Below are 144,179 nucleotides of genomic sequence, written 5' to 3' on the forward strand. Positions count from 1 at the left end.
TTTGTAAGTGAAATTTAAGCAAAAAATTCAAGTCCCGGTAGAAGTGATGTCAAAATACTTTGGAGCACATAAGTTCAAAATTTGGTAGCGAAATTTAAGTAAATAAAATAATTTAAAAAAAATGTGTTAAGTTAAACGGTTTTATTGAAAAAATACTTACATTAAGTTATAGTAATACTAAAATTTCTATAGATGTATATCTTTGTAAATGATATTTTAATATATGCATAAGGACGACCAACCGAACCTTAATTAGGTTATATTGCGCCTCACGTTTTTAGAAATTTCACGCGCCCAACGCACACTGGTCGGTCTTATATGGAGTTGGTGGTCAAAAATATTTCCAGTAGAGATATTAACGTGAAACTTCGGTCACGGCTTTACAAATATGTGAGAATTATCTATACATATTATAAAAAGTAAACACTTTTTTTCCTGTCCCCTCTTGAAGCGCAAACGCGTGGACGGATTTTAACCAAACTTGCACACACATGGCCCCGCATGGTTCTTATGTACTTTTGGTAAGGTGTTATATAAGGTAAGTATCTATCCTTATTTTTATCCCTTTTTAAAATCGGAAAAGGAGGCGTGGCACCTCCCATACAAATGGGATCTTTCATACTCAATATCTATGCAACTATTAATCTTAGACTACTGACATTTGCTAAGGCGTTATATAGGATTTATTTTGTTTTGTTGATTTTCCGACAGGGTGGATAAATGATGTATATTGGAACGATTTTCCGTCATCCCTTGTCAAATTTGGTTTTGAGACAAACCGGCTTCGGTCTTGTGCCATCATCAGTGTCGATTTTCGTTCTCGAAGCACGACACAAATTGGAAGAGAAGCTCGGCCCAAAATCTCTTCGGAGGTTATCGCGCCTTACATTTTAATTTAACATTTAACTCTGAGTAAAAAAGATAACTTGCCGTTCTGCAAGTGGGCCTCAATATCTGCAAATTTTGAAAAAACCAGAACAAAAAAATTCGACAACTTTTTAAAAATCTTCATGACAACTTCCAAACTTTCTTTTCGTTTTTTAAGAAACAATTAGGGCGTGCAGTTTTATACTGATTTTGATTTTAAATTAATACTCACTTACTTGTATGGAAAAAATTTAGAACACCCTTGGAGAAACTATTGTAAATTTTTTTTTTTTAATTTTCATAAAAATTTTTAAAAACTTCTGACATTTTTTCCAAAACTTTACAAATAGGTTTACAAAGTTTTTATTAGGCATTTCGAAGTTAAATATGGATTAAATTCGTGGCTAATTCGGAATGTTTTCCGTATTATATTTGTGCTCATTTCGAAGTCCTTTTTGGATAGTTTCAAGCAGGCATGCTTAACCAACGAAACGATATCATTTCGTTACGATAATCAACGTTAATAAACGAAACGAAGTAATTTCGTTTCGTTTATTAACGTTAAGATCGTCAAATTAACGAAATGATTTCGTTTCGTTTTCTGCCATATCCAAACGAAATCAAATCGTTTATGTTGATTATTAATTTCAAACTATGCTGGCAAAGCTGATTGATGGCGGAGTCATTAAAGGTGAAAGCATTAGCCAAGCTGATTGCAACTTTTCTCATGAATTTTGACAGTACAAACATTTCTCAGAGTATTTTTGACATTACCACCAACGAATTACACAAACAAATTACATAGAGTTTGTGTGTGTATGTGCGCTCGTTGTTGCCACCTTACGGCTTCACCATGGCTATAGCATTGCCAGCACAATTCAAACATAAAGTATCACGTTTTTGTTAACGTTTTTAACGTTAACGAAAGCTTTTCGTTTCGGTTAAAAACGAGATACAATTTATCTTGATAATTTCTTTATCGATAATATTTCGAAGTGTTTCAACGGAAACGGTGGAAATTTTTTGATAAACGATTAGCTTAACGTTAAGGTGCATCCCTGGTTTCAAGACAATTTGATATTATTTCGTGTTTATTTTGGGGTAATTAAATATGCGTCCAAAAATAACGGGATTGGTATCACTTCGGCGCATATTGGCCTCGACAACAATAATCCGAAGGAGGGAAAGAAAAATTGTATCTCTGCCCAGAGATATTTGCAGCTGAAGTTGACAATTTCCATGTGGTTATTGTAATTTTGTTGTAGACAGAAAAAACATTGTGTACAAAGGGATTTTGCACGGATTTAATTTTGATCCCCCGGCTAGGTAAATTTTTTATAAAGGCGCCGAAGTTCGCCAATGCAGAAACAGATTCTACACAAAAATACTATGGATTCCACCTTCGGTTTCGGAGGGACCTGGGGTAATTTTTTGGATTTTCGTTAATATGTTCTGAACAACCCAAAATTTTACACCTCTCGCGGAAATTTTGGACGCGTTTTAGCAGTAGACCCTTATTGTAAATTATTACCTATTTTTTTAGTTTTTGTAAATTGTTTTTAAGATAATACCAATAATATAAATGAAATATTTCGGTTAACTTACCACTTCACTGAACTTTACATTTTATTATCTATTGCATATACATACATATTTCTATCACAAAACCACTCGCAAAACAAAAACACAAAATCACTCACACTATAAAATAACGTTTAGTTTTTAATTTACATTTCGTAGTAGTGCAGTTTACGGTACCCACCCTAAAGTTGGGCCAAGATTTTCGAGTGGGGTATCAAAAGACGCGTATTAATCTCGAGAACAATAATCAGAAGGCGGAAAATTGTATCTCTGTGCGGAGATATTTGCAGTTGAAGTTGGTGATTTTAATGTGGTTGTTGTTGTGTGCGTACCCACAAAAAAATTGTGCATCACCGCGGCGGTAGCCACGGTTATACCACACACCCGAACTTGGCATGGCGTAGCCCACCCACCCCCGGTTTCGGAGGGTCCGGCGGGTATTTTTCGGTTTTTCGTTAATATCTTTTGAACGGGTAAAAAAAATTAGCTTCCGCTTTCGGACTCTTGATCTAGACGTGAATACGCGTCTTTTGATACCTCACTCGAAAATTTTGGCCCAAATTTCGGTGGGTACCGTAAACTGCACTATTACCTTACATTTTTTTATTTCACCTTTTACACAATGGCGCATACTCATAATAAAATCTAAGTGGATAGATTTAAATAAGAGCCACCTGTTTGCTGCGAGTGGCGAGTAACCCGCTGGAAAGCAAAAAGTGCATGCCCAATGTTTTCTATGAGAGAATTTTGGTTATTTGTTCCTATAACTTAGATATTTATGCGCCGTGGTCACCTTGCGAAATTGTTATTAATTATTTAACTAAATTCAATCATTAAAATAAACAGAAATACGCCACGAAAATGTATAGAACACATTTGTACGCATAAATGTACCTCACAAAAAAACCAGCCACTATATAACTCATAGAAAACATGGGAACCATCCGGCGGAACCATCCGCATTTTAAATAATCAAGTAATTGTCCAAAGTAATAAACTGATGACTCTTCTTAATCTATAATCAAAAGAAAATAGGTTTTAAAGTTAGTCACAGCTTTTTGATATAATTTTCTATGAGCAAACCTTTCTTACTTCGGCCAGTTACACGATGCTTTGTATGCTGTAGTTGCTGGTTTTGTTTTTGTGAAATAAATGCATAAAAATTTCTTTTATACATTTTCGTGACATATTTCTAATTGTATTAAGGATTGTGGGTAATAGTCTAGTTGAGGGGTCGACTGCTAATACGCTACCAAAAATATCGAGAGAGGTGTCAAAAGACGCGTATTAATCTCGAGAACAATAATCCGATGGCGGAAAAGGAAAATTTTATCTCTGTCCGGAGATATTTGCAGTTGAAGTTGGCGATTTCCATGTGGTTGTTGTTGTGTTAGTACCCCCCAAAAAAATTGTGCATCACCGTGGCGGTAGCCACGGTTATACGACACACCCGGACTTGGCATGGCGTAGCCCAGGGTTATTTTTTATAAGCGCGGCCGAAGGCCGCCAACGTAGAAAGGTGTTCTGCGCAAAAATACTATGGATCCGACCCCCGGTTTCGGAGGTACCCGCGGGTCTTTTTTCGGTTTTTCGTTAATATCTTTTGAACGCGTTAAAATTTTTATTTTCCGCCTTCGGATTATTAATACTGATGTCAAGACGCGTCGTTTGACACCTCTCTCGATATTTTTTGACGCGTATTAGCAGTCGACCCCTCAACTAGACTATTACCGGATTGTGTTTAATTAATTAGTTAATTCTCTTACCAAAAATCACAATTCCGCAAGGTGATGCGCGCATAAGCATGTAAATATGTATATACATATGTGTAAAGGGGGCAATTAACACCAACTTCATAGAAAATATATCCGGCAGCCATTTTTTGCTTGCCAGTGAGCTACTCGCCACTCGTAGCAAACTTTTGACTGTTATTTTAACATATTCTCTTTCACTTTGCACCAATATACTTATTTTATTCTTTATAATTAACAATAGGAACTGAATTACGCGACGGTGGGCGGAATGAAAACGGCGAACCGCTGGAATCACTAAAATATATATTTATTACTTAAACAAAATATGCGTGTACGCGCGCGGTTTATGAAAAACTGTGGTAAATAAAGCAGTGGTGGGTAGTGTTGCCACTCACATATATTTTTCGTAACATATAGATTACCAAAATGCCTTTAAAAGTATCGTTTGTTTGTTAATATACTAAGAGACAAATTTCATTAATTACAATTCATTAAAGAAATTAGAAGTTTAAAGCATATGCACTAAATTACATAAAGAAGCTACAACCACGTTTTATAGCCTAATTACAAACTTGTTTGAAAATTTAAATTCATGTACAAACTTGAGTAAATATATTCAGCCCAATTCTATATATTCTCTCGGAATTTTGTGCACGCGGATCCCGTGGAAAAAATTCGGAATTTCGAATTTTCGAAGTCAGCTGATTTGCCAATGGAAATTTTTTTGCGCATTTCTATTTTTGTTTAACAAATTGAAAAGTTTAGTTATTGTTGCGAATTTGTTTAAAATTGAGAAATAAGATATATACAAAGCACATTATTGCATTTCATATGTATTGACGAATTGGTGCCATAGCAAAACCAGCAGAGTAGCATAAGAAGAAGACTGCACAACATTGCTACAACAACAACAACAACTGCGCAATAACACACATCCGCTGGAGTTGCCTTCTTCCATTCAGCAAAACCATATTATGGCGGCTAAGCCGAGCTGAATTCCTTTTTCGTATATCCCAAAGTCGATTCAGGCCTGCATCAAATTTGCTAAGAACTCTTCCGTTGCTTATTTATATACTTTTGGACTGTAATTGAGAGTTTTGTGGTAGAATGTTGATGTATTTAAGACCCAATTTGTACAAATTAGTGTTTTTTGGTATAAGACACAGTAAACTTAAACTATTTTGATGCGTTCCCTTTAATTCAGCATGTCAAAAAGCTCCTAAAAATTGCAGAAAAGTCTCCTTTTCAATCATATTCATAAAATCTACTTTTCTCCATTAACTGGTTTCCCCTTTTTCGAATAGTGTTCAGAATAAGAGAAATTAAAAAAATCACAAGGATTTTTTATTTAGAATACGAGGAATGGGAGAAGGGAAAAACTCGCACAGAATTTTTGTTTAGAATTGGGCTGATTATTTTAGAGTAGCTCCTTTATTGCACCTGCGGCCAAAAATTATTCAGAACTTCTTCAATTTTCGGGTATACCCAAGGTAGACTTGTATATCACTTAAATGGGATAACGGTTGTATGTAAACGTGCAAATAATATGGACTATATCAAAATAATCAGGATCGAAAAAGATTCTCATTGAGCCACGTCTGTGCGTCTGTTAACACGATAATTTGAGCAAATATTAAGATATCTTTACGAAATTTTATATACTGGCTAATCTAAACCTAGAACAGATTGGCATAGAAGTTAGTTTAGTCGAACGATAACGTCGCCTAACTTTCTGAGAAGAAGAAAAATTAAAAACTTTTCAAGCTGTAAATCAAAATTTATTGAAGATATCATGTTGAAATTTGGCACGTATACCCTTCGCTCAAACAAATTTTCTCTAAATCTAATTAGTATATAAAAAATTATACTTACTAAATAATTTTCAAAATGGGCGTGGACCGTCCCTTTTTTGGTAATCTTTCTATAATACGTTTAGTGCCATATATCGGAAAACCCACCAATCCTTTTTGTCTCTTGTTAAAGTGGATAAAATCAAGTGGTAAATTGATGAAATTAGTTCCACCTTATTTCCACGCCAATTTTCCAAACTTAATAAATTTCTATTTTGCTTTATAAAGCCCACATCTAGAAGAAGAAAATTTAAAAGTTTCGCCGGCCGCAAAACGCGTTATCCAGATCACAAGAAACCGTTTAAGAAATTTTTTTATTTCCTCTCGTAAGCTAAACTTGAAAATTTGTTGGAACCTTGAAGATATGCTGAATTAATGTTCAAGAAAGCGTTGCACTTTTCAATTGATGCGTGAAAATGAGTAATAAAAGGGAAAATACATAGTTTCAATTAAAAAACTCAAGTTCGGCTTACGACGGGAAAATTACACAATTTCTTGAGCATTTTCTTATGATTTGGATACCGCGATTAGCTCATAAGCCGTTAGTATCTCTTGACGAAAACTATGGTTCATGGTACGTAAAGAAAACAATGAGCGCTTTCAGTGGAGACAATTTTCGTTAATACGATGCAACCATGTTCCCATCAGTTGAGTTATAGAAAATTAGTTTTATGAACGGCAAGTTGAGCCAACCGCCAAATGAAATAATTATCCTTAAATTTTAAGGAAAAAGACTTCTTAAATTGTTTTCCACACTCCGCTATAACTTTAAGAGCATAGTTGCGGGTAGTGCACTATATCAGAGAGGATAGATAGAATAAGAGACGTCATTTCATGCTTTTTGCGAAATTTATTTGTAATGTCCCATTTGAAGGGTAATTTTAAATTGCTTCTACCCATTTTCATGAGGTATTTTTGATAGTTTTAAAGGATCGCATTAATTAAGCAATTCATCCTCTTTCCAACAATTACAATATATATTAACATAAACTTCTTAAAAATGTGCAGAAGGCAATTTTCTAATACCCGCCAATCAGGTACATTACAAATAAAAATTGAAATGACGTCTCTTATTCTATCTACCCTCTCTGACTATATATTGGAAAAATTTGAGTGCGCACCTTCCAGCTTAGTTGTAGGTATATCTTTTTCCACTACGACTAAAAAAAATTTTTATGCATTTAATTTTTTCTCTGCACTCAGCTGAGTGAACAAAAAAAAAAAACATTGGAATATTTTCACTACTAGTTTTTAAAATTTAGTGAAAAATTGTTCAGTTTCACTACCACTTTAACTGACCAACTGAAGACTAGTGTATTAGCCGTATTTTTTTACACGTAAACGCTTAAACTTTATATGGACTGCTAAGCGTCAAACTTTAAATACACCTCTGAAATTGCTGCGCATAAAATGTGTACTATTAAATTTCAATACGCGTTATACTCAGATGTAACTGAAATAAGTGTTTTTGTTTCACCCTCTACTCTAATTCTATGTATTCTATGTGTGTCCACAATTCATCGCAACTGATTTAGCTATATGTTATACCCTATGGTCATCAGAGGGTTGTGTCTCCGCTTTTCGGTACACCCTGTGGCTGTAGCTAGTTATTTAACCGCTGCAGCTAGATGGGTCTCCTAAGCATTATCTAAGCGAGGATAGGCGTTTTTTTCACGCGCAAACGTAAACGTATACGCGTGTATAAAAAAAAACGGCTATTAATGCACTACCCTCAACTCTAATTAAGTGGAAACATTTTATAATTTTTAGAAATCATATTCGGCCTCTGATACTTCTTGGAAAATGTTACGAACTGATAAAAATGCTTTCCTTATCAATTTCTGAATTATTTTCGGAATAAATTCAGGCCAGTTCTAAATCATTTCCGAATTCGAGGTTATTTCGGAAAAAAGTCGGGTTTATTTTGAGGTAATTGTTGAACTATTCCAAGGTTGATTTTAGGATAATATCAGTATTATAAAGGTAATATTTCAGTAAACTTACCACTTATTTTTACATTTAAGGCAGTTTCATATTTAAATCACGAAACCACTCACACAATAATAACACCAACCACTCACACAATAAAACAACTTTTAGTTTTTAATTAACACTTTTTTTTAATTTCACCTTTTACATAATGGCGCATACTCATTGTAAAATAAAAGAGGATATAATTAAATAGGAGCCACCTGTTTGTTACGAGTGGCGAGTAACTCGCTGGAAAGCATAAAATTCAAGCCCTATGTTTTCTATGAGAGAGTTCTGGCAAAGAGGATAAATATTTAACAAGAACTTCACCATAGAAAATATCCGGCAGCCATTTTTTGCTTGCCAGTGAGCTACTCGCCAGTCGTAGCAAACTTTGAACTGTTATTTTAACATATTCTCTTCCACTTTGCACCAATATACTTAGTTTATTCCGTATAATTAACAATAAAAACTGAATTACGCGACGGTGGGCGGAATTAAAGCGGCGAACCGCGGGAATCACTATAATATATAATTATCACTTAATCAAACGATGCTTGTACGCGCGGTTTAATAAACCAGGTTTATGAAAAACTGTGGTAAATAAAGCGGTGGTGGTCCGTGTTGCCACTCATACCATAAAGCTTTCCAAAATTCTTTTAAAGTACCAATTTATTTTTATAATAATAAGAGACAAATATCATTTATTACAATTCATAAGAGAAATGAGAAGTTTAAAAAATATAAGTTTTCCTCACTAAATATACATATATGCAAGAGGTTAATAAAGGGTTTCAAAATAAATTAAAGGGACACCAAATTACACTTATTTAAGTTTGATTATAAAAACAACCCACACGAACGAATAAGAACTATTTTTCCGCTACTTTTTCAATTAAAATATAGGTGGCTACAATAAATACGAAAATACAATTTCCATATTGCTTTTGAAACACCGTAAAACTAAACATGTTTTTGTAAAAGAAATTGTGTGAAGATTATAAACTTTTGGTTCACTTGCCGGGCGTTGCCAGACGGAAGGCTGACTTAGCCCGAAAAGCGGCTCATGTCTCTGAAATCATGTCTCCAAGAATTTTTTAAATAGAAACAATTTTGAGTCGCCTACACATATGTATGTTTAAACAATTAAATACTACTATGACGACGATTAGTGATTAGAGAGTGGTAATTCATACCTGCATCACAGGAGACCACCCTAGAAGTCGTTCATTTTCATCATTTCACTTCCCTTTTAGAACTATGGTCCCCAATTGCCTGAAGAAATGTGCATTTTTGTGCGACTTCTAATTACTTTTTTTTTGGATTTGGGATTTATGGCAGTGGTCTTTGACCATAGTACCAGGTACAAAATCAAAATAGTCTTTCTAAATTTTCGTTTCATTTAACATGTTCCTTCGTTATTCACAATAGCTCAATTATTCATTTATATTTAAATTCCGTTACTTATCGTAGCAATGTAAATTTTTTTGGTATTTAAATGGCACCACGCCAGGCACAAAATCAGTTATATGTATTTCAAAACTATTTGTCACTTCATGTTGTGAGGACAAACGCTATCTTTAAGACATACCCTAGGATGCTCCCAACTTCCCAAGTTCTCAAATGGGGGAGCGTCAAGCCATCTCTCCATCGCCTTTTTTTATTTCCATGCCAAGCCTAAAAATATTCTCTATTGAACCTGAAAATCGAACCGTCATAATTACTTTGAACGTATATATGTAGCTTGGTGCCTATCAAAAGTTTTTAAAAATACGCTAACTAAAACCCACTTGCACAACGGCAAGTTAACTTTCTTACAGAGAGTTACCCTGACACGAGGGGTTAAATCATAAATTTTTGATATTAACTCTGAACTAAAAAATAAAAATAACTTGCTGTTCTGCAAGTGGGCCTAAGTATTGGAGTTTTGTATCAAAAGAAGTACTAATAAGAAGCGGTGTATAGCTAATATTGACCTTACTAACCGAAAGCCCCAACAAGGACCAAAGCAGTTTCGAATATTTTTACGTCATCGTGCGGCAGTGGTTTGGCAAGAATCCTTGCGGATCTATTTCAGCCACGAAAAGATTATGAGCAACAAATTGCATACGCCTTATCAGATATGGTTAGGAGTCGGTATAAAACATGTGTTCCAGACAACAATTATTGTAATTAAGGTGGGACGTTCCCTTAAAGTTGGTTGAAATATGCTATTTGGAATGATCGGCCAAGGTATGGCGATATCCAAACAACCCAGCCAATAGACTGATGTAAGAACCGGCGGGCTTGTTGTGGGATCTCTCGTGTGCACAGAAAGCCTCACAATAAATAAATAAATAATGCGACGCCTAAAAACGCAGTTTCCTGACGGGTTTTCGCCTCAATGAAGACCCGGTCGACCATTGCATAAGTCCCCCTCAAATACTTGTTAAATATCCGATGCGACGTTATCGATAGCTCGCACCCGACTAATACCATTATCATAGCTGATTGTTGATGGTGAAGGTTTTGGCGAATGTTACCACTGTTCATCAGGGGCCCACTGCCCTCAAATGAAGAGCGCGCCCACCATGAAATACCTCATTGGCTTTGACTCAACTTTGTTCCGGACACTGTGAGAGGCTAAACCCCTATGATCTATGAAAGCTAAACTTTTACGCACCATCTTTTTCATTGTTGAGTTAACGGAGTTCAACTAACAGCACAATCCTGAAAGTGACAGTTTCTTAGAACTTTCGACCATCCAAATAGGCATTGGTTCTCAGCTTCTTCAACCTAATTGTGAGTCTCCCCTACACGAGGCGAATCCTGTTACAAATGTAAATTTTCAAGTACACATATTAGTAGGCGAGGTTCAGGCGAAATCAAGGTAATTACTAAAAAGGTGTTGGTAGTGAACTAGAGGGTTCGACGTGGTAATATCCAATCCTTGCCGATATAGGCGACCTAAGCGGCGACGGACTATATACGTTAAAAAAAAACCGCTGGGAGTGTCTTCACCGCTAACAACAACAAACAAAATTATCTGAATCATTTTCCGGTCAAGAAAACTAACTCTTATAGCCTTCAAAATTATCTCTGTGCATAGTTTTGCAGTAATCCTAGCAACAAAAACAACTTCTACGTAAAGCCTGGAGAAACATGGATGTGGCCTAGACGGTTCGACGTGGTCATATCTAATCCTTGCCGATATAGGCCGCCTAAGCGGCAACGGACTGTCTACGTTAAAAAAACTCCGAAAAACTTCTGGGAACCACTAACAACAACATACTAAATTATCTGAATCATTTTCTGGTCAAGAAAACTAACTCTTATAGCCTAGAGAAACACGGCAAAGGATCCGTAACTTGAGCAACCAATTTCTTCCAAGTATTCAATTTTTCTATCCGGAAATATCGGGGAAATGGCCGAACTGTTTTGAGTCATATGGAGTTCTTTTCGCTGCTGAAATTGGATTTTACTTGGCCTCTGCTAATTATTTATATATAAAACTCTTTAAGTCTAGAACAGAATTATACGCGATAAAAAATATAGGGACGGATGTCAAAGGATGCGTTTTGACCTCACGAAAAACGAAAATTCCCACCGGACTTCTCAAAAGCAGGGGTTGGGATTCATAGAATGGGAACGAAGTAAATATATCTTAAAATTACAATAACCCCACAAAAATTTGTCCGGTACTAGGTTTGATTTACATATTCCATCTTAAGTTTGTCGTTGCAAATTGATTAGTTTGCATACTCTTGCCAGCAGAAGACTGATTTCCGGTTTAGTAGTTCTTCATGATGTCTTAAATGGAGCTATTCACTTTCCATATTTATTACATTGCATAAGACTTAATGTTCCAACACGATGTCTGCGTCATAATGATTTATTGGCAGTTGACATATGCAAAACAAAGTATGCTCAGAATGAACCTATTATCAGAATATTAACTGAGTTTAACTAGCGTGTAGAGAAATAAATTTAGATATATTTGCTAATCGTAATGAATTCAAACAAATAATATGCTTGTACTATTCATAAAATTTTTAATTATTAATTCTTAGTCTGTAAGGTTTGTAAACCATTGACTTAAATAAATAAATGGTAAAAGTCTAGTCGAGGGGTCGACTGCTAATACGCTACCAAAAATATCGAGAGAGGTGTCAAAAGACGCGTATTAATCTCGAGAACAATAATCCGAAGGCGGAAAAGAAAAATTTTTATCTCTGTCCGGAGATATTTGCAGTTGAAGTTGGCGATTTTCATGTGGTTGTTGTTGTGTCCGTACCCACAAAAAAAAGTGTGTATCACCGTGGCGGTAGCCACAGTTATACCACACACCCGGACTTGGCATGGAGTAGGCCAGGGTTATTTTTTATAACAGCGGCCGAAGGCCGCCAACGCAGACAGGTGTTCTGCGCAAAAATACTATGGATCCTACCCCCGGTTTCGGAGGTACCCTCTGGTATTTTTTCGGTTTTTAGTTGATATATTTTGAACGAGTTAACTTTTTTATTTTCCGCCTTCGGATTATTAATACTGATGTCAAGACGCGTCGTTGGACACCTCTCTCGATATTTTTGGTAGCGTATTAGCAGCCGACCCCTCAACTAGACTATTACCAAATAAATAAATAAAAAAATATTTCCGGACACATATACAATTTTTATTTCCCACCTGCGGGTATCTGTTGCCGAAGTTAAGACTTATCGTTTGACATGTCTGCCGGTATTTTTGGGCGCATATAAGTAGCCGACAGCTGTTCTAGACTTTTACCAAAAAAACTTAAGCCCGAAAATTCGGGTTTAATAACGATTGTCATTGAATAATTCGCTTTGTACAACACTGCAAAGTAATTCACCACAGATTTTCTCATAGCGGTAACTTCACCAGCATAGAATGAAAGCACACGTCAAACCCATGATAAAGTGACAATTAAGCAACAGCTGTCAACAAAGCGAAATCAAAAAATTCTGAAAAGTAGAAAAAACGTAGTCGGCGCCGATGGGTGGTAGCGAAATGTCTTGGATAATTTTTAAAGAATAGAAAAGCAGATTACAACTTGCCAAATTCACTCTGTAAAGTACATTAATTGTGCGATTGTGAAAATATATACTACGAATTGCTTGAATAAGTAGATTGGCGGCGTGGCGTTCCATCATAGCGTTTGTGGTGTGTGGACAAGATACGCGTCTTTATATGACATGCAATCAAATTTGTGACTGGAAGCTTTTGTTTTTAATAGGTTTAAACAATAAAAAAGCTTATGTGACCTTGTTAAATTAAAGCAAATCTTGCTGAGCATCATGAACAATGTGAGTACGTAGCAGCTGTTGCGGAACTTGTGAGTGTGAAGCATTTGGAACGCTTTTCTTCTAATCTCATAAATAACAAAGAGCGTGAACGGTCAAAACAAATCAGTATCGCAATTTTAGAGCTTGAATATATTCAATTGCATACAAGTTTTTATAGCGAGAGGTTATTGTGTCCGCGCCGCGTACATTTCGTAGTTTCGCAAAATATTAAAAGTGAAATTTGGCCTATAGATTTTTTCCATCTTGTGCTATTACGTGTACGCTCGTCCACTGGAAACGATAATCCAGACAACATCATGCTATACGCTTAAAAAATACATCACAACAAACATATACGGTCGGTATAAATATGTATAGTTGTTTATTCCCAAACCTTACCCAACACCCCCTGGTAAAAATTATTTGCACCTTTTAATTGAGGGGCCAACGTGTGTTTTGTGGATTGCTATTCATAAAATTTGTGCATTTTTTACCCTTTCCTGCATAACCGGTTATTCAACCCCTTAGCTTTTAAAATTTTCCAATATAAAAAAAAGCTACTCTCTTCAGTAAAATCGTCATCACATATTGCCCACTGTTTCAGTATTTAACCGCTGTTAACATACGCACACATAACCTTAATTGGAACCAGCTGATTTTTTGTTGTCTGGTTGTCTGTCTGTCTGGCTGACCAACACTTCAAAGCTGTAAACCAAACAACTCCTAAAAGATCTCAACAATAATTGCATTTTATGAACTCTCAGTTTGGTTAATAGTAGTAAGTGATTTGGTTCCATCGTGGCGACTTGATTTGCTAAAGCAAAACCGTGTGCTAGGATATTAAAAACAGCAAAATGAATATTGACACATTACGAAACGAGTGGGATGAACTCTCCAAAGAGTACAATGAACTGGAGGTAAGTGGGAGATATTTATGTATGTACGTATATTACAATTACTTCTATTGGTAGACATATTAGAGGTAAACAACTGATTAGCAATCTATGTAGTTGAGTAACACCACTGCTCGATCTGAGAACACCCTTTTACGTCAGAAACGTTTGCGGTATTGTGCGTCTTATGATAGTTCCCAGGGTAAACTCAATATCTTAATGGGTTTAACCTAAAGTTCAAGGGATTAAAAAAGACCGTTCTCTCAACAACAAGTATTGGAAACAGGGATCGCCCGCCATTTATTGGCAAAAAACTTGCCGTCTGGCTTTGAAATCATTCTTAAGCTCTTTTTGTGCAAACGGCTGAATTTGTGTTGTAAAGATTGGTTGCACCGGACAGGATGTTTGGGCTAGACCACAAAACCCGACGTCCTCGTTATTTTTACAAATCTTTTGTGGATCTGTACTGTTCACGCCCAAGCGCGTCCCATAGTCTGCGACTTAGTGCCCTCACTGCCCTCTACCAGTCCCGTTGCTCAGCAAGCCACAAGTACCCATTGCTGCTCGCGCCCCACGGCGCCACCAGCATACGGCCGCTCCTACTCATAACTACAATCTCCGTAGTAGAGTAGGTAGCAATGCCGAGCATCAGCTCCTGCCCCCGTCTTCTTTTCCCCCTATTTCCGGCACTAGCATCCGCGTAGGTCAGGAAAACAGACTCTTAGTCCCTACCACCTTTTGCACAGTAAGCCAGAATAGAATATATATGTTTGCGATATCCGCCCAATGCAGCTCCTGCCTTGGACGGCGCCACCCTATTACACCGGGTACTCCAATGCTTACCCAGGGATGTGCAGTCCCAGGACCACAACAGCTTTTGCGTCCTGGCCTCCCTCAACTCAGGCGTAGTCACCCGTCACTTACCCCTAGAGTGAGGACGTGTCCCCCGTTGCGCTTCAGAATACTACAGTTAAACTGTAATGGGTTAACTGGGGTGATCACGGAGATACTTGATTTTATGAAGCATAACATCCGGCACAGAAGATTTTTTTGGTTTGTTAGCTGGTTTGGGGTCTTAGAATAACTCGCGACAGGTATGCCGGTCGTAAGAGGCGACTTAAACACCAAATTGATTCAAGGGTTTGTGTAGCGCAACCCTTTCAAGGTGTTGCCAGCCCAGGCTCTGGCGACCCCAAGCTCCTCATTGATCTAGGGAGTTTGGGGGTGGAATGGCCTATTAGGTTTCATGTGGTCATACCAAATCGTTCCCGAGATGGTCGGGCTAGTACCTTAATGGTGCTTTTTAACGAAACGTACCGGATCTGTATCCCGCAAAGGACCGTCAACAATGATAACACTCCCAAGGCCTTCGGGAAGTGTCCTTATCGCCACAACAACAACAATACTAGCTTCCGGCTTCGGCTCGCGGGCTTTCGAGAGCAGGTAACTGAAGATGTGGACTTGCTTGGAAGAGATTTCACAATTCATAATATATAGTTATCGTGATAGCGTTAAAGTCACTTCCCGAATGTTTTGGGTGTGCTAAAGATGTTGATATATGTAGATCCTGTTCGTTTCAGTAAAAGGCAGCATTAAGGTACAAGCCCGCCATCTCTGGAACGATTTACTGACCACATTGAAACTTATACAGTTACAACACTCACACTATCTGATACATACTAGCCCAACTCTTGCGCTTGTTGTATATAGACTGTATCAAAACCGATTGAACATGACCACTTTGAACCTTTTAGGCCATCCCACATCTTTGTCAGGAAAGTAAACATGCACTGGGATAAAAACAACAACGGGTGGCAATTCTTTTTCATCCATCGAATCTTTCTGAGAACAGGCGAGTGGAGGGCATAGAATATATAGAATAATGTGGGATATTACGGCAATCTCTTGGGCTAACTCCGATGAAATCTTATATATGTAAATATAAACAACTGTTTTTTTTTTTACTGTAATCTTAAAGATAATATTTCATTTCTTTTACTTATCAAATATTCCTTTTTAATATTTCTATATTTACTTTTTCTTGAAAGGATTGTAACCGACGCTATATTGAGTTGCTGGAACAACTTCATAGTCATCAACAGAAATGCTTCAATGAAATCAAGCATCAACGTTACCGAATGAATCAAATTACCAATTCACTGAAACAGTAAGTTTCCATATAAGAATGAAATACATCTTCCTATAATTGAAAATATTTTTGTTTACCTTACTAATTATACTTATAAGCCGCATAACTGAACAAGCGCGCTTTCAAACTTGTATAAGTAGTGATATACCTATAAATGCTATACAAATTGTCCAGAAGTAGTTTTAGCAATTCAATGTCATATATAAGGCTGACGCACCTCAATATATTGTACGTACACATGCATGTGTACATACTGATTGGTACAAAATGATAAAAGCGGCGAATAAATTAGTCAAGGCAATCTATCTTAGCTCATTATTGTCCAAAATGCTACTAAAATCAACTAGACATAGTCAACTAAGTACCAAGAATGTTTATGTTCCTTATATTTTGCTGGTACAATTATGGCTGTTCAATAAATATAGTTAAATTGATAAATTAACAAAATTTTTAATATGCAAATTAATGCTAAATTCGAAAACATGATCAGAACTTTTTAATATTTTAAGAGTGTCTCCCACTTCCCGAGCTTAAGTGGACCGAATGATGCCTCTTTGCTTAAGTATAAAGCAACTACCTCAATTATCTTAAGTAGCCACCTCCCCTGTCCAACTGTCAGTTCTTCCCATTGCTTTATTGTTAATATCGTGCTCTCCTTCAAGTTACTAAAAACAAAAACAAAGCAAACAAATGAGCAACCTTCTGGGACTGTATTTGGAGCTAATACAGCAGCAGCAGCAACATTAGTGCGTGGCGCACTAAACAAACATAAAAGTACTCGAAATAAATGGTTCCCCCCAGCGGGTTAGGGGGTTAGAATATACCCGCGGTAGGTATGCCTGTCGTAAGAGGCGACTAAAATACCGGATTCAAGGCGTTTGTGTAGCGCAGCCCTTTCAGGTTTCCAGCCCAAAACCGAGCTTCTGCGAACCCAATTGTCAACCTCACCTATCCCTGGCGGATCCTGTTTCATTAACAGCCGAGGCTCTGGCGACCCCGAACTTCTCATGGATGTAGGGGGTGGGAGGGCAGGATGGCTCAGAGGGTCGCATGTGTTGTTGTTGTTGTTGTAGCGATAAGGTTGCTCCCCGAAGGCGAGTGGGGAGTGTTATCGATGTGATGGTCCTTTGCCGGATACAGATCCGGTACGCTCCGGTACCACAGCACCATTAAGGTGCTAGCCCAACCATTTCGGGAACGATTTATGTGGCCACGTTAAACCTTCAGGCCATTCCCTCCCTCCGCACACCCAAGTTCTATGAGGAGCTTGGGGTCGCAGCGGATAGGTGAGGTTGACAATTCGGTTTGGACAATTGGCCTAGAGGGTCGCAAGTGGTCATAACAAATCGCTCCCTAGATGGTTGGGCTTGGTACCGGAACGTACCGGATCTGCATCCGGCAAGGACCATCACCTCGATAACCATTATGAGGAAATACGGCACCTGAAAACTCAGTCGTATGAAGTAAAAAAACACAAGCAGGTCCTCAGTGAACTCCACAAACAGGCGTCGGACGTTTATGCCAGGAATTGCCCGGTGAATCCAGTACTCAAAGAACAGTACCCTAAACTTGCGGAAGAGGAGCGCACACTCCCCAGGGAAACGCGAATCACTCTAGCTCAACTTCGATCTGGATACTGTCTCTTACTTATCCAGAATCAACCGCGACATACCAAATCTATACCCTGCTTGCAATGTGTCCCCCAAATGACACCTACCATCTCTTTAATTGTAATGTATAACCAACACCTCTAACGCCCCTCACATTATGGTCCACCCCTGTTGAAACACCAAGTTTCCTTGCACTGCCGTTAGAGGATATTGATGACAATTTGTGATCGGTCGCACCTATTGGATGGGGCGAAGCACTGCTACAACAAACAACAACAACCTCGATAACACTCAAGGCTTTCGGGGAGTGTCCTTATCGCTACAACAACAACAACAACAACAAAATTGTTTTGATAACTTTTTGTCAAACAACTGCATGCACAAATTTTGATTCCAAATTCACCTTGTCTGGCTGGCTTCCCAACTGTCATGCTATAAAAAGAATGCGTTAAGTAATAATAATCGTCTAGCATGCCAAAGTCACGCAGCTCAGCAGTAAGTGCATTCGAAATACACGTGACCAAGATATGTTTTGTAGAACTCAACGTAATTCTATTGTCTTAAGCTGTACCTAACAGTCAGAATTTTTGGTTTTTACCTATATTTCAAAGTACATTCAAAGATAGCATTCTGTGATAAAAATACATATTAACTATTTGTATTTATGTATAAATTTGTGTTTATAATTAGTTTTAATCTTTGTTAAAATAATTGCAAACAAATCATATTATGGACCAAAACTGGTTTGTCTATTTGGCTATGCCGTACATATTTCGGTCTTGTTCACGTTAATCAAAGTGCATTAGGCTGTATCAGAAAACATTTTTTATGAGTCTTAAAATTTTCAGCTGACTTTTTGGCCTTCCGAGAATTAAATGCAACTAAGAGACGGTTTAGAATAGTTGCTTAGTATGAGGAATGAGAACTTTCGCTCTAGCCGGGCCCCGGCTAAGAGACTGACCAAAGTGAAGTACTTGGGAGTTACAATTTACTCGGAACTCCCATGGGGGTAACATGTTGACAACACCATATCCAAAACAGCCATAGAGATTTTGTTACGGATAAGTAAAAAATAATTTATTTTTCAGCAGGGGCGTAGCCAGAAACTTGCCTTGGAGGGTGTTCAAAAAAATTTTTTTTCAGTTAAATAAATAAAAAAAATGTTGTCTTTAGCTTTAACTTGAATATAATATGACATGAAAAAGGTTACATTAAAAACTCAAGCGCATGCGTCGGCTTTTCTTTGCCATTTCATCTAAAACTTCATCGTGCTTAGTGATGCACAGCCATTCAATCGATTTTCACTCATCGTGTTTCTCAAATAGTTTTTAATCAGCCTAAGACTTGAAAAAGATCTCTCGTTCGTTGCCGTTGTTACATGTGAACATTAGGAAAAGCCACAGAATCGCATTCCTGTAATACTAATCATAGATAAATTGATAAAAAAAAAACCGAAGTACCTCCTTCAGGAATAAGTAGAATTCATGCTTTTTGAGCCTATGCATGAGATCTAACGTATACGTATATAAAATTCAAAAGAAAGAAACTGATCGAACAGAAAAAAATTTAATTGAAAAAAGTCATATCTACACGGAAAAAACACTAATGTGTTTTTTACATTTTAAAATGTGAGAAACACATTATTTTTTCATTTATCAAAAAATTTGAATTTTACATTTTTGAAATGTGTTTTTGATACAAAAAAAAATGTAGATATTACATTATAATAATGTGTTTTCCACATGGAAAATAATGTCAAATTTGCATTATATTTCAAAATAGGAAATGTGTACTTCGAAAAAATGCTGCAAATTTAACATTATTTAAATGTGGAGAATAAAATCAAAGCACGAGAATTAGTATCGTTTAGTTCGGCAAACAAACGGAACCGTAAGCAATGTTTATACGTATGTTTATATGTAGCTTGTCGCCGTGACGTAACGGCAGAAGAATCATGCAAATATTCAGACGCATGGGGTTTTCATATTTGCCTTTTCATTCCGATGAATGTAATCGCTGTTGAGGTAAACGAGCAAACGCCTGAATTGATTATATTCACGCATGCAAGAAGTTGGTTCATTTCAAATCAATGTCGATTATATTCGTTTAAGCAAGTTGGATCATTGAACACGATCATGTTGCCGAATGTAATCGAACGTTGTTGTGTTCGATTTTTGCTGTTCTCTGATTTGTATGTAGATGGTCGTTAGGCAAAATTACAAGGAAACTTCTTTATGAAATTATAGTAAAAGTTAGCATGTAAATTTGTATATTTAATAAATTGCAGAATTATTATGAAACAGAATATGATTAAAATATATAAGTGTTCACTTCGTACATACGTATTAAAAATATAATATCACCAACAAAGTAAATACTTTGCAGAATTATAAAGAAAGTTATTAACATAGACATAAAACATCAAATGCTTGAATTGTAATGACCTAAAAAATCATATGATCCGGTGGCAAGGGGGCGGGTTAAACCCCCAAACCCCCGTCGCTTCGCCCCTTTTTTTGAGAAACAGCCTAATGAAAATCCCTAGAAATGTTCAAATCTATCAACAAGTTGGATTGATTACGAATATTGTGTTTGTTATCAACTTATGCTGTAGAGGTTGGTTGTAGATAAGCCTTGTACATTGGTTTACACACCTCTTATGATAAATATGCTTGTGCTTATGTTTAAATACGTGTTAAGAGTGTATAATTGTAAGACTGGTCCCTGATCTCTCCATTTTTTTCGCCTCGCGAAACCTGGCATTATCACCGACTAAATCATCCGCGACCTTATTTACAACTTCGACAACCCAAATGTCGACCATTTTGAGCATCCACGTCGATGGCACTACGCTACCGACTGTCCTACACCCCAAAATCTTGGGTGTGACGTTTGATCAGGATCTACATTTTGGTGAGCACGCAGCCGCAATTGTTCCGAAAATCCAAAGCCGTAATAAAATCCTCAAATCCCTTGCTGGCAGTACTTGGGGAAAAGACAAAGAAACGCTCATTACCACATACAAAGCAATTGGCCAGCCGTTGGCGTGCTACGCGTCCCCTATATGGTCGGCAAGCCTAAAAACTACCCACTGGAAGAAGCTACAGGCCTGCCAAAATACTGCGCTCAGAACCGCCACGGGCTGTCTTCTTATGTCCCCAGAACACCATCTACATAATGAGGCGAGAATACTCCCCATCAGGGAGAGAAATGAGATGCTAACCAAACAGTTCCTGTTGTCTGGGCATCCCAACAGACATCTGATTGATGAGCCAGCACCGCCTAGGGACTTAAGGAGTCATCTCCGTAAGCATTTTGAGGAAATACGGCACCTGAGAACTCAGCCGTATGAAGCAAAAAAACACAAGCAGGTCCTTGGTGAACTCCACAAATAGGCGTCTGACCGTTATGCCGGGAATTGCCCGGTGAATCCAGTACTCGGGGAACAGTACCCAAAACTTGCGGAAGAGGAACGCATACTCCCCAGGGAAACGCAAGTCACTCTGGCTCAACTTCGTTCTGGATACTGTAACAGGTTAAACTCTTACATATCCAGAATCAACCCCGACATACAAAATGTATGTCCCGCTTGCAATGTGCCCCCACATGACACCAACCATCTCTTTAATTGTAATGTGGAACCAACGCTTCTAACACCCCTTTCATTATGGTCCACCCCTGTCGACGGCGGCCTCGCGTTTATCATACACCACTCTGTGCAATATTATATATTTGATCCTGGCATCGACCGCAGGGACAATGTCTTAGAACGTCAAGGCCTATCTGTCCGGTCAGGCGATGCAAACCTAGAAATCATCAACATCTACATCCCTCCTGCCACCTGTTGCCCCAGTGGATACCGCCCTAATATCAGGGCCTTACTCACTGGCAACAATCGCATTATCTTAGGCGATTTCAATGCCCATCATGATCTATGGCATTCAAACTTGCGGGTGGACAGTAGGGGTGAGATGTTGGCGGATCAAATAGAAGAAACGACGTTCTGCACAATAAACGGAGGCGCCCCCACACGTATGGTAGGAAGCTGTCACAGCTCGCCAGATATCTCAACCGTGAGCGCAGAACTCGTAAACTGCGTCAACTGGCAGCCGATGGTAACATTGGCATCCGACCACCTGCCCATACTTATTTCGCTCGAGCGTACCGCCGACTTCATCGTCACTGAAAAACGCACTTTCATAAACTTCAAAAAAGGAAAGTGGGAAGAATATAAATCCTTTACAGACAACCGCTTTGCTACCCTCCCTATCCCGACTGATGCACGCCAAGGGGAGCGTGCCTTCCGTAAGGTCATTGAATCCGCCTCGGCACGTTTCACTCCCGCCGGGAGAATTCCGAAATCCGGCCCACTTCCCGGCGGAGGCCGCAAACTTAGCGAGAGAACGTGACCTTATAAGACAGCTTGATCCAGGCGACCCCCAAATAAGGGATATAAACCAATGCATCAGATTGCTTGTGGATGAACACAAGCGGGCGAAATGGGAGGAGCACCTAAGAGGTTGTAACCTCTCTACCGGTGTGGGTAAACTTTGGTCCACCGTAAAGTCCCTATCGAATCCGACTAAGCACATAGACAAAGTTTCCATCGCCTTTGGCGACAAAGTGCTGTCGGATGCGAAAAAATGGGCGAGCGCTTTCTGCCGACAATATATAATGCATCCTACGGTCGACAAAGATAGACGGAGAGCCAATAGACACGCACATAAACACAAATTCAGCGCTTCACCAATCACCATCACCGCTAAAGAAGTTGAGGACGCCATTGGTCGTGCTAAACCATCCAAAGCAGTGGGCCCAGACGGCATAGCCATGCCGATGCTTAAAAGCCTAGGGAAAGAGGGTTTCAAATATTTAGCGCATGTCTTCAACCTGTCTCTTTCCACCTTTGTCATACCCGAGAAATGGAAAATGGCCAAGGTGGTCCCGCTACTAAACCCTGGGAAACCAGCTAACATAGGTGAGTCGTATCGTCCGATATCTCTCCTATCGCCAGTGGCAAAGACGCTTGAAGCCATTTTGCTCCCTTATTTCCAAGCAAATTTGCAGCTAGCCCCTCATCAGCATGGCTTCAGAAAACTCCATAGCACTACCACCGCGCTAAATGCCATTAGCACCCAGATAAATTGCGGTTTAAATCAATACCCCCACCATAGAACAGTACTCGTAGCGCTAGACCTATCAAAAGCTTTTGATACGGTCAACCATGGCTCGTTACTGCCAGCAGGCATCGGTGCAATTTAGAAACGAAACATCAAAACCAAGGAGAATTAAACAAGGGGTGCCACAGGGTGGTGTCCTATCCCCACTTTTGTTGAATTTCTACATATCTAAGCTAGATTCACCACCGGAAGGAGTCACAATCGTTTCCTACGCCGATGACTGCACAATAATGGCCACAGGCCCAGGCCCATTCGTAGTATTACATATATAAATAAATTAGCGGTACCCGACAGATGATGTTGTGGGTCGCCCTGGCCCACGTTTTGGTCGATATCTCGAAAACGCCTTCGCATACACAAATAAGGGCCACTTCCTTTTAAAACCCTCATTAATACATTTAATTTGATACCCAAACACATTCTAGAGTCACCCCTGGTTTAGTATTACCATTTTTATGTATCCACGAAAAAGAAAATTTTGTCTCCAAATCTCTCAGCTGAGTATGTAATGTTCTTTTACACCCGAACTTAGCCTTCCTTACTTGTTCATTTATGCTTTTGTGGCAGTGTACGACACAACATATTAGCAATTTGGAAACAAATAAAACTAATTAAGTGCACCCTTTGTACACATCATAAAAATATAAAGCTCCTTTAATAAGAAATTTCTAAGAAAATGTTATTTTTATAAGTGTTGTTGTTCTTATTAATTAGGTGTTTAGAATATTGGCACACACTTTCACCCGAAAACTTTTTAAGCTTAAATGGGCCGAGGTAAAAGTTATTGCTTATTTTTTTTTTCACACGACCCAATTAGGCATAAATAGCGGCCACAAAATTCAACTTGCTTCACTTTATACTTAAAAACGGTGGAAGTAGTCTCGATCTAAAACGAATTCACATAATAATTTCGCCCTAGTGTTCGTCGTGGTCAGCTGCATTTCCTTGACTTATACGAATGCGGAATTTCGCATCATAAATGGCGTTGATTGGGATATAACGTATAGCCCATATTTGGTATCCGTAAATTATTCCGGTGCCGCTAATTGCGTTGGCTCATTAATCACTACGCAGAGGGTGGTTACGGCTGCGCATTGTGTGATAGATTCACACGTGCAACTTTTCACTATTATAGCTGGTGTTACCTATTTACGTGATTCAATGGTAGCTGGGCAAATTCAGAGAGTGGAGCGTGTATTTCGGCTATGTGATTTTAGTATGGCAACAGGAAATATGGATATAGCTGTGATGAAAACGATTGGTTACTTTATCCCGAGTCATACAGTAAATGTAATAAAATTGTGTCCTTGATCATTAAAACCGGGCACAGCAGTGCAAATTAGTGGATGGGGTTGGACAACCGCTAGGAATGGTGTGCATTCGCCTAGACTCAAAACTACTAGCATGAATATTAAATAAATGGATGAATGTAGACCCCGTTATTCGAAGATTAATGAAGAAGTAACAGATGCAATGTTTTGTGCTGCAAGACCTGGTTCTGATGCGGCCATAGGAGATTCTGGGGCACCGGGAGTTGTGAATGGACGACTTTGTGGGGTGGTATCACGCAATGTGGGTATTAGAAACCAGCCTTACCCGACTGTATTTACAAAAATAAGTAATGTAGATGTTCTAGCCTTTTTAAATGAAGCGATGACAGCGTATACCAACCTAGTCAAAACAGCGATCGACACAAAAAATCTCAATGTTCAGAAACGCGAAAAACAAGTATACAGTTCGGTAGCTCTTGAATTGAGAAGCCCAGTGGTACTCATAACTTTCAGATTTTTGAGTTAGCTCCCTTTTGATCGAAGTGTGCGTTATATTAATTGCAGTGTGTTATTTTAAATCAACTGTTGAGTGGAAAATCACCCTAACTCGACTAAACGCCTCATTTCAAAACTTTTTTTACAAACGCCACAGCTCACGTTAAAATATATAAATATAATGCTAAGATAGAGAGTTTTAGAAACGGCAGCTAGGATATGGTGATATTTCAATCAGCAGTCGAAATGGTGATATTTCTTTTTGTTTTATCTACAAATAAATGTTTATATTGTAACGAATTTTGGGAAATTACCTTTATTTCCAACCTGCTACTAACGTTCGAATCACTAAACTGTTGAATAAATAACTCCACTATTTAATAATGCAAAATGGCTTTTATTAAAGTACTTCACAATAACACTTCTACTGCTCAACAGATAGCGCGCTTAAATAAAACTCATTCCGATTCTCAGCTTTACCTCCTATTATACTCTGTGATTTCCTCGTTCGCATACTTCTAGGCGTTTCTATTTCTAGAATTTGCTACTTGTTTAACAGATACAAAATTACCAGCTATAACTACAGATGCACGTGTATATGTGAGTGATACTTCCACCGATGATTGCCTACTTTTGGGAGTATCTCAGATATATGCATGTGTTTGTAATAATAATGATTAATTTGTTTACGTACATACAAGTGTGGCAGCTTGCTTTATTATTGTTGTCGCTTTATTTACTTAGTTTCAGATTAGTGATGTGAGTATTACTTAAAGTCACTAATATTCGTCACAATATTTATAATTGCGATTTAATAAAATTTGTGGTTGTGTGCAATTAAGGTGTGATATCAAACTATAATCATAGGTTTATAGCGGTCGTAGTATATCGGCGAACTGGGTTGCCAAAAATGTTGTAACGTTAAAAAACTTATTTGGCAACAAGTAAAGGTGTCTAAGTGCGGGTGTAACCGAAGATTATATACTCAGCGTGAGCTTCAATTGCACATTTCATTTCAAATAAATTACTTTTCTACATAACACGTGGCACCACCCGTTTAAAAAAAATGTCTCCCCATTTCCTCTTACAATAAAACTTGATAAGTGAAATATCATTAGTTCAAAACTATTTTTAGCCAAGTTATAGCTTATTATTCTATTCTACGACCCTTTTAGAAATCTTTTATATAAAAGTGGGCGTGGTCTTTAACCGATCTCGTCCATTTTTTCTAGAAATATTTCCTGCTATAGGGAAAATTTGTGTACCCAATTTTATTACGATACGTTAATTTTTCTTCGAGTTATGGCTCCCGAAACATAGAAAATTGCTTAGTCATAAAAGGGGCGCCACGCCCATTTTCTAAAATTTAAAGTTTTTGCTATTTATTATAAATCCACTTGGGAAATGAAATACCATTGATAAAAGCTCTTTTTTGCAAAGATATAGCATATTGTAACGAATTTACTTGCAAATCCTCTTATTTGCCCTTTTGCTAAGTTCGTATCACTAAACTGTTGAATAAATAACTCCAATATTGAATAATGGAAAAATGGCCTTTATTAAAGTACTTCACAATAACACTTATACTTTGCAACTAGCTGGCTTAACAACCAAACTGATAGCTTAAATGAAACTGACTTTCAAAATAATACTGCTATGGCTCGCTAGATAGCGTCTTAATCGAAACTGCTTGATAGCTCAAACCAAACTGAATTCCAGCGCCTCTACATTTGCTCCCTTTTATAATCTCTGATTTCAACGTTCGTATCTTCTAGGCGCTTCCAGAATCTACTAGTTGCCATCAGCTCTCAAACTTCTCAGCTGTAACTACAATTGCACGATTTTATAGCTTCTCTCATTGCATACTTTCAGGAGTATCTCAGATATATGCATGTGTTTGTGCACTGATTCTCCGCTGCTCGTATACGTAAATGGTACATATGTGTAGCGCAATTATTGTTTCGTTTATGTAGATACATAATGATTGAATTATTGATGTGAATTCACGTCACAGCTTAGCATCGGCCTAGAGATAGCAGCACCCCTTAGTTTTGCTAATATTCGTAACAATATTTTATTCGTCCACGACCCTTTTAAAAATCTTTTATATAAAAGTTGGCGTGACCCTAAACCGATTTCGTTAATTTTTCTTTAAAGAATTCCTTATAGTAAAGGCAACCTCTCTGCCGAATTTTATTACGATAGGTTAAACAATTTTTGATTTATGATTAATAAACAACAAAATAAGTCAATAATATTTGTAAAATTGATTTTATTACAAGTGGCGGTGCCACGCCCATTTAATTTTTTTATTTTTTGATTCAAGGTTCGATTCTAGCTCAAGGCCAGAACAATAATTTTTTTCTAATGATATTATTTTTAAATTTTTCTAAATTTGAAAAATTGTATTTTGTTTTTGGAATAAAAAAATAAAAAATAAATGTAAGGCGCGATAACCTCCGAAGAGATAAAAGGCCGAGCTTCTCTTCCAATTTGCGTCGTGCTCTTTTTAGTTTTCCCTACAAATTGGCGGGACGAGACCTACATGTTTTATGCCGACTCCGAACGGCATCTGCAAGGCAGCTGAGTTTTCACTGAGAGCTTTTCATGACAGAAATACACCCGGAGCGCTTGCCAAACACTGCCGAGGGGCAACCCCGCTTAGAAAAATTTTCTTCTCATTGAAAAACCTTATTCCTAAAATTTTGTTGTTGCTTTGCCCGGGGTGTGAACCCTGGGCATACGGTGTGGTAGGCGGAGCACGCTACCATCACACCACGGTAGCCGCCAATATGTTATGTATATAAAAAGTGGGCGTCGTTATCATCCGATATCGCTCATTTTCAATACCAATCTATTCTGGGTTCAGATAAGCTCGTGTACGAAATTTGGTGAAGATATCTCAATATTTACTCAAGTTATCGTGTTACCGGACACGTACGGACGGACATGGCTTAATCAAATTTTTTTTCGACACTGATGATTTTGATATATGGAAGTCTATATCTATCTCGATTCCTTTATACCTGTACAACCAACCGTTATCCAATCAAAGTTAATATACTCTGTGTGCAAAGCACGCTGAGTTAAATTAAGAAAACGATGAAGTTAACTGTAATTTAATATAGCTGCAGGCCATGATACAAACTCTAACCCTTGATGTCGGTGTGCCCTTTTAAACGATAACTTGAGCAAAAAATTATCTTCCCGAAATAGTTTACACTGGCATCAGAAATCAAATCAAAAGTTTTTCAAATCAAGGATACAAATCAAAATATATTAGTAGTGTGGGAGTACTTGCGTCAAATAAAAAAAGAACGTTTAACCCGTTGATTTCAAACTCGTCGTATTAAGATGGTAGACACGCTATAGCAACCACAACAATATTATATTTTAAATAATTTATACCTCATTTATTGGCAAGTGTGAGACACTCAGTGCTGGCTTACATATGTATTTATTTATTTATTATTTAAAGTCGACGACAAACTATGGTCGACTGCATAGTATAAAAGATATATAAATATACAACTCAAAAGTTAAAATTTAAGATATATCGAGATTTCAACAATGTTATATTACAAACAAAGATATATTAATGAACATTACACTTTAATTTCAGAATATAATAATAATAAGAAATATGAGCAGAAATAAGGTCTTATACCGAAATCTTATACTGGCGGAATGCATCAGATTCCGCTCAGCATGATTTCGGAATGCAGTGGATTCCAATCTTCCTGTTGGAATGCAACAAGATTCCAATCAGCATGTCATGGGAATCCGGCAGTGCTAAGAGTGGTGTAATGAGGATACGCCATCACAAGGCATAAAAAAGTAACATGACCTGTGTTGTTGGAATGCACTGGATTCCAATCAGCTCGATGCCTGACCCATAAGATTATACTGCCCGAATGCATACGATTCCGGTCAGTGACTCATGAAAAAGCTTTTACGTTGTTGGAATGCACCAGATTCCAATCAACACAGTACTGTCTTGTTCCTTCTTAATGATACATGTTGATAAATTTTCCTCCATCCTTAAACGAGATAGTTCCTGTTTTTTATGGAAGAAATAAAATGCCGGCAAATTAAATTAAATTAGTTTGTATCTCTTAAATTAGATAGGCAAGTATTGCATTACGTATAGTGGCAAAAGTACATTCAAGACTGATACAGCTATACAAGTCATTGTAGTGCGCGCACCAGATAAGAAGAGGATTATTTTTAGCAAAGTTTCGTCTACAAAGGGGTAAATAAAAAGGAACGTAGTGTCTGGATACTCTAGGGCGAAAAATGTGGAACGCTTCACGATTTTGCGTGTCATCCTTGCGTAGTGTATGTACACTAACCTTGGTCGATTTGTATGGGCGAAAGTTAACCGATATCGATTTTCCGATAGGATTTGGGCTCAGGAAAAAAAGTTCCACTACGCATACCCAAAAAAATAATTTTTGAGCCTGCGAAAAAAAATTGCCGAAAGGACAAATTTTTCGACCAAAACACAAAAAAAATATTTTTTTTTTTAAAACTGTTGTAAAAACGTTGGCGATAACAGTTTTTTGAAAAAAAATTTTGTTTGGGTTTTGGGGAGTGTTTTAGTCGAAAAATTGACCATTTCGCCATTTTTTTTCGCAGGCTCGAAATTTATTTTTTTAGGTATGCGTAGTGGAACTTTCTTTCCTGAGCCCAAATTCTATCGAAAAATCGATTGCGCGATATCTGTTAATAAATCGACCCAGCCCAATATAGAGGTGGAAAACTATCGCTGTACCGATAACTTGTAGCTTTCGAAGATACTATTGTTACGAATATTAGCAAAACTAAGGGGTGCTGCTATCTCTAAGCCGATGCTAAGCAGTGAAGTGAATTCACATCAATAATTCAATCATTATGTATCTACATAAACGAAACAATAATTGCGCTACACATATGTACCATATACGTACACGAGCAGCGGAGAATCAGTGCACAAACACATGCATATATCTGAGATACTCCTGAAAGTATTCAATGAGAGAAGCTATAAAATCGTGCAATTGTAGTTACAGCTGAGAAGTTTGAGAGCTGATGGCAACTAGTAGATTCTGGAAGCGCCTAGAAGATGCGAACGTTGAAATCAGAGATTATAAAAGGGAGCAAATGTAGAGGCGCTGGAATTCAGTTTGATTTGAGCTATCAAGCAGTTTCGATAAAGACGCTATCAGTTTGGTTATTAAGCCAGCTAGTTGAAAAGTATAAGTGTTATTGTGAAGTACTTTAATAAAGGCCATTTTTCCATTATTCAATATTGGAGTTATTTATTCAACAGTTTAGTTATACGAACTTAGCAAAAGGGCAAATAAGAGGATTTGCAAGTAAATTCGTTATACTATCATTGTTTTATAGCTATAGAAACTTTCGTTTGTAGCAATTAAGTACTGTAGTATAGAGGCATTATAGGTATATATGATATAAAACGCATTGGTAACTTTTGATATGCTGGCATGTGGGTAACACTATTATATCGTTTTTTTTTTTGCTGAAAAAAATGTTTGCCTAAATAAACGGTAAAACCCCCTCACTAGGGTAGGCACCTTGTCGTTGGTGTGAGGGCTTAGCCGAACTCCATAGCGCCCGACTATGAGGCGGAGCTGTTTAGGACTGACATCTACGCCGGCGGGATGTCGGTGACCAAGAACTGCCAACCCCCTAATCCAGGGTGTTATGCGGACCGTGCCTATTAGACGATTTGCAGCCAGGGTATAAATTCGGCTGTATTTGAACGGAGCCTTCCCGATACCGAGCCACCTCGGGAAGTATTTATGGCCTTACCACAGTAAGGGGCGCTGCTTTGGCGGACGGTTCTTTCCCCCTATATAATACTGGACCGCTGAGCCTGCCTTGTCGGGCAGGCGGTCGTACGACCAAGATGAACGACTCATTACCTGATTGTACGATGTAAAGAGGAGGACTGAGTCGCAAATCAAGGACGACAAATACGAATTAAGCGATTCGTCGAACTCGGGGAGCGAGAGTAGTGCTGATTCAATGAACTCTGTGTTGGAGAAGCACACAAATGAAAACGGTGTAAAAGAGCGGAGAAGGGTACGGAGTAGAGGAAGTAATAGAGCTCTCTCGCAGTACCGTGCAGCACTAAGAATTGTACAACGCCTGGGAGCAGTGGTCGGCCCAACAGAAGTGTAGATCGAGCGCTTGGAATGGGCCCATGAGGCGGTATAAGTAGGTCGAAGGCAGTTCAAAAGGTTTGCTGCGTGAAACCCTCGGTTCTGCAACCGGTACAAGGAGGAAGAAGCGTCGAATGGCAGAATGAAGAGTCAACGTTCGGCGGAAGGCGACAAGCCTGCTTTCAAGAGGCAGAAAGGACCCAGTCCTAGAGCCGCGAGGCAGGGCAATCGCATAGACAGACAAGTAGGCCCAAAGCTGTAAGACAGATGGGCCTCAATAGCGAGGTAGCAACTACCTCGAAAGCTGCAAGTCAGAGGGAAGTTCCAACTACGGAAGTAAGAGATAAGCCAAAGGGAGATAACGCTAAGACTCCGGCTTTCTCGGAGGTGCTAAAGGAAGTTAACGCTAAGACTCCGGCTTTCTCGGAGGTGCCAAAGGGAGATAACACTAAGACTCCGGCTTTTCCCGAGAAGATGAGTGATGTGGCAAAGCAGTCACTGACTGTGGCGCTGGTTGATCGTAGCAGTCCTTTCGGACAAATGACTACTGAAAGGTGGAGATCTGTGGAAAGGGAGCTTATTAGCTTAATGCCTAAGATGATGCGGAAGCCCCTTCCAACCTTTGATTCGGGGGGATGGTATAATGGTGTGAAGATGATAGCGTGCGATAACATCGCGAGCTTGTTGTGGCTGGAGGAAGTGATTCCAAACCTCCAAAGGCAATGCACGAACGCGCGGTTTGAGGTGGTGGATAAAGCGCAAATCCCCACGGTACCAAAAGTTAAGGTGTGGATAACATGCGTGACCGTAGACGTCACAATTAGACTGGGCGAGATTAAGCGAAGGCGAGAGGTGCACATGATCGACGAAGCGGGAAAGGCGTGGGTTCAAGCGCTGGGCTGTAAAGTGTCGAATATTATGTGTATGTCTTACAACAGACTAACAAAGTTGCTTCTATCATTAAAAAGAGAGGACTGTAGACTCATGACGGGTATTCTGACTGGATACTGCCTTCTGGCGTCACATGCCTTTAAATTAGGCTTGGTCAGTGATAGCAGATGGAAGTGCGGGTTGGAGGAGGAAACGATCGAGTACGTTCTGTGCTCGTGCCCTGCACTTGCCAGGCTAAGACTCCGGCTATTAGGAGTGATACTGCTGTCAGATCTAGAAGCAGCAAGTGGCTTAAGTCCTAGGAAGCTTCTAGTATTTGCCAAGAGGGCGGAGTTATTTTATAACATAGGTCCTGGTTTTTGATAGGGTTTTTCAGTTTGGTCGCTAAAACAAACTTCTGGAACACTACGGACTCAATCAGTCTATGTGAGGTCCTCATGGACCGGCCAGTTCAACCTAACCTAAATGGTAGAACCTTCATAGAGTTAATCCTATCCTTGAAGTTACGAAAATAAATTGTCACGATCAGTTGGTATGGCAGGGTTACACAGCCACACCGTTATTTTATGCCGGGTAAAAGTGTAACGCTTTTGCGTTGCGCGCAAGTAACAATTTTCATAAAAGCACGAATAGAACAAAATATATTTACAACCCTTACGCAGCGCGTAAAAAGCGTAAAATTTTTTTTTGTCAGAAAAGAAAACGCTATTATTGTCTTTTGTCCAAAAATATCGGGAGAGGTATGAAACGACGCGCCCTGACTCCGAGAAGAAAAATCCAAAGACGGAAAAGAAAAAGAGTAAGCTGTCAGGAGATATTTGAAGTTGAATTTGAAAATGTTCAAGTTGTTGTTGTACACAGAAAAGGAATTGGTGTAGAAAGAGGTTTTGGACGGATTTCATTTTTAACCCAAAGAGCTGTTGGACCAGCCAGTACAATTTAATAGAAGCGCGAGCGAAGGCCTCCAATACAGAAAAGTATTCTGCGTAAAAACACTATGGATCCTTCCTCTGGTTTCGGAGCGGTCCGGGTAATTTCTCGGTTTTTCGTTCATAACTTTTGATAGACGCAAAATAACTGATTGCCGTTTCCGTATTCGCAGTTCTGGATCTAAAACGCGTCTTTTGATAGCCCTCTCGATAATTTTCGATGCGTATTAAGTGTCATGCTTTCGTATAGAATTATCCGCGATAGTATCGATTTATCGATAGGGCACTTCGATTCTATCGGCGTATATCGATATTTCGGACTTTCGATAGTTGTTCACCTCTAGCTACAAATGATAAAAGTAAAGCGTAAATTTAGTTACATCAATATGTTGATTGTATACATATAAGAGCTTGTATAATCAAGTAAAATTACCATTACCATTACAAACACTCAGTAATTGAAAGTACCAATTACCAAGTATAAGTACATTTTATGATTGCTTGATATTCAATACCCGCATTTTCAAACTTTTTCAATTATTTAAAATTTTTCAAATTTTTTAAGAAAAAAAACTCATTCATCGTTAAATAGCAAGAAGAATATATGTACCATATTACAAACTTAGATCTTGTTTTGTTAAACAGCACCCATGTTATTTTTCAGAATAAATAAGTACTTGGCAAGACGTACCTCCGAGGAGATATACGCTGAGCTTCGGTGCGTGACCCTTTTTGGTGTGTGCGCCAAATTATAAGAAAAAAAAATTGTTTCAGAAAGGCTGAACACTGGCGCAGAACAATTTGTGACGTAATTATGATCTCAATATCTTGAAATAAAGAGTAAAAGTGGTATTACATAATACGAGCCGGACCCGTGCGCATCTTGCGCAACCAATACAAAAGTCTCTTATCAACAAAAATCAGCTGTTCTATCAATTAATTAATTAAAACTTACAGCTTGCGCTGCCATCTAGCGTATGATAGCAACTGCCAGTAATGCAGTGCAAATATTCACCACAGTGCCATAGTACAAATAAATTTGTTTGTTTGCTCACAAACGTTTATTTTTAACAAATTATTTTAATAAAATATAGCTAAACAAAGGCACTACTACCAAAATTGCCCAAAGCTCGCTAATAGCCCGAATCTCCCTCTTTACAACCAAAACTTTATTTATAGATTTGGATTTCAAATAAGAGCGAAAAGGGAACCCGTACATAAAAACAGCAATTAGAAATAATATATATGATGGATTAGATAAAAAAAATCACAATAATTTTTTATAGCCTGTACAAGACCTAAAAACTAAAGAAAAACACCGTTTTGCGGGCACAAAACCTTAATTATCCTAAAATCCTGATGTGATGGGCAAATTTTGAGCGCGGTAGGGAAAATTACTTTGGAAATGATATATGAATTTTGGCGGTGTAGGCGCGGTTGAAAATTTTTCCGCTTTGCGTCCGGTCTGGCTCTGAACGCATTACCCATAAGGTAATGCTTCAACCCTCGCGTGGCCTCCCTGCGTAGCATAGATAACCACGAGACCGTTGAAGGGCGACTACACAATCGGCTCCGGATAGCGGCCTTGAGGGGGAACTTTTTAGAATGGACAAGACTAACACGAATCCGCCAAATGTGAGGTGCGGGAGAAGAGCGGTTTTGATGGAAATCCGTCAAATCAATCTTCAGCACCCTAAGGCGGCTTCCGCAAATTTGTTGCTCTGCCTTGAAAAAGGCGAAGTGGATATAGTCCTTGTCCAGGAGCCGTGGCTGAGTAGTAACGGCAGAAAGATATCTGGATTAAGGACTGGAAAATTCAACACCTTGGTGCATGGGGAGACAGGTAGGCCTAGATCCTATGTGCTTGTTATAAAAGAGATTAGAGCTTTTATTCTCTCTAATTTCAGCAATGCTGACGTAACCACGGTCTGCCTCGAGCGAGGCAGTAATGAAATGTGGGTGGTCTCAGCGTATATGCCCCATGGGGACGTAGCGGGACCACCACCTGCAATACTGGGCGAAATAACCGCTGAAGCAAGGCGGAGAGGTGTTGGCGTGATCATCGGTGCCGATGCTAATGCCCATCATAGCATCTGGGGAAGCTCGGATACCAACACTAGAGGTGAGTCCATATTTACTTTTATTGTAAATGAGGGGCTTTGTATATGTAATAGGGGAATGACCCGACTTTTATTACTGCGGTAAGGGAGGAGGTCCTGGACCTCACCCTGGTTAGTAGAGAACTGGAAGGTCGGATATCTGGCTGGAAGGTTCTCAACGAGCACTCCTTCTCTGATCACCGATATATTCAGTTCTGGGTGAACGAAGAACGTCCCTGTAAAATATCTTTTAGGAACCCTAAAAGTACTAACTGGGACTTGTATTGTAGGAAGCTGGGAGAGCTGTTTCCTGCGGCGCCTACCGTTAGTTCGGATCTGTCCGAATATGAGATAGACGTTCTGGTAGAAAACTTCACCTCGGCAAACAATAGCGCCTTTAAACTGTCCTGTCCATTAAAATCTTACAGGGGGAGAGGTAAGCCGCCCTGGTGGTCGGATTCTCTTGACGACCTAAGACCGACCTTCGGACTGGGATCTCTATAGGGTGAGTCTGCGGACTTATAAATATGAAATAAGGATACCCAAGCGAGATTCATGGCGAAGCTTCTGCGAAAACGTAGAAGGCTGCAATGAATTCGCGAAGTTTAGAAAAATACTCTCTAGGAATCCCGCTCCTCTGGGGTTATCTTATCTGAGAGATGATGGTGGGGACTGGTCGATGAGTAGCGAGGAGTCCCTAAGGCTTTTACTGGACAATCATTTTCCCGATATCCCAATTGCGCAGGGATCTTCGCTTGCATGGTCGGCGGTCGTTGGCCATGCAGATGTGTCTGCCATTCCAATACGGGAAAGTCAAATAACCTGGGCTATAGGGTCGTTCAAGCCCTATAAATCTCCGGGCCCGTATGGAATCATTCCTGCGCAACTTCAAAAGTCTTTGGGGATTTCCTGCCGCTGGTTGGCCATCATCTACACTAACTAAAAAAATAAAATAAATGTAAGGCGCGATAACCTCCGAAAAGATCTAAGGCCGAGCTTCTCTTCCAATTTGCGTCGTGCTCCTCTTGATTTTTCCCTACAAATTGGCCGGACGGGACCTACATGTTTTATGCCGACTCCGAACGGCATCTGCAAGGCAGATGAGTTTTCACTGAGAGCTTTTCATGGCAGAAATACAATCGGAGCGCTTGCCAGACACTGCCGAGGGGCGACCCCGCTTAGAAAAATTTTCTTCTAATTGAAAAATCTTATTTCTAAAATTTTGATGTTGCTTTGCCCGGGAGTTGAACCCAGGGCATACGGTGTGATAGGCGGAGCACGCTACCATCACACCACGGTGGCCGCCGTGCACTACACTAACTGCCTCAGGCTTAATTATATCCCGAAGTCTTGGCACACGGTTAGGGTTATTTTCATTCCGAAGGCCGGCAGAAGCTCTCATGTGTCTCCTAGGGATTTCAGGCCAATCAGTCTCTCGTCGTTTCTTCTTAAGACGCTTGAGCGGTTGATTGACCTGTACCTACGGGAAAGGATACCTCGGGAGTTACTGTCGGCTTCACTGCATGCGTACTGCAAGGGCAGATCGACGGAAACGGCTCTCCACTCGATTGTAAAGCAAATAGAGGGGTCCCTAGAACACAAAGAGTGTGTTCTGGGTGTCTTTCTAGACATCGAGGGGGCTTTTAACAATGTCTTACCGGAGGCAATCGACAGAGCTCTGGTAGGTTTAGGAGTCAAGGCGGCTCTGGTTGAACTTATTAGCAAACTTCCATGCGGCAGATTCGTCGTAGCGGAGTGGAGAGGGGCCATAATTAAGAGGAAGGTGTGCAGAGGCACGCCACAGGGGGGTGTAATATCTCCTCTGCTCTGGGTTGTGGTAGTCAACGAGCTTCTTGTGGAGCTGGAAGCCACTGTTTGTCGGGTGGTTGCATATGCAGATGACCTCGCTATAGTCAGAGGCAAATTTCTGGGCACCCTGCGCGATGTTCTGCAGGGCTACCTGGATACTGTGGCTGGGTGGGCTGAATCATGTGGATTGGCGGTCAACCCAGGAAAAACAGAATTCGTTCTTTTTACAAGGAGATATAAGATGCCCGATTTCAGAACTTTCTCGATTGGAGGGGTATCGTTGGTACTTTCTGATAGGGTTAAATATTTGGGGATTGTTTTGGACAAGAAACTGTCCTGGAGACCCAATGTGGAAAATCGGGCCAGGAAGGCCCCCGTTGCCTTGTACTGCTGCAGAGGGGCTATCGGAAAGAGATGGCGACTCTCGCCAGGAGTAGTACGCTGGCTTTATGAGATGGTGGTCAAACCGATTCTACTGTATGGGGTGCTGGTCTGGTGGAAAGCACTGGACACGGCGAGCACCTCCAAAATGTTAATGTCCGTGCAACGGATCAGTGACGCTCTCAAAACAACAGTTACTTTGGCACTGAACGTCATGCTGAACATATATCCAGTAGATATTGCGCGAAAGGCGGCCGCGGCAGGGTCGTTGGTAAGGCTCCGTGATATGGGCTATGGGCTTTTTGACTGCGGACACTCTAACCTTCTTACCAGTTTCGACTTTATCCCGGACAGAACGGACTATTGTATGCCGATAACTGCTCCCTATACAACCTTCACCCCAGTCATTCCACCGAGAGAGGAGTGGGGAAGAGGAATTATCTGGGACATGGGACCGGTTAACTTGTTCGCGGATGGGTCGAAGCTGGACGGAAAGGTTGGTGGGGGGGGGGGGGGGGTCTTTTTTCAAGAGCTAAATGTTAGCCGCATGTTTGAGTTGGCTGATCACTGCAGTGTATTCAAAGCGTAAGTTGCTGCGATTTAGGATGCGGTGGATGGAATGCTATCCAGTGCTATTACGGTCAGGGAACTTCATCTACTCTGATAGCCAAGCGGCTATCAAGGCCTTCAGCTCAACTACACTGCTATCGAGGGTGGTCGGGGAGTGCCTGACCTCGCTTGCGATTGCATCAAATTACTTTACAATTAAGATTATCTGGGTCCCGGGCCATAGTGATATCCCGGGTAACTGTCAAGCGGATCTCTTAGCCCGCATCAGTACAACTAAACCGGATGAAGATGGCTGTAGGGATTTCGGGATTCCGCTGGCCACCTGTGTATTGCTTCTCCATAGCTGGGTCTCGGGTCAGCTCAGCAAACGTTGGGCGGACACCACGTCTTGCAGGGTAGCAAGATCTTTCTGGCCGAAAGTGGATGGCAGGAGGACTGCTGAAATAATTGGGTTCAATAAGGCTCACCTATCGATGGTCATTGGGGTTTTGACGGGGCACTGTCCCATGAGTATACATGCGGTACGTCTCAATATACTGGAAACTCCATCCTGCTGTAGATGTATGGACGATGATGGGGGGAATCACCAAATCACTTTAGGCTTGATTGCCCAGCTTTTGCCAGAACTAGGCGAAAGTACTTCGGTCGCGACTCACTTGGATCTCCCGAGGATTTATCCAAAGTTGAGATCGGTATCATGCGGAGCTTTATCGTTGCTACTCAACGATTCTCTACGTAGCTAGATCTAAAACACCGTTTTTTTTATGTATGTGGTATTACAACGGACCTTCGTGTTGTCCAAGTGAGCTATCCTTATCAGGGCAGCTACCACCAAACCTAACCTAATTAACTGGGACACTAAAATAGAAATAGCATACCGCTTAGAGTGGAGTTATAGATCCCATGCATTGTGAATTCATACATGTGAAAAATCTTTCTATTCCTCCAGGTAGGTATGGCACCTGTCAAATAACAGCTGACAGGCAGAACGGCTGTCGCGAATGGCCAGAGAATGGAAGAAAGGTTTGTTCTTGCTCGCCGTTATTAAATTGAAGTGCCATGAATCGCCCATTTGTGTTTCAAAACAGCTTTTCTTTTAATTGCGCATACAGAAAATCAGACTACATATTGAATTTAATTTGTAAAATCTAGTTAATAGATTAAATGTGAGCAGCCAGTTAATGAATTTGTACCGCCATGACGGCCGTAACATTTATGAACTTCTCCGTCTTCTTAGCTTCAACGACGTACTCTACCACTATATAGCGGCACCGCTTTCGAGGAAACCCAAATTGAAGTTGGCCAAGAGTGACTCGTGTCTCCCTTGGTAGTGTGTTTTCGTCTGAAAGGGTTGGATAGTGTATATTGATAGCGGGATTCACCGGGCGCAATCTAGCTATTGCTTCTTGTTGTAATGACAAAAACACTCCCCTAGATTTTTGAGGAGTGTTAACGATGTTGATGGTCTTTTGCCGGATATAGATGCTGTACGTCCTGGTAACCATTAAGGTGCAATCCCAACCATCTTGAGAACGATTTAATATGACTTTCTAGGTCACCCCGTTCCCCACCACCTACTGCCATGAGGAGCTTGGTGTCGCCTCGGCTGCTAAAGAAACAGGACGCCATGGGCCATCTCACCTCATTGACAATTGCGCTGGAGAAGCTATAAATTATGCTACACAGCCCCTTGAAACAGTTGGGTATTTTAGTCCCCTCTTACGACAGGCTTACTTGCTGCAGGTATATTCTAAGCCCCTAATCCGCTGGGAGGCGCAATCTAGAAAATCTGTGTGGGATTAGGGTTACGACCTCCGTATGACTATCTCGATCGAAGTGCTGAGTGTAGGCAGGTGTCCTATCTCATCATGGTGCTTACGGAGATGTTTTCTTTTCCCTCTTAGATTTCTTATCAAGCTTGAAATCGAAGAAAAATATTTTTTTTTGCCATAATACTGGTATTTGTGATATTGTAGTGGTCCAGTTCATGTGTGATCTTGAAAACACTCCTACCATCCTCAGAATGAGAGGCCTCGAATTTCATTCAATCAAATTTAGTTAATAGAGACATTTGGTGGCTCCTTATTGTTTCGCACTGTACATGTAAATATATATAAATAATGGCATACTTGCATGTTATAATTTTTTATTTGATTTAAGACATTAAACGGGTACCTGCGGTCTTACAGCGATTGCACTAAGCTTTTGATTGTTTTCAATGAATTTTAATTTGAACTTGTTCAGTAGCGTCAACCGGCCGGTGTATTATTCATACAATTTAAGCGGTCTCGATAGCGTTTACCTATCGTTTTCTAAGCTAAGCTAATTCAGCTCACTTAAACAATTGCTGCCTTAGTTCCCATAGAGGCAGCTTAGTGCTTAGTAGCTAAGCAAACGCGCCTTAAGTCAACATGCAGTTATTTTTAAAATGCACAACTTGGTTTTATTGTTTACCTTAATGACCTACCTTGTGCCATTAAATAATCGCAAATTGCAATAAAATATTGCGAAAATGTACGTGCGAAGACATTATACCTTTATACGAATGTGTAATTATTTTCTAAATACCCTGTAGGAAAGTCTTACCATCGAGTATAGTTTTTATGCGTTCAAAGCAATTATCTCGGTGTTGTTCGAGTGTAATTAATTTTTTTTTGGTCCTCGGCCATATGGGAATAGATGAAAATGCGAAACCGAATGAGCTAGATAAGAAAGGCGCAATCTTCGATGTCTGTACCATAGACTTCCCGATTATATTGGGTGAAATAAAAAGGAGGCAAAAGGTTTACATAATCGATTAAGCATTAAAGGTGAGGAATCAAGCTCGGAGCTGTCATGTGATGGTATAACGACATTAGACTAAAAAAGTTACTTTCATCACTAAACTGAGATGACTGTGGGCTCATGGGCATTCTTACTGGAAACTGCCTGCATTCTGGATACTCTGATTTCTAACTGCGAAGTCGACTGAAATACTTTCTTGGGCAAAGCGTCTTCGTATATTGGCATAATATGAACGAGCCAGCGAAGCCTTTGGGTTTTTATTCGCTGCCTTATCATCAAATCTACGCAAGGCTTACACAGCTTATCAGTTTACCTCCTTCGATCGCCGTCGGCATCACGGGCAGGACCATAATTCTTAGGGAGAACTTTTCTTTCAAACACTTCAAGAGCCATCTCATCTTATTTCGACACCGTTCATGAGGATAGGTATGATGAGCGACTTGTAAAGCGTGATTTTTGTTCGTCGAGAGAGAACTTTACTTTTCAATTGCTTACTCACTTCAAAGTAGCAATTGTTGAAAAGAGTTATTCTCCGTTTGATTTCTAAGCTGACATTGTTTTTTCTGTTAATGCCGGTACCCAAATAAGACGAAATCCTTCAAAATCTCCAATTTATATCCATCAACAATTACGTGGCTCACAAGGCACGAACGCGCCGATTCTTACTTGGCTGACAGCAAGTACTTCGTCTTTTCTTCATTTACCACAAATCCCACTTTTTTTTGCTTCTTTATCTAAACCAGAGAGGGCAGAACTTATAGCGTGTTTGTTCAGGCCAATAATATCATTATTGTCAGCATACTCCAGTATTTGTACGCTCTTCTTATAGAAAGTATCATCACGGTTTAGTTCTGCTGCTAGAAATATATTCTCAGCATTATGTTAAAGAAATCGATCGAAAATGAGAAGCTTCGTTTGGTTTCGAATGCCTCCAAAAAGTTCTTCCCAATCCTAACGGAGCTTGTGGTGTTGCTCAACGTCATCTGACAGAGACTTATTTACTTTGCAGGAAACTTAAATTCATACATAGCAGCATGCAAGCAGCGTCACGCTGTTAAAAGCTGCTTTGAAGTCGACGAAAAGATAGTGAGTGTCGAATCTCTTGTCGTGAGTCTTCTCCTTGATCTGGCGCATCGTGAAAATCGTGTCGATAGTAGACTTATCAGTTCTGAAGCCGCAATCAGTTTGTTGACTCGGTCGTTCGCACGGTTCGCCAGATAGAACCTTATACACGATATTAAGCAGGCTGATTCCGCGGCTATTGGCGCGGTTTGCGGTGCATTTGGTGAAATTTGAAGCTTGTGGCTGTTGAAGTGTGGAAGAAATAGCGAAATCCCCTTATCTGCTACCAATATTCCAAATATCGTACGAATTTTCTAGTTATTTCGCTGAGTACGCCATCGTCCATTCCCCTTCTTTACTACTTTTTTCATTGCCCCACCGCTCTCTGCTTAGTGTAAGGTTTCATGTTTGTAGCTGAATGAGAAGTTACTTAAAAATCTATTGCAGCATCTAAATATGTTGAATCCAGCCGCATTGAGGAGAATATCCCCCTGCTTCGGTTGCCAGCTCAAAATCATTTTTTTCTTTCAAAAACCTTCTATCTCAGAGTTCGGTTGAAGAACGCTGTATCTCCGACGTTTTTTCATAAATGAATATAAGTATGCGCCGATGAGGCGTTTTTGAAACAAATTCTAAGGAACGGCGTTTTTCAATAAAACTCTGAGTTATGTCATTATTTAAACAAATTCTATCAGTCGATATATTAAAACTTTTTTCAAATGCTTTTCGAATATACATACATATTGTGACGAATATTAGCATCACTAAGCTGCTATTAAATAAATGCACAACAACAATAAAGCAGCCACTCTTATGTAGAAGGCGACGAAGAGATATTTCACACACACAAATATATAGTCATCACCGAAGTAGTTACTCACACATACACACGCATATGACAACGGGAGAGGCGTGGACTATAGATATACATGGATGTAGATGGTAACTAACGAAACATGAGGTACAACTGTTCGCGAAATTACTAGACCTTAGGAGAAATGTGTGAACGAGGAAACCGAGAGTATAAAAGCAGTGCAAGCTGAGTAATACCCAATCAGTTTTGATTTAAACACGCATTAGTTGTGAAGTATAATTGTGAAGTAATACTCCCAAAGTTATCTAAATAAAACCTAGTTTGCATTACTAAATATTGGAGTGATTCGGAATTCCCCAGAATTCGTTACAATATGTGCAAGCTCTCTTGCATAATTTTTCTACAGGGTAGATTTTACCGCTTAGATTTAAGTATGTTCTCTTATCACTGCTAAAAGCTGTTTTGCTAGTATCTCTTAATGTTTCTAGATTGGAAGCATTTTCAGTATCGCTAAGCTGGAATTGAATTATCTAATTGCAAATAAATTTGTTTGTTTCAAAGGTGACAAAGATTTGAAAAATATTCGATGGAAAAATATGCTATAACTTCGGTAGTTGTGATGTTTTTGCAAAACAATTCCTATCAATAATTCTGTTGGCCGTTACTGTGCATTATCTAGGATGGTGCTGAAGGTCAATGCCATATTTATGTTATTGCAATTCTTAGTCGACGCTTGACTGACTAAAAATTCTTGTGGAATAAAATCAGTACATCTGATATAGTTTATAAGCCTTACTGTTCTTCTGTGCATCTATCGCGTTTATACGGTTTACAATGGGGGAGTCGCTTTGTCTTGCAAACGGTGCACGGATTGCATGGATGCGTGCATTGTGAGGTCGCAACAACAAAATACACGCAAAAAATTATATGCAACCTGTGCAATTTATAGCATACTCAAACGTATGTATATTTTTGTGCAACGAATTGCAGGAAATGAAAACTTACCCTGCTTTAACAGTATTCCCCTTAATCCTATCATTTCGCTCACGAAAAGATTGAGCAGTTGCTTTTAAATATTTTCGTCGCATATTATTATTATATGTGCCAATTTTTTGATTTCTGGCTATAACTTTGCAATGGGATGTTCTCGTAGCAGGATACAAACTATCTGCGCAATCCATGCACCCTGAAAGAGAAAGCCAGTTCCCTTAATGATTTTGTATTTAACCCCGATATGTCAAATAAGTTGTTCACACTTTATTTACTCACCTACGGTTATGTGAAAACATACAAAAAACATTTCTAAGTGAAAAATGCAATAATTGCACTCGTCTAATATACATTAGGCTTCAAAGCATCAACGAAAAAAATACGAAATAAAATTAAAGAATAAAAAACTTTTTTAAAAATTAGCTTTTATTATTGGTTAATAAAATTAACTAAAAAGTAAAACATAAATTGTCTGTAAAGAAATGTAACACTTTATAAGTTCATTGTAACCTTTAACAATAATTAGGCTTCTTCGACTGCGACAAAAAAACTCCATATTCTACATAATTGTACATTCTGCTAACCTTCGAATCACTAAACTGTTGAATAAATAACTCCAATATTCAATAATGCAAAATGGTCTTTATTAGACTACTTTCACAATAACACTTTTACTTCTGAACAGATAGCGTGCTTAAATCAGACTTATTCCATGATTGCTCAGCTTGCGCTCTTTTATACTCTTCGATTTCCTCGTTCGGATACTTCTAGGCGTTTCTAGAATTTAACTTAGTTACCAGCTATATGCGCGTGCATATGTGAGTGATACTTAGACAAATGATTGCCTACTTTTGTGAGCATCTCAGATAAGATATATGCATGTGTTTGTGCGTTTCTCTCCGCTGCGTGTACGTACATATGTGACATAATGATTAATTTGTTTACGCACATACAAGTGTGGCAGTTTGCTTTATTGTTGTTGTGGCTTTATTTACTTAGTATCAGATTAGTGATGTGAGTATCACATAGTGTTACTAATATTCGTCACACTGCCCTCCACCTAAGTCTGATCGTCCCGATCAGACAAATCTCTCGACCTAACAGCTGCCAGCCTCTCCAAATGAACCACCCTCCTATTTCGTGGTTTCCCAATTGTATATATGCGGTAGATGCCATCACTGATCCTCTTTACAACTCTGCACGGGCCTTCCCAACTGCACCAAAATTTGGATGGAACACCTTTCCGCCGGTGAAGGTTGTATAACAGTACCAAATCTCCCTCCAAGAAACCTTCCGAATTTTTGTTCTCGTCGTACCTGTGTTTCATCTTAGTACTCATTACCCTGGGCTGTTCCCTCACACTCTGTTGTTTGGCCAATGAACTACTTCGTAGAGCCTGCTCTTGACGGATTGGCTTCACATAATCAGTATCGTTCCGACATTTCCCAACAGTAGTGCGTCCTGGCTTGAAACCACCCTTGCATTCTTTCTGGGAAATTCTTTCGTTCTTTTTAGTGCGTCCATTAGGGGTTTTCAATGCCAGTGTTTCTCTCGCAGGTACCTTCGGTTTTGATTTGTTTGGCCCATTCGTTCCATCAACCTTTGCCCGATCTACTTTCCTTGACTTTTGGGGTCTCTTTTGAATCTCCTCCACCAGCACTCGCTTACTGCTGAACCCTTTCTCCAAACTGAAGTTAAGTGGCACATCCTTGTTCTTATAGCGCATAATTTTTTTCCGCATATCGATCCTGATGTCAACTAAGAAGTCCACTCCCAATATGACTTCATCAACGATCTCCGCCACAACGAATTTGTGTAGAACCATGACATTCCCAACTAAGACTTCACAGATCTCTTCTCCCTGGACTTGATTATAATCGCCAGTGACCGTACGCAACCTTGCTCCAGGTAATGGCTTTACTCTCCTATTGACCAAATCAGATCGGATTAAGGAGTGAGATGCGCCCGTATCTACCGTCAGTATACGCTCATTGCCATCCACCTTTCCTTTGACACCAAGACTGCTCGATTTTCTTCCAATTTTCGAGATAGATATCACAGGACATTCAACAGCTGGAAAAAGCTCTCGATCTTTACATCTGGCACGCTCTTGCTCATCTGCTCAAGCTCTGCGTTTACGGCCACCGACATTGTTGGAATTATTAGGACCGGTGCTGCAATGACGTACAATGTGACCTGGGTTGCCGCTCTTGAAACATTTCATAACTCCGGCATTTTTCTGTTGTGATCCCTTCAGTGCTTCCAAAATTCGTATATCTGTTTTCTATGCTCGCTTCCATAACGTCTCTCGACAGCGGCCATCAATGCTTCATAACTGTTCAGCTCATACTCTGGAATAGTCTGTAAGATTTCCGCTGCAGGCCCTTTCAATGCCACGAACAGTACAGCAACTTTATCTTCCGCATTCTAGTTGTTCACTGTTGCGGTCGTCTCAAACTGAAGCTTAAACACCTGGAAAGGAACAAAACCGTCAAAGTATGGAGTTTTTACCTTCGGATTAGACGTTGAAGTGACTGGGCGGTTCAATTGTAATTCCTCGATCCTATCTTTCAAAGCATCCATCTCTGCCTCTATTTTATCCTGTCGACCACTGAAACCTTTATGAAACTGAGTTAGTTTTTCTTCCATATGCGCTTCCAGTTTAGATGATATACGGGCTCTCTGCTCTTCTAGTTGTGTGGAGATCTGAGATGATATCTGTGCTGAAATTTGTGCCGATAGATGTTATGCGTGACTCTTGCTATTCCAGTTGGGATGCCATATATGTCTTCTGTTCTGCCAGTTGAGATGCTATATCTGTCTTTTGTTCTTCCAATTGAGATGACATTTCGGTTGATATTTGTTTCAAAACTGCTAGTATCGCGTTAGTGTCAACACTTGCCAATGGATTCGGAGTCTCTATCTTCTCTTCCATTTTAGTCGCTGGCTCTTCCACATCAGGATAAAAGACATACTCGTCCACATCAATTCCTTCCAACTCCATTACCTCTCGTAGCCGTGCTTGGAGTTCGATCTTATTGGCGGTTGTATTCAATCCACTGCTCTCCAACTCCTTCTTCAGTTGCTGTATCCTCAATTCACTCAACTTTGCCATGTCCAAGTTGTATTCGCAATCTTCGGAATTTATTCAACAATTCCTCTTCTGACAGCCATATGGACAGCAAAATCAAGCTCCTGGCAAGAACACTGCCAGTCGATTGAGTCCACGAAGGACTCAGCCAGGCTGGGAAAGATTCTTGCCAAGAGTCATACAAATAAGACATTTTTATCAAGCGCGCCGATGGAACATGGGCAGGATCGGCGGCTGAGACTCTAAACATCCTTGTAGATGCTCACTTCCCGGATGGATCGGGGTAGGGAGTACGCGATACAGAGACGGCACATCAGCAAGTACCTGTTGGCCTCATAGATAACCTTTTAGCGGAGAAGAAAATTGCCTGGGCAATAGATAGCTTCTCTCCATATAAATCACCCGGCGTGGATGGTATTCTTATTATTATGCTGCAGAAGACTCAGAAATCTTTGGTTAAGGAACTAAAGGAGATCTTCGGGGCATGCATTCGTCTCAACTACATTCCGGTCTCGTGGACGAAAACAAGGGTGGTTTTCATCCCTAAGGTCGGCAGAAGGGGGCATGAAGTAGCCAAAGACTTTCGACTACATGAGGTTGTTCGAACGGTGGAAAAGACCCGTCATCACAAGCAGTTCACTCTGGCTGCTTTCATCTCTGCTTTGGATGATCACCATAAATAAAATCCTGGGAAAACTTATCGCAGGGGGGGGGGGGTTAAGATCGTGCCCACGACGGGCGATCTTGGTCTCTGGTCTTTTCCCCTCCGTAATGAGCGAAATCATGGAGGCACAGGGATGTGGCCTTAGGTTAAATCCCTACAAGACGGACCTGCTTCTCTTCACGAGGAAGTACAAGCCACCTGCCTTCAGACTACCATTCTTAAACGGCCAGCAACTAACCCTGTCATCGAGTACCAAGTATCTGGGACTAACAATTGACTGCAAGTTGAATTGGAAAGTATGCATCGAAGAGCGGGTACGGAAGGCCTGCAAATCAATGTTTGGTAAGAAATGGGGACTCAAGCCAAGCATGGTACTTTGGATGTACGAGGCGGTGGTGCGACCGGTGCTTACCTATGGTTCGATAGTCTGGTGGGAAGCTTTAAATAAGAGCTACAATCTCACCAGCCTGCAAAAAGTCCAGCGCACTGCGTGTGTTGGTGCCATAGGGGCCGGACGCACTTGCACCACAGCTGCTTTAGATCCCATTTTGCACCTGCTTACGATCGACTTGCATATACTTTGTACATCGTCACAAAACGCAATGAGACTCAGGAAGTCTGGGTGTTGGAAGGATACTCAGCAAGGGCATAGTAGTATCCTAAAGAAACTTCCGGATGGTACATGTAGTACCGAGACAGATTACTACCCTCGCAAACTGAGGTTTGAGTACGGTTGTAATACCGCCATTCCAAGCAGGAACGAGTGGAAGAGAAACCCGGGCATAAGGGTCGACGACATCCAAATCTACACTGACGGCTCCAAAATGGAATCGGGAGTGGGGGCCGGAGTCTACTCTGAGTCCCTTGATTTGTCTGCATCATTCAGACTCCCATCGCACTGCAGCGTGTTTCAAGCAGAAATCCTCGCGATTTGGCAAGCCTGCAAATCACTGGAGGGCTTGAATGTAGCTGGTAAAGTTTGCATCCTGTCGGATAGCCAAGCAGCGATAAAAGCGCTTTCCTCGCCACACATTAACTCAAAATTAGTGTGGGCTTGTAAGCGACTCATATCCCAGTTACACACTAATCTAAAACTATGCGTTATCTGGGTCCCGGGTCATAGGGGGATAGAGGGTAACGAGAAGGCCGACGAGTTGGCACGCGGGGGCTCATCGGAGATGAACGAGGAAATAACCAGTGTCGAAGTAGGCATACCTTTAGCAGTAGCCAAGGGGAATATCCAAAGCTTCTACTTGAAGAAGGCACAAACAAAGTGGAATAACATCACCACCTGTGCAATAAATCCAGCGCCAACACACGCAAACTGATAGCAGTATGCATCGGTCATTGGGCAGTAGGTACGCATGCGGAAAAGATGGGCATTCCGTATAATGATTACTGCAGAAGCTGCAAAGATTCAAATGCCAGAGAGACAGTAGAACACTTTATGTGTAAATTCCCGGCTCTAGCTAGATCCCGACTAAGATTCCTTGGAACTCCGTTTCTAGAAGACCCCAGAGGTTTATCTGTGATAGCAATCTCGAATATTCTTAATTTTATCAACAACTCTGGCTGGTTGTAATGTAATACATTGACCGTAACATTTCGTAGGTTTTTAGACGAGTTACATGGCATCAAAATTGCTTTAAATGGGAAATTCCGCTTATTTGCAACCTTTTTCTAACGTTCGAATCACTAAACTGTTGAATAAGTAACTCCAATATTCAATAATGCAAAATGGTCTTTATTAGACCACTTTCACAATAACACTTCTACTTCTCAACAGATAGCGTGCTTAAATCAAACTGATTCCATGATTGCTCAGCTTGCGCTCTTTTATACTCTTCTATTTCCTCGTTCGTATACTTCTAGGCGTTTCTAGAATTTAACTTAGTTTCCAGCTATAAAATTACCAGCTATAACTACAGATGCACGTTATAGCTTCTCATATGCGCGTGCATATGCGAGTGATACTTGCACAAATGATTGCCTACTTTTGTGAGCATCTCAGACAAGATATATGCATGTGTTTGTGCGTTTCTCTCCGCTGCGTGTATGAACATATGTGTAGACATAATGATTAATTTGTTTACGCACACACAAGTGTGGCAGCTTGCTTTATTTTTGTTGTGGCTTTATTTACTTAGTATCAGATTAGTGATGTGAGTATCACTTAGTGTTACTAATATCCGTCACAATATATTTCTAACATTAAAACGTTACACCTAAATTAGTAAATCTTACAGTTATATCAGTTTAACGATAATTAGGCTTCTTCGTCTGCGACAAAAAAATTCCATATTGTTCATAATTATATATTTTTAACATTAAAACTTTACACCTAAATTATTAAATCTTACAGTTTATATCACAGTCCTAATTGTTCTAATAAAAAGCGCGTTAAATTTTGATGGTATAATTAAGAACATTTAGGACCTATTTTTCTTGCTATCACAATGTAACACGCTTTTATTAGAACAATTAGGACTGTGATATAAACTGTAAGATTTAATAATTTAGGTGTAAAGTTTTAATGTTAAAAATATATAATTATGTACAATATGGAATTTTTTACCGCAGACGAAGAAGCCTAATTATCGTTAAAAGTTACAATGAACTTATAAAGTGTTATATTTCTTTACAGTCAATTTATTTTTTACTTTTTAGTTAATTTTATTAACCAATAATAAAATCTTATTTTTAAAAAAGTTTTTTTCTTTAATTTTATTTTTTACTTTTTAGTTCGTTTTATTAACAACTAATAAAAGCTTGTTCTTAGAAAAGCTTTTTTCTTAAATTTAATTTAAATATAAATTTATTTAAATTTTTAGTAGGGTAAAATATTGTTTAAATTAGTTATGTAATCTTTACTTAGTTATTTGTAACGTTTCTCATCCTATCCATTTCTTTTAATGCATCAACATTACAAGGTTTCGTCGAAGTCAACTTTGAACAGTCAAGTTCTTCGATTCGAGTGTTAACTAACTTAAAATCATATTTTATTGTGACTTTGCCTTTGTCGCGTTCAGTTTACAGCTACTCATTGCAGATCTCTGCTCTGTTTTAAAATAAAATTCCAACTTTCGCTTAGCTAGAATTCCATCCGAAAATCTGTAAAACAAAATCAAGTGCGCAGAAAAGTATGCAACATTTAGCGATAACAGCCTAACTTCTACGCTCATTGCATACACAAACAAAGCGAAGTTACCTGCGGTCTTTGCACTTAGGCTTTTATGCCAAGGTCTGCGCAAATATTTACCGATAACTCTTTTATCGATTAATTTATCGAATTCTCGCAAAGTAATTTTGCATTGTCATCGGAGTTATACATGCGTATGCGTGCAAAATTTCAGCTCAATCGGACACCGGGAAGTGTATCAAATTTAACTTGCAAGATTTTATTACAGACAACAGCCAAGTGAAACTAAAAGCTTATAATAACGATGGTGGGTACGGTAAGGTCAGGTTGAAATGGCCAGTCGATAAAGACCTCACACAGGCTGAATGTGTCCATTGTGTTACCAGAACTTGTTTGACGACCAAACGGAAAAGCCTCATCAGGTGCCAAGACTAATGTTATAGAATAAGTCCGACCTCTTGGCAAATACTAGACGTTTTCTAGAACCTTGCTTAATTGCTGCCTCGAGATCCGGCAACTCCGCCACCCCTAATAGTTGGAGTCTTGATCTGGTGAGCGTAGGACACGAACACAGAACGTGCTCAACCGTTTATTCCTTTAGCTCGCACTTCCTACATCTGCAGTTACTGACGAGGCCTAACATATAAGCGATATGAGCCTTTAGTCTTCTCTCTTCAGCGATATGAGCCACTTTGTGAGTCTAATATCGTCAAGTTTGAACATGATCTTAAAAATTTCGCAGCCCCGCGCTTCTGTCCACGCCTTTCCTGCTTGATGGATCATATGCAACTGCTGTCTCCTTTTGATTTCTCCTAAAAGTATTGGGACATCTGACTTCTATTCCTTTATGATCGGAAATCTATTATAGATGAATGCACCGGCTTGGGCGAACTTTTTCCAATGCTTCTTTGCATGCCAGAACACTTATTGATGAAGCCCTGTGTGAGATAATTGCCTTAATAGCCGCCTGACTACCAATATATATATTGGCGCGACTGCAGCTTATGCACGCTTCCTCCAGAATTTTTGCTGCTTTTTCCACGGCTACAATTTTCGCCTGAAAGACACTGCAGTCATCTGACAGCCTGTAGGATCTACTTATTTCTCGATCGACATAGTAAACAGCAGTAATTTGGAACCATCCGTATACACGTGTATAGTATTTTCTGCCCTTTCTGAAATCTGGCACCAACTCTCCGGCTCAACTGTAGCCCCAAGGTCTCTTTCGAAGCTCAGGCAAGGACCATATATTCCGTTTGCCCGAAATTAGATGGCGCTATACTGCTATGGCCAAACGGCCTTAAGCCTTGTTGCAGTTGCTAACGCGATATTTTTGCAATGCTGTTGACGGGGTAGGTTTTAGGGCTCCCGTAATACTAATTATTGATTATCTGCATACGCCACCAATAAGAGATTTTGGGTGATAGGCCGTGCATCTTGCATGCATACAGTATCGCTGAGGCTTTCTTCGCTCTCTCTTCCACGTGGAGATTCCACGAGAACTATGTAGGATGACTTCTAGATATTTTGTGCTACATTTTAGGGTTACCCCTAAAAGCTTAGGCTTTGTCCAAATAGGGACCTTATATTTCCTAGTAAATAATACTAGATCGGGTTTTTCCGTGTTGACGGTAAACCCAACTCCAGATGCCCAGGAATGTACATACCAAAGTGCCTGATCCATCCGAGAGTTGATTGTTGTTAGGCATCTGCCGCTTATGACGTCATTTGCATATGTCGTAAGTTTTACTGGCCATCCTTCAAACCACGTAAGCAATTGGTTTACAACCAGCGTCAACAGTATGGGTGATATAACCTTACCCTGCGGCGTTCCTCAGATTATTCCGTTTTGGTACGACTATTTATATACCTTAAAGTGGAATTTGATCGATCAAATAACATATTGTAACGTTAAACTGCAGATGTGAAATTTGTGACATCAAAAGTATTTTAAATCAACAATGGCATGTGCTAGTTATAAACTATATATTTGTTTTGAAATCACTACGCGTTTTATTGTTTTTAATTTATAAAGAGTAAACATTAAAATGCTTTGTCATCGACTAACCGTTCAATGTTCAATTTACATATAAAAGGAGGAGAGGAGTAATCACAATTAAATTTTTTGTCATCACAAAAGATAATGAATTACAAATACATACGTCATTTATGCAAATTTACTTAGTTATGTTTAATAATATTTGCAAAAACTAGGTAATAACTACCCAATAAACATTTGAGCTTGAGTGACATTAGAGCTCAAGTTGATAACTAGCATACTTATCAAACCTCAAGCGTTGTTTCTCAAGATTGGCTTAATATGGAAAAAGATAGTTCTTAACTTGTACTCAAGTCTGATTCGCTTATTGGGCTCAATTGTAAGATTACAATACTGCATTATTTTAATGAAAGTAAAGTGAAACACGCATAAATTAATTTAAATTTATAACTTTTAATTAATGTTACCAAACACTTAGTTGTTTCTACACAATAAACAGCTGTTGGCTTTGATCGTGCCATTTTGGAACACATTTTTAAATGCAGCTTCATCTCAATTAGATATCCATATTGGAATATTGACTGCAGAAATGTTCTGGATATAGGTCTGACTATCAATTTCTCAAAATTTGTTTAAGGGTAGAGAAAAGTTTGAGAACGAGAGATCAGTTCGAGAACAATAAATTCCCAAAATAGTTATCCAGGCTTCGACAAACATACTGTTCTTAAGTAGATATCCATCATCATACTCTCAATATTCTTCAACCTTCTTGTTCCCACCCTCATTCTTCATTATCCAACCTTTGAGATAATTTGTGAAAGTTATAGTTCTTATGTTGATCTCCATCATCATTCTCAAGTCATTCTCCAATCCTGGAGAATTTTATTGTTCTCAAATCTTTATCCATCACTTTTCTCTAGTTGTTATCCCATATTGGATATCGGCTTTAGGTGAAGTTGAAAATAAAAATTGTCTCCAAGATGGCACTACCAAAGCCAACAGCTGTTTATTGCGCAGAAATAAACAAGTGGTTGGTAGCATCAATGAGGCATTGTAAATTAAAAATAATTAATAATTCATTAATTAATTAATTTTTTATGTTATTTTCATGAAAGTACTGCAGCATTGAAATCTTCAATTTTAGTCCATATAAAAAATTTACTCTTTGTTGAGAACGCTAAAAAAAAAATAAATCCCTCGTTAGAAAATTCGAAAAAGTTATTAGCTGAAATGAACTGTACAATCGAAACTCACGCTGAGTATATAAGGTTCGGTTGCTCCCGAACTTAGTAGACACCCTTACTTGTTTTAAAAATAAGTTTAAAAAAAATTGAACTTTAACACGTACATCGTTATTGGCAGCTAAGCTTCAATGAATGTGTAGCGAGTTTTGTTATTATTAAATTTAATTACTTTTCATGACAACAAAAATAATCAACAAAACAGTAATTCAATATTTAAACTGATTTAATGAACCAGCACGCAATGAGTGTGTGAAATTTGTTTGCTATGACGTGCCTGAAACAGAACTACAGATCATAGGAGATTAAAGAATGTAAACATTCTTAGCGATAACTGACTTTCGTTTGAAACAATCAAACCATCTCTTTTTCCATTTAATTTGGGAAACTTAATTTTCGCTGGTAGAACACTTTTTGGGTTCGAAAATTTCGTATTTATTTTCGGCAGAAGACTTGACTATATATCACTATTGGAACGGATTTCCATCATTCCTTGTCAAAATTTTGTTTGTAGACAAACCGGTTTCGGTGTTATTGTACTGAAGATGGCACAACACCGAAACCGCAGGGTAGAAAAACAGAAAACAGTTGAAGAATATCTGTTAAAACTCAGGGATCTATAGGATCCAATTAGCAGCAGACTTGTAAAATGTGTTAATAGTCGTGTGTTTTTAACAGTATATACATCTACATTTGCAACTAAAAAACGCTCATGGAGGGTTGCACAAAGTAGTAGTGTATGAAGAGATAGGACCTTTTAGGTCATAGTGTATAACGCATACCAAAATTGCAAGTGTAAAATAGTGCAGACACACACTTTTTAGTACTAAATTTATACGCAAGAATTTCATAAGAGTAGATAAAGTTATGCACTTAGCAGTCCATATAAAGATTAAGAGCATAAGTATATACATGTAAAAACACACCTAATATACCAATTTGAAAAATTTGAATGTGAAATGGGGTTTGGCTATGCCGTTGAGAACTCCTCCATGCTCTCGCCAAAATGTGATTACGTTGTAACACAGCAGAGGGAAATGGAGCTGTAGTGGGGAGTGGGGTCGCTATAGCATAATCAGATTAAGTGATCAGTGAAGTTTACAGCATATGCCCACCAAGTAATCCTGCAGAAACCCAGCGTATCTCTCAGAGCAATCGATATTCGCAAACATTTTTTCAAAGGCTGTAGCCCTCGTTGTGCGATAGATTTTGAAAGCTCTAACTAAAAGCTACTTCAAATGAAATCTAGACCTTAAAAGGCGTGGTCATGTAAATAAGTAGAGATGTGGCTGTAGAGAAATAACATTGGAATCGTTATTAAAAATTTAAATTGAAGCTTTCTCTTAATTTTAAAAACCGATCGACTTCGCCGTTCGATATACGGTCATTGGCTTCCTCAATAAAGATGTCAATCTAGCCACCTGCCTATCCTGATCAAAAAAGCTAAAGGCCAAACGATCATCGCTTGATTTACTACTACCATTTTAATGGATGCTCATGTGATTTGGAAAACACTATGCCTTGCATATTCTGTTCGAAATCGGTTTAAAACCATGTTGACATGGCATTTTTGTCCATTGCGAATGCTGTCGGTGAGTTCCTGAAAGTTCGTCTAACAAGATACTCCTAGTTTGTTTTCATCAAAACACTTGATTTTCCATATGGGCTTAAGTGGAAGCGAAAGATCTGCCTTTCTTCGATCTCTACAGTCTAGAAAAACCGCGTGCTTGGAATTCTGAACTTTCTTGTCTTTTTATACTCAGCTTAGCAGAGCTCACAGATTATATTAATTTTATTCGCATAACGATACCCCGTAACGGCATAAACTAATCGAGATAGATAATCCCCCTTATTGCGAGTGGAGTACAATCGACTATTTGTCGATTCCATCTTTTTCATTCAATTTTGTTATTATGCAAGTTAATCGCCAAATCTTTGAACTATTGAAACAATTATCTTGTACGAAACCGATTTTGATATTTTTTTAATATTTCGATTCATATAAGATACTTTTTATCCATTATAAAGATAATCGATTAACGCTCAACGATCGACTGTCGACTGCGATCGACACTCGCAATAGGGGGGATAGACATCTATATATCAAAATTATCTGGGCGAAAAAAAATTCATTTAGCCATGTCCGTCCGTCCGTCCGTCCGTCTATCCGTAAACACGATAACTTGAGTAAATTTTGATGTATCTTAGTGAAATTTGGTATGTAAGCTCCTGGGCACTCATCTCAGATCGCTATTTAAAATGAACGAAATCGGACTATAACCACACCCACTTTTTCGATATCGAAAATTTCGAAAAACCGAAAAAGTGCGATAATTCATTACAAAAGACGTATAAAGCGATGAAACTTGGTAGATGGGTTGACCTTGTGAGCAGAATGGAAAATTAGTAAAATTTTGGACAATGGGCGTGGCACCGCCCACTTTTAAAAGAAGTTAATTTAAAAGTTTTGCAAGCTGTACTTTGCCAGTCGTTGAAGATATAATGATGAAATTTGGCAGGAGCGTTACTCCTATTACTATATGTGTTCTAAATAAAAATTAGCTAAATCGGATGGCGAACACGCCACTTTAAAAAACCATTTAAAAGTCAATTTTTAACAAAAAAAAAAAGAATATCTTTACAGTATGTAACTAAATTATGTCAACATTCAACTCCAACATTTGTCTCAGCTGAGTATGTAATGTTTGGTTACTTCCGAACTTAGCCTTCCTTACTTGTTTTAATTTTTTTTTTAACTATTTGAATTCCTAATTTGGTCTGCTGTAAATTTCACATCATAGTTTTTTTTTGTGCAACACACATTGAGGTACATACATACATATGTACATATGAATAAATTTGTTTTGCCATTCATTGGGCAAAGTTGTATTTAATTGCTTCCAATTACAAACAACCGGCATCACGGCTGTAGTCGTTCAATCTAGTCCAATTTTATTCAAAACTGTTTCTAATGTAGCTGCTTATCAAATTCGATATCTCACAAAAAAATTGTACGTACTTTGACCGAGCGTTGTCGATGCGCCCGGCTATTGATTCGATTTCTGCACGTAAATTAAAATTGTATCGTAAACTTGGTTGGGCCATTAGAAACAAAAACAAAAATATTATAACTTTTATTGCAGTTGGTCGATAAGATTGTGTACATACATATGTACATTTGCAACAACAAAGAAGCAAACTAAAATACTTAAATTTCTATAAGTTAAATGTAGCCATTTTTTTATTATCGAGTTTTAAACCCATACTTGTTTATTATTACTAGTACTAGAGATATATGTGGGATGGGGTTATCATCTCCAGGCTGCAATCAGAACTGCCACGGAATGTCTCCTTATGACCCCTGAACACCGCCTACATAGTGAGGCCAACATACTCAACGTTAAAGAGTACAACGAAATACTAACAGGTAGTTTTTGCTAAACTGGCACAAACCAGTAGAGCAGTTTGATCCAGACAATCGGTAAACGCATTTGCCGGGACGCGCCCGGTGAACCATGTTATCAATATACAATAACCTACTCAAGAAGCACACTACCAAGGGAGACACGGGTCACGCCAGCTTCGTTCTGGATACTGTAAAAGGTTAAACTCTTGCTTGTCCAGAATCAACCCCAACATACGTAATGTATGTCCTACATGCGATATGTCCCCACACGACACCAAACATCTTTTCAAATGTAATGTGGAACCTACGGCTCTAACATCAATCTCCCTATGGTCCGCCCCTATTGAAATTGCCAGTTTCTTTGGACTCCCGTTGATGACAATTTGTTAGTGCTCGTACTCATTGAATGGGGCGAAGCACTGTTATCACAGCAACAACATGGGAGATCGGTATGGGTTAAAACAGCTGGTCCATTTTTAAAATGACAGAGTAATATCGAAAGGATCCTTAAACATGGAGAGTATAACTTACCCAACTTTTAAAAACTCACAAAATTGAGCCTTGTCGGTAGAAAGATCAAAACGTTATTCCGTGAGAGTAATTTCTTCGTTAGATGGATACTGATGGTGCCCGCGAATAGCCTATTCAGCCAGTCGAGGAAATGTTTAGGAACTGAATCACAATACCACAATTTTGTTTGGAACCGTAAGACCAATCTAATAAATTTGGGGAATGGAAGGTAGGAGCAGAAAACGGATGTAGAGATATACAGTATGTAATTTACGATTACCGCTCCCATTTCTTATAAATTTGTCAGAATTTAATATTTTCTGCTTCAATGACCTTTAAAATTGTTGCAAACGCCATTTAAAGACTGCATTGTTTTATTGTTGTTACGTATGTACTTAATGTTGCACTTTCGTAGTTTTTCGTTTATATCATTGCACATTTCAATTTTTTTTTATAAAAATACGTATATATTTATTTGAATTTGCTCTTTCCATTAAAAGCCCATAATTTTAATTGCTTCCGTTCTATTTTTTTCTTAATTATAGATGCAAAACACCTCAAACCCCTGACGAGAAAGAAAAAATAGAAGAATTGGAAAAAGACACATTGAAACGAAAAGCACAGATTCATGAAATAGAACAGTCACTGCCGGCTCAATCCGGACTATATCTTAAGGTAAGAATTTAGTTTTTGTTTGTTTAAATCAATTACCTTTAGAGGGGATACCAAACCAGGCTTGGGCATAGTGCACTTAAAACTCAGTTTTCACTAAAACTTTTCCCTATCACTGTAATTCACTAAAAAGAGAAAAAGAAATAAGTAAGGAAGGTTAAGTTCGGGTGTAACCGAACATTACATACTCAGTTGAGAGCTATGGTGACAACATAAGGGAAAATAACCATGTAGGAAAATGAACCGAGGGAAACCCTGGAATGTGTTTGTATGACATGTGTATCAAATGAAAGGCATTAAAGAGTATTTTATGAGGGAGTGGGCCATAGTTATATAGGTGGACGCCATTTAGGGATATAGCCATAAAGGTGGATCAGGGTTGACTCTAGAATGCGTTTGTACGATATGGGTATCAAATGAAAGGTGTTAATGAGTATTTTAAAAGGGAGTAATCCTTAGTTCCATAGGTGGACGCCGTTTCGAGATATCTCAACAAAGGTGGACCAGGGGTGACCCTAGAATTTGTTTGTACAATATGAGCATCAAACGAATGGTGTTAATGAGTATTTTAAAAGGGAGTGGGCCTTAGTTCTATATGTGGATGCCGTTTCGAAATATCGCCATAAAGGTGGACCAGGGGTGACTCTAGAATGTGTTTGTACGATATGGGTATCAAATTAAAGGTATTAATGAGGGTTTTAAAAGGGAGTGGTGGTTGTTGTATAGGTGGTCGCATTTTCGAGATATCGCCATAAAGGTGGACCAGGGGTGACCCTAGAATTTGTTTGTATAATATGGGTATCAAAAGAAAGGTGTTAATGATTATTTTAAAAGGGAGTAATCCTTAGTTCCATAGGTGGACGCCGTTTCGAGATATCGCCATAAAGGTGGACCAGGGGTGACTCTAGAATGTGTTTGTACGATATGGGTATCAAATTAAAGGTATTAATGAGGGTTTTAAAAGGGAGTGGTGGTTGTTGTATAGGTGGTCGCATTTTCGAGATATCGCCATAAAGGTGGACCAGGGGTGACCCTAGAATTTGTTTGTATAATATGGGTATCAAAAGAAAGGTGTTAATGATTATTTTAAAAGGGAGTAATCCTTAGTTCCATAGGTGGACGCCGTTTCGAGATATCGCCATAAAGGTGGACCAGGGGTGACCCTAAAATTTGTTTGTACAATATGGGTATCAAAAGAAAGGTGTTAATGAGTATTTTAAAAGGGAGTAATCCTTAGTTCCATAGGTGGACGCCGTTTCGAAATATCGCCATAAAGGTGGACCAGGGGTGACCCTAGAATTTGTTTGTACAATACGGGCATCAAACGAAAGGTGTTAATGAGTATTTTAAGAGGGAGTGGACCTTAGTTCTATAGGTGGACGCCGTTTCGAAATATCGCCATAAAGGTGGACCAGGGGTGACTCTAGAACGTGTTTGTACGATATTAATACCATTAAATTAATGAGGGTTTTAAAAGAGAGTGGTGGTTGTTGTATAGGTGGTCGCATTTTCGAGATATCGCCATAAAGGTGGACCAGGGGTGACACTAGAATTTGTTTGTATAATATGGGTATCAAAAGAAAGGTGTTAATGAGTATTTTAAAAGGGAGTAATCCTTAGTTCCATAGGTGGACGCCGTTTCGAGATATCGCCATAACGGTGGAGCAGGGGTGACCCTAGAATTCTTTTGTACAATATGGGTATCAAATGAAAGGTGTTAATGAGTATTTTTAAAAGGGAGTGTGCCTTCGTTATATAGGTGTTCGCCTTTTCGAGATATCGCCATAAAGGTGGTCCAGGGGTGACTTTAGAATATGTTTGTAAGATATGGGTATCAAACGAAAGGTGTTAATGAGTACTTTAAAAGGGCGTGAGGCTTAGTTCTATAGGTGGACGCCTTTTCGAGATATCGCCATAAAGGTGGACCAGGGGTGACTCTAGAATGAGTTTGTACGATATGGGTATCAAATTAAAGGTATTAATGAGAGTTTTAAAAGGGAGTGGTGGTAGTTGTATATGTGAAGGCGTTTTCCAGATATCGACCAAAATGTGGACCAGGGTGACCCAGAACATCATCTGTTGGATACCGCTAATTTATTTATATATGTAGTAACTGCCAAGATTTTAAGGGTTTTTTATTTCGCCCTGCAGAACTTTTTAATTTTTTCTACTTAATATGGTAGGTGTCACGACCATTTTATAAAGTTTTTTCTAAAGTTATATTTCGCGTCAATAAAACAATCCGATTACCTTACCATGTTTCATCCCTTTTTTCGTATTTGGTATAGAATTATGGCATTTTTTTCATTTTTCGTAATTTTCGATATCGAAAAAGTGGGCGTGGTCATAGTCGGATTTCGTTCATTTTTCATACCAAGATAAAGTGAGTTCAAGTAAGCACGTGAACCAAATTCATTAAAGATATGTCGATTTTTGCTCAAGTTATCGTGTTAACGGCCATGCGGAAGGACAGACGGACGACTGTGTATAAAAACTGGGCGTGGCATCAACCGATTTCGCCCATTTTCACAGAAAACAGTTAACGTCATAGAATCTATGCCCCTACCAAATTTCAAAAGGATTGGTTAATTTTTGTTCGACTTATGGCGTTAAAAGTATCCTAGACAAATTAAATGAAAAAGGTCGGAGCCACGCCCATTTTGAAAATTTCTTTTATTTTTGTATTATGTTGCACTATATCATTACTGGAGTTGAATGTTGACATAATTTACTTATATACTGTAAAGATATTAAATTTTTTGTTAAAATTTTACTTTAAAAAAAAATTTTTTTTAAAAGTGGGCGTGGTCCTTCTCCGATTTTGCTAATTTTTATTAAGCGTACATATAGTAATAGCAGTAACGTTCCTGCCAAATTTCATCATGATATCTTCAACGACTGCCAAATTACAGCTTGCAAAAGTTTTAAATTACCTTCTTTTAAAAGTGGGCGGTGCCACGCCCATTGTCCAAAATTTTACTAATTTTCTATTCTGCGTCATAAGATCAACTCATCTACCAAGTTTCGTCGCTTTATCTGTCTTTTGTAATGAATTATCGCACTTTTTCGGTTTTTCGAAATTTTCGATATCGAAAAAGTGGGCGTGGTTATAGTCCGATATCGTTCATTTTAAATAGCGATCTGAGATGAGTGCTCAGGAACCTACATTCCAAATTTCATCAAGATACCTCAAAATTTACTCAAGTTATCGTGTTAACGGACGGACATGGCTCAATCAAATTGTTTTTCGATCCTGATTATTTTGATATATGGAAGTCTATATCTATCTCGATTCCTTTATATATGTACAACCAACCGTTATCCAATCAAACTTAATATACTCTGTGAGCTCTGCTCAACTGAGTATAAAAAGTGGTATGGTAATATAAACTAATATCTCCGGTACGAGTCAAAATATATTAAACGCATTTTGAAAATGGGCGTGTTCCGCCCCTGGTTTTGATAGTGCCAAATATTTTTTGTGAAAGTGCATTATTTTAGTGAAATTTTTTTAACGCATTTATTAATACTAGAGTTCGCCTAGTAGTTCAAATTCAACCACTACAGTGGTCACTAAGTATACCACATACAACAATAACACACCGCAATTTTTCCTCTCCCTGCTTTCCTTTCTTTTCCTTTCCTTTACTTTCATTTTATTTGTTTTAATTTCCTTTCCCTTCCTTTCCTTCCTTCCTTTCCTTTTTTCCTTTTATTTTCTTTTCCCTTTATTTTCTATTCTATTCTATTCTACTCTATTCTATTCTATTCTATTCTATTCTATTCTATTCTATTCTATTCTATTCTATTCTATTCTATTCTATTCTATTCTATTATATTCTATTCTATTCTATTCTATTCTATTCTATTCTATTCTGTTCTATTCTATTCTATTATATTCTATTCTATTCTGATCTATTCTATTCTGATCTATTCTATTCTATCCTATCCTATTCTATTCTATTCTATTCCATTCCATTCTGTTCTATTCTATTCCATTCCATTCTATTCTATTCTATTCTATTCTACTCCATTCTATTCTTTTCTACTCCTTTCTATTCTATTCTATTCTATTCTATTCTATTCTATTCTATTGTGTCCTATTCTATTCTATCCCATTCTATTCTATTCTATTCTATTCTATTCTATTCTATTCTATTCTATTCTATTCTATTCTATTCTATTCTATTCTATTCTATTCTATTCTATTCTATTCTATCCTATTCTGTTCTATTCTATTCTATTCTATTCTTCTCTATTCTATTCTATTCTATTCTATTCTATTCTATTCTATTCTATTCTATTCTATTCTATTCTATTCTATTCTATTCTATCCTATTCTATTCTATTCTATTCTATTCTATTATATTCTATTCTATTCTATTCTATTCTATTCTATTCTATTCTTTTCTTTTCTTTCTTTTCCGTTCCTTTAATTTCTTCTCGTTTCCCTTCCTTTCTTCCTTTTCTTTTCTTTCCTTTTATTTTCTTTTCCCTTTATTTTCTTTTCTATTCCATTCTATTCTACTCCATTCTACTCCATTCTATTCTATTCTATTCTATTCTGTTCTATTCTATTCCATTCTATTCTATTCTATTCTTTTCTTTCTTTTGCGTTCCTTTATTTTCTTCTCTTTTCCCTTCATTTCCTTTCCTTTCTTTTCCCTTGCTTTCCTTTCTGTTCCTTTCATTGCCTTTCCTTCCTTTTTGTTCCCTTTTCTTTTCTTTCCTTTTATTTTCCTATTTTCTTACCTTTCCTTTTCTTTTCTTTCCTTTTTTTTATTTTTTTATTTCCGTTTACTTTCCTGTCCTTTCCCTTCATTTCCTTTGCTTTCCTTTTTTTCCCTTGCCTTCAAATCTCCTTTTTTATTTTCTCTCATTTCGTTTTTTATAATTATATTATTATATTAATATTTTTATTTTATTTTTTTGTTGTTATATCGGCCTACTGATTTTAAGATCGCGGGTTCGAATCGAGCTCAAGGCCTAACAATAATTTTTTATCATTATTATTGTTATGATAAATTTTTTCTTAATTGAAAAAATTTTTAAATTAGAATAGAAGAAAGAAAAAATTTTAGACAACTGCCAAAGCTCATTGTATAGATCCATTTCGGGAACTGCTAAATTCCTTCATCGGCAACTTTTAGGCGCCGCTGCTATAACCATTCAGCCACCACAGCGGTTTTTTGTTTGTCTTCATTAATCCTACTTTTATTCTGGTTTGTGCCAATTGATATTCACACAACTGCGACATCTGTTGCAGAATAGCTGTGAAAATTGGACTTTTTTTTTGTTGGCAATGCTGCCATAGTGTCATTTTATTGACACTTTTTTTCCCCGTGCTCTGGGATGTATTAACAATTTTTGTTGTTATATCGGCCTACTGATTTTAAGATCGCGGGTTCGAATCGAGCTCAAGGCCTAACAATACTTTTTTATCATTATTATTGTTATGATAAATTTTTTCTTAATTGAAAAAATTTTTAAATTAGAATAGAAGAAAGAAAAAATTTTAGACAACTGCCAAAGCTCGTTGTATAGATCCATTTCGGGAACTGCTAAATTCCTTCATCGGCAACGTTTAGGCGCCGCTGCTATAACCATTCAGCCACCACAGCGGTTTTTTGTTTGTCTTCATTAATCCTACTTCTATTCTGTTCCCGAAATGGATCTATACAACGAGCTTTGGCAGTTACCTAAAAAATTTTTTCTTTCTTCTATTCTAATTTATAAATTTTTTCAATTAAGAAAAAATTTATCATAACAATAATAATGATAAAAAATTATTGTTAGGCCTTGAGCTCGATTCGAACCCGCGATCTTAAAATCAGTAGGCCGATATAACAACAAAAATTGTTAATACATCCCAGAGCACGGAGAAAAAAAGTGTCAATAAAATATGACACTATGGCAGCATTGCCAACAAAAAAAAAGTCCAATTTTCACAGCTATTCTGCAACAGATGTCGCAGTTGTGTGAATATCAATTGGCACAAACCAGAATAGAAGTAGGATTAATGAAGACAAACAAAAAACCGCTGTGGTGGCTGAATGGTTATAGCAGCGGCGCCTAAACGTTGCCGATGAAGGAATTCCCGAAATGGATCTATACAACGAGCTTTGGCAGTTGTCTAAAATTTTTTCTTTCTTCTATTCTAATTTAAAAATTTTTTCAATAAAGAAAAAATTTATCATAACAATAATAATGATAAAAAGTTATTGTTAGGCCTTGAGCTCGATTCGAACCCGCGATTTTTATTTTATTGTTATTACTTTTTTATTTTACTTTCTTTATTATTTATTCTTTTTTCTTTTATTTCATTTTATTTTATTTTACTTTAATTTGTTTATTTCGTTTTGTCTAAATTTACTTCATTTTATGTCAGTTTTATACCCATCTGTACTTGTACACAGGGTGTTATAACTATGATTGGATAACGGGTGGTTGTACAGGTATAAAAGAAGCGAGATAGATATAGACTTCCATATATCAATATCATCAGAATCGTAAAAAAATGTATTGATTAAGCCATGTCCGCCCGTCCGTTAATACGATAACTTGAGCAAATTTTGAGACATCTTACCAAATTCGGTATACGGGTTTATCTGAACCCCGAATAGATTAGTATTCAAAATGAACAAAATCGGACGATAACCATGCCCACTTTTTCGATATCGAAAATTTAGAAAAATGGAAAAATTGAGATAGTTCGAAAATCGAATACCGATAAGCTAATGGAATTTGGTAGGTGGATTGGTTTTATGACGCAAAACATAAATTCCAAAAAATTTTGGAATATGGGCGTGGCACCATCCACGTTTAGAAGATAGTTTAGAAGTTTAACAAGCCGCAAATGATATTACATTGAAATTTGGCAGAGACCCTATCCTTGCCAAATTATATAGACTGAGTGAAAATAGTCAAATCGGTTAAAGACCACACCCACTTTTATTAAAGGCTTAACCTTAACAAATTTTGTAATAACTCTATCGTATTTAACTAAATTTGATTGATAATCTACCTCCGTAGTGGTATGGTCGAGCTAAGATCAAAACTTAAACGCATTTTGAAAATGGGCGTGTTCTGCCCCTTTTCTTGTTACTCTTTCCAAAATAATTTTAATGCCATAAGTCGAAAAAAAATCTCCCAATCCGAACGAAATTTAGCATTTATTTTTTCTTCATAGCTACAAGTGTTGAACTGCATTTTTACCCGCTCAAGTTCGTTAGTAGTAGCCTCTGCATCCTTTTAGCTTCTTTTGAGAGAGAAAATAAGTTCAGAATAACAACAAATGTGCATTATTGCGCAGCCTTATAACACTATATGTGACCCGGTCTATGAAAAGGTGGCTTATGACTCAAAAAAAAATTACTACTACTAAGAAACTGAAGAAATGCATTGTTTATCTTTAACAACTGTTTCTCGCAATTTCTTTTTTGGGTCATAAGCCACCTTTTCATAGACCGGGTCACATATATTAAGCACACAAAGCAAACAAAAACAGCGTTTCAACTACACAGCTGGGTATGTAATGTTCGGTTTCACCCGAACTTAGACTTTCTTACTTGTGTTGTTTTTTTTGTAATTTATTAAATTTTGGTTTATTTTGTTTATATCATTTTGTCTAATTTTATTTTGTTTTTTTTTATTTTAGTTTGTTTAGTTTGACTTAATTTTATTTTTATTTATATTTAATATTTTCATATAAAACAACCCAACAGAGCAACAACCAACATATACTTAAATGCATAAACCTGAATAGTTTATCACGTGCTTTGTTGTTAATCAATCAATCATGAAAATTACACATTTCACACGTATAGAGTCTGTGCACTAATTTTGCTGTATTTATATTTTTTAAAAGGCCTGCAGTTCTCAGTAATTGTTTATACCTTAGAGTTATAGTTAGGATGCAAAAGGGGCGCGAAATTTTCAACTTGCCTATTTATATAGTATATATATATGTATTGTTAAAATGCCCAACCCTGTAAGAAATGTATATCTAGCATACCGGCTGACGTTGCTCTCCCCGAAAATTGTTTTGCCCACATTTAATCAGTGACCCTCTCTTCCCGCCATAACTATCTATCCCATTCTCATTTACACTATCTCAAATTCTTCGTCCTTTTTTCTGTCCTTCTCTCACTGCCTTTATCTTCATATTCATATCCTTATACTTTTTTCCTTTCCACTCCCACACCCACGCCAATACCCACGCCGACAGCCAACACAAATCCAATTCCCACTCCAATCTCACTACCTTTTCTATACCTACATCTGCTTCCACAGCTACTCCCATTCCGTCACTTACTCCCACTCCTCACTATCCGACTCTCACTTCAACCGCAATCCCACTTTCATTACCACTCCTTGCTCACCGCAATCTCCTTGTATTTTCCATATGTATGTGTTATTAATAAATACAGCAATTCTCAAGTGCTTGAAGCAATTATAATTCAAATAATATAATTTCTTTTATTTTTCAATGTTTGCTTGTTTACTTGCTTCTTTAACACGAAATTTAAGTCATATATATACAATGTATTACAGTTTCCATTAATTTTGTGAATTTTCCATTCTTATTATTTCTTTTTTAAATTTTTTTTTTTTTTGCAGATCATTCTTGGCGACGTTAACGTATCCATTTTGAACAGAAATGACAAAGTTCGCTATAAAGATGACTATGAAAAGTTTAAATTAATACTCAATGTAATTGGACTGATAATGGCGTTTCTCAATTTGATATTCAACTACCGGTAAGTAGTGGACGACGCACAAGGAAGTTCAAATGAATCATAACTATGTCGACTGTAGGTTAGCTCGTTGAATGACAGGAAATGCGTTTTACTTGGTTTGCTTTTGACTTTCATCATCCCACTTTGAAATTCATTTGAATGCTCTCTTCGAAGAAAGTCATGGTTCCGCTATTTTTTTACTTTTTATACTCAGCTGAGCAGAGCTCATAGAGTATATTAATTATTTTTGTATAACGGTGCCCCGTAACGGCATAAACTAATCGTGATAGATATAGACTTTTTATATATGAAAATGATCTGGGCGAAAAAAGAAATTCATTTAGCCATGTCCGTTTTGCACAATCGATCTGCACAAAGGTTGCAGTGCTTCCAGACCTGTTGATAATAACAGCCATTTCCGTCCGTCCGTCTGTCCGTGAACACGATAACTTGTGTAAAATTTATATCTTAATGAAATTTGGTACTTAAGTTCCTGGGCAGTCATCTCAGATCGCTATTTAAAATTAACGAAATCGGACTATAACCACGCCCACTTTTTCGATATCGAAAATTTCGATAAACCGAAAAAGTGCGATAATTTATTACCAAAGACGGATAAAGCGATGAAACTTGGTAGGTGGGTTGATCTTATGACGCAGAATAGAAAATTAGTAAAATTTTGGACAATTGGAGTGGCACCGCCGCCCACTTTTAAAAGAAGGTAATTTGAAAGTTTTGCAAGCTGTAATTTGGCAGCTGAGTATGTAATGTTCGGTTACACCCGAACTTAGCCTTCCTTACTTGTTTTCATTAATTTTTTAAAAGACTTTTATGTGAAAAGTAAAATTACACAAAAAATCCACACTTTGCACATATTAAAATGTCTTTAATTGTTCACTAATTGCATCGAATTTCTTCCAAAAATATTTGTTTAGCACCGATTTTGTTTTGTTTTGTTCAAAAAAGCAAATTTCCTGGCTCTAAAATATAAGAAGTCCTGTTGTTTTACTTTGTGTTTTGCATTTGTATCAAAGCAGTCAATCTTTCACGAGGGTCCAGCGATTTAAACTTGAAAACAAATTGTAAAGCCCACAATAAAAGTTCGGATTTAACTTTTATTTCCGGACTTTTATTTTTAAAAGTCTGAGTTTAACTAGTTCTATCGGGCTCAGGTAATATAAATCCGAAAATAATTTTTAACTTGATCCAAATATATTAAAAGTCCAAAATTAATAGTTTTGCAAGGAATTATATCATAAAAGGAATAACAGCTTCCGCCCCCGTTTTCATATAGATGCGTTCAACGCAATCTTATACATGACTTTAACATCGCCACAATCAGGTAAGAGGTTGCGTTTGTAAATATAAAAGAACTTCAGACTTAGCAATTTCGCTTATTTCGCTTATTTCGCTTTGCCCATTCACATACAAAATTTCGCAAAGCACTGTTATAAGCAATCTCACTATACAAGAAAAATGCTTGCTAACATATTTTGTCTGTTAATCATTTGTTAACATGCAGTTTATAATTGTGAAAAACGGTGGAAAATTATCAACGAACAAAAAAAATAATTTCACTTGTAAAGTGTGAAAGCACCCTTAGCCAAAGCAAATGACGCATTCTTCTTCTTATGCTTTTCTTGCAACAAAAGTTGAAAGTTGGCTATGTTTTCATGTGAGATGGCGCCTGTGTCGCACGATCTGCCGTTCTCCATAAAAATACGTGTAATATACTTATCATCCATAAGATTGCGTTAAACGCATCTATATGAAAAACTGCGTATGTGACGGAGCTTTTCAATTCAATTCTCATGCTCTCTCCACTTCAAAAATAATGTGCCGACAAAAGGCGTAACGGGTTTGATGAAGTTGCCCACTCGATCTTACTGTTGTAAACTTGACTGTTAAGGTTTTCCAACTGCTGTTCTCTTGCGTTGCTCAATGTCCTACCAAAATGGTATAGCACAAAATGTAATCTTTAGGGGCTGCTTATCTCGTTTAATTGGTGTTACATTTGGTTTGTCGCAAGGAAGCCATCTTGATCCTATTTTGTGTTTGTATGTATGTTGCTGTAACTCGTCAATGTTTGCGGATGACGTGAAGTTCCATATGCTTATCCACTCTTAGAATATAGATTATGAGATTAACTGGTGCAACTGAATAAATGCAAATCCATATGCTTTATTTGGAAACATATGCCGATGCACAGATACATCATTGATTTAGATGTTGCAATATCCTCTAAACTTGATTTTAAAGCTCATATTGAAAGTTGCGCGAACAGAGATTAAATTATTTTGGTATTTGTTAAACATTGATCTTAGGAATTTTACGACCCCTACATTACTCAAACGCATTTTGTCCCGCTAGTTAAACCAATCTTGGAACGTGTCTTAATTTTATGGAATCGGTTTTATCATAACCATTAGTTGCTTATTTTTGCAAGCGAGCATAAAGGTGTGGAATGAGCGTTTGACACTGAACGAAGTGTTAAAATTACCGGGAGTTGATGCCATCGAGATCGATGCAGGGATGCAATAAATAGCGAAAAAGGTGCGGAATTTCATATATGGGTTGCTGTGATGATACATTTTTTTGGACAAATTTAGTATGAAACAAGTAAGGAAGGTTAAGTTCGGGTGTAACCGAACATTAGATAATCAGCTGAGAGCTTTGGAGACAAATGTTGAAGTTGAATGTTGACATAATTTACTTATATAACTACTGTACAGATATTCATTTTTTTGTTAAAATTTGACTTAAATTTTTTTTTTTAAGTGGGTGTGGTCCTCATCCGATTTTGCTAATTTTTATTTAGAGCATATGTAATGCCGCTTTTACCTGCATCACAAGTATTCCCTACATGGACCCCACTGTAACCAATGCACTGTCCCCATTACATACGCCACCACTGTAACTGCTGGCTGCAAGCGAATGACAGGCATAGACAAATGCAAGTAATCACGGGAAAGCATTTCATTCGCACGCCGATCGCCTAGCTACGACTGCGTTTAATTCTCATCTTCTTCATATCCACTTATACTTAAGTAGAAATAATTTACATTTCATGGGCATCGAAAGCTCAACATTCAGCAAGGTAAAATCCGTACCCCATGTGTGTGAGCGGACGCCATTACCTTGCTTTGTACTTTCGATCCTGTGTGTAGTAGGTCACCTTGGTCGCTTTCTTTTTGTGTGTCGGGAGAATAGTGAGTGAGGAAATTTAATTTCCACCTCACAGTTTCCCCCCGGCACTGGTGCGTCGCCTACCCATTTACGGGAAGAAACCACCGAATAAATTGGGTTTTTGTAAATAAATTCCGGTTCACCGGAATCCACCAACTTGTCAGCTAGGGACGTGTATCGGTTTCACCAACCTTCGGTTGCTTGGAAATCGATCCAGCGATCCACCATCCGGTTCACCGGAATCCACCAATTTGCCAACCAGTGACGTGCATCGGTTTCACCAACCTTCGGTTGCTCGATCCAACGATCCACCTCCGTATTCGCCGACCCGACGGAATCCACCAAATTGTCACCCAACAACCTCCGGTTGTTTGGAAACCCATCCAACGGTCCACCTCCGTATTCACCGATCCGCCGGAATCCACCAATTTGTCAACCAACGACGTGTGTTGGTTTCACCAACCTTTGGTTGTTTGGAAACCGATCCAACGGTCCACCTCCGTATTCACCGATCCGCCGGACTCCACCAATTTGTCAACCAGCGACGTGTATCGGTTTCACCAATCTTCGGTTGTTTGGACACCGATCCAACGGTCCACCATGAGTATTCACCTATCTGCTAGAATCCGCCTGCCTGCCTGCCAACTGGTGACGATCATCAATTTCACCAACCTCCGGTTGTTTGGGAAATCAGTCCACCGATTCACCAACCTTCGGTTGCAGTCCACCTCCCGTACCTCGGCCAAGTCTACCTCTCTGCTACGGTGTGTGTTTGACCAAATACCAACAAAAAATTGACGTGTTCATTTCAAAAGGAAATAGGTGTCCTTTTTCGACTCTGGATTGGCTGAGTGCTACCCCAGCTTTCGACGAATCCCACCTTACACACACATATAGTAATAGGAGTAACGTTCCGTCCAAATTTCTCATGATATATTCAACGACTGCTAAAGTACACCCTGCAAAACTTTTAAATTAGCTTCTTTTAAAGTTGGGCGGTGCCACGCCCATGGTCCAAAATTTTACTAATTTTCTATTCTGCGTCATAAGGTCAACCCACCTACCCAAGTGTCATCGCTTTATCCGTCTTTGGTAATGATTTCGTTCATTTTAAATAGCGATCTGAGATGAGTGCCCAGGAACTTACATACCAAATTTCATTAAGATGCCTCGAAATTTACTCAAGTTATCGTGTTTACGGACAGACATGGCTAAATGAATTTCTTTTTTCACCCAGATCATTTTGATATTTAGAAGTATATATCTATCTCGATTAGTTTATGCCGTTACGGGGATCGTTATGCGAACAAAATTAATATACTCCTTGAGCTCTGATCAGTTGAGTATAATATGTGGTGCATTATATGGGCCTTTGTGCATAGCACCGAAAATGTGGGAATGACTGAAGTCCAGTGAACTTTTGATGCCTATTGATCACTCGCAAACGCATCTATTCCGACAAATTTATTCAACAATTAACACATCGCTTATAACATAAACTAAATTTTGCTTAATCCGGCATATCTTATTTCGATTATAAGAAAAGAAATGAGGAATTATAAACTTATTCTCTCCAACCTACAAACCAACTCACATTATTATGATCGGAATCTAGTCTATTCCAATATCAACAGCAATACAATTCTAAGTTTACGTATATGAACTAAGTTGTATATTCGTATATGTATCGGCAGTGTTTGCCAATCACTCCAAGTCTGTTTCTGCCAAGTCCCATTCCGCCAATTTGTAGGAAGAATTAAAACGAGCTCGACCCAAATTGGAAGAGAGAAGCTCGGCTTAAAAACTCTTCGTAGGTTATCGCGCCTTACATTTCTTTATTTTTAAGTTTTATGTTTAATTTTGTAAACTCTTAGCTAAGCTAAAAGATTTTACAATACACTTTTTTATTTCCTCTATTTCAAGGGCTCTCGAACTCGCCTACATTTTTCTACTAGTCTGGTATTACTGCACCCTCACTATCCGTGAATCAATACTCAAAGTAAATGGGTCGCGTATTAAAGGCTGGTGGCGGGCACATCATTTCATCTCAACTGCAGCCGAGGGGTTATTGTTAATTTGGCCTCAAGGCGAACATTGGCATCTTTTCCGCACACAATTTATGTACTTCAATGTTTATATAAGTAAGTAGGTGTAATATGCCATTACATATGAATTAAGCATATGCATTAAGCTGGGTTGATTTGCATGGACGAAAGTTAACCCATATCGCGCCATACAAATTTTCATTTGATTTTAAAATTTTCATGTATACCCTGTCCGACTCAAAATTATTCGCTAAAAACTTTGGCGATAACAGTTTTTTGAAAAAAAAAAAAATTTTTTTTTGGGTTTTGAGGAGTGTTTTGGTGAAAAAATTTATTTTTTCGCCATTTTTTTTAAGGGTTTCTTCAGAAACGTGCTAAAGTGTTGCCGATGAAAACGAATTTGTCTCATAGTTCCTATCCCACTTAAGATTATGCGATAAAAACGTTGGCATTAACAGTTAAAAAAAAATTTTTTTTTTTGGTTTTTGGGATTTGTTTTGGTAGAAATCGATTTTTTTCATTTTCAAGGCTCCAAATCATTTTTTATGTATATGTTTCCGTTAGACCCACCAATAAGTATACCAAAATGATCAGGGGACGAGCTAAGTTGATTTAGGCATGTCCGTCCATCCGTCTGTCCGTCTGTCCGTTTGTTTGAACGCAAACTAGTCCCTCAATTTTTGAGATATCTTGATGAAATTTGGTAAGCAGGCATATTTCGATAGGGGATTTGACATTTGTCGGAATCGACCGGATTGGACCACTATAGCATATACCTCCCATACAATCGATTGTTCAATAAGAGGGTTTTCGCCATTTCTGCCCCATTTTTGCCTCATTTTAACAGCTAGCAACATCAAACTTTACCACAAGCTTACGTATTGGGCATAGATTGTTGTCTGAAAAAATCATCAATATCGGACATATTTATAATATGTATCCCATACTACAGCCATCTATGCCCAATACGTAAGCTTGTGGTAAAATTTGATGTTGCTAGCTGTTAAAATGAGGCAGAAATTGCGAAAACCCTCTTATTGAACAATCGATTGTATGGGAGGTATATGCTATAGTGGTCCGATCCGGTCGATTCCGACAAATGTAAAATCCCCCATCAAAATATGCCTGCTTGCCAAATTTCAACAAGATATCTCAAAAATTTTGGAACTAGTTTGCGTTCAAACAAACGGACAGACGGACGGACGGACGGACATGGCTAAATCAACTTAGCTCGTGCCCTATTAATACCAACGTTTTTATCGCATAATTTTAAGTGGGATAGGAACTATGAGACAAATTCGTTTTCATCGGCAACACTTGCACGTTTCTGAAGAAACCCTTAAAAAAAATAGCAAAAAAATAAATTTTTTCACCAAAACACTCCTCAAAACCCAAAAAATTTTTTTTTTTTTCAGAAAACTGTTATCGCCAAAGTTTTTAGCGGACAATTTTGAGTCGGACGGGGTATACAAGAAAATTTTAAAATCAAATGAAAATTTTTTAAGTAGGTCGTGAAAAAACCTTAAAAATCAAAGAAAAAAGTCAAAAAACTCAAATTTTGCAGGCTCGAAAATTATTTTTTTGGATATGTTTAGTGTAACTTTTTTCCCTGAGCCCAAAACCTGTCGAAAAATCGATAGCGCGATATGGGTTAACTTTCGTGCCTGCAAATCAACCCAGCTTAATATACATACATTAAGATGTATATGGGGTATTCCATCCCATTTCGACCAATTTTGAACCCGACCCCTTTAGAATAGGCTGAAAGTTTTTCTTCTTTTTCTAGCTTACGAAAGACGTTTTTCAGAATTTTTTTAAATTTTTTCATCCAACTCAAATAAAGTTATGAAGTTAAAAAAAAACGGTGTTTTTTTCAAAATGCTATAACTTTTTCAAAAATTTACCGTTTGGGATCTTTTTTTTTTTTTAAATTTGTTTTTAAATGTACTTTTCGGAAAAAATACAAAACAATTTTTAAAGTTTTTTTTTTTTTCAATTAAATAAAAAAAAAATAATAATCGGCCCACTCCGGGATTAGTGGGGATGATTGCAGAATTGATTGAAGTTTTTTATGAGAAAAAAAAATGGCGAAATTCAAAAAATCTCGAAAAACTGAAAAATTACAAAAAAAAACTTTAAAAATTTTTTTGTATTTTTTCCGGAAAGTACATTTAAAAGCAAATTTAAAAAAAAAAAGATCCCAAACGGTAAATTTTTGAAAAAGTTATAGCATTTTGAAAAAAACACCGTTTTTTTTTTAACTTCATAACTTTATTTGAGTTGGATGAAAAAATTTAAAAAAATTCTGAAAAACGTCTTTCGTATGCTAGAAAAAGAAGAAAAACTTTCAGCGACCCTGAAGGTGTCGGGTTCAAAATTGGTCGAAATGGGATGGAATACCCCATATACATATTATATTTTTAGTGTATTGCATTTTATGTCATTGCTGTTGTTGATGCCCTTAATGAATTTTATTCTTGAAATGTATAAATGTTGAATGTACGTACATACATACTGTGTGAAGTACTTTACTTGCGTTTTTATAATGCATACTCTCCAATTATTTCGATAAACAACAACAACAACTACCAATTTTGGTTTTCCACTACTTTTATTTATAAAGTAAATCATACTTCATTTTTGCACATAGGTCTGGTGCGGTATTTGCAATTTGGTTATCAAAAGGGTTTACTGTATCGGCTGAAGGCTCTTGGCGAACGACATAACATGGACATCACTATTGAGGGTTTCCATTCTTGGATGTGGCGTGGTCTCAGTTTTCTTCTGCCATTCCTATTTGGCGGTTATGCATTCCAAGCATATAACGCCTGGACGCTATATAAATTGACTACAAATCCACCGGGCGCGCCATGGCATGTAAGTAAGAATAACGAACTGAAATGTGAAAGCGGGTGTATGTAATGAATGTTTGAGTGTGGCTGCTTATCAAGGACATTTTGCTGATGAATTAATTTGGAGGGGTATACATACACATGTATGTATTGATGTGTGTATGACTGTAAATGCTCCTTATATGTTTGACTTATTGAGTGGAGGTGAGCTCGAATGCCAGCAGGCGGCTTGCAAGCATATCTGCATTTGGTTCTTGTATGCATGTTGACGTGATTGTGAAGCACCCTTGGGCGTTCAACATCCTCAAATATCTGTCTATGAATAAATTTGTGTATGTATGTATGCTTAGCTTTTTGTGTGTGTGTTTTTGCTGAGCTTAATGTATTGATTGATTGTGCCTGATTTGCTGGCTAATTGATTAATTCATTCGGCTAATTTGCATGCAATCGCCTTGGCTATAAACCAGCCTGTTTTACAGTATCCTTCTTGTTGACTTGACTTGCCGATTATCTTGTTTTTTCTAATTTGGTATATCTCATCTCATTTTTCTTTTTATTTTTTGCATTTTAATATTGCTGACTTATCCGCAATTCTTGCTTACATATTCGTTTTGAAGGTATCGGTTATGTGTGGCCTATTCCTTGTACTCTTCAGCGGCAATATAATCACCACATTGCTGGTTGTGCCCGAGAAAATACGTGAACGTGCTAAGGAACGTTATCGCCTACAATCTATGGGCACCTCAATGAAATTGCGCAAAATGATGAGGGTGAGTATGAATTGGTTGAATGCAAAGGCATTCGCCTAAACACTTTTTTGTCGATATCAGTTAAACGCTTTAATATCGAATGCATTTTTGTACATTAGCTCTTCATTTATTTGAATTTTAATTGGCTTAAGCATAAATACATTAACATACATCCATATGTACCTATATGATCTCATTTTGTTGTTATCCAAAAGGCTAGTGGGTTGGATTATGAGATTATGAGCTGGAAAATCTGAGCACTAACAACAATATTAAGGCTTTTTAGTAATTGCTTACCCTTTTAACCTCAGGGACCTATTTTAATAGTTATTTCCTTTTTTTTAGTCGAAAAATTCGGATCAAAAAATTGTTCGGGTGAAAGTTCATGGGAACCCGTGGATACCCATTGCATTTGCATGAAATATTTCGGACTTTTTTCAAAAAAATTTAAAAATAAAAGTTTAGGCCGGGCTTTTATTTTATAAGTCCGAAAATAAAATTTGTATCCGAACTGTTATTTTTTAAGTACAAATAAAAGACCAACCCTATAACTATGGAACGGATTGTCCTAATGAAACCAATTGTTTACCAATAGATTGTTCTAAATGTCTAAATTTGAAGTTTTTGTTATTAATACCAGAAATTTGTCATAGCAAAACTAAAACCAACTCTCATAGTACTATACTTATAATTTCCCATAATTAACTTGCACCTCTTTTTTGGCTATAAAGTTTAATCCACCATTATTAAATTTGATACAGCGTTTCTGTTGAAACAAGGATTCTGTATGGAAAAAAAATCGTCTAATTTGGAATGACAGTTTGGGTCTCTGTTTAACTTTGCATGTATGTATTGAACAATAAGAACGCATAGTCATAATCTGCTTTCAGACTAATTTTACGATATAAGTAGTACATCTAAATCGACTTTTCCTTATATTTAGGCACATATTTTCAATAAATTACTCTTATTGGGTAAATTATTATGCATATGGAAATTTTTAAAATTTACGAAATTCGTGATACATTTTTGTGCTTTTAAACTATTTCGAAAAACTCGAACTTCGAAAATTATTCGAAGCTGTTGCTAAATTGTCGCACACGAAGCTTGTGTTAATTTCAATTCTAATAATTTAAAAAATTAAAAAAATAAACATCACATCATCTTTTGAAAAATCTTAACTTCGAAAACGATCTTTAAGCCTAATGTGACGAAAATTATTGTGACTTACAATTAATAATAGCAATTCGCCGTTATTTGACGATTTAAAAAAAATTCGAACATCTGAAAGTTTTCGAAGTTATAGCAAATTTTTCAATGATGAAGATTTTGCTATATAACTTCTTTTCATTTACAATGAATTATACATACCTTATTTATAATGACTTATTTGAAATTTCGAATAGCAAAATATGTTTTTAGAATATAAATAAAAAATAAGTCGAACTGTTGTAAATTCTTGAAAAAGAATTGAACTTCGAAAAATTTTAGATGTCATCAAAATTTCACTTTGTTGATTTAGTTTTTTAAACCTAAGTAAATAATTGGCAAATAGAATTTTTTCTTTTTAAATGCATTTGCATTCAATCGAATAAAAAGATCGAAAATGCGGCCACTATGCAATGAAAAACTATGGCTGCAGCTGTTTTCTCGTTTTTTTTTTTTTTTTTTGTTTTGTTTTATATTAACGCGGTAGGAGATATTCTCATCATATTATGTTGAAAACACGAATTAAGAAAAAATTTGCTTTTACTATGAAAAAAATAGGTTTTGCTTCCCAATCATTTTCACTCTTTAATCAAATTTATGCAACTTTCTAGCAAAAAAAACATAAATAAAATAAATCGCCTTGGGCGCTACAGAGATAACGACTTTCGAAACTCGAAGAATCTTAGATACCATCAAAACAAAATAATTAATGTACTTGGCTCATAAAAATCCAAATTTCGCAGAATTTTAAAATTGCTTAATTTTTAAAAGTTTTCGAACATCAAAAAAAAAAAAAAAACTAGAAATTCGCCACATCTCACCTTTGCTATGTGTCTTTGTGAACCGAACATGCATAACTGAACGCAGATCAATGGCAAATTCGAGCTACGAAAAGCATGCTTAGACCTGCCTTAAACTTGGAAAATTTAAAACTAAACAAAATTCGGAAAAGTGCAGACCATGGCATTTGTATATGGACTGCTGAGTGGAATATCACCCCAACTCGCCTGATAGTTCGAAAACTTATTATCTCAGATTATTTTTCAAAAACACCCTCGAAAAGCATTAAATGTATGATCAGTTAAGGCGTTTTGGAATACAATTCTAAAGTAGGGCGTTTTTCAAACAAATTTCGAAATAAAGCAATTTTAAAACGGCTGCCGATATATTGTGATATTCCACTCAGCAGTCGATATACCTTTATAAGGAAATGATTTTCAAGAAAAATCTGATTGAATACGTAACCAAATGCAAAACTCTAATATTTCGGTAATGCAATGAGCACAATGAGTATGAAACAAAATAACTAAGTTGCTTTGCCAAGAAGAAGTACAAAGAAATAGTATTGTGTAACATCCTTTCTTATGTTTCATTGAAACCCAAAAATAACTCAAATCGTTTCTATATCCTGCACATATTTCATCCTTAGGCGGCCGTCGTGGTGTGATGGTAGCGTGCTCCGCCTACCACACTGAAGATCCTGGGTTCACGCACCGGGAAAAGCACCATCAAAAACTTTAGAAACAAGTTTTTTCAATTAGAAGAACATTTTTCTGAGCGGGGTCGCCCCTCGGCAGTGTTTGGCAACCACTCTGAGTGTATTATTGCCATGAAAAGCTCTCAGTGAAATCTCATCTGCCTTGCAGATGCCCGTTCGGAGTCGGCATAAAACAAGTAGGTCCCATCCCGCCAATTTGTAAGAAAAAACAAATAGGAACACGACGCAAATTGGAAGAGAAGTTCGGGCTTAGATCTCTTCGGAGGTTATCGCGCCTTACATTTATTTCTTTATTTAACCTTCCACAAGCATTTTGTTTCGCTCACTTCATATAAGACATTTTGCTTACTAAGTATATGCATGAACCCTAGTACTTACATAAATAAATTTACTAACACAGTAAATTAAATATTCAACTTGTAAGTATCAAGGCAATTAAATTCATTGCCACATTGTGTTCTTAAGTAACTTCTAATTTAACTTCTTAAAGGAATTCCTGGAAAAAATTTGGCCAACATTTTCACGTTTTCTACCCACTTCTGCTCAAGATTACATTTCAGTTCATAATCCAAGATCCCGCTAAATTATGTTATGCTTGTTTTTATTTGTTAAGCATTATAGTATTTAACTTGTATAAACTGAATAAATTAATTATAGTAATTTAATTTTTAAGCTAAAATATTGAATAATTACCCTGGTTTACAGCCAAAATGCACCAGAGACGCCATTATGAATATCCTATGTAAAATCACCCCCTGATTTCGAAAATCAAGGTTCTTTTTAATTCTGTGGTAACGTTTTTGAGATATTTACGAATAACGATTGGAAAAAATCCGTAATGATTGTTCGTTATCTTTGAATATGCAGGGCTAAGCAAAAAGTGCGGTATGCACAGTTTAGAGAAAATTTTATTACCTTTTTAAAAGCTTCAAACCGTTTTGGAATTGCTCAATTCGTTCTTGAGATATATATGATTAAGTGGACCCAATTTTTTTTTTTTTTGGAAAAAACCGGGGGTGATTTTACATAGGAATTTCATAATGTCGTCTCTGGTGCAGAAAAAAATTGGAATTTGTGATCCAGTGTTATAAATAGATTATAAATAGTCGCTAATAGAACGTTTGTATAAAACTTAAACAAGTAATTAATTGAGAATATATTTTTGAATTTGAAAATAAAATTGGTTGTTAAATTGAATCGAAAATTTATTTTTCTGTATGTATTTTGTTTTTATACCTTTCATGAACATGAAATGGTATATTAACTTTGGTCCGATGTTTGTAACGTTGAGAAATATAGAAGATAGACTCACCATTAAGTATACCGAATTGATCAGGGCGACGAACTGAGTTGATATAGCCATGTCCGCCTGTCCGTCCGTCCGTCCGTCTGTCTGTTTGAACGCAAGCTAGTCCCTCAAATTTTGAGATATCTCAATGAAATTTGGCACAAGGATGTATTTTTGTATTATATTAGACATTTGTCGGATCCGGTAGGATCGGACCACTATAACATATATCTCCCATACAACCGATCGTTCAGATAAGACGATTTTGGTCATTCCTGCCGCAATTTAGAAAGTATAAACGTGAAACTCGGTGATATAAATTCTAATATATCATAGAAGATATCCTGAAAAAATCACTTTGAGCGGAGCTATATATAGTTATATCCCATACAACCGATCGTTCAGATAGAAAGATGTTTGGCCATTTCTCCCTTAATTTAGAAAGTGTAAACGTAAAACTCGGTGATATATATTTTAATATATCATAGAAGATTTTCTGAAAAGTCACTTTGATCGGAGCTATATATATCCCATACAACCGATCGTTCAGATAGAAAGATTTTTGGCAATTTCTCCCTTAATTTCCAATATAAAAACTTGGTGATATTTATTCTAATATATCATAGAAGATTTCATTAAAAAAAATCACTTTGATCGGAGTTATATGTATATAGTATATACCTATCCCATACAACCGATCGTTCAGCTAGAAAGATTTTTGGCCATTTCTTCCTTAGTTTCCAATATAAAAACGTGAAACTTGGTGATATATATTCTAATATATCATAGAAGATTTCCTGTAAAAATCATTTCGATCGGAGCTATATATAATATATATCCCATACAACCGATCATTCAGTTAAGGGGGTTTTTTGCCATTTTTTATATTTATCTTAAAATCGTTTAGGTATGTACATCTGTTCACTATATATTTCTTATCTTATACAGCGCGATATTTGGAAATTACGAATGGGATAAGATTATTGTTCAGCCCCATTCATGAAAGGTATGAAGTCTTCGGCACAGCCGAAGACAGTCCCGTCCTTACTTGTTTTGTTTTTAATTCGTGTTATTCGAAATTTGCGTAAATATGTTTTAAAAATTGCTTCTACTCAGTCAGAAAAATGCGGATTTTATGTTTAATGGACACCTACCTATCTACCTAGTACTATATTTATTGCAACAATTTTTTTATAATTGGCAAATTTTTACTACTGCAAGAATAAACAAACACATTAATTTTTATGGTACTTGAAAAAAAATTCAATGCCAACTTCACACAGAGGCTTAATAAAGTAATTAGTCAAGTATTCTACAATAAAGTCCTTATTGAACTCAATCTTCCATACAAAATACAAATAATCTCATTGTAGCTTTATTGAATGCCTAATGGAGTGAAAAAATCTAGTCTGTTTTGACTCGTGTTTCGGATTTTATTGCCAATGTATTAAACGACCAAGGCAATTTTGGTACCAGGTGTTGTTATCCAAGCAGCTGATTGCTTGTTCTTGACTATTTTCTATACAACGCCTTGGTACAACAATATGGCAGTTAATCGAAATCAATGCAAATTTTCTTGTGACTCAACATTCTTCTGCACGGCGAATTGGGTTGAATTCACTTTGTATAGATTCACCTTGCAAATGACAATAAAGAAAATAGTCAAGGCGAATCTATACAAGGCAAGGCGACTTCAGTACCAGATGTTGTTATCTCAACAGCTGATTGCTTGTTCTTAATTATTTTCCATACAACGCCTTGTACAATAATATGTCAGTTAATCGAAATTAATGAAAATCTTCTTTTGATTTGACATTCTTCTGCAGGGCGAATTGGTTGAATTCGCTTTGTCACCACCTTGTATAGATTCGCCTTGATACAAGGTGATGGTAAAGCGAATTCAACCCGATACGCCGTGTAGAAGAATGTCAAGACAATAGAAAAATTGAATTGATTTCGATTAACTGGCATATTGTTGTAACTAGGCTTTGTATGGCAAATAATCAAGAAGAAGCAATCAGCACCCGATTTTCCGTCATCCTTTGTTTTGTTGATTTTCCGAGAGGATGGATAAATGATGTACAGTGAATTTCCTTATAACCGGACACTCACCGTCGCAGTGTTTTTGTCCGGCTATGGGAGATGTCCGCTTATAAGGGATGAGGTCACAAAATATATACCACACATATAAATTATATTGTACATACTTTATTTAAGAAATTTTTGGAAGTAACGAATATTTGCATACTTTAGTATTACATATAAATACATATACATATATCGCTTAAGTACATTGTACATTGCACTCCTTATCTCCAGCCATGTTAGCACAGAACAAAATTGTGAGTCTTTCCTTTGATAGTTTACCGCCACGCATTTTTCGGATTTAAGAGCGAGGGTTTTGTCAGGTAAGGCACGAAAGAAAAAGCCACTTTCATCTGCGTTGTAAATGTCTTGAGGCTTGTAACCGGCCAACAGAGATGGCAGTTTTGTCCTAAACTGTTCGACACCATCCTGGTTTACATCTGCAGCTTCACCAGATACGCATTTGAAAGCAACATTATTCCTTATTCGCCAGTTGTTTAACCATCCATCTGAAGCATTAAAATTACGTACACCCATTTTGCCTGCAATTTCCTTTGGTTTGGGACCAGAAATCGGAATGTTTTGACTTCTAGCCTTAGCGAGCCAATTAAAACACATCTTATCTATTTCAGAGCCACCTTCTTTAAGAAAACTTCGCTTTTGATGAAGATTAATCCAGATTCCCATTTATAACGAATTTGTTCTTTATTTTTATTGATTTCAGCAGCTTGTGTTTTGCCAATATTGAACCTTTCAAAGCAAAAGAAACGCGTACCTACTACCACTAAATTTTTGGGCACACTATACTTAACCTTTTTGTAACTCCACGTACTGATAATTTATCTTTTTCGAAAACATTAATAATTTCCATTTTTTCTTTAATAGAAAGTACCTTCTTTTTCGGCGCCATATTGTTACGAACTTTGAACGCAACCATTCGCATGCAACTGACTTAAAAAGCTGAATGGAAAACTACCCTTAATTTGAAACACGCGGCTTGAATGTGTGCATACATGTTAAAAGGGGAATCCCCTTTTTCATTTTTATAATGAACAACAAAGCTTGCTTGTGATATTTTTGAATTTTGTCCGGTTGTGAGAAATTTTTTTATGAAAATGGTTTGAAATACTTTGTCCGCGTCCGGTTATTAGAGTGTCCGTTTATTAGGATGATATTTGTATAAAAAAATGAATGAAAAACTTGTGTGCCCAAAATCTGTCCGGTTATATGGGCTGTCCGTAATGAGGAATTTCACTGTATATTGGAACGATTTTTCGTCATCCCTTGCCAAATTTAGTTTCGAGACAAGCCGGCTTCGACAATCGACACTGATGATGGCACAACGCCGAAACCGGTTTGTCTCGAAACCAAATTTGACAAGGGATGACGGAAAATCATTCAAATATACACAAAAAAATTTCTAATTCTAAACTAAGTTTAGTTTACTAGATATTAGCAAATAATTGAAAAAAATTGAAAGGAATTGAAATTATTTTACATAATTGATCAAGAATTGAAAAAAGACGTATTCATTACCAAGTACCATTAAAAATTAATTGTTATTGATAATTAAATTTTTTATAACCAAATACTTATAATTGACCAATCACCATTACCAAGTATATTCATTACTACACAGCTCTGTAAGAAATCCATTCACAGGACCTTTTATGCAACTTTTTCATTTAGAAATTCTTGAAATATACATAAATACATATGTACATAAGATCACTTAAAACAAATTACCAAAAATTTTTGTTGATTATCGCGCATAATCTAAAAATTGGCAAGTTATGCACTTAAAAATTTTCAGAAAAAGTTTTTAACGCGCGCAAAAAAAATTAAACACATTACATACTTTTAGGAAATTTTTTCATTTTGTAAGTAGTAAGCTAGTATAAATGCAACTTTTGCGTTATTAAAATTATTACTTTCGGTTTTTACTAATCACCTAATTTTCCCCTTTTTCGCTTTTTTTTCATATTCCTGCTGCTCAATCCACAGAATAGCATCAGTGAATCTGACATTTCCAGCCAACAACAATTGCTAGCCAATTTTAAACCCGAAACTTCTACCTCTATACATGCCACTGGCGATGCAATGGAAACAACAACAATAACAACTACAACAGAAAAAACAACAACCACAACAGATTTAACAACAACAAAAACGACGCCAATTACCGGTAATGCAATACCACCAGCAGATGGAGTTTTAATACAGAATCAACAAGAAGAAGAAAATGAAAAGCAGCAAACAGAAACAAAACCAGAGGATAAAAAGACAAACTAAGCAAAACTAGTCGTAAAGCATTTGGCGCTATGGACATTGCGTTATGTGGAATGTGAATGGTGGCAAATAGAAGATAGTAAAATAGCTGTACTTCGTGGGTAAGGAGCGTGCTGTGTAATGTGGAGGCAATTCGCTGTAAGAAGCATTCAATACTCTCCGATTGATATTCGTATCACGTAAATTTTTTAGTACACAAAAAAAAATTATAATTAGAAAGGACAAGTAAAACTAAGGAAAGCCAGCTTTTTTGTTGAGAAAATTTATAAAAACCATTTTTTGTTTGTAGTTGTTTTCAATACAAATACGTCAAAATTTCTCATACAAAAATTTGGTAAAAGACTATTCAAAACAAAAGATTTGGAAACAAAAAAATTACTAATTATATACCGAACTGGTATATAATAAAAAGCGGCGGTAGTAGGGTTAAAATGTGAAAAATACAAAAATGGATGGTATTACAGTTGTAGCCTGTATTTAATTATTTAAAAAATATGTATTTAAAATTATAAATGAATTTTTTTCTATAATTAATTTTGAATTTAACTTTTTTTTAATTTATTGGTCTCTTTAATTAATATAAATTAATATACTTTTTTTATGTCACAATTACTAAAATTAATTGTATGTAAGCAATTTGGGTAGTTTTTAATTTTAGTATGAATCAAATTTAAAGAATAAAATATTACGTGTATTTGAAAAAATAAAAAAATTTATGAAGAAACTAATTTCGAATTACACTGATTGACAACTTTTTTGGCACATCTTCTCTTCGCGCAGTACGAACGCCTCTGCTTTTTAGCTAAATGTTCATATATGTAGGTGGACGCCTTTTCGAGATATCGCCATAAAGGTGGACCAGGGGTGACCCTATAATGTGCTTGTACGATATGGCTATCAAATGAAAGGTGCTAGTGAGTATTTTAAAAGGGAGTGGGCCTTAGTTCTATAGGTGGACGCCTTTTCGAGATATCGCCCTAAAGGTGGACCAAGGGTGACTCTAGAATTTGTTTGTACGATATGGGTATCAAATGAAAGGTGCTAGTGAGTATTTTAAAAGGGAGTGGACCTTAGTTCTATAGGTGGACGCCTGTTCGAAATATCGCCATAAAGGTGGACCAGGGGTGACTCTAGAATTTGTTTGTACGATATGGGTATCAAATGAAAGGTGTTAATGATTATTTAAAAGAGAGTGGGCCTTAGTTCTATAGGTGGACGCCTCTAATGTATTGTACGATATGGGTATCAAATTAAAGGTATTAATGAGGGTTTTAAAAGGGAGTGGCCCTTAGTTGTTTATGTGAAGGCGTTTTCAAGATATCGACCAAAATGTGGACCAGGGTGACTCAGAATTTCATCTGTCGGGTACCGCTAATTTAGTTATGTATTCCTGCGAAGATTCCAAGGGCTTTTGATTTCGCCCTGCAGAACTTTTTCATTTTCTGCTACTTAATATGGTAGGTGTCACAACCATTTTACAAAGTTTTCTCTAAATTTATAATTTGCGTCAATAAACCAATCCAATTACCATGTTTCATCCCTTTTTTCGTATTTGGTATAGAATTATGGCATTTTTTTTATTTTTCGTAATTTTCGATATCGAAAAAGTTGGCGTGGTGATAGTCGGATTTCGGGCGTTTTTTATACCAATACAAAGTACGTGAACTCTGTTTAGTAAAGATATTTCGATTCTTACGCAAGTTATCGTGTTAACGGCCGAGCGGAAGGACAGACGGTCGACTGTGTATAAAAACTGGGCGTGGCTTCAACCGCACAGAAAACAATTATCTTCATAGAAGCTATGCCCCTACCAAATTTCACAAGGATTGGTACATTTTTGTTCAACTCATGGCATTAAAAGTATTCTAGACAAATTAAATGAAACTTTCTTTTATTTTTGTATTTTGTTGCACCATATCATTACTGGAGTTGAATGTTGACATAATTTACTTCTATACTGTAAATATATTGAATTTTTTGTTAAAATTTGACTTAAAAAATTTTTTTTTAAAAGTGGGCGTGTTATGCATCCGATTTTGCTAATTTTTATATATATTTATATTATTTTATATATATATTATATTTTCATAATAATAGGAGTAACGTTACTGCCAAATTTAATCATAATATCTTCAACGACTGCCAAATTACAGCTTGCAAAACTTTCAAATTACCTTCTTTTAAAAGTGGGCGGTGCCATGCCCATTGTCCAAAACTTTACTAGTTTTCTATTCTGCGTCATAAGGTCAACTCACCTACCAATTTCCATAGCTTTATCCGTCTTTGGTAATGAATTATCGCACTTTCTGTTTTTCGAAATTTTCGATATCGAAAAAGTGGGCGTGGTTATAGTCCGATATCGTTCATTTTAAATAGCGATCTGAGATGAATGCCCAGGAACTTACGTACCAAATTTCATCAAGATACCTCAAAATTTACTCAAGTTATCGTGTTAACGGACAGACGGAGGGCGGACAGACATGACATGAGATCACATTGCTCTTCTATCACCAGTCAGTTACTATCACGGATAGAAATCGCTGCAACTTCAAAAATCGGAGGTCTGCACATTAACGAAACATACCACTATTTTTGTAACTGAAACTATGTGAATGTGTTGTAAGGCCAATAGTCACCTATGCTTCCCTAGTTAGGTTTGTAGACTCAAAAGCACACACCATAAGTAACTGGGAAACAAAACAATTCAGACGTCACTGTATTTGCTGTCCAGGGCAAAGACAGGCCAAATTGTTTATATTTCCGGCAACGAAAGTATTAGCCAATCTCATTAATCTAAGCAGGGAGAACCTAAGAGATCTCACTGGTTACTTTACGGGACACTGCGTTCTACGATATCAACTAAGTAAATTAAATCTATCCGATACCCAAATTTGTCGTTTCTGTGGGGTGGAGTATGAAACGCCGGTTCACATTCTCTGCGAAGGCGTCGCTCTGGCAAGGCAGAGACTCTCCCATCTAGGTGGTGTGACTCTTAATCCCTATGTGATATGGAGTAAAAAGCTTGAAGAGGTAATTAGATACATCAAGAGCCTTTACATACAAAATTAGGCTGAAAGGTCATGCACAATAGATCTGCACAAAGGTCACAGTGCTTCCAGGCCTAATAATAATAAGAATAATGTGAATCAATTTGAAAGACTTTTCGAAAAAGTTGAATATTCCAGATAATTTTACAAATGTTTTGATATTTTTATTTAGAGTTAAATTTTTTTTTTTAGTATATAGTTTTGTAGTGCAATCAATTTTATAAAACTCGCTTTGCCTTTCGGCAATTTTTTTCGAGGGATGCTTTATGGTTTCCTAAAAATTCATATATCCATACTCTACATCTCAATGGGAATTTTGAGGGACCTGTAACTATAACTAAAATTGATTGAGCTACACAACTGCATATTTGAAAATTCAGAGAACTCCAAATAAAAAGTTGAAAATTTCCCGAAATTTTCCAAATTTTTGAAAAACTCTTTTGAGGTTTGTTAGCATAGTTGCAGTTACAAAATTCCTACGAGAGTTTTCTTAAATGTCGAAAATAAAAATATTAAAATTTGAAAAAAATTGCCGCTGCTATTTTTATGGTCGCTGCTGTAGTTGCTAGTAAAAAATAATTTATATAATTCCTGGTTCGAATTCGAGCTCAACACAATTGCTAAGTATGTATTTAATAATTGTTTTATTTTCATTTATTAAAAAAAGCTTTATACAATTGTGTAAAAAAACTATAATAAACTATTTTGGTAACGTTTTCGAAAAAAATTGAAATTTTAAAAGATCTTCGTGAAAATGTCCAAATTTTTGAGGCTGTCAAAACTCGGATTGATTTTTGACATTTTTAAGGGTATTTCAGATGATATTTAAAAAATAACAATTTCTAGAATTTGTGTGAAAAAATGTAAACCCTTCGAAAAATTCTTTAAAAATCAATGCGAATTTTAAGCTACTTTAAATTGATACTTTGTTGGACTAAAATAAATTGAACTCCAAAACTGTATGCTCGAAAATATATCTAAAATAATACAAATCGATTTCGTAAATTTTTTCGAAAATGTTTTCGAAATTGGTTTACATTATACTCGTTACACAACTAATTCCATTTGTTTTTCGAATTTAACGAGAATAATACAACTTATAATAATTTTCTTACTCGCAGGTATACATAACATAACAAAGTATTTATAATACATTTTTAAGTTATTCTTGTTTTTTATATGCCTTAATTTTGTTTTTTTACATAGAGCCTTAAGTTTTTGCTTGATTCTGCAAAGTATGGAGATTGTGAGTTACACCCTTTTCATGTTAGAGTACTAACGATATGTAGATAATTTTTTTCCGATTTATATTCAACGAGTATAGAATAATGTAGTACCAGACAAAAATCTGTTTGCACTACACCTTCCACACACCACTACACAAACATTGCTGTATGAGAAAACAAACGGTATAAATGACCTATGTACGTACAAATACATGCCTATAAAAAGATTATTGTCATTTTATTATTTATTTATTTTACGTGGTATTTGTTTTTTATACTCAGCTGAGCAGAGCTCACAAAGTATATTAACTTTGTTCGCATAACGGCAATCCGTAACGGCATAAACTAATCGAGATAGATATAGACTTCTATATATCAAAATGATCTGGGCGAAAAAAGAAATTCATTTAGCCCTGTCCGTCCGTCCGTCCGTAAACACGATAACTTGAGTAAATTTTGAGGTATCTTGATGAAATTTGGTATGTGGGTTCCTGGGCGCTCATCTCAGATCGCTATTTAAAATGAACGAAATCGGACTGCAACCACGCCCACTTTTTCGATATCGAAAATTTCGAAAAACAGGAAAAGTGCGATAATTTATTACCAAAGACGAATAAAGCGATGAAACTTGGTAGGTGGGTTGACCTTATGACGCAGAATAGAAAATTAGTAAAATTTTGGACAATGGGCGTGGCACCGCCCACTTTTAAAGTAAGGTAATTTAAAAGTTTTGCAAGCTGTAATTTAGCAGTTGTTGAAGATATCATGATGAAATTTTCAGAAGCGTTACTCCTATTACCGTTTGTGTGCTAAATAAAAATTGGCAAAATCGGTTGACGAACACGCCCACTTTAAAAAAAAAAAAATTTTAAGTCAAAAAATTTGATATCTTTACAGTATATAAGTAAATTATGCCAACATTCAACTCCAGTAATGATATGGTGCAACAAAATACAAAAATAAAAGAAATTTTCAAAATGGGCGTGGCTGCTCCCTTTTTCATTTAATTCGTCTAGAATACTTTTAATGGCATAAGTCGAACAAAAATTTACAAATCCTTGTGAAATTTGGTAGGGGCATAGATTCTATGAAAATGGACGAAATCGGTTGAAGCCACGCCCAGTTTTTATACACAGTCAACCGCCTGTCCTTCTGCTTAGCCGTTAACATGATAACTTGAGCAAAAATCGATATATCTTTTCTAAACTTAGTTCACGTACTTATCTGAACTCACTTTATCTTGTTATAAAAAATGGCCGAAATCGGACTATGACCACGCCCACTTTTTCGATATCGAAAATTACGAAAAATTAAAAAATGCCATAATTCTATATCAAATATGAAAAAAGGGATGAAACATGTTAATTGGATTGGTTTATTAACGCAAAATATAACTTTAGAAAAAACTTTGTAAAATGGGTGTGACACCTGCCATATTAAGGAGAAGAAAATGAAAAAGTTATGCAGGGCGAAATCAAAAGCCCTTAGAATCTTGGCAGGAATAATGTTCGTAGTATTACATACATAAATAATTTAGCGGTACCCAACAGATTATGTTCTGGGTCACCCTGGTCCAGATTTTGGTCGATATCTCGAACACGCCTTCACATATAAAACTAAGGGCCACTCCCTTTTAAAACCCTTATTAATACCTTTAATTTGATATCCATAACGTACAAACACATTCTAGAGTCACCCCTGGTCCACTTTTATGGCGATATCTCGAAAAGGCGTCCACCTATAGAACTAAGGCCCACTCCCTTTTAAAATACTCATTAACACCTTTCATTTGATACCCATATCGTACAAAGAGATTCTATAGCCACCCCTGGTCCACCTTTATGGCGATATGCCGAAATGGAGTCCACCTATAGAACTATAGCTCACTCCCATGTCATACAAACACATTCCAGGGTTACCCCAGGTTCATTTACCTAAATGGTGATTTTCCCTTATTTTGTCTCCAAAGCTCTCAGCTGAGTATGTAATGTTCGGTTACACCCGAACTTAGCCTTCCTTACTTGTTTATACTTGTAATCCGTAACGGCATAAACTAATCGAAATAGATATATACTTCTATATATCAAAATGATTTGGGCGAAAAAAGAAATTTATTTAGCCATGTCCGTCCGTCCGTCTGTCCGTAAACACAATAACTTGAGTAAATTTTGAGGTATCTTAATGAAATTTGGTACGTAGGTTCCTGGGTACTCATCTCAGATCGCTATTTAAAATGAACGAAATCGGACTATAACCACTCCCACTTTTTCGATATCGAAAATTTCGAAAAACAGTAAAAGTGCGGTAATTCATTACCAAAGACGGATAAAGCGATGAAACTTGGTAGGTGGGTTGACCTTATGACGCAGAATAAAAAATTAGTAAAATTTTGGACAATGGGCGTGGCACCGCCCACTTTAAAAAGAAGGTAATTTAAAAGTTTTGCAAGCTGTAATTTGGCAGTCGTTGAAGATATCATGATGAAATTTGCAGGAACGTTACTCCTATTCCTATATGTGTGCTAAATAAAAATTAGCAAAATCGGATGACGAACACGCCCACTTTAAAAAAAAAAATTCTTAAGTCAAATTTTAACAAAAAATTGAATATCCTTACAGTATATAAGTAAATTATGTCAACATTCAATTCCAGCAATGATATGGTGCAACAAACTACAAAAATAAAAGAAAATTTCAAAATGGGCGTGGCTCCGCCCTTTTTCATTTAATTTGTCTACAATACTTTTAATGCCATAAGTCGAACAAAAATTTATCAATCCTTGCGAAATATGGTAGGGGCATAGATTCTATGACGATAACTATTTTCTGTGAAAATGGCCGAAATGGTTGAAGCCACGCCAAGTTTTTATACACAGTCGACCGTCTGTCCTTCCGCTCGGCCGTTAACACGATATTTTGAGCAAAAATCGATATATCTTTACTAAACTTAGTTCACGTATTTATCTGAACTCACTTTATATTGGTATAAAAAATGGCCGAAATCCGACTATGACCACGCCCACTTTTTCGATATAGCAAATTATGAAAAATGAAAAAAATGCTATAATTCTATACCAAATGTGAAAAAAGTAATGAAACATGGTAATTGGATTGGTTTATTGACGCAAAATATAACTTTAGAAAAAACTTTGTAAAATGGGTGTGACACTTACCATATTAAGTAGAAGAAAGTGAAAAAGTGCTGCAGGGCGAAATCATAAGCCTTTGGAATAATGGCAGGAATACTGTTCGTGGTATTACATTTAAAAATAAATTAGCGGTACCCGGCAGATAATGTTCTGGGTCACCCTGGTCCATATCTTGGTCGCTATCTCGAAAACGCCTTCAAATATAGAACTAAGTCCAACTACCTTTTAAAATACTCATCACCACCTTTCTTGTGATACCCATTTCGTAGAAACACATTCTAGAGTCATCCCTGGTCCACTTTTATGGCGATATCCCGAAATGGCGTCCACCTATTGAACTATGGCACACTTCCTTGTAAAATACTCTTTGAAACCTTCCATTTGATACCCATGTCATACAAACACATTCCAGGGTTACCCTAGGTTCATTCTCCTGCATGGTGATTTTCCCTTATTTTGTCTCCAATGTTCGGTTACACCCGAACTTAGCCTTCCTTACTTGTTTTTTTTTAATCTTTCCGCTAATAACATTTTATAAAACAGATTTTTTTCGTAATACCTTTTATTAGTTGTATTCAGTGTAACGGCATTTGTCAAGGCCAAAAGAGAATTTATAATATGCGGAAAATTCAATAAAAGGCAAACAGCAAAAAAATCAAACAAACGTATATTTTTAGCATTTGCTTATATTATTTGTATAAATAAGTCGGTGGTAAAAAAAAATAAAATAAAAAACAAACGAGAAATGCTAAAGGTATGAAGGAAATGTACGAAATAAAAAAGCACAATAAAGAAAAACCAAACTCGAGTATCATTCAGCATTAAAGACAGCACGAGAAGGGAAATGCATTGAGCCAAAATGAAAAACCAACTCACCCCGCATTTTCATATGGCGTATTCCGCGTCCAATCGTCAAATTGTGACTTTTTTTATAAAAAAAGATCAAGCTTCATAAGCAATAGCTTTTTTGATGTTAAGCGGAACTCATCTCATAACGAGTTTCCACGGTTGCCACACACCAAAGTGTCCACGGTCACTATGTTATCGACGTGGACGAAACAGATGACGCAAATATGCAAGGATGCAAAATGTTGCAATCAAAACTGTCACGGGATGTCTCCTTATGACGCCTGAACTTTACCGACATAGAAAGGCCAAAGAGCTTAACATTAAAGAGCACAACGAAATGCTGAACGGACAGTTTTTGCTACATTGTCACAAACCTGGACACCGTAGCAAACAATTGTTTGATCTAACCCCGCCCCTAATAGGGTTAATGAAACATCTCAATAAGCACTATGATGAGATCCGGCACCTGCCAACACAGGGCGATGCACTGTAAACACAACAACAACAGCTTTGAAGTCGTTTTCACCAAGCCAGTATTATTTTAGTACATCTACCACATTTTTGGCAAATTTCCCTTTCTACGTCACCTACTCCCACCTATACCACAATTTTGTTTGCCTAAATGTTCATTTCGGAAATTTTATTTTTATTTATTTTATTTTATTTATTTATTTCTTACGGCTTATACTAAGCCTAGTTTATACCTATATATAGTTTTTAATATATAATCTAATTAAGGTAATTTATATGCATCTGTTGACTGCCCAAATGGAGTGAGAGATGGGTAGCAGTCGAATGACACCAATGAAAGGATTTTAACAGTTGCATCTGACGCTGCACATAGGTAGATTTTAGACATTTAGGCGGCCATAATTGAATTTCTGAAAGTTGCCACAGTTACAAAAAAGCACTCCCGCAGCTTAAGAATAGACAGGGGAACAATCACCCTTATCGCGAGTTTTATTTTCACCCGAAAATATTCAGTTTTTGTTCACCCTATCGCAGAGGGTGGCGAAAAAATTTTTCGTGTTCGAAAAAGATTTCACCTTATCGGCAACTCTTTGTTCGGGCGAAATGAACACCCAAATTTGTTCACTTATATTTTACAGACGAACGAGAGGAAAGCAAAATTTAAGTAATTTTTTGTTTTGAAATTTGATACTCTTTTAATTTTTTTTATTATTAGAAATAAATCAATAAATAACGCACAATCGGAAGCTGAGTGGAAGAAGTGAAATTCCTGTATTGCTGTAAATTCTATTTTTTATGATAACGTATCAGTTGGCCAAGTTATCCATTGTGGACAAAGCAACGGTTCCAAAATGTTGAGCACCTCTCTGAAACAAGATTGGCTAAGACCCACTTCATGGTCCTTTCCGACGCCTTTTCCCTATGTGAAAAAAAGAAGACATGTATACAATTTTACAATTAGTGGAACTCCAAATTTTTGCTTCAATGGTGGCAAGGAGTACCAAGAATAACTAGCAAATATTAGAATGCCGACTTGTTTAGCCTGTAATATTGGCGAAAACTAAATGAAAAAAATTAACTTGTTATTCAAAAGTGCTGAAAATAGTAATTTTTAGCTTACAGTGAATCATTTAGCTCCAAAGGGTTAGAACTTTCCATTAATTGCCTCCGAACCGCTTTCACAATTATGTATATTCTCCTCACGCTCAATCAATACCAACCTAAGTGCAATACTAAACATTATTTTCTGCATTTTTATTTCTATTTTTGTTGTATTTTAAGGAAATATATGCTTGGTTACAAAATTTACACAATTGTAAGTAAATTATTTGTTCACTGCCAATTCGCAATGGAGCATCAGCTGTTTCGAAGTAAACTTTTGTTCGCCCGAAATTGCCGATAAGCGGAAAAAGTTCACCCGAACAAAAGAAGTGAAGGCGAACACTTTTCCGCGTGAACTTCGCGATAAGGGTGAATAATTCTACCCCTTCCCATCCATCGCATACTTTTCGTTAGCTGTAAAGTAATCGGAATTTAGCTATTTTTGAAACGCGTGTTATGGTTTTTCTTTAACCTATGTGAAATCGCATGTTTTAACGTGAATATTTTAAGTTTTAAGGCAATTGAATTGAGTAATTGTGATGGATTCTGATATTTCAGGTAAATACTAACATTATTAATGGTGTTTGTGATTTTTAGAAGTTATAAATTGATAAGGAACCTATTTTATTTAGGATGTTAACAAACAAATTTTTGATTTTTGGTTTTCAAAACCAGTTTTGTTATATTTCCAAGTCCGTCCAAATGAAAATTAGTTTTAAACATGGTACTTGGCACAATTAGCTTGCCAACTGCATTAAATTTAGCTGCAGATAGGGTGTTAGATAAAGGGTTTGATATACCCTTGTTGCTGTACAACGTGAAAAATAGCCTCACTGCGCAGGTATTTTTAGGTGTTACACAGTGTAATATCTATTCTAATATAACCGATTAGTTACGCAAATTATTGTAATTTTTCATAAAACCAATTAAAAATTTACCCTAGATAAAGACATAACTAAGTTATTACACTTCTTGCTGTACAACAAGAAAAATAGCCTCACTGCGCAGAAATTTTTTAATGTTACACAGTGTAATATCTATTTTTTAATATAACCGGTTAATTACACAAATTATTATAATTTTTCATTTAATAAACAGTTTTAAGAAGATATAGCCAATCAAATATTTTTGGCCGCCTAAAACTTGAAGATCTACCTATGTGCGCTGTTAACGTATTTAAAGTGCGAAGGCAACATCTGAACGACGATGCACTCATTTGGTTGAGTGATGCGTTACAAGTATGAGCTTCGGCTACCTTTTGTGTACGTGGGAAGGCTTCCTAGTGCCAACGTAGAGTAATCGGGATGTATGCGATCAGTGTTGTCACTCTACCACTATAGTGGTAGATCTTTATTGATGGGAAATTCGTGCCAAAAACTTTGTAATAATCTGATTTTTCGACTGCTGAGTGGAATATCGCCGTATCTCTGCTGCCGTTTCAAAAACGCATCATCCCAGAAAATTTTGGAATAACGCCCTATTTCAGAACTCTTTTCGAAAACGCTTAAATTTATTAAATTTGTGACATAAGCTGGGGCGTTTATGAAAAGCATTTTGGGAGTTCTTCAATCGAGTTCTCAGATAGGTCGTTTTCAAAAGAAAAACTGAAATATGGTGTTTTTGAAAAACATTCTCAGATATGGCGTTGTCGAACTGGTAGGCGAGATAAGAGCGATATTCCACTCAGCCGTCGATTTCAGTATCCGATGGATGCCTTCGATGTCACGTATGTAAGTTGTAAGATTTAAAAAATAAATTGTTTTAAAGCACAAGTCTATTTCATTAGATTTGAGCTATTGGTATTCGTTGGATACCATTGAAGTAATTTGTTATTTTAAGGTTTCTTAATAGTATTATTTTATGTTTGAACTATGTGTTATGAAAAATGGAATATTTGGAGACTGTAAATTAACTTTTGTCGTATCTATACATGGTTTGTTAAAGTTCTTGGTCGGTAGTTCGCATTTGCTTATCAATTTCAGCTGTTAAGGTTTTTATAGTAAAAAAATTTTCAAACTTTTAAGACTAGTTCTTTGATGCTTATTCAAATAATTTATTAAAAAAAAACAACGCCTAAAAACTACCGACTACTAACTTCAGAATTAAAAACTAGGTGAGAGTCCCACTATTATTTAATTATATTTTTTTATTTGCTAAGGTCTAAAGAATATACAGTACACACATACTCTTCATACAGATGTTTATATGTATGTTGTTAATGCACTTGAAGTTGTTTTGTTCGTTTTAATGGTTGAATAATAATAATTTGAAAAAAAATGGTTTTAATGTTTTTCAAAATTCTACCACTATTTTTAGGAGATCTACCACCTTTTTTTTTTGTAAATCTATTGATGATTCCAAAGTTTGCACATCTTGCACTAGAATGGCAGTGTTCTACAGTAATTGTACAATTTGTATTTAAAATTTCTAATGTTACTAGATTTAAAATCAATTGGTAATTAATTGTAGAATTTTAGTCCTTTATAGTACAAATTACATTTGTCCGTTTCTGTTCTATTAGCAGGTAAAGTAAAATCATTTCTTCTCATTGTATTTACGGAATGAACATTTCTTACATATTTTATGTTAATTTTCAAAAATTTAGGCAAGTTGCCTTCTATTATGTTTCTAATAAACTTCAGCGTATGATAAAACTGTAGCTCTTTAATGCTTGGCCAATTGGGTTTAAAAGACTAGGACAGTTCAGAGTTTTATGCATTTGATATTGTAAACTTTGCTATAGTAAATGCATGCCACGCATCGTGAAACTTATTTTTTGTTTTAATTTTTCTTTTCACACAATCCTTTGGTTTGACAGTTGTTGAATTACGATTCAGAAAAAAAAACTTTTTTCGATGCTGCGTATTTGCATAGAAGTATATTTTGTTGGTGTATTGTGCAAATATACTACACCAATTTGTTGTAGTATGTATTTACATAGAGAAAGTTTGAGCATACTCGTAGAATTCACCCATGAGATGGTAACTGCTTAAAGTACAAGATAGAACTCATTGACTACGTACTCTATTGCGCTTACATGACATGTAGGTAAACGCCGAATAGTTTTCCGAAGCTATCGAGTGTAACACAGTTCTAGATATCTAACACGGTTTTGTTTTTTAAATCTACCACCAAATTGTTTTTGGAAGAGGCAACACAGCTTTTTTCTGCCAATCGTGTTGCAGCCCCTTAAAGTATGCTTTACATTTGAGCAAAGGACATTCGAAAATATTATAGAGCTTCCCAAAATCAAAATAATAAATTTATTTAAAAAATCTAATGTCAAATAATCAAGTTATAAAAAAAGAATTTATTTAGAAAAAACAAGACGATTAAAAACCTGAGTACGCGGTTTCAAAAATTTTCTTACACATCCAAGGCGAATCTATACAAGGTGATGGCAAAGCGAATTAAACCAATTCGCCGTGCAGAAGAAAAGTTTCATTGATTTCGATTAACTGACATATTGTTGTACAAGGCATTGTATCGAAAAAATAAATAGGCAGCAATCAGCTGTTGTGATTACAAAGAAAACGGCACCAAAGCACCATCGATGGAAAAATTCACAATTTTTTCGCAATAAAGAACCGATTATGGAAACCTTGGATATCTTTTCGGAATTCATCCTTTTTCGAAAACGTTTTTCTATACCGATTACTCCTCCGATATTAATTACTTTTTCTGTACTGCTTTTTCGGTTTCAGTTCCTTTCTTCGCACGAGTTACTTTTCCTGTACGGGAATTAATTGAGTCAATAGGTAGGCCGTTTTTTTTCAATTCTGATATAGGTAATATTAAAATCACCTAGCCGCAATATTATAAAAATAAGATTTAACTAGAAGAAAATCGATATCTTTTACCAATGCTGCTTAAACATGGAGTGGCTCGTATAAACGAAAACACACACTTATACGCCTGCTAGTAAAAAAATAGCAGAACTAAATATTTGCAAATTTTATTAGTTATTCTTTTTTTAAATTGTGGCTAATTCCCGTGATCTTCGTATTTAGTTTGTATACTTACGTGGCTATTTTTTTTTACACAGTGCAAAAGCAAGAGCTATATAGTTATTAAACAGACACATAGTCGATAACAATGTAACGCGAATAAAAGTTGCCAATAAAATTTCACATTAGAACGAAGAAACTCAATTGATTGGAAACGTCACTCAATTGACATATTAAACAAGAAACGAAGGATAAGTTCGGGTCTAACCGAACATTACATACTCAGCTGCCAATTTACAGTTTGCAAAAATTTTAAATCACCTTCTTTTAAACGTGTGCGGTGCCACGCCAGTGTACAAAATTTTTAAAATTTTCTATTCTGCGCCATAAGGTCAACCCAACTGCCAAGTTTCATCGCTTTATCCGTCTTTGGTAATGAATTATCGCACTTTTTCGGCTTTTCGAAATTTTCGATATCGAAAAAGTGGGTGTGGTTATAGTTATCGTGTTTACGGGCAGATGGACGGACGGACATGGCTAAGTGAATTTTTTCTTTCGCCAATATCACTTTGATAATAGAAGTCTATATCTATATCGATTATTTTATACCGTTACTATACTCTGTGAGCTCTGCTCAGTTGAGTATAAAAATATACTGAAAAATTATTAAGTTAGCAGCTCTTCACAATTTTATTGGAGTAAGCAGATTTATGAAGATATAACAGCGAATAGAAAATTGACAGTTGAGATCTTAAGAAAAAACTTTTATGAAGTTTTTAATTGAAACTACCAATCTCGAAAACATTTTCGAAAAAAAATTCCAAAATTTGAAAATTTTTTTAGAAATTTCAAATTTTTGTATTAGTTCTCATTTGTTTTTGAGTTCGCGGTTTTGTAGCCCCATCAATTCTAGTCTAACAAAGTTCAAGTTATTAGTTTCTTAAAACTCGTATTGATTTTTGAAAATTTTTTTCCGACGCGTGTTTGAGAAATATAATATAATATGTGATCCGGTCTATGAAAAGGTGGCATATCATTCGAAAAAGAAATTTCGAGTAACAGCTAAAGATAAACAATGCATTTCTTCAGTTTCTTAGTAGTAGTAATTTTTATTTAGTCATAAGCCACCTTTTCATAGACCGGGTCACATATAATAAAGTAACGCATACTTTGTACGAATCTAAACAACATTGGGTAAAAAAATTTAAATACCAATGCGAATTTAAGAGATTTCAAACTTACTCTTTGTTATATAATTCTACAAAAATGCACGCCTATAATTTCGAAATAAAAATTTTACAATTTTATACGAATTTTTAAGAACAATTTCAAATTTCGAAATTAGTTAAGATAGTTAAGATAATAATTCGGTACAATAAAAATTGAAGAAAATAACTGTACAAATTTGCAAATTAATTTTGCTGCTATTTTTGTATTCGCGAGTGTGTACATATACTCAAATAAACATATTTTTTGTATTGGTATTTGTACAACGCAATTGTATTGCGGCTTCGGTTTTAATTAAATCAGTGCAACCACTATGCGCCAACACAAAAAATAAGAACAACAATATAGAATAAAATTATTTTTCTATAGTGAACTAAAAAAAATGTGCTACAAAAGAATACAAATTTCTTTTATTTCAAATTTCGTGGAAATCTGTAAACAATAAAATATTTTAATACAAATAAACGCAAACTAACGTTTATACATCTATTACTACAACTACAACCAAAATCCCTGATGCCAAAAAAAAAAAAAAAACAATAACAAAAAGAAAGCTAGTTGTGTAAACCAGTTAAGTAAACTTTGTAAAACCTTTCAAAAGTAAACGAGGCATTACAATAGTGAACAAACTAACAATAAATATTAAAACTAAAGAACAAAAAAATGAATGAATGTTGAAAAAAATTCAAACATTTTGATAGCTTTTATGAAAATGAAATGGTATATTAACTTCATCACGAATATCAAAGTTGTAAGTCCTTAAAGGAAAATAGATAGGCCCACCATTAAGTATACCGAAATAATCAGGATGAAGAGCTGAGTTGATATAGCCATGTCCGTCTGTCCGTCTGTCTGTTTGTATGCAAACTAGTCCCTCAATTTTTGTGATATCTTGATAAAATTTGGTAAGCGGTTATATTTAGTTGTCCGATTAGACATTTGTCGGAACCTGATCGGACCATATATATCCCCCATATAATCGATTTTTCAGAAAAGAGGATGTTTGTCCTATCTTACTCAACTTATCAGATTGCAGCTTCAAACTTCACCCTATGCTTTCGTATATTGCATATATTATCGTCTGGAAAAATGGATGAGATCGGTCGTATATATAGCATATATCCCCCACAATCGATTGTTCAGATAAGAAGCTTTTCGTAATTTCTGCTCCATTTTTTACGGCTAGAAGCTTCAAAACTTCATCAAATGCTTACGCTTACGTCATATGTTATTGAAATAAGTGATTCGTGGTCATAGTTTTTACATGCAGACCACAAAAAACGTGAAACTTTGCATCCTCACACAAAGTACCTACCTATATTTTTCATAATCAGCTGAGCAGAGCTCACAGAGTATATTAATTTTGTTGGCATAACGGTACCCCGTAACAGCATAAACTAATCGAGATAGATATAGACTTCTATATATCAAAATGATCTGGGCGAAAAAAGACATTAATTTAGCCATGTCCGTCCGTCCGTCTGTCCGTTAACACATAACTTGAGTAACTTTGGAGGTATCTTAATGAAATTTGGTATGTAAGTTCCTGGGCACTCATCTCAGATCGCTATTTAAAATGAACGAAATCGGACTATAACGACGCCCACTTTTTCGATATCGAAAATTTCGAAAAACCGAAAAAGTGCGATAATTCATTACCAAAGACGGATAAAGCGATGAAACTTTGTAGGTGGGTTGACCTTTTGACGCAGAATAGAAAATTAGTAAAATCTTGGACAATGGGCGTGGAACCGCCCACTTTTAAAAGAAGGTAATTTAAAAGCTTTGCAAGCTGTAATTTGGCAGTCCTTGAAGATGTCATGATGAAATTTGGCAGGAAGGTTAATCCTATTACTATATGTGTTCTTAATAAAAATTAGCAGAATCGGATGACGAACACGCCCACTTTTAAAAAAAATTTTTTTAAAAGTCAAATTTTAACAAAAAATTTAATATCTTTACAGTGTATAAGTAAATTATGTCAACATTCAACTCCAGTAATGATATGGTGCAACTAAATACAAAAATAAAAGAATATTTCAAAATGAGCGTGGCTCCGCCCTTTTTTATTTAATTTGTCTAGAATACATTCAATGCCATAATTCCAACAAAAATTTGCCAATCCTTGTGAAATTAGGTTAGCTTCTATGACGATAACTGTTTTCAGTGAAAATGGGCGAAATCGGTTGAAGCCACGCCCAGTTTTTATACACAGTCGACCGTCTGTCCTTCCGCTCGGCCGTTAACAAAATAACTATGCGAAAAATCGACATATCTTTACTAAACTTAGTTCACGTACTTATCTGAACTCACTTTATCTTGGTGGTAAAAATGGGCGAAATCCGACTATGACCACACCCAATTTTTCGATATCGAAAATTGAAAAAATTGCCATCATTCTATACCAAATACGAAAAAAGGGATGAAACATGGTGATTGGATTGGTTTTTTGACGCAAAATATAACTTTAGCAAAAACTTTGTAAAATGGGTGTGACACCTACCATATTAAGTAGAAGAAAATGAAAAAGTTCTGCAGGGCGAAATCAAAAGCCCTGGGAATCATGGCAGGAATACTGTTCGTGGTATTACATATATAAAAAAATTAGCGATACCCGACAGATGATGTTCTGGGTCACCCTGGTCCACATTTTGGTCGATATCTCGAAGACGCCTTCACATATACAACTGAGGGCCACTCTCTTTTAAAAACCCCATTAATATCTTTAAGTTGATACCCATATCGTACAAAAATATTTTAGAGTCACCCCTGGTCCACCTTTATGGCGATATCTGGAAAATCCGGCCACCTATAGAACTAAGGCCAACTCCCTTTTAAAATACTCATCACCACCTTTCTTGTGATACCCATTTCGTACAAAGACATTCTATAGTCACCCCTGATCCACCTTTATGGCGATGTGTCGAAAAGGCGTCTGCCTATAGAACTATGGCACACTCCTTAAAATACTCTTTAATACTTATCTTGTTTGGTTGATTTTCCGACAGAGTGGATAAATGATGTATATTGGAACGATTTTCCGTCATCCCTTGTCAAATTTGGTTTTGAGATAAACCGGTTTCGGCGTTGTGCCATCATCAGTGTCGATTTTCGTTCTGATCTGTTGTTGTCATTTGTCCTGTATTTATAGTTCGTAGGTATATGAGCAGGTATTGTCAAATTGATGCTTGTGTATATTTAGTTATGTGTATGTGCTGACCTCACCTAAACTGACTGCGCCCATAGTGTCACCAGAAGTTTATTTAACGACCAACAGGAAAACCCTATCAGAAACCAGTTCCCACGTTATACAATAACTTCGTTTTCTTGGCAAATAATAGAGGCTTTCTAGCACCTATGCGACTTGCTGCTTATAGATCTGATAGCTGTGTCACTCCTCATAGCTGAAGCCTTAGCCTGGCGAGCGCAGCACGTTTTATACTCCATGGTTTCCTGCTGCTGTTGTAGCAGTACAAGAAATTAAATTGGTTTACACTGAAGTTGCAGCTTTTGGTCGGGAAAAATCCGGAGTCGCTCCGGTACTTAGAACCGGCTGTCTTGGGAAGCGTATGGTTTCCCTCTCCAACCCGCGCTTCCTACGTCTACTATCACTGACAAGGCCTTATTTAAAATCATGCGACGCCATTAGTCACTGTCCAAACAGAATACCAATCAGGAGCCTACAATCCGCTCTTTTCAAAGATGAGAGTAACTTTGGTAATCTAAGGATGTACGACCTGCATATGATTTTCGAGACTTTGCAGCCTCAGGTGCTATTCTCGCCTCCTTTTAATGCCCTCTGTTTAGCTAGCTCCGCTTTTTCATTTCCATCTCAAAACCCCAGGGGCCCAATATTTGTAGATTATTATATCTCCCTATCCCGATTATTTCGAGGGATTGCTTACATTACAACACACTCTTAGATATTGTGATATTAGATGTTATTGCCTCAATTGATGCTTGGCTAAAATGCAAGGCGTTATAATCTCCGAAGAGATTTTACACCGAGCTTCTTTTCCAATTTGCGTCGTGCTCCTTTTAATTTTTCCTACAAATGTAGGATATGTTCTACGCCCACTCCGAACGACATCTTCAGATGAGTTTTCATTGAGAAGCTTTTCATGGCAGAAATACACTCGGAGTGTTTGCCGACTCCAATTGAAAAAACTTGTTTATAAATTTTGTTGATATGTCCGGTGCTTGAACCATTATCTTCGTAAACGATTTTAAAATTGGTTTAAAAAGTTTCTATTAAAAAATTCATAAGAGATTTTTCTGAAAATATCGAAAAAAAAGAATTTAATTGACGAAATTTGATAAAAACTGGCCCTGCTATTTTTCTGTTTGCTACTGCACTTATACTGATGAAAAACATCTGAGGCACGTGAAAGGATGCACCCAAGAGTATACTCCACTTCATTAATCTGAGGAAGCGGTAAACGAAGGACAGTCACACGCATGGATTCATATATCTTCTCCCCTCAGTAGGAGCACTTACGAAGTCGTGCAATGCTTGTATAACAACATTAACACACAACAGGATGAATTCCTCAAAGTCCATGGCACCACCTACTCGCTGGTCATTATAAGTGACACTTAGATTATTGGACTCAATCAGCTTTGCCCCGTGTTTAAAGAATCGAAACAAACCGAAGCATGAAACTCTCTTATCCAAGTTGCCCGAAATACCGACAAGAACCAACATTGCATTTTTCGTGTCTTCCTATTGCAAAAAGTGAATTTATCGCCAGCTCCCATGACTGTTTCACTCCCTACCTCAGCGTGTTGACCTACCACTTGCTGTCGATGGTAGTATGCTACCGATCATCTCTTACGAAATCTTGTGTAATAGCTTTGATAAGATCCCCGCGTTTCTCCGATCACACAAACTGGTTCGCCTTCAAGTGTAGAGATGGCAAGAAAATTTTCAGTAGCCGGCAGCACTTGGCAGGAACAAAATTACGTATTTGGCAACATACAAGGCAGTCCACCAATTCCGGCCAATTTCGGAGGTCTCTTAAGCTAGCCCAACCTTTCCAGCCCAATCAAAAAACGAGACCGTACTAAATTGCACAATATTTAATGCTAACTTAATAGAGGTTAATTCAATTTATTACACTTATATTTTAAAAAATATCGAGGGTTGGGTTAAACTTAAGCTGGCCCAACCCATATGAACCATCACAAAACGAAAACGTATTTAATTACACCATATTTAATGCTAATTTAATACTGTTTAACTAGTTTTATTACACTTGTTCTTTTTTTTTAAATATCGAGGGTTGAGCTAGCTTAAGTTTAATGCTAATTAACCCATATTAAATTAGCATTAAATATGGTATAATTAAATACGTTTTCGTTTTGTGATGGGTCATATGGATTGGGCTAGCTTAAACTAAACAAAAGCGGGATCCCATGAGAATGGCTAACTCTTGCCGTAGGAAACGGCATTTTGTGTGTTGTGTTTTCTTAAGGTCAATGTTAAAGTTGTGAAAGCATTATTTAGAAGCGCTCGGCTTAGCTACTTAAGAGTTTGTATATTTTAAGTAATGGACAGTCCATAGATCAGCGCCATATATATCGAGAACTATTAGTTATATCATCATGTTGTTATTTTCGTAGCGATAGAAACACTGCCTGAAGGTTTTGGGGAGTGCTATCGATGTTGATGGTCCCTCACCGGATATAGATATGGTACGTTCTGGTAACAAGCACCATTAAGGTAAAACCTCGACCACCCCGAGAAGAATTTAATATGACCATATGAAAGCATTATTTAGAAGCTCTCGGCTCAGCTACTTAAGAGTTTGTATATTTTAAGTGATGGACATTCCATAGATCAGCGCCATATATATCGAGAACTATTATTTATGTCATCATGTTGTTATTTTCGTAGCGATAGAAACACTGCCTTAAGGTTTTGGGGAGTGCTATCGATGTTGATGGTCCCTCACCGGATATAGATATGGTACGTTCTGGTAACAAGCACAATTAAGGTAAAAGCTCGACCACCCCGAGAAGGATTTAATATGACCATATTGAACCTTTTAGGTCATACCGCCCTCCACCTCCTACTTCCATAGCGAGCTTGGGGTCGCTAAAGCCTCGGCTGCTAAAGAAAGAGGGTTCGCCAAGGGTAGGTGAGGTTGACAATAGGGTTGAAACAGCTATAAATTGCACTGGCAACTCCTTGAAGGTTATTTCATCATTGTTGGGTTAAATGTAGGCTCAGCCGATGAACAACACTAGTCCGGCTAGCGAAGAAACGATGTGTCTTACTATAAGCACTACTTATTGAGGACAACTTCTAAGCCCTTGAACGCTTGTATCTTTAAGTTTGCTTATCTCCTATGTATAACTGATTTTATTTCAAATATGTTTTTTAAAAAAGCAAACATCTAGTAAAAAACATACAAATTCCCACTACAATGTGACATTAAGTATATGATAAAGGAGCATATTTTGTAACTTTTCCAAAATATTTAAATAAATTCAACACATTAGTATTATTATCTTAGTACCGAAATCAATGACTTACAAACAATGGACAAACCTAACAATATTAACTTCAAAAACTTCTACAAATTCGGTAACACTGCATGACAATAAATAACTCTCAGTCCTTTCAAATGGTAAGTATCTACAATTTGAAAAGTTTTGCATGCTTCCCAAGGCATTCAAATACTAACATGGAAGGAAATGTGTGCGACTTCCCACTGCGTGAGCAAAATTTATGTAGAAGTTTTTATGATTTATTAGATACGCACTTTTTATTTGGTAACTTGACTGTCATGAAATTTTGGTTACTGCGTAATGTTCTATTTTTTGGTAAGCAGCAGAGCTCGTGGATAACTCGCATTTGAAAATGTGTAATAACTGTTTATTAATTTAAGGAGAAATACATTTCGGTTAGCAAATAACCGATTTTATTAGTTATAGAGCAGCGTATAGAAAAATAAAAAATGCAAGGCGCGATATACCTCCGAAGAGAAATTAAGCCGAGCTTCTCTTTCAATTTGTGTCGCGCTTCTTTTATATTTTACTATAAATTGGCGGTACGGGAACTATTTCTTTCATGCCGACTCCGAACGGCATCTGTGTTAGAGATATCAATTTAATACTGTAAAATGCTTTGTTATATTTTCACTGTAACAACAATTTATAATAGCAATCAATCTAACCGAGCTATTTCTGTCATCTACATAAAATATTATTTCATTCTGAAAGAAGTTTTGTTACAATAAAGTCTTTTATAAAATCCTAGTTTCTTCTTACTGCGCATATACGTTTGCAATAATCTGCAAGATAGATGAGTTTTAACTGAGTAGCATTGCAAGGCAGAAATACACTCAAATACGGCGGCCGCCTATGCAAACCAACCGAAAAAAGGGTTTCAAATATTCGAGATAATTTTGTAAAAAACTAGCGGCCCGGTACGTACTTCGCTACGTATAAAGTGAATATTAAATCAAACTCATTTATTACAAAAAAAAAAGATATTTTCTTATTTGCTAGCTATTTTAAAACTTAATCCAAAACATTTGGATAAACAATAATTTTTGTTTTTCCATTTTGAGCATGAACAAACAAACGGCTGGGGGTACCGACTCTGGAACAGGCAACATAAAGTTGGCCATGTGAAAAACATGATTCCTCCAAATTCACACCACAAACGTTAAGTGTTTGCCCTTGGGCTTTGTTGATGGACATCGCAAATGATAAACGCACAGGATATTGTAGTCGTTTGAATTCAAATGGCATATCAGTTGGAATTATAGGGATACGCGGTATTAAACAAACTTCTCCTTTTGATTTACCAGTTAAGATCGTAGCTTCAATCAAATTTGGCAATAAATTTTTCACTGCCAATCTGGTGCCATTACACAGTTTTGGTGGATTAATATTTCGCAATAATATAATCAAAGAACCCACTTTCAGACTCAAACAATTCGGTGGCATACCAGCCGGTTCTAATGAATTTAAAAATTCAATTGTATAATTCATTGCCTCATCTTGATTCATAGCACTGTCAACTGATTTATATGTCGCTACTACACCTGGGAGTTTTGCTTAAATTTGAAAATTAATGGCATTGATATGAATGTTCTTCGGTGTTAAAATGGCGCGTTCTCTCAACCAATCATGATTTCTGTAATTCTGAAGAATATTTGGAAAAACACATTCAATCAATTTATCTATCGATTTCGTAATTGTACAAAACATGTTCGGTACAGTGATCAGTCCGTTGGTTCTGTCGATTTGTATTTTGCCATCACAAATTTTTAACAATTGTTTTGAAAACTCTTGGGCAGCTGGATCATTTTGTAGGCGAATACGCATATTAATGTTCAGTGTCGATTTTTGTACATATCTCCAAAGAACTGATGACTTCAAACAGGCATTTATTTCATCAGCAGGAGTTGATCGAGGAATGGCAGGCAATGTTTGTCGAAAATCCCCTGACAGTAGTATGTTTGACACAAATGACCGTTGATTGTTCTCAATTCTTGAAGTGATTTTGGGCCATTCAATTTAACTAATAACAATCTCAAATAAAAACACTCAACATTGTTTGGATGTACTGTATACATATATTCTCCCAATTGCATCTGTTTGGAAAATGCCAGGATGCCAATGAACTGCTGTTCCTTGTTTACGTCTTTGAAATTTTTTCGAAGACACATTCCATGTGTAATACTGAGGCACTTCAAAATATAACAAAGTTATCGCAAATGTATCAGTTTCGCATAATTTGAAAAACGCTGTTAACGCAGTTGCTGGTGAATGAATAGTTTTAGTTACGAAATTTATAGAAGTTTTTCCATAAAATATCGAAAAAGTAAGTACTTAGTTGACTAAATAAAAAAAAATTGCTACTGCTATTCTTCTGGTCAGCACTTTATCAAGGATATTGAAAAAATAAATCTTTTTCAAGGAGAGAAAAAATAGATAAATCTTCTTTGAAAAAATAATCCTATCTATGGTGCTATTTCGAAAACGCTCTATAACAGAATTTGTTTGAATAAAGCGCTATTTCAATTTTTTTGGTAACCACCTTTTTACAGAATTTAGTTAAAGAACGCCATATCAACAGATTTTCAAAGCAATATAAGGCATTTTTCAATAAAATTTTGAGATAGGGCGTTTTTAAAAAAGATCTGAAATAGCGCTTTCTTCAAACTAATTCTAATATCGACTGCTGAGTGGAATATCACCCTATCTTGGCTGCATATCAGAATATTTATTAAAATCGCCCTATCTCAAATTTCAATTGAAGGCTCTATTTGAGAATTTTTCTCATAAACGCAAATTGTATTGAATTTATGCACAGATAGGACGTTTTCGAAACGAATTCTGAGATAGACCATTTTTGAAGCGAGATAGAAGGATATTTCACTCAGCAGTCGATAAAGTACATACTTATGTATTTCAAAAGTTTCCTAAGATGGGGCGTATTCGAAGCGGCAGCTAAGATGTTGCAGCAGTGTTACTTTTTATGGGAGGCTATCACGTTATTCAACAGCCCTCGCAACGTCTCACGTTCTTTAAATGAAATGCTGACAATCTATCGATCATCACTAGCACATCAAATCAAGATAAAAACTTTCATTGCGCTATTGCAGAACATTATCAGCGTGATGACATAAGTATGTATATTATGTATGTCGGGTTTGATTCTGGATAAGTAAGAGTTAACCTGTTACAGTAACCAGATCGAAGTTGAGCTAGAGTGACGCGCGTCTCCCTAACGAGAGTGCGTTCCTCTTCTGCGAGTTCTGGGTATTTTTTCTTGAGAACTGGGTTCACCGAGCAATTCCTAGCATTGAGTTAAGCACCTGGGAGGTGTGGCGTTTCCAATCAGATGTCTGTACGGTTGCCGAGGTTTGGAGAGAAACTGGAGAGATCAGGGAGGTAGCTGTTTATTTTATTACATAGCTCAACGATGGGTGGGCGTGGACTTTTAGCCATTATCGTGCAGTCATCGGCGTGGGATACAATGGTGACCCTTTCTGGTGGTGTAGAGCGTTTCGATAGGTAGAAGTTAAACAAAAGCCTGGATATGACACCACCCCTATGGTACGCCTTGTTTAATTCTTCTGGGCTGAGATGTTACGTTCTTGAAATGCACCGATATTTGCTGAGCAGACAGATAATTTGCGGTCCACCTTTAGAGACTTGGAGGAAGGGAGGACCCTTCCAAGTCTTGCAGTAAACTGCCGTGGTTGACTGCTGTTATTATATGGCGGCTTAAATACGCCCAGTATACCGAGATCTTGTGGTAAGCCTGCAGCGAGTCGCACTAGTTCCGCACTAGTCCGGAATTATCGCATTGGGAGACGATACTATTTCTAACTATGTCCCCTCGCAGTGCTTTAAATTGAACATACATATGTATGAATTTTAGAAGTAATGTTATTTTCGATCCCTTATTGAAACAAAAACAAGCAGCAAAACTTGAATTCATACAAATGCGGTTAAATGAGTTATTTGCCATTGAAGCATTGAGGAAACAGAAAAATACATATGTACATACATAGCTGCTTAATACAATTGCAGATTTCAGCATTCTTGTTTTTGTTTCGAGAGAATACAATTGAAATAAAATGACAATGTGCGAAATTTTCCAACGATTTTGTCGTTATATTGTCCTATTAGTATACACCATATCGCAGAATTATAAAACCACTCATATTGATTTGTTCTATTCGAAAAATTTGTTCATAGAAATCCTAGTGGCAAATATAAAAATTGGATATACTTACATACGTACTTCGTAAATTAAAAAAAAAAGTTGTAAATTTTAAATACCTAAATATTATCATTGACATAAAAATCAATGTGTGTATTCCATAAGATACCAAACCAGATCTCGGCTGTTCTTTGAATGCAGACTTTTCCGAAGGAAATCGTTCTTAAATAATTGCAAACAATTTTGTAAAAATTATTAAAGAAATAATAATTGAATTTAAAGTAGAACCACGTTTACATATATACATGCTTAAGCACTAATCTATCTATTTTATAAATAGGCAAGTTGAAAATGTTGGTACCCTTTTACGGTCGAACTATAGCTCTAAGTTATAACCAAAAAACATTTCAAAAAAGTTAAATAGAGCGCTTAAAAATAAATTTAAATTCACACTAATACAGACGCCAACACATGAAAGTGTGAATATATGGCGCTGTGTGTGCGACCTAAAACAATTCTTTTGTTGTTTACATTAAGATAGTTTTCTCAGCAAGATGTGTGTTTCGCTCCTTTCTAAATACAAATACTCGAGCAACTTTAAGTGTCTGAGCACATGCAAAAACATGAAGAGATGTATACACTCTGCACTTTTGTTGGAAATATAGGTCACATACTTATAGCAAATATGTATCGGCATTTACTTCAATAGTGTCATAACTCAAAAAACACAATTTTCCAGGAGAGCATTTCAAAGATTTTAACTGCCATATGTTGCGCATATAAACGCATATTTTCACTTTTATTGCACGTGGTAAATTTCTAACTGATCACAAAGATTTTTTTATACAACATAGATCATTATATTGGGTACGTTTAGTTTGAGTTATGACACTATTGAAGTAAATGAGCGGTATGATCAAATGTGTAGTTTCATTACTAATAAACAACAAAACACGAGCTTAAGCATTCGAGTGTCTGTATTTGCGTTTTTGCTGGTTGTTACCCTATTGGAAATATATTTTCAAATAAATAATAGTTTAAAAAACTAAAAAAAAACACGCTTTTATAGCAAACCGAACTAAAAAATACAAAATAATTTTCAATTAAAAAAGAGTTTATATAACAGTAGTAGAAGGTCAAACAATCGTTTCTAGTTAATCACCTCAAAATAAAATTATAATAAAATTTTGGTTATTAACAGAATAATTTAATTCAGATTAAAAAGCGTGGGGTGCATTTGACTACATTTCATGTCTTTCCTCTCAGATAGTTGCCAATAGAATGATTGTAACATTCAATATCAAACACCCTACGCTTTTTACTGAGAATTAAATTATTCTGTTAATAACTTAAATTATATTATAATTTTATTTTGAGGTGATTAACTAGAAACGATTGTTTGACCTTCTGCTACTGTTATATAAACTCTTTTTAATTGAAAATTATTTTCTATTTTTTTTTTTTATTTTATTAAACTATTATTTATTTTTAATTTTTTAGTTCAAGTAATTTTAAAAGTTTTAGTCTAGAGTGATGAAACCTCGAAACGCCAGCGATCCATTGATGAATCCAACCCCACGGCACCGAAAAGGGCCAAGACGGAGGGAGGCTGGACGCGGTCTTTCGCCGAAATTGCCAAGGGTCGGCAGATCATTGGCATTATAGACGAGAGCAGCGAAGATGGCAGGATACCGAAACAACAGTGGAAGTGGATCGAGGCCGCGCTCGCTACGGTGGCCGTTAAGGTTAAAAAGACAACCCTGGTCCACCGCCATCTTACACCGATGCAGGGTGGTTCCAGGGCAATGTCAAGCTAATTGCCTGTGACGACGCCAGGTCGGTCAACATCTATAGGGCTGCCGTCACGCTGATAGGGGTGCGCTTCAAGGTAGTGGAGGCGCGTGATATCCCCTCACGACCAAGGGCTAGAGCCTGGGTTCCAGTGACGCCAACGGACCCAGCTGACATCCTGGAGCTGCTCCAGGAGTACAACCCGCCACAGGTTTGGAAGTCAACCCGGATAAAACCGAGCTTGTTCTCTTCACGAGGAGGTACAAAGTATCAAATCTTACATCGCCAAGAATTGGGGGTACGTTCTTAGCGTTTAGCGATCAAGTCAAGTATTTGGGAGTCATTCTTGATAGGAAGCTATTATGGAGTGACCCTATAGTGGGGCAATCCAAGAAGGCTGCAGCAGAGCTATTCACCTGCAAGAGGGCAATTGGCACCTCCTGGGGATTCTCCCCTAAGGTGACCTACTGTATTTACACAGCAATTGTGCGCCCGATATTTCTTTATGTTGCCTTGGTCTGGTGGCCTGCACTAGCTATAAAAGTACCTATCTTAAAATGCTTCAAAACGTGCAACGGAGTTCGGAGCTCTGCATTACCGGGGCTCTCGGCTCCACTCCAGATTCCGTTACATGCATACATGGATACATAGATACATAGATAGATACAGGCCAAGCTAATAAAAGCGTGTTAAAAAGGGCTCCAGTATGCTCTTTCGTAGATGTGCCATGCATCCACTTCTATCATTAATAAAGAAATGCGTTTTTCGCATTATGTGCAAGGTTTCAAATTTATGGCCATTTGGGGTGGTCACAAGTTCAATTGACCTTATGTCCGTTAACCTTATGTGACCCCACCATCACATTATTGCATTGTCATCGAGCCTTGATACGTGTGCAAAATTTCAATCAAAACTTATGGCCATTCAAAGTGGTAATAAGGCCAATTGACCTTATGGGCGTTGACCTTATGTCACCACACCATCACCTTAATGCATGTTCATCGAGACTTGATACGTTTGCAAAGTTTTAATCAAACTTATGACCATTCAAAGTGGTAATAAGGCCAATTGACCTTATGGCCGTTGACCTTATGTCACCACACCATCACATTAATGCATTGTCATCGAGCCTTGATACGTGTGCAAAGTTTCAATCAAACTTATGGCCATTCAAAGTGGTAATAAGGCCAATTGACCTTATGACGGTTGACCTTATGTCACCTCACCATCACTTTAATGCATTGGCATCGGTCCTTGATACGTATGCAAAGTTTCAAATTAATCAGACTTCTAGAAACCGGTGAAAATTAAGCTCAAAGATTCCGTTACATAGATAGAGGCCAAGCTAATAAAAGCGTGTTAAAAACGGCTCCAGTATGCTCTTTCGTAGATGTGACATGCATCCACTTCTATCATTAATAAAGGAAAGCGTTTTTCACATTATGTGCAAGGTTTCAAATCTATGGTCATTTGGGGTGGTCATAAGGTCAATTGACCTTATGTCCCTTAACTTTATGTCAGCCCACCATCACATTATTGCATTGTCATCGAGCCTTGATACGCGTGCGAAGTTTCAATCAAACTTATGGCCATTCAAAGTGGTAATAAGGCCAATTGACCTTATGGCCGTTGACCTTATATCACCACACCATCACATTAATGCATTGCCATCGAGCTTTGATATGTGTGCAAAGTTTCAATCAAACTTATGGCCATTCAAAGTGTTAATAAGGCCAATTGACCTTATGCCGTTGACCTTATGTCACCACACCATCACATCAATGCATTGTCATCGAGCCTTGATATGTGTGCAAAGTTACAATCAAACTTATGGCCATTCAAAGTGGTAATAAGGCCAATTGACCTTATGCCGTTTACCTTATGTCACCAGACCATCACATTAATGCATTGTCATCGAGCCTTGATATGTGTGCAAAGTTTCAATCAAACTTATGGCCATTCAAAGTGGTAATAAGGCCAATTGACTTTATGGCCGTTGGCCTTATGTCACCACACCATCACATTAATGCATTGTTATCGAGCCTTGATATGTGTGCAAAGTTTCAATCAAACTTATGGCCATTCAAAGTGGTAATAAGGCCAATTGAACTTATGGCCGTTGACCTTATGTCACCACACCAACACATTAATGCATTGTCCTCGAGCATTGATACGTGTGCAAAGTTTTAATCAAACTTATGGCCATTCAAAGTGGTAATAAGGCCAATTGGCCTTATGGCCGTTGACCTTATGCCACCACACCATCACATTAATGCATTGTCATCGAGCCTTGATACGTGTGCAAATTTTCAATCAATCGTATGACTATTCAAAGTGGTAATAATGCCAATTGACCTTATGGCCGTTGACCTTATGACACGACACAAATAAAACAAAATAAGATAAAATAAAATAGAACAAACTGAAGGGGGAAAAAATAAAAAAATAAAAAATAAATGAACTGAAATAATATAAAATGAAATAAATTAATTAAAAAAAAAATGAAATTAAATAAAAAAACAATTAAGACTTAAATAAACTAAAATAACCTAAATTTAAAATGATATACAGTACAATAAATTAAATTGAAGGAAAACAAGTAAGGAAGGCTAAGTTCGGGTGTAACCGAACATTACATACTCAGTTGAGAGCTATGGAGACAAAATAAGGAAAATCACCATGTAGGAAAATGAACCTAGGGTAACCTTGGAATGTGGTTGTATGACATGTGTATCAAATGGAAGGTATTAAAGAGTATTTTAAGAGAGAGTAGGCCATAGTTCTATGGATGGACGCCATTTAGGAATATCGCCATAAAGGTGGACCAGGGCTGACTCTAGAATTTGTTTGTACGATATGGGTATCAAATGAAAGGTGTTACTGAGCATTTTAAGAGGGAGTGGGCCTTAGGTCTATCGGTGGACGCCCTTTCGAGATATCGCCATTAAGGTGGACCAGGGGTGACTCTAGAATGTGTTTGTACGATATGGGTATCAAATGAAAGGTGGTAATGAGTATTTTAAAAGGGAATGGGCTTTAGTTCTATAGGTGAACGCCTTTTCGAGAAATCGCCATAAAGGTGGACCAGGGGTGACTCTAGAATATGTTTGTACGATATGGGTATCAAAGGAAAGCTGTTAATGAGTATTTTGAAAAGGAGTGATCCTTAGTCCATAGGTGGCCGCCGTTTCGAGATATCGCCATAAAGGTGGACCAGGGGTGTCTCTAGAATGTGTTTGTACGATATGGGAATCAAATGAAAGGTGTTACTGAGCATTTTAAGAGGGAGTGGGCATTAGGTCTATAGGTGGACGCCTTTTCGAGATATTGCCATTAGGGTGGGCCAGGGGTGACTCTAGAATGTTTGTACGATATGGGTATAAAACGAAAAGTGTTACTGAGCATTTTAAGAGGGAGTGGGCAATAGGTCTATAGGTGGACGCCTTTTCGAAATGTCGCCATTAGGGTGGGCCAGGGGTGACTCTAGAATGTGTTTGTATGATATGGGTATCAAATGAAAGATGGTAATGAGTATCTTAAAAGGGAGTAATCCTTAGTTCTATAGGTGGACGCCTTTTCGATATATCGCCATAAAGGTGGACCAAGGGTGACTCTAGAATGTTTGTACGATATGGGTATCAAACGAAAGGTGTTACTGAGCATTTTAAGAGGGAGTGGGCATTAGGTCTATAAGTGGACGCCTTTTCGAGATATCGTCATTAGGGTGGGCCAGGGGTGACTCTAGAATGTGTTTGTACGATATGGGTATCAAACGAAAGGTGTTACTGAGCATTTTAAGAGGGAGTGGGCATTAGGTCTATAGGTGGACGTCTTTTCGAGATATCGCCATTAGTGTGGGCCAGGGGTGACTCTATAATGTTTGTGCGATATGGGTATCAAACGAAAGGTGTTACTGAGCATTTTAAGAGGGAGTGGGCATTAGGTCTATAGGTGGACGCCTTTTCGAGATATCGCCATTAGGGTGGGCCAGGGGTGACTCTAGAATGTGTTTGTACGATATGGGTATCAAATGAAAGGTGGTAATGAGTATTTTAAAAGGGAGTAATCCTTAGTTCTATATGTGGACGCCTTTTCGAGATATCGCCATAAAGGTGGACCAAGGGTGACTCTAGAATGTTTGTACGATATGGTTATCAAACGAAAGGTGTTACTGAGCATTTTAAGAGGGAGTGGGCATTAGGTCTATAGGTGGACGCCTTTTCGAGATATCGCCATAAAGGTGGACCAAGGGTGAGTCTAGAATGTTTGTACGATATGGGTATAAAACGAAAGGTGTGACTGAGCATTTTAAGAGGGAGTGGGCATTAGGTCTATAGGTGGACGCCTTTTCGAGATATCGCCATTAGGGTGGGCCAGGGGGACTCTAGAATGTTTGTACGATATGGGTATCAAACGAAATGTGTTACTGAGCATTTTAAGAGGGAGTGGCCATTAGGTCTATAGGTGGCCTTTTCGAGACATCGCCAATAGGGTGGGCCAGGGGTGACTCTAGAATGTTTGTACGATATGGGTATCAAACGAAAGGTGTTACTGAGCATTTTAAGAGGGAGTGGACATTAGGTCTATAGGTGGACGCCTTTTCGAGATATCGCCATTAGGGTGGGCCAGAGGTGACTCTAGAATGTTTGTACGATATGGGTATCAAACGAAAGGTGTTACTGAGCATTTTAAGAGGGAGTGGGCATTAGGTCTAAAGGTGGACGCCTTTTCGAGATATCGCCATTAGGGTGGGCCAGGGGTGACTCTAGAATGTGTTTGTACGATATGGATATCAAATTAAAGGTATTAATAAGGGTTTTAAAAGCGAGTGGCCCTTAGATGTATATGTGAAGGTGTTCTCGCGATATCGACCAAAATGTGGACCAGGTGATCCAGAAAATCATCTGTCGGGTACTGCTAATTTATTTATATATGCAATACCACTAACAGTATTCCTGCCAAGATTCCAAGGGCTGTTGATTTTGCCTTGTAGAACTTTTTCATTTTCTTCTACTTAATATGGTAGGTGTCACACCCATTTTACAAAATTTTTTCCAAAGTTATATTTTGCGTCAATAAACCAATCCAGTTACCATGTTTCATCCCTTTTTTCGTATTTGGTATAGAATTATGGCATTTTTTTCATTTTTCGTAATTTTCGATATCGATAAAGTGGGCGTGGTTATGGTCGGATTTCGGCTATTTTTTATACCGAGATAAAGTGAGTTCAGATAAGTAGGTGGGCTAAGTTTAGTAAAGATATATCGGTTTTTGCTCAAGTTATTGTGTTAACAGCCGAGCGGAAGGACAGACGGTGGACTGTGTATAAAAACTGGGCGTGGCTTCCACCGATTTCGGCCATTTTCACAGAGAACAGTTACCGTCATAGAATCTATGTACCTACCAAATTTGAGAAGGATTGGTAAATTTTTGTTCGACTTATGGCATTAAAAGTATTCTTGACAAACTAAATGAAAATGGGCGGAGCCACGCCCATTTTGAAATTTTCTTTTATTTTTGTATTTTGTTGCATCATATCATTACAGGAGTTGAATTTTGACTTAATTTACTTATATACAGTAAAGATATTAAATTTTTTGTTAAAATTTGAATTAAAAAATTTTTTTTTTTAAAAAGTGGGCGTGTTCTTCATCCAATTTTGCTAATTTTTATTTAGCACATATATAGTAATAGTAGCAGCGTTCCTGCCAAATTTCATCATGATATCTTCAACGACTGCCAAATTACAGCTTGCAAAACTTTTAAATTACCTTCTTGTAAAAGTAGGCGGTGCCACGCCCATTGTCCAAAATCTTACTAATTTTCTATTCTGCGTCATAACGTCAACCCATCTGCCAAGTTTCATCGCTTTAATTGCCTTTGGCAATGAATTATCGCATTTTTTCGGTTTTTCGAAATTTTCGATATCGAAAAAGTGGGCGTGGTTATAGTCCGATATCGTTCATTTTAAATAGCGATCTGAGATGAGTGCCCAGGAATCTACATACCAAATTTCATCAAGATAGCTCAAAATTTACTCAAGTTATCGTGTTAACGGACGGACGGACGGACGGACGGACGGACGGACGGACGGACGGACGGACGGACGGACGGACATGGCTCAATCAAATTTTTTTTCGATCCTGATTATTTTGATATATGGAAGTGTATATCTATCTCGATTCCTTTATATATGTACAACCAACCGTTATCCAATCAAACTTAATATACTCTGTGAGCTCTGCTCAACTGAGTATAAAAATGTATAAAACAAAATAAGATAAAACAAAAACAGGAAAATAAAAAATGGTAAAGTCAGATAGCAAAATGAATGGAAAGGAAATGAAAGGAAAGGTAAGAAAAAGAAAGGAAGTACAAGAAAAAGGAAGAGACATGCAAGAAAAAAAAGGAATTGGTAGGGAGGTAAAACAATGGAAAGGAAAAGAAAGAAAGGAACGAAAGAGGAGGAAATGAAAGAAAGGGATACGAAAGGAGTGGAAAGAAAGGAAAAAAGTTAAAGCAGAGAAACAAAAGAAAGGGAAGGAACGGAAAAAAGAAAGAAACGAAAGTAAAAAAGGATAATAACCTTAATATTATGATGTATTATTGCTGTATGTGGTATACCTTGTGACCACTGCAGTGATTGAATTTCAACTACTGGGCGAACGCTAGTCTCAATAAATCCACAGCAGTTAATCTAACCGCTCACATATGTATGTCCGATCCCTAAGATTATTATTTACTTTACACGTTAAAACGGTTAAGGTCGTCCAACAAGCGGCGTCAGTCGCTTCTTCGCTCTGCAAACTGGCGCCAATAGATCACTCCAAGTTTTAATCGTTTTCCACCTGGTCCTTCCAGCGGAGTGGTGCCACAGATTACTATCAATTTTCACTTTTCTCTTTTTTTCGTGCTTCCATTTAGAGATAATACCACACATATTATTTAAGGACTAGGAAAAAATTCGCCATCCCTGAAATTTCTTTATAATTAATAATTATCGAAGAGAAAAATTTATATAGGATATCTAGTTTTTTAATTATCGATAGGAAGCTAAATATGGAAATGTATATAATCACGTTTAATATAAACCACGTCTTAACGAATATTTTATTAATATTAGGAAAAAAAATGTTTAACAACGCGTCAATAGGAAGGCCAAGACGGCAGCTGTTTCGATTATGCCGTGTGAATCTCTTAAAAGCCTTTTCTCCCGGAAGTGAGAACAATGCCGGACAACGCCATGTCTTGTTACTATATAATTTTTTTCCGAATGAATACTGCGGAGTGGATTTTGGGGTAAAAATTCGTCACAATTTCAGTCCTTATTAACTATTTTCTCCACTGCACCAATTGAAATCTTTTAGTTCTGATATTAACGTCGAAATTCTGTGAAGTGCGCTTATAATTATGCGCTAGGGTGTATCTTTTTATACTCAGAGTGCTTTGCACACAGAGTATATTAACTTTGATTGGGTAACGGTTGGTTGTACAGGTATAAAGGAATCGAGATAGATGTAGACTTCCATATATCAAAATCATCAGTATCGAAAAAAAAATTGATTGAACCATGTCCGTCCGTCCGTCCGTCTGTCCGTTAACACGATAACTTGAGTAAATATTGAGATATCTTCACCAAATTTGCTCCACGAGCTTATCTGTACCTAGAATAGGTTGGTATTGAAAATGGGCGAAATCGGATGATAACCACGCCCACTTTTTATATATATAACATTTTGGAAAACACAAAAAACGTGATTATTTAGTAAATAATACACCTAGAATGTTGAAATTTGACGTGTGAAGTGATATTGAGACTCTTGATAAAAATCTGAAACAAATTTTTAAAATGGACGTGGCACCGCCCACTTGTGATAAAATCAATTTTACAAATATTATTAATCATAAATCAAAAATCGTTAAACCTTTGGTAACAAAATTCGGCAGAGAGGTTGCCTTTACTATAAGGAATGCTGTGAAAAAAAAAAAAAAATTACGAAATCGGTTAAGGACCACGCCCACTTTTATATAAAAGATTTTTAAAAGGGTCGTGGACGAATAAAATAATCTACATCTTTGCAAAGAAGAGCTTTATATGAATGGTATTTCATTTCCCAAGTGTATTTATAACGGTAAATAGAAAACACTTTAAATTTAAAAAATGGGCGTGGCACCGCCCTTTTATGACTAAGCAATTTTCTATGTTTCGGGAGCTATAACTCGAAGAAAAATTAACGGATCGTAATAAAATTTGGTATACAAATTTTCCCTATAGCAGGAAATATTTCTAGAAAAAATGGACGAGATCGGTTAAAAACCACGCCCACTCTTACATAAAACATTTTTAAAAGGGTCGTAGACGAAAATAATAAGCTATATCTTAGCGAAAAAGAGCTTTGTATCAATAGAATTTTACTTCCTAAATTGAACTATAACATTAAATGGGAAAACACTAAAATTTTTGAAAATGGGTGTGGCACCGCCCCTTTTACGACCAAGCAATTTTCTATGTTTCGGGGGCCATAACTCGAAAAAAATTAACATATCGTAATGAAATTGTGTACACATATTTTTCTTATAGCAGAAAATATTCCTAGTAAAAATGGACGGGATCGGTTAAAGACCTCGGCAACTTATATATAAAACAAGTTTAAAAGGGTCGTGGACTAGAATAATAAGCTATAACTTAGCAAAAAATTGTTTTAAATCAAATGATATTTCACTTATCAAGTTTTATTGCAAGAGGAAATGGGGAGACATTTTTCTTTTAAACGGGCGGTGCCACGTGTTATGAAGAAGAGTAATTTACCTGAAATGAGATGTCCAATTGAAGCTCACGCTGAGTATATAATGTTCTGTTACACCCGAACTTAGACACCTTTACTTGTTTTAACTCAAATTATTCTCATGTGTCGTTTTGCTAGAAATTAAAAAGTTTGTTTATTTTAAATTTGGTATGTAAATTTTATAAAATGTTCTTATATTTTATGAAGTTTTATCTAAGTATAAGTACCGAATTTCATAATTCTTCAGATACTTGCAAGTGATAAGCATATACGGCAGTTAATGTATTGTTCTTTACTTACTACTTCTCAAATTACATATTTTTTTGAAGAAACAATAGAATAAAGAAGTATGTTTTGTAAGAAGTTGTTTTAACTTTTTATGAGGTAATCAAAAATATGACAGCCTATTAAGATATTTTAATATTGAACTATAATAAAGGAATGATAAAAAAAAGTTAATGACTACGTATTTGTGTACGTACTAGGTATATGTTTACGTATGAGTATCCAACAAGGAGGAGAAGTTTTCCTTAACAAGGACTTTCCTATTGAGGGAACCAGCCCTCCAGCGAATCTCACTACATAGTTCCGAACTAGTACAGAAGTAAAGCACTTGCAGTGCTTTCAAAATAAGGACAGTTGCCTCCTTTTGAACGCATCCTAGGTGGTTCAAAAAGAGTGAATGCCTTTGATTAATTAATTTAAATACATATAGCTTAGACTTAAGCGCTGTTAGTAAAAGTATGCCTACCAACTGTGCCGCTCTGCATTCGATTAGCACCTGTTGATTGACTTTATTAAAGAAATGCGTTTCTTTTTATACAAAATTATCTATTCTACACATACGTAATTACACTAATGCTATTACACTAAAGGTATCTACATTCCTAACATTTACATTCTGCGTCAGCATATTAGTTTGGCCTAATTTTAGATATTTGTCATTGTATAAATATTTTGGCAGGCACATTGACAAACTATCATTGACGTTCGGTCACGCTATTAACAAATTGGCCAATGCGCCAGTTAAATGTAATCGGATATAGGTCTTGCTGTCGGCAATTGTATGTGATGTTGAACTCCCTCTGTGTTGGGGTTAACATAATGTATTTAGGTCGATATTGTAATATGAATGCAATATGATTGTGAGGTCTGCATAAAAAGTGCATTGGCATGGAAGGGCATACTGCATAATGCTACAAACGCATTGACATAAGAGGGCACCAGGCCTTATGCTACACTGTAACTTTGCTAGTCTGTCTCCCATATTTTCCGCGGGGAGTTTTATCAGGAAAGATAATGTCAACCTAAAAATTTAACGGAGAATCACTTCTGCAAAATAGGGATATCGGCTACTAGTTGACATTAACATTCTTAATTAGCGATTTTGTCCGTTGCGTAACATGTTCTTAAATGTGCTGATACCCGTTAACGAAGACTAGGCTACCAAGTTAGTTTTTTTCTTTAACGAAAGCCAGTATTACCATATTGTTTATAGAAGCCAGAGGAGGTTAAAGAAATGGCATGATAGAGACTCACATTGAAGCCTCTTTAGGGTTCGAATGGTGCGTTAGCTTACAGGCAACTACTATTCGTACTGTCATGGGCTTTTTTGAGGGCGATAGTGATTCGTGTAATTTTCTTATTTTGAGTGCTATCCAGGACTCGATGTGTCGTGAAAGGCTGGTCGATAGGATATTTTCCAAGTTTCACTGATAAGGTATTAATAGTTTGTTGATAATGAAATACAATTTTTTTGTGCTGAGGAATTCGAAGAAATTGGCTCGGTTTGCGGAATTGGCCAAAACACACTTAAATTCCAATATAGAGAAGGATTGTATTCGCCATAACCTTAGCACGCCCTGTACGTCAGTTATCAAGCCGACATTATTACACCTGCAGGAAAGTTTCCCGGTTTAATCTGGCGCGCGCCACCCTTTTTTAGATCGTTCTGGTATTTTCCCTTTCAACCAGCATCTGAAGCGTGAGCCTCGCTCTCAAGCAGTCTGGTCTCACGTTTCTTTCTTGGGAGCAGGCGTACGTCTATAGCCATTGTGTTCATGTAGGAAGCGTTCCTTTTTTTCAGGCGGCGCCATTGATCGAAAGTAGGGAAACCAATTTCTACTCAGTAATTTGACGTAAAATTTCAACCGTTGGGTAGATCGTAAATACTAAGCGGCGTGTTCAGAAAGTTTCTCTCAAGGACTGATCAAGAGTTGTGTTTGGTGAAAGCGCCGATTGTTAGTTCAGGTCAGAGAATGCTCTCAGAGAGTAGGTGTGTGCAGTAATCACTGGCTGTATGTTTGGTGTGCAGTTTCTCGGCGTCCTAATTTCTTCGTTGAGCGAAGGCGTGTGCGTGTCTTAGCTCCCACAACTCCGAGTCGATATTTGTACCTCGTACAGTATACACATCCAGGACACTGATTATATTCTTCTGCAGATTGCAACGTAATCAATTTGGCTTCGTGTCCTTTGATAAGAAAACCACCCAGAGCTTGGGGTATTTTTTACGCTGAAAATTTCCACAGCTTTATAGTTCAGATGCCTATACGAGCCACGGGGAAGATGATCAACAGCACCACTTTGGGTGGTGTTATTCGTGGAAGCTGAATATTTCGACTGCAGGGCCAAAAGCCCCTTTCTTATTCACCCTAGCGTTCACTGGTCTGATCATTATTTACGTGCTTCGTAAATGTGGAAAACCTCGAATGCTGATATTAATGATGCGGCTTTTGTGTTGTCGCAATACAGCAGTGTATACCTCTTGATTCTACAAAAGCTCATATCAAATAACAACAACATCATCACAAACAATTAGACTGACAGCAACACACAAAAAATGACACCAAAACTGAAACGCATCCCCAATACTTCAATTCCTGTCACTGACCGTCATTTATTTAATTTCCCATCGGGCGCTTTGAGGTTATTTAATTTGTCACAACACTGGTGGCGTAAATCTCTGCCGATGGTTGCTACGGAACGCGGCAATTTAAAAACCATTTCACGCTTGCAATATTGTGCCACAGTTAGAGAGAAAGAGAGAGAGAGAGTGATGAGCCTACTGTCTAGATAGAATAAAACCCCGAAAGCCGTTACTTTAGCGGAAATGTGCATTTGCAAATTGATGCGTATTGATTTATGCCATGTGTGATGACGATGATGTTGTTGGTGCATTGAAATAAAAGTGCGGTACACCGACATCCACCATTAGCGGTTAGAAAATGGCACCAATTTGTAGGATTACTGGGCGCTGAGCTCTGAGCGCATGCTATAATAAAAACTATGGATGTTCGTCAAAGCGTTGATAGTTGGTAGAAGGGGGTGGCAATGATGTGCAAAAAAAGCCATATATACATCAATTATGGATAAATCTATTTTGAAATAGCCATATGAACATGAGCACAAATAAAAATAGTTGGTACATTGGGCATTTAAAATACAAAACCTCTTCGTTATCATCCGCCCATATGCCGCGATTGTCGCAGACTTTTGGTGTATTTCTGCTTTGAAAGTGATGTTACACACATTTAACTAAGCTTTTAGCGTTCAAAGACAAAGCCGCTCTATATGTGTACATTTTTGTAAAGAAAAAAAGGAAAGGACGATACTCTTTTCGACTGTGATGAAGACCTCATACCTTTCATGAATGGAGCTGAACAATAATGCGCTGTGTGTTGTGTGGCATGAAAATAAATAAATGTAAGGCGCGATAACCTCCGAAGAGATTTTAGGCCTAGCTGCGCTTCCACTTTTTCCGTCGTGCTCTTTTTAATTTTTCATACAAATTGGTGGGACGGGACTTACTTGTTTTATGCTGACTCCGCATCTGCAAGGCAGATGAGTTTTCACTGAGAAGCTTTTCATGGCAGAAAAACACTCGGAGTGCTTGCCAAATACGGCGGTCGCCGTGGAGTGATAGTAGCGTGTTCCGCTGTCACACCGAAGAGCATAGGTTCACGCCTCGGTCAAAGCAGCATCAAAGTTTTAGAAACAAGTTTTTTTTCAATTGGAAGAAAATTTTTCTGAGCGGCGTCGCCCCTCGGCAGTTGTATGGGATACATATTTTATATATATGACCGATCTTCCCAATTTTTTCAGACAACAATGTATGCTTTATATGTAATCATCCTGTGAAATTTCAATCTTTAAGCTCTTTTTCGAAAATTCGGTTGTATGGGGGATATTGTTTTAGTGGTCCCATCTGGTCGGTTCTGACAAATTATCAATTGGATACCCAAATATACCAGCTCGCCAAATTTCATCAAGATGTCTCAAGAATTTAGAGACTTGTTTGCGTTCAAATAGATAGACGGACTGACAGACAGACGGGCAAGGCTAAACCAACTCAGCTCGCCATCCTGATCATTTCGGTATGCTTATTTGTGGGTATATCTCTTCACCTTTAAGGACTTACAATTTTGAGATTCACGACAAACTTAATAAACCATTTCATTTTCATGAAAGATATAGAAAAGTCGCTAGTACCCACTACGCAGGTGTACATACGTACATACATACATCTAATGTGTAGACAACTTCTGATTTTAAGTTATCTAGAGGTAACTTTGCCAAAAACAAATACAAACAGAATCAAATGTTGTTACTGAAAAAAATTCGATAACTTTTCGATAACACACCCACAATTAATCGATTAATTTTCGATAGCAAATCGGTATATATTTTATATAGCAAATCTTTAAATAACTTTACGATAAGAAACCGGATAACTAACCTTTCCATGTAAACCCGATAATTCATCGGTAACATTTGATGTTATTAACAAATTTGTAATACACCGATAACAAAGGGATGACTTTTCTATACCTCGGCGATAACAGGCCGATAACAAAATAATAAAAAACCGATATCTCATCGAAAAGAAATGAATAGCGCGCCCATAACCCAGCGATAACATCACGTCGATAAGTATTGTCATCGATAATAAGTCCCGCTTTTTATTTCCTTTATGCTAGTTTCGTCTCAACTTTTTAATACATGTTTTTTATCTTCTTTACAGCGAAGTTTCTCATCTTGATGGACCCTTAATAACTGTACACTATAGTTTGGTAAGCGCGCTCTATCTTTATAGTTTTGTTTTTCATAAGCTGCTTACAATAGATACTGTTTCCTTTCCTCCCACCTCTCCCACTAGCCTACACTTAACCGAGACTTACATTCCATATTTGCCCATACCGTGAGCAAAGATGTTTACACATCAATACATACTTAAATGTGCAGCTTATGGACTCCGAAACTACTCCGCCGATTTGGTTTTGCAGGACAGCTTCACAGGAAACCGGGAAGCGTTCCTGTGAAATTTCTTTCCGGGAAGTGGACCAGGGGCCGATCTTTTCGAGCAAATTCTATTCACGGTTCGATTTGCCTGAATAGATGGCCTTTGCCTAGATTAATATTTACGATACTTTTATTCACAAGAAGTGGACCAGGGACCGATATATTCGAAATAATTCTAATCATGGGTCGATTTGAGTGAAATTTGGTATGTAGAAAGCGTTTTGACTAGATTAATATTTATGACATTTTTTTCTGGGAAATGGACCAGGGACCGACTGGGACTGGGGCTGGGGCTGGGACTAGGAACAAGGGATGGCAAAGAATGAGAACTGGAGATAAGAGAAAAGTGGAACGGAGAAAGAGACTGAGAAATATATAGGGTTGGACGAAGATAAAGAGATAGGCATAGATGGAGCGGAAAAGAAGTGAGAGAAAAGTAGTCTACTAGTAAATAAACAAACACAAGGCGCGATATACCACGGGAGACAACTAGGTCGAGTTTCTCTTCCAATTTGTGCCGTGCTTTTTTTGTTTTTATTTTTTTTTTACAAAAAGCAGTTCACCACTTCCAGACTCTTGCTCCTACTCTACATCAACGTTCGATAGCACGAAACTTAGCAACCAATATTCCTAGTTCGAAAAGTACCACGCAATAAGATTTGCTACCCTGTAAGCATACTTTTACATTTTTTTTTTTAAGCATACCTTTAGTGAAGTATTCAGGCAATACTAACGACAGCGCATTAGTCGCATCGTAAAAGGTTGCGTACACGCAGTGGATGCATATCATAGCGAATTACATATTGTCACGGATATTAACATCACTAAGTTATACCATGATTAAGGCGATGCCAAGGCCACGATAAGCAGTATTTACGTCAATAATCAAATCATGTATACACATATATAAGGCAGCCGAGAGATGTCACACACAGATGCATTTACTTATACGCCTATGTGTGCGCGAGAGACTGTAAACTACAAACATTCACATCAATAATTCAGTCATTATGTATCTACATAAACGAATAAATAATTGCGTCTACACATATGTACGTATACGAGCAGCGGAGCGGCAATGCACAAACACATGCATATATCTTATCTGAGTTGTCACAAGAGAGAGCAATAATTTGTGCACGTAGTTGTTGCTGGCGATTTTGTAGCCGAAAATGACTAGTAAGTTCTGGAAATCGAAGAGCCTAGAAGTATGCAGCGTAAACTATAAAAGCGGGGCAGGCGAGTAAGAAGTAATTCAGTTTGAGTTGAGCAATCAATCAGTTATTGATTAAGCACGCAATCTGGCGGCCAATAGTAGAGTTTCATTTGAGTTATCAATCAGTTTGGTTATTAAGTCAGCGAGTAGCAAAGTATAAGTGTTATTGTGAAGTATTTTAATAAAGGCCATTTTTCCATTATTCAATATTGGAGTTATTTATTCAACAGTTTAGCGATACGAACCTAGCAAAAGGGCAAATAAGAGGATTTGCAAGTAAATCGTAACAATATATTAATATTAACATATACATTAGACTGGGTCGATTTATTGACCGATATCGCGCCATCGATTTTTCGGATTTGGGCTCAGGAAAAAAAGTTCCACTACGCATACCCAAAAAAATAATTTTCGAGCCTGCGAAAAAAAAATGGCGAAAGGGTAAATTGTTCGACCAAAACACCCCAAAACCCAAAAAATATTTTTTTTTCTTTTCAAAAAACTGTTATCGCCTAAGATTTTAACGGAAATTTTTTGGGCCGGACAGAGCATACATGAAAATTTTACAATCAAGTGAAAATTTTTTTAGTAGGTCATGAAAAAAACCTTAAAAACCAAAGTCGAAAGAAAGTCAAACAAATTTCCCAGGTTCGGAAATTATTTTTTTGGGTATGCGTATTGGAACTTCTTTTCCTGAGCACAAATCCTATCGAAAAAGCGATGGCGCGATATCGGTTAATAAATCGACCCAGTCTAACGTACATACCTAGATATTTTATTGGAAAAAATCCATAAGCTTAAAGACATCGTAAGTCTTTGGTGCACAATTTATATTTAACCATATATTTATATTTTTTGATGTGTAGACTTCCATGCTCACGATATGAGGGAATCCAGAATGTAAGCATAAGGTAAGAGTAAGCGTAAGTGTATTATTTGGCATGTGAAGAAAGAAAAGGCAAGGTAAAGAAAAGAAAGGCAACGTAAAAAGCAAGAGAGGCGAGAGGAAAGGAAGGATGAGAAACCTAAACCGGGCGGTGTGTTATCGGCGGTTTGTTATCGATTACATATGTTAAAGACAAGTTCTCGATAACATCGACGGGATATGGGCATGTTATCTATTTCTTTTCGATGAGGTATAGAAGACTTATCGAAGTGTTATAAGTTTGTTCTCGATAACAAACGTTACCGCTGAGTCATGTTTTTTTTAACAAATGCTATATTCGTTATCGATAACGTTTGTTACCGACTTTTTAGTGCAGGCTTATCGATAATTTATCGGTTTTATCGAAACCGAATAAACATTTTTTCGAAAAGTGAACGATTTGATATCGAAAATTTTTTAGTTTTGCTATCGAAAAGTATATAGATTTGCTTTCGTAAAGTAACTCCTGAAAAAAGGTTCCTTACTTAGACGTTAAGGGTAGAGACAACATTCTGAAACCAATAAATGGGCTTATTTGAACCCAGAATAGATTGGTATTGAAAATGAGTGACATCGGATGATAGCTACGTCCACTTTTTATATATATGTATAACATTTTGGAAAAGAAAAAACCTGATTATTTCGTAAGCAATACACGTAGAATGTTGAAGTTTGATGTCTAGACTGATATTGAGACTTTTGATAAAAATTTGAAAACGTTTTTGAACATGGGCGTTGCACCGCCCACTTTTGAAAAATTCAATTTTACAGATACTCATTATTAAGCTTAAATCAAAAACCGTTAAACCTATCATAACAAAAAAAAGAGCTTGCTTTTACTATAAGAAATGCTTGAAAGAAAAATGAACGAAATCGGTTGAGGACCACGCCCACTGTTATATAAAAGCGTTTTAAAGGGGTCATGGACGAATAAAATAAGCCATATCTTTGCAAAAAAGAGCTTTGTGTCAATTATATTTCTTTTCGCAAGTGGATTTATAAGAAGAAATAGGAAAATATTCAAATTTTTGAAATTGGGCGTGGCGCTGCCCCTTTTATGACCAAGCAATTTTCAATGTTTCGGGAGTCATAACTCGAAGAAATATTAATAAGATTAGGTACACATATTTTCCTTATAGCAATAAAGTTCGGGATCGGCTAAATACCACACGCCTACTCGTATATAAAAGATGTTTAAAAGGGTCGTACACTAGAATAATAAGCTATATCTTAGCGGGAAATAGTATTGTATCAATGATATTTCACTTACAAAGTTTTATTGTAACAAGAAATTTGGAGACATTTTTTTAATGGGCTCTGCCACGTTCCTGTTCAGATTAAGCATTACACAACATTTCTGGAGCCTCAAAAAAAAAAAATAAATCTCTCGTTACAAAACTCGAAGAACTAATTTATCTCAGGCATTGTTTTCACATGTTTTTTTCTTTGCAATATAATTATAAAGGACCTAAAAAGCTTTAAGTTAAAGCAGTAACATTTAAATTTTATAAATTAATAAAATGTTATATTATATCAATATGAAGACCGTCAAGTACATGAGAACTCGTCTAGAGTCATTGTATAACTATATTAAACAAGACAACTGAAACTATTGTTTATTTTAGTATCTAAGCTCATGAATATTAAATAAATAAACATTATTAAAAAAAAGAAAAGCTATTAGAGTCCCACATGATAAAATCGGATATCGTGCGGAGCTGTCGAGCCTCGCTGGCTTCTATAAGTCATCTGAATGTCTCCCTTTCCTGGGTCACTGGTCATAGCGGTATTGAAGGGAATAAACTTGCAGATGAGATGGCTAGGAAAGGTTCCGATTTGGACAAAAGTGAAGTGGACAACTCCGTCCGCATATGAGAACAGGGCAACAAATTTGCTATGGACCAACAGGGTTGACTGCGAATTCTCAAGGTCCTAATGGCTATGCTTGGATAGGAAAGGCACCAGCTTCCTGCTTAAACTGAACAAATTCGCGGTGAGAGTACCTTCGGGTATCATCACAGGTCATTGTGCTATCGCACTAATGCTCCGACGGTGGCGAATACCAACAAGCGTCCTCTGCAGAAGCTGTCAGGATCAGGAGGAAGAGGACTCGATCTACCACTTTCTCTGCCGATGTCCGGCGACAGCCTGGCACAGGTTGGTAAGGCGGACGTCACGCTTCTTCTTGGGTTCATCAGGGAAAACAAGTGGTTCGTTGAGGACCACTAGGAGGTAGTGGGGTTAAATGAATGTGCCGCCACCCTGCACTTAATGAGGGCACTCAAAATGAACAAAAATGTCTCCGAGTTTAATTGTGGGTAATACCCACACACTCTCTCTTAACCTAACCTCACCTAACCTACACCCGAACTTAGACACCATTACTGGTTTTATTTATTGACATAAATACACTCTAAATTAACTAAACTTCCTTAAATTTTATGGAAACTCTGAAAGCGAGTGGCCTTAACTTCTTTTATTTGTGGCGCTTAAAAACAAACGATACTTCAGCTGTTTTATACCAACCAGATGCTTAAAAAAAATTAAAATAATAATTGCAGAATTTTTCCATAAAGTCACACTGCGCAACTGAGACTATTTCTACTTCAATAAAATTACCCACATGAACGCTTTAAATGATGGCGCTAATACGAGTATTTGGTTATGCGGCCAACTAAGCCGCTTTGATAGAAACCTCATATTAAGCGACCCCAAATTCCGCGGTAATTGTCCTGCAACCATGCAAGCCGCTTAATTTATTGATGCAGACTTTTCATAAACGGAATTCAAAAGTAGCTAATGGCTTTTTTTGTTGTTAAGTTGCACTTAATGTGTTTAACGAGTTCTGATTATGAAAGGCGCAGAGGAGGTGGTACATAGGTAGAGCGTTATTATGTATGTATGTATAATGCTCATAAAATGAATTTTCAGCAAAACTTTATTACCATCCATAAAGTTTTGAATTTATTACTCAGTAAGTCGTTTTACATAAGGGAGGTACAGAGTGAAAAAGGGAGAGCAAATGTGCTTCAGTATTAGTTTAAAACAGAGCGTTCTTCGCCGATTCATTAAAGATAATTACAACTTTAAACGAACTTTACTAGTATGAAAATAAGTTTTGATAATTATATATTTGTATAACTATCTAATCAAAGCTCAGAAATGGCTATTTTACCCTTATATGCTTTAATAAGGTTGCCATCTAACTGTATTTTTTTTTAACTGGGTGATCTGTGCTTAGCGTACAGTGACACAATGCAAGTTTGCCATCGAAAGGCTGCTCAAAAAATAAACAGCTGATGATTACTCCACTAGGTTCACACATCTGTTTGTTGAAGGCAATCTTCGACCTGGTCATGTAGCCCGTTCAGTGGGATCACATTTTTCTCTCATGACGTACCATCACTGCTGGTATCACAGGTTTTCTGCGAGCCCGCAAAGGCAACTGACACCATTAGGAATGTCGTGCTGCCTCGGAAAAAGGACGCTGCATATAGAGCCAAAAAATTTAAAAGTGTGGGGCCAATACTGGCTAATAGGAATAATTTCCGAACCCGAAACCACAGGAGAAAGAAATATACACATAATCAAATTATGCCTCCAAACAAAACGAGACAAAATAATTAAATGCTTTGTTGTACGGTTTTGTAAATTATATATTAATGAGTTCGTTGAACGAAACCATACAATCTTTCTAGAACCATTTTCTGACTTATACTACTTGCTGATTCTAGATTCAAGAACACGAGCACACACCTATCACTGAAGACGCTTAATTGAAAAGCATGTGCTGCCAGAAAGTAGTATTCAGCCATAATACGCATTATGAGTCTACATTTCCCAGTATTGAAGAGTAACTTTGTTGTTCTAAGGTCCTGAGACCTGCACATGATATTCGACAGAATCCGTGCCCGGTTCAACGCCTTTCCGGCTTCGTTGATCATGTGCAACTCTTTCCTTCGTATTATCTAATACATACTTAGCTAGCTCACCCGATTTTTCATTTCCATCTATTCCCATTTGTCCGGGGACGTACTATCCGGTGTGCTTCTGCACCACTATTTTGGTTCTTAGATCCCCATCGAAGCGCAGGTACGGAATCCAGTAGTATGTTCGTCCAATGTTTGATGGCGCTATACTGCTATCGCTGTATCGTCTCAAGCTGCCAAGCTGGCCTGATCTCGTTGAATTTGTTAACGCTACGTTCTTTGCCACCAGGTCTACAGGCGGGATGTGTAATCTTCCTGCAATTTTACAGGTAGCCCATCCATCTTGCTAAGGTTGCACGTACTTTTTTTATTGTTCTTGGACGTTGGGGCAGCGCACTGTCTTCAAGTGGCCAAATGAAACCAGGCTAATCCTGTTCATATAGCCACACCCTGCGGTGCCGGGGTTTAGGCGATTTAGTGGGAACTGCTTCGCATGCGCATTTATCTGCGTTTCCTTTCGACATGCATCAAGCGTATCCACACCAGAAACACCATTTTTCTCACAGCAGTTCAACAGTGTATGTCTCTGCTATTAGGGGAACTGAATTCCCAATGGAAGACTCGTCTACAAAAACTCTGTTCACGCTAGGGCTCCACTAATTTTAGAAACTTTACCTCCCACAGTCCTGAAGTGCTCCTTAAAAGTTAGTTTTGTGCCATGTCAATGTCAGTGTTTATTTCTTAATATTTCAAGAAAGGCTTTGAATTTATTTGTTAATCTCTTACGGTTAGGACTAACTAATCGACAGTGCTCCTTGAGCTCAACAAAACCACTTCTTTCTTATTGCTAGCCATCTCCAGTCCCATGTTCGCCAGCCATTCTTTTATTCTTCCCACGGCATCTTTACACACAATGCTCGGAGCAGATCCAGTTTTTCGGCCACTGCTACTGGACGTGCTTCGATGAAATTAAGAACATCCATGATAGCCCGTTTAGAGACATTTTGAAAGTCTCGGCAATGTCTAAAAAAGTATCTCAGTAACAGCGTTCATCTGAATGCAACAATTGCCATTAGATATCACATTGGTAATTTACCACCGGTTCAGAAGTACCCACGAACCGCATCATGAACCAGTTCGAGTTTTGCCACTTCGATTTTTGAGCCTTGATTTTTATATATTTAATTTTTGTAATTCATTTTTATTTTTCTTCATTATTGTATCTCCTTTCCAAAGCACATTATTTATTAACGTCACAATGAAAAATTAACTTCATTAGGCGCTACGATAGCCAATACGGACATTTCAACTGAATTGATAAATCAGTCAGAAGATTCACTTAGTATGTCAATATATTTAAGCAAATAAATTAAGTTGAGCCAATAAAAACCACTGATAACCCTATCAACTTCATCCAAGCGTTTGGGCCAATGCGTTCACCAGCTCATCTCATGTACAAAGCACACTTTTGGTCTTCCAAAAAAAAAAGGAAGAAAAACAAATGGTTGACCGTCACAAAAAAAGTATCGGAATCAATGTAACAAATGACCTAAATATATTACAATTATGCTACATCCAGTTCACACAACTTTTGGTTTTTTGTCAGAATCATTGCAAAAATAAGTTGAAATTCAGTCATGTAAATAATTTGCTCCCAGTAGGAGGCGATGATAACTTATGAAAGTTTACGGATTATGTCCTTTTTTATTTATTTAGTTGAACAATCAACAAAGGATAACCTCATTTTAGTTGTAATTTCAACCTTGGAAAAGTCTACATATCATGTCTGCTGAAGTTGCCGTAATATTCCAACCAAGTATTAACTAATGCTCCTATATGTCTGATATCAAAGCACGATTTAGAATAAGAATGGTAGGATCATCTGTAGGTGCCACCCCAAACAAGTTTTCCGCTGAAGTAAAATAGGGCAATCCACAAAACTATCATTGGAGTCCTCCTCTGGAGTTTGTCGTAAACGAAGCAGCACGGGCTATCTTCGCAAGCACTCAACTATATGGGAAAACATGTGCGCGTAATTTAACACAGCTGTGAAGCCAACGTTTCCTCAGTCTGGTGGTAGAAGAGTATGCAAGAAACTGCAATTTCTAATTGAATTTCAGCAACTAGTTTGTTCGTTGAGAACGTCCCTGCTCGGGCACCTAATGAGAAATATCTTTCTTAACAAGCCAGATTTAGTAAAATACCAGGCTTAGCGCTTTATAACTTTTAAATAACTATATCTTAGATAAAGATCAAAAATAAGACGGTACATATGAAAATAGTAAACTAATTCATAAAAAATCTTATTTCGCAACAACTTTTTCATCAGCCCTCCAACGGGCTCCGCCACAATCTGGGTGACAACAACAAGGTATAAGATGGATAAATTTACTACGCATGGCAGGCGCCAGGGCAATGAAAAGGCAGCCCATTTTGTCATGGAGTGTTCGACAACAGCGTTTAATGGTTTAGTTTCTGTGCGCTGATTAAAGTTTACATTAAGGAAACGAATGATTAATTGTGAAAGTAGTTTGTATTGAAACCTGCTGGTGGCATCAGATGATATTCTCCTTTGGTTGTAAAAGAAAAGTGAATGAGGACACATCGTTGTTGTTGTTGTTGTAGCGATAAGGACACTCCCCGAAGGCATTGGGAAGTGTTATCGATGTTGACGGTCCTTTTTTTATTTATTTATTAATATTCCGATAACACGCACCACTAAAGGATTAGCCCGACCATCTCGGGAATGATTCGGTATGACCACATGGAACCTTCCAAGCCATCCCACCCTCCCAACTCCTAGATCCATGGGGAAATTGGGATCGCCAGAGCCTCGGCTGTTACAGAAACAGGATTCGCCACGGGTAGGTGAGTCAGACAATTGCGTTTGCGAAGCTATATGTTGCGATGGCAACCCCTTGAAAGGGTTGCGCTACACAACCCCTTGCATCAGTTTGGTATTTTAGTGGCCTCTTACGACAGGCATACCTGCCGCGGGTATATTCTAGGCCCCCTAATCTTCTGGGGGTTACTTACTATACATTAGTGCTCCCTACTATCATTAGGTAGTTGTTGTAAAACAGAGATGACTGGTGAGCTTAGCTGAACTTTACCGAAATCGCCTCTGTTGCAAAGCTGACGAAGAAAATAAATGTAATTTAAGTTTAAAACAGCTGCAACCAAAAATTACATATCGAACATTTGTTTTCCCTCCTTAAAGAAAAGGAAGCACACTTTCATCTGAAGTCACTAACGAGTACGTCAAGTTAGCCAAATATTGATCGAATTGTTCACATATACAAACATACATAGAACAAATCTGTTTGTTTAACTAATTAAAAAATTCCATTATAATTATAAATTAAATATGCTTATTAGGCTCCTATAACGAAAAATGTATGTCAATATGAAATGTCAATATAAACGCTTAATAAGCTCTTTGTATCTGCTATGCAAATATAAAATGTTTATTTTAGCAGGAACTGTCACACAAAAATTTCCACAAGCTATAATGGATCGAGGCTGCCTCCGCACGGTGTGATATATCATCAACATAGCTGATATAAAGTCACAATTGATATAAATAATTAATTTTTCTAGCCCTACTCATCAACTAACGCTTTTACATAAAAATAAATATATTTTGACCAATATTAGAAACACTAAGACATACTATCATCTCTAAGCCGATACTAAGCAGTCACTTGTATCTACATAAACAAATCAATCATTATGTCTGCACATATGTACATACAGCAGCGGAGAGATACTCACAAAAGTATGCAATCATCAGCAAAGTAGTTCTCACACATACACATGCATATTTCTGAGATACTCACAAAAGTATGCAATCTTCAGCGAGCTGGTAAATTCTAGAAGAAGAAACGCCTAAAAGTATGCGAACGAGGAAACCGAAGAGTATAAAAGCAGCACAAGGTGAGGCATAGCCAAACAGTTTGTTTTAAACACGCTATCAGTTGAGAAGTGAAGTTTAATTGTGAAGTACTTTCAAAGCAGTCTAATAAAGACCATTTTGTAATACAGAATATTGGAGTGTTTTATTCAACAGTTTAGCGATACGCACGTAAGCAGAAGGTTTCAAATAAGAGGAATTGCCCTAAATTCGTTACAATATTATTTGTAAACATTTATTTTTATTTCACCACTTTTTAAGTTTTTATTGAGCAAAATAAATTTAAATTAAGAAAAGTCATATCAAAGTTGGAAAAATTCATTAGAGTATACGTATTATCGTGAAGAAAAGCATATTTTTGTATGTAGTAATAAGTAATTGCAATAAACTAAAATAAATGTAATCCAAATCAAAGAAATCTAAATCGATAACGTTATGTTAATCGATGAAACTGGTGTCGAACTCTTCATCTCGGTCTGAAATGTCGGAGCCTTGATCAAAATTTGCTTGTGTGTTTGACAATAGTTTAAATACTTCTTTGTCGAATGCCTCATTTTCCTTAAATTTATTCGAGTTCTTTTCCGAAATAGAGTATATGTATTAATGGACCGGACAACAAAAGTAATATATTGTATAAATCTTCCATTGTATATTTACGAGACACCTTTTTTGTATTACTTCGCCTGTAGCTATTAAAATCTTTATTTCTACTCTCCAGTGCTTCCTCTGAGAGCCTTCCTGTTGGAAGTACTACTTTATTAATAATGTCTGCCCCATGAATCAAAATTTTGTGAATGATCGATGTCATGTAATACCATGGGTACAAATCTACAAACATTTTTGCCGTCGAAATGGCACACTTTCGAAATGTTTCGGAATCAACGGCGAATTCACATGACTCATAGTTTGAAGTATGAGAGAAAATCGCTTAATTAAATTTTCGTCAACTCCCTTTATTTCCAACTCCACGAATTTAAAGGGCATTGGAAAACCCGTCTGGCTATCTTGCCATCATTGGTCGGCCCAAAGACTTATTTTCGAAGCTCTACTAACAAACCCATGTCTTCTTTAAATCTTTTTTTTTTCTCTTCAACAATCTTTTTTCCGTTCCTTCACGAATCTGCCATTTGCACATGGTGAGTCTATGGGATATGTGTAATAAAGTCTCAACTGAACGAGTCCAGATATGCAGGAAGGATAGTCTCTCTAAAACTCTATTTATATCATTCATTCATTTTGGCGTTGCCCCGCAAATTCCACACGTTAGAGTCGAAGATTCGGTGATCGCACTAAACACTTTCCCATCAATCATGGCAAGATGGAAATTATGAAAAATCTCCTTTTCTCTGTTTTTAACCAACACTTTTGTAGGCGGAATACTTTTTATTTGTTTTTCGATATTAGCTATTTCCTTTCTACAATGTTCGCTATCTCCTTTTTCAAAAGCAATTTTATAGGCCCACAAAATCGTGCTGACGTTGGCCGGGGATTATTCCATACTCTTGTTCTGCTTTCTGTTTGAAACCGTAATGGTACTAGACATACTGCAAAGAAATACTCGTCACTTTTATCTTCGCCGGCAAATTTTTACTTATACCTTGAACGCCCTGCACTCCCATCGTAACCCCATTTATATATAATTATCAGCTTATCTTCGGAGGCTGCTTCCGGCATCAGAACGTGTTCTTGTGCTATCGTACGTCTTAAAACAGTTTTGTCCACCAGCGATTGAAGGTGGACTTCCGCTGACAGATCAGTTTTAAAAATGGATTCCTATGGAGGATAGCATGCAATTTTTTCTTTTCTAAGGAATTAGAATATAATAGGTCAGCATGTCCTTGTTTAGCGCCAGATCGTATTTCTAAATACTTTTTATCTGTAAACTTTCGATTTGTGTAAAGAGCTACTGCCTCTTCTGGAGTATATTTGACTAACACTGATGTTGGACGAGTAAGGGCATGTTATATTTTAGTTGCGTCTGAATTTTTTGTGCTGGTTTCTACCATTAATGCTGCATCCCGCTGACCTGATAACATCAAGCTAGAAGCAGTTGCAGAAGCCAACTCTTCTTTAGAATAGTTTCTTATCAAACGTGATAACTTATTCCTCTTCGACTGATGACTAGTCTCCGAAAAAGATATCACTGGTCGTTCCTTCTTCATGGGAGACTTATTATCAGCATTTTCTAGAAATACTATTTGTGTATTCAACCAATTCTGATTTTTATTTCGAAAATCTTTTAAAATACGGCTGCAACTTTTCCACTCACAATATTTGAAACTGCGTTTTTTATTGGAGTCAACTTTGAGCTGTCTTCTTTTGCTTATACCAAATCTCGAAAACTTCGTCCCTTGAAATTGCCATATTTCCTGAAAACAAAATATTACATGAAAACCTGCATTTTCCTGCAGCTAAATTGTACTATTTTAGTTTTACGAATAGTAGCAAACAAGTTTAGAAAAAAACAAGTAAAGGTGTCTAAGTTCGCATGAGCTTCAATTGCACATTTCATTTCAGATAAATTACTTTTCTACATAACACGTGGCACCGTCCGTTAAAAAAAATGTCTCCCCATTTCCTCTTACAATAAAACTTGATAAGTGTAATATCATTGATTCAAAACTATTTTTTGCTAAGTTATAGCTTATTATTTTTGTCTACGACCCTTTTAAAAATCTTTTATATAAAAGTGGGCGTGGTCTTTAACCGATCTCATCCATTTTTTCTAGAAATATTTCTTGCTATAAGGAAAACCCAATTTTATTAAGATCCGTTAATTTTTCTTCGAGTTATGGCTCCCTAAACATAGAAATTGCTTAGTCATAAAAGGGGCGGTGCCACACCCATTTTTTAAATTTGAAGTTTTTCCTATATATTATTATAAATCCACTTGGAAAATGAAATACCACACGGTGCCACGCCACGCCCACTTTAAAACTTTTTTCAAACTTTTATCAAGAGTCTCAATATCAGTCCCCATGTCAAATTTCAGCATTCTAGGTGTATTATTTACTAAATAATCAGGTTTTTTTGTGTTTTCCAAAATGTTATATATATAAAAAGTGGGCGTGGTTATCATCCAATTTCGCTCATTTTCAATACCAACCTATTATAGGTACAGATAAGCTCGTGTACCAAATTTGGTGAAGATATCTCAATATTTACTCAAGTTATCGTGTTAACGAACAGACGGACGGACGGACGGACATGGCTCAATCAAATTTTTTTTCAACACTGATGATTTTAATATATGGAAGCTTATATCTATTTCGATTCCTTTATACCTGTACAACCAACCGTTATCCAATCAAAGTTAATATACTCTGTGTGCAAAGCACGCTGCGTATAATCAAATCGGATAAACGCGGATAACGAGATTGCTGGTCTTATGAAGACAAAATATTTCAAAAATTTTACTTAATTTAACATTATCCCAGTCTAATGAAAAACTAATTCCTGTTAATTTAAAATCACAAATGTTAGAACTTTTTCTCAATTGATATGCTTCCAAATAAAGCTGCCTTAGTGGATTCAACTTAGTTGAAATTTCCCAGTTTTTTATTTTTTCGCTTAAGTACGCATTTCTAAATAGAATTTCAAAAGAATTTTTGAAATTCAATGATATACTTTTTATACTCAACTGAGCAGAGCTCACAGAGTATACTAACTTTGTTCGCATAACGGTAATCCGTAACGGCATAAACAAATCGAGATAGATTTAGACTTCTATATATCAAAATGATCTGGGCGAAAAAAGAAATTCATTTAGCCATGTCCGTCCGTCCGTCCGTAAACACGATAACTTGAGTAAATTTTGAGGTATCTTGATGAAATTTGGTATGTAGGTGGGCGCTCATCTCAGGTCGCTATTTAAAATGAACGAAATCGGACTACAACCACGCCCACTTTTTCGATATCGAAAATTTCGAAAAACCGAAAAAGTGCGATAATTCATTACCAAAGACGGATAAAGCGATGGAACTTGGTGAGTGCGTTGACCTCATAAAGTTTTGGACAATGGGCGTGGCACCGCCCACCTTTAAAAGAAGTTAATTGAAAAGCTTTGCAAGCTGTCATTTGGCATTCGTTGAAGATATCATGATGAAATTTGATAGGCACGTTACCCCTATTACTATATGTGTGCTAAATAAAAATTAGCGAAATCGGATGACGAACACGCCCATTTTTAAAAAAATTTTTTTAAGTCAAATTTTAACAAAAAATTTAATATATTTACAGTATAAAAGTAAATTATGTCAACATTCAACTCCAGTAATGATATGGTGCAACAAAATACAAACATAAAAGAAAATTTAAAAATGAGCGTAACTCCGCCCTTTTTCATTTAGTTTGTCTAGAATACTTTTAATGCCATAAGTCGAACAAAAATTTACCAATCCTTGTGAAATTTGGTAGGGGCATAGATTCTATGACGGTAACTGTTTTCTGAAATCGGCTGAAGCCACGCCCATTTTTTATACAAAGTCGACCGCCTTCCGCTCGGCCGTTAACACGATATCTTGAGCAAAAATCGATATATCTTTACTAAACTTAGTTCACGTATTTATCTGAATTTACTTTATATTGGTATAAAAAATGGCCGAAATCCGACTATGACCACGCCCACTTTTTCGATATAGCAAATTATGAAAAATGAAAAAAATGCTATAATTCTATACCAAATGTGAAAAAAGTAATGAAACATGGTAATTGGATTGGTTTATTGACGCAAAATATAACTTTATGAAAAACTGTGTAAAATGGGTGTGACACCTACCGTATTAAGTAGAAAAAAATGAAGAAGTTATGCAGGGCGAAATCAAAAGCCCTTGGAATTTTGGCAGGAATACTGTTCGTGGTATTACATATATAAATAAATTAGCGGTACAAGACAGATGATATTCTGGGTCACCCTGGTCCACATTTTGGTCGATATCTCGAAAACGCCTTCATATAAAAGGGCCACTCCCTTTTAAAACCATCATTAATACCTTTAATGTGATACCCATATCGTACAAACGCATTCTAGTCACCCCTGGTCCACCTTTATGGCGATATGTCGAAAAGGCGTCCACCTATAGAACTAAGGCCCACTCCCTTTTAAAATACTCATTAACACCTTTCATTTGATACCCGTATCGTAAAAACAAATGCTAGAGTCACCCCTGGTCCACCTTTATTGCGATACCTCGAAAAGGCGTCCCGACCCGAACTTAGCCTTCCTTACTTGTTTTAATTAATATTTTCTAGAACATGAAAGTAATACACTGTGCGCCGTGGTGTTATGGTAGCATGCTCCACCTACCACACCGACGGTCCTGGGTTCACCTCACGGGCAGAGTAACATCAAGAAAAAAGTTTTTTCTATTAGAAAGTGAAAACTCATCTATCTGCCTTGCAGATGCGGTTCGGAGTTGGCGTAAAAACATGTAGGTCTCGTCCCGCCAATTTGTAGGAAAAATTAAAAGAAGCATGACGCAAATTGGAAGATAAGCTCAGCTTAAAATCTCTTCGGAGGTTGTCGCGCCTTGAATTTGTTTATTTAAAATGTACCGAGTGCAAGCAAACAAGATTTCTTATTGTATAGCTTTAATTTAGATTTATTTTTATACTCAGTTGAGCACAGAGTATATTAAGTTTGATTGGATAACGGTTGATTGTACATATATAAAGGAATCGAGATAGATATAGACTTCCATATATCAAAATAATCAGGATCGAAAAAAAATTTGATTGAGCCATGTCCGTCCGTCCGTCCGTCCGTTAACACGATAACTTGAGTAAATTTTGAAGTATCTTGATGACATTTGGTATGTAGGTTCCTGAGCACTCATATCAGATCGCTATTTAAAATGAACAATATCGGACTATAACCACGCCCATTTTTTCGATATCGAAAATTTCGAAAAACCGAAAAGTGCGATAATTCATTACAAAAGACCGATAAAGCGACGAAACTTGGTAGATGAGTTGAACTTATAACGCAAAATAGAAAATTAGTAAAATTTTGGACAATGGGCGTGGCACCGCCCACTTTTAAAAGAAGGTAATTTAAAATTTTTGCAAGCTGTAATTTGGCAGTCGTTGAAGATATCATAATGAAATTTGGCAGGAACGTTACTCTTATTACTATATGTACGCTTAATAAAAATTAGCAAAATCGGAGAAGGAAAGAAGGGAGAAAAAAAGTAAAATTTTAACAAAAAATTTAATATCTTTACAGTATATAAGTAAATTATGTCAAGATTCAACTCCAGTAATGATATGGTGTAACAAAATACAAAAATAAAAGAAAATTTAAAAATGGGCGTGGCTCCGCCCTTTTTCATTTAATTTGTCTAGGATACTTTTAACGCCATAAGTCGAACAAAAATTAACCAATCCTTTTGAAATTTGGTAGGGGCATAGATTTTATGGCGTTAACTGTTTTCTGTGAAAATGGGCGAAATCGGTTGATGTCACGCCCAGTTTTTATACACAGTCGTCCGTCTGTCCTTCCGCATGGTTAACACGATAACTTGAGCAAAAATCGATATATCTTTACTAAACTCAGTTCACGTACTTATATGAACTCACTTTATCTTGGTATGAAAAATGAACGAAATCCGACTATGACCACGCCCACTTTTTCGATATCGAAAATTACGAAAAATGAAAAAAATGCCATAATTCTATACCAAATACGAAAAAAGGGATGAAATATGGTAAGGTAATTGGATTGTTTTATTGACGCGAAATATAACTTTAGAAAAAACTTTATAAAATGGTTGTGACACCTACCATATTAAGTAGAAGAAAATGAAAAAGTTCTGCAGGGCGAAATAAAAAACCCTTAAAATCTTGGCAGGTATTACATATATAAATAAATTAGCGGTATACAACAGATGATGTTCTGGGTCACCCTGGTCCACATTTTGGTCGATATCTGGAAACCGCCTTCACATATACAACTACCACCACTCCCTTTTAAAACTCTCATTAATACCTTTAATTTGATACCCATATCGTACAAACTCATTCTAGAGTCACCCCTGGTCCACCTTTATGGCGATATTTCGAAAAGGCGAACACCTATAGAACGAAGGCCCACTCCCTTTTAAAAATACACATTAACACCTTTCATTTGATACCCATATCGTACAAACAAAGTCTAGAGTCACCCTTGGTCCAGAAAGGCCCACTCCCTCTTAAAATACTCATTAACTCCTTTCGTTTGAATATTGCACAAACGAATTCTAGAGTCACCCCTGGCCCACCTTTATGGCGATATCTCGAAACGGCGTCCACCTATAGAACTAAGGCCCACTCCCTTTTAAAATACTCATTAACACCTTTCGTTTGATTCCCATATTGTGCAAACAAATTCTAGGGTCACCCCTGGTCCACCTTTATGGCGATATCTCGAAACGGCGTCCACCTATGGACCTAAGGATTACTCCCTTTTAAAATGCTCATTAACACCTTTCATTTGATACCCATATCGTACAAACAAAGTCTAGAGTCACCCCTGGTCCACCTTTATTGCGATACCTCGAAAATGCGTCCACCTATAGAACTAAGGCCCACTCCCTCTTAAAATACTTATTAACTCCTTTCGTTTGATACCCACATTGCACAAACGAATTCTAGAGTCACCCCTGGCCCACCTTTATGGCGATATCTCGAAACAGTGTCCACCTATGGAATTAAGGATTACTCCCTTTTAAAATACTCATTAACACCTTTCATTTGATACCCATATCGTACAAACAAAGTCTAGAGTCACCCCTGGTCCACCTTTATTGCGATACCTCGAAAATGCGTCCACCTATAGGACTAAGGCCCACTCCCTCTTAAAATACTCATTAACTCCTTTCGTTTGATACCCATATTGCACAAACGAATTCTAGAGTCACCTCTGGCCCACCTTTATGGCGATATCTCGAAACGGCGTCCACCTATGAAACTAAGGATTACTCCCTTTTAAAATACTCATTAAGACCTTTCATTTGATACCCATATCGTACAAACGCATTCTAGAGCCACACCTGGTCCATCTTTATGGCGATATCTCGAAACGGCGTCCACCTATGGAACTAAGGATTACTCCCTTTTAAAATACTCATTAACACCTTTCATTTGATACCCATATCGTACAAAGTCTAGAGTCACCCCTGGTCCACCTTTATTGCGATACCTCGAAAATGCGTCCACCTATAGAACTAAGGCCCACTCCCTCTTAAAATACTCATTAACTCCTTTCGTTTGATACCCATATTGCACAAACGAATTCTAGAGTCACCCCTGGCCCGCCTTTATGGCGATATCTCGAAACGGCGTCCACCTATGGAACTAAGGATTACTCCCTTTTAAAATACTCATTAACACCTTTCATTTGATACCCATATCGTACAAACAAAGTCTAGAGTCACCCCTGGTCCACCTTTATTGCGATACCTCGAAAATGCGTCCACCTATAGAACTAAGGCCCACTCCATCTTAAAATACTCATTAACTCCTTTCGTTTGATACCCATATTGCACAAACGAATTCTAGAGTCACCCTGGCCTGCCTTTATG

General features: G+C 37.0%; 1 protein-coding gene and 1 pseudogene across 4 annotated transcripts; one reads left to right on the plus strand and one right to left on the minus strand.

The window, feature by feature from the left end:
* The first annotated feature begins 12,969 nt into the window (after positions 1–12,969).
* Positions 12,970–84,785, plus strand: LOC137250770 (transmembrane protein 120 homolog). 4 transcript variants are annotated; one of them, XM_067784177.1, is made up of 9 exons: positions 12,970–13,660; positions 13,873–14,219; positions 16,244–16,362; positions 57,992–58,121; positions 66,738–66,877; positions 71,966–72,183; positions 74,738–74,964; positions 75,557–75,709; positions 83,773–84,785. In XM_067784177.1, exons 2-9 carry the CDS (start codon positions 14,157–14,159, stop codon positions 84,058–84,060), a joined length of 1,338 nt encoding a protein of 445 aa, XP_067640278.1. In that variant the 5' UTR covers positions 12,970–13,660; positions 13,873–14,156; the 3' UTR covers positions 84,061–84,785. The 4 variants fall into 4 exon arrangements, with proteins under 4 accessions (XP_067640278.1, XP_067640279.1, XP_067640280.1 ...); XM_067784178.1 differs by having other exon boundaries at positions 13,907–14,219; XM_067784179.1 differs by having other exon boundaries at positions 14,067–14,219.
* On the minus strand, positions 81,837–82,829 carry LOC137250773 (tigger transposable element-derived protein 4-like; annotated as a pseudogene).
* Positions 84,786–144,179: the final 59,394 nt, after the last annotated feature.

The sequence above is a fragment of the Eurosta solidaginis genome, chromosome 4 (genome assembly GCF_040869045.1).
Source record: "Eurosta solidaginis isolate ZX-2024a chromosome 4, ASM4086904v1, whole genome shotgun sequence".
NCBI lineage: Eukaryota > Metazoa > Arthropoda > Insecta > Diptera > Tephritidae > Eurosta > Eurosta solidaginis.

Coding starts and splice junctions, on each gene's coding strand:
- LOC137250770 (XM_067784177.1), top strand. CDS start 14,157: ATGAATATTGACACATTACGAAACGAGTGGGATGAACTCTCCAAAGAG. Junction 72,184..74,737: donor GTACTTCAATGTTTATATAA/GTAAGTAGGTGT, acceptor TTTTGCACATAG/GTCTGGTGCGGTATTTGCAA. Junction 74,965..75,556: donor CACCGGGCGCGCCATGGCAT/GTAAGTAAGAAT, acceptor TTCGTTTTGAAG/GTATCGGTTATGTGTGGCCT.